The sequence below is a fragment of the Spinacia oleracea genome, chromosome 3 (assembly GCF_020520425.1).
Source record: "Spinacia oleracea cultivar Varoflay chromosome 3, BTI_SOV_V1, whole genome shotgun sequence".
NCBI classification, from domain to species: Eukaryota; Viridiplantae; Streptophyta; class Magnoliopsida; order Caryophyllales; family Amaranthaceae; genus Spinacia; species Spinacia oleracea.
The window spans coordinates 158,835,456-158,978,196 of record NC_079489.1 but is presented as its reverse complement, the minus strand read 5'-3'; the positions used below and the strand labels follow the sequence as shown (position 1 = coordinate 158,978,196).

The 142,741-nt window shown below is 36.9% G+C and overlaps 11 protein-coding genes, 1 long non-coding RNA gene and 1 other non-coding gene across 24 annotated transcripts; 5 read left to right on the top strand and 8 right to left on the bottom strand.

Moving 5' to 3' along the window:
- Nucleotides 1-772: 772 nt before the first annotated feature.
- LOC110797821 (ATP-dependent DNA helicase DDM1) lies at nt 773-9,160 on the top strand. Its single transcript, XM_022002940.2, has 16 exons — nt 773-928; nt 1,150-1,254; nt 1,982-2,245; nt 2,335-2,433; nt 2,902-3,248; nt 3,331-3,520; nt 3,638-3,813; nt 4,489-4,558; nt 4,679-4,868; nt 6,105-6,209; nt 6,292-6,386; nt 6,485-6,604; nt 6,762-6,881; nt 6,979-7,077; nt 7,167-7,268; nt 8,369-9,160. Exons 2-16 carry the CDS (start codon nt 1,183-1,185, stop codon nt 8,609-8,611), a joined length of 2,292 nt encoding a protein of 763 aa, XP_021858632.2. The 5' UTR covers nt 773-928; nt 1,150-1,182; the 3' UTR covers nt 8,612-9,160.
- Nucleotides 9,161-10,008: 848 nt separating this feature from the next.
- Nucleotides 10,009-12,374, bottom strand: LOC130470605 (tyrosine decarboxylase-like). Its single transcript, XM_056841091.1, has one exon. The coding sequence runs from the start codon at nt 11,837-11,839 to the stop codon at nt 10,289-10,291; it is 1,551 nt and encodes a 516-aa protein (XP_056697069.1). The 5' UTR covers nt 11,840-12,374; the 3' UTR covers nt 10,009-10,288.
- A 125-nt stretch (nt 12,375-12,499) lies between these two features.
- Nucleotides 12,500-16,349, top strand: LOC130470606 (ATP-dependent DNA helicase DDM1-like). 2 transcript variants are annotated; one of them, XM_056841093.1, is made up of 8 exons: nt 12,500-12,855; nt 13,294-13,398; nt 13,481-13,575; nt 13,674-13,793; nt 13,951-14,070; nt 14,168-14,266; nt 14,356-14,457; nt 15,558-16,349. In XM_056841093.1, exons 2-8 carry the CDS (start codon nt 13,335-13,337, stop codon nt 15,798-15,800), a joined length of 843 nt encoding a protein of 280 aa, XP_056697071.1. In that variant the 5' UTR covers nt 12,500-12,855; nt 13,294-13,334; the 3' UTR covers nt 15,801-16,349. The 2 variants fall into 2 exon arrangements, with proteins under 2 accessions (XP_056697071.1, XP_056697070.1); XM_056841092.1 differs by having other exon boundaries at nt 12,500-13,213.
- Nucleotides 16,350-17,197: 848 nt separating this feature from the next.
- LOC110797808 (tyrosine decarboxylase-like) lies at nt 17,198-19,421 on the bottom strand. The gene has a single exon (XM_022002929.2). It carries the CDS (start codon nt 19,027-19,029, stop codon nt 17,479-17,481), a length of 1,551 nt encoding a protein of 516 aa, XP_021858621.1. The 5' UTR covers nt 19,030-19,421; the 3' UTR covers nt 17,198-17,478.
- Nucleotides 19,422-19,601: 180 nt separating this feature from the next.
- LOC110780908 (ATP-dependent DNA helicase DDM1-like) lies at nt 19,602-27,411 on the top strand. 10 transcript variants are annotated; one of them, XM_056841103.1, is made up of 13 exons: nt 19,681-20,588; nt 20,671-20,765; nt 20,864-20,983; nt 21,141-21,260; nt 21,358-21,456; nt 21,546-21,647; nt 22,748-22,958; nt 23,986-24,377; nt 24,837-24,956; nt 26,151-26,223; nt 26,865-26,909; nt 27,004-27,071; nt 27,178-27,411. In XM_056841103.1, the coding sequence occupies exons 1-8, from the start codon at nt 20,525-20,527 to the stop codon at nt 23,994-23,996; spliced, it is 822 nt and encodes a 273-aa protein (XP_056697081.1). In that variant the 5' UTR covers nt 19,681-20,524; the 3' UTR covers nt 23,997-24,377; nt 24,837-24,956; nt 26,151-26,223; nt 26,865-26,909; nt 27,004-27,071; nt 27,178-27,411. The 10 variants fall into 10 exon arrangements, with proteins under 10 accessions (XP_056697074.1, XP_056697081.1, XP_056697080.1 ...); XM_056841102.1 differs by having other exon boundaries at nt 26,990-27,071; XM_056841099.1 differs by lacking the exon at nt 26,151-26,223.
- Nucleotides 27,412-39,146: 11,735 nt separating this feature from the next.
- Nucleotides 39,147-41,318, bottom strand: LOC110797809 (tyrosine decarboxylase-like). Its single transcript, XM_022002930.2, has one exon. The coding sequence runs from the start codon at nt 40,978-40,980 to the stop codon at nt 39,430-39,432; it is 1,551 nt and encodes a 516-aa protein (XP_021858622.1). The 5' UTR covers nt 40,981-41,318; the 3' UTR covers nt 39,147-39,429.
- A 5,473-nt stretch (nt 41,319-46,791) lies between these two features.
- Nucleotides 46,792-46,863, bottom strand: TRNAE-UUC (transfer RNA glutamic acid (anticodon UUC)). The gene has a single exon. It is a non-coding gene; the product is annotated as a tRNA-Glu (tRNA).
- Nucleotides 46,864-50,619: 3,756 nt separating this feature from the next.
- LOC110797800 (protein LIKE COV 3) lies at nt 50,620-55,738 on the bottom strand. Of its 2 annotated transcripts, none has more exons than XM_056839913.1 (6): nt 55,539-55,738; nt 54,706-54,758; nt 53,124-53,233; nt 52,131-52,298; nt 51,823-52,047; nt 50,620-51,139 (listed from the first exon to the last, which is right to left on the bottom strand). In XM_056839913.1, exons 1-6 carry the CDS (start codon nt 55,686-55,688, stop codon nt 51,090-51,092), a joined length of 756 nt encoding a protein of 251 aa, XP_056695891.1. In that variant the 5' UTR covers nt 55,689-55,738; the 3' UTR covers nt 50,620-51,089. The 2 variants fall into 2 exon arrangements, with proteins under 2 accessions (XP_056695891.1, XP_021858613.1); XM_022002921.2 differs by having other exon boundaries at nt 50,620-51,196; nt 55,539-55,737.
- Nucleotides 55,739-56,790: 1,052 nt separating this feature from the next.
- On the top strand, nt 56,791-65,362 carry LOC110797812 (uncharacterized). Its single transcript, XR_002535938.2, has 7 exons — nt 56,791-57,269; nt 57,495-57,561; nt 57,660-57,734; nt 58,739-58,976; nt 59,279-59,369; nt 59,458-59,586; nt 64,693-65,362. It is a non-coding gene; the product is annotated as an uncharacterized lncRNA (long non-coding RNA).
- Nucleotides 65,363-77,608: 12,246 nt separating this feature from the next.
- Nucleotides 77,609-84,638, top strand: LOC110797811 (cholesterol 22-monohydroxylase CYP90B51). The gene is made up of 8 exons (XM_022002931.2): nt 77,609-78,048; nt 78,453-78,777; nt 78,855-79,007; nt 79,116-79,373; nt 79,476-79,568; nt 79,857-79,935; nt 80,146-80,255; nt 83,749-84,638. Exons 1-8 carry the CDS (start codon nt 77,846-77,848, stop codon nt 84,028-84,030), a joined length of 1,503 nt encoding a protein of 500 aa, XP_021858623.1. The 5' UTR covers nt 77,609-77,845; the 3' UTR covers nt 84,031-84,638.
- Nucleotides 84,639-85,250: 612 nt separating this feature from the next.
- LOC110797813 (branched-chain amino acid aminotransferase 2, chloroplastic) lies at nt 85,251-116,876 on the bottom strand. Its single transcript, XM_022002932.2, has 10 exons — nt 116,606-116,876; nt 116,298-116,383; nt 104,012-104,186; nt 91,482-91,658; nt 91,243-91,374; nt 91,055-91,153; nt 89,577-89,693; nt 88,559-88,654; nt 87,807-87,919; nt 85,251-85,580 (listed from the first exon to the last, which is right to left on the bottom strand). Exons 1-10 carry the CDS (start codon nt 116,756-116,758, stop codon nt 85,463-85,465), a joined length of 1,266 nt encoding a protein of 421 aa, XP_021858624.1. The 5' UTR covers nt 116,759-116,876; the 3' UTR covers nt 85,251-85,462.
- Nucleotides 116,877-118,289: 1,413 nt separating this feature from the next.
- Nucleotides 118,290-125,853, bottom strand: LOC110797814 (protein CROWDED NUCLEI 4). Its single transcript, XM_022002933.2, has 9 exons — nt 125,442-125,853; nt 123,887-124,096; nt 123,549-123,802; nt 122,415-122,685; nt 122,248-122,331; nt 120,329-122,145; nt 119,910-120,183; nt 118,757-118,953; nt 118,290-118,641 (listed from the first exon to the last, which is right to left on the bottom strand). The coding sequence occupies exons 1-8, from the start codon at nt 125,670-125,672 to the stop codon at nt 118,831-118,833; spliced, it is 3,264 nt and encodes a 1,087-aa protein (XP_021858625.1). The 5' UTR covers nt 125,673-125,853; the 3' UTR covers nt 118,290-118,641; nt 118,757-118,830.
- Nucleotides 125,854-130,234: 4,381 nt separating this feature from the next.
- Nucleotides 130,235-137,436, bottom strand: LOC110797816 (uncharacterized). The gene is made up of 10 exons (XM_022002934.2): nt 136,913-137,436; nt 135,377-135,563; nt 135,123-135,256; nt 134,924-135,036; nt 134,377-134,500; nt 133,054-133,203; nt 132,459-132,614; nt 131,277-131,356; nt 131,136-131,185; nt 130,235-130,896 (listed from the first exon to the last, which is right to left on the bottom strand). The coding sequence occupies exons 1-10, from the start codon at nt 137,258-137,260 to the stop codon at nt 130,757-130,759; spliced, it is 1,482 nt and encodes a 493-aa protein (XP_021858626.1). The 5' UTR covers nt 137,261-137,436; the 3' UTR covers nt 130,235-130,756.
- Between the last annotated feature and the right edge of the window lie 5,305 nt (nt 137,437-142,741).

Here is a 142,741-nt window from a genome sequence, read left to right as displayed (position 1 = left end):
TTAACAAAGGTAGTAACTAAATTATGGGCAAAATAGTCTTTTATAATTTTATATTTTCAAACCTTGAACCAAAAAGTTGCCAAGTAAAGCTTTTCAAAAGTTGAGGTTTGAGATCAAAACTCCTTTCACTAAACACAATTTTAGAAGTTTTATCCAGTCGAATCTCTAAAAATAACCGAACCTTTAAATTTTAAAACAATTTTCGTAGAAAATGTTTAAAGATGTTAAAATTCCTAAAACACGTCCATTTTAAACATAATTATCAATCTATCGTCTACGTCAACCAGCAAATTTCAAAATTTGTTTTACATATTGGTAAGTACAAAAGTGACAATTCAATTGGCGGTTTATAAATTATGTGGTGGACATTATTCTGTTCACTTGCTATACACTATAAAAACCAAGGGAAACCACCAATTAAATTGACGGTTTGGTTAGAGACCACCAGTTCAATTGACTGTTCATTATTAAATTTGGATTTTTTATTTATTTTTCTAAGAAAATTAATGACGCAAACGAAAAATTGAGAATTATATTAAAAAAAGAAGTATTTTAGAATTTTGACATCTTTATTCATTTTTTATGGAAATTATTCGAATTTTCCCAAAAACTTCTTTCATCAAACAAGGACCAAGAATACCCCAAGAATATGTCTTCCTATGTTAAAAAGGCAAGGGCAAAAGTGTCAGACCAAAGTTGGATTTCCCGCCCAAGATGCATGGGCCAACTCATTAAATTATCAGACAAAACTGTATTTCCCTTAATTTTTAAATTATATTTTATTTTTTAAATTCTTTCTAACTACTCCGTACTGTCCCTCCACTTCCACACTTCACTCTTCACCATTTTTTCCTCTTCCAATTTGCCCTCTCCACATTCTCCCTTGCTTTGAGAAAAGCGGCAACCTTCCATTTTCTCTCCCCTCAAGGTTCTCTCAATTCTTCCATTTTGTCATTTTTCCTGAGAATTTTCTACTATAATTCTCGCATTTCGAAGTTTTCAAATGGTGTTTGAAATTGCTTAAACCCTATGTTTTTGTTTTTACTGGGTTTAGCAATTGTGTACAATTTTCGATATCTGTTCATATTTCGGTCTTATTGATGCTCACATTTATTTGAATTTTGAAAGTTTTTTTGGTTCAATTTGCAGGTTTTGGTTTCCGTGGAGATTAGGGTTTGACTAATGGCAGAGGAAAATGAGACGAAAGTTGTTGATCCGCCCATTGATTCGCCTACTTCTGTTCTCGAAGATGAGGTATACTTCTTCATTTTCTCTGTCTATTTTTTTTTCAAGTTTAAAATTGTTACTCCGATTTTTTTTGGACAAGGGATAGGTTAGTATTAGTGTGTTCTTTTCCTTTAGATTTACAATATGTTCATTTGATAATTGTTAATTTGTTTCGGCTTTCTGATTGTAATGCGGTGTTTTTGAAGTTGGATGTTTCTATTGTGAATGGTTTGTTTGTTGAAATAACTTATTGCAATTATCTGGGGTACTTGTTTAATAGTTTTGTTTCTAAGGTCTGTTTGGTTCAACTGAATTTGACTGAAATTCGCTTATCTGAACTTATTTGTGTGTTAAGTTGTTTGAACCTTCTTTTGCTGAACTTATCTGTACTTATTTTTGCTGGAGTAACTTAAAATAAGTTGAAACAAACAGACCCTAAGCTATTTCCTCCGTAATACTCCATATTTCTGTACTCAACTGTCGCATATTCGATGAAAATCGAGGTTTTCTTGTATACTGTTGAATTGCTTGTTCAATTGTCAATTAGACTTTATGTCGTTTTTTGTTCTCGACTGATAGAATGAAAACCTCTTTTACTTTTTGAGTTTTGTTTTTGAGCACTTGGTTGTAATCTTGTAGATGTGGGCTTTGGTAGCTAGTTACTAGATTTGAACATTTCCATTGCTTTTAGCCGTTTAGTTCTTTGATTATTAGTACCACAATTAACATAGTTTTGTACTTTGTGAACGTACAGGATATAGTGAAAGAAGAAGCTGAAGTCAATGATTTGCTCATTGAAGCGAAAAATGGAGATGCTATTCTTATATCGAAAGAAATGGCAGAGGAAGAAGAGAAGCTGCTTGAATTGAGAATGAAGGAAGAAATTGCTGAGCAGGAAAGATTGGCGGCTAATGCAGCCAATCTTAACGAGTCTCAGTTTTCCAAGTTAGATGAACTTTTAAACCAGACACAGCTCTACTCAGAGTTCTTGTTGGAAAAGATGGATGACATTACATTAGTATGTGCTTAGTTTTTTTTAATTGAACCTTATTTTTTCCGTATGTGAAAATATGCCGATTCTATGATGTATGTGCCTAACTACTGTAGGATCGAGTAGAGGAACAAGAAGACGAAGAAGAACCCAAACCCAACAAGGGGAAAAAGAGGGGACGAGGTGCAAAGAAGAAAGCTGCCCAATACAATGATGTGAGAACTTTACTTTTTTCTTGAATAGGAGCAACATTGTAGCATTTTCTGATAGTTCTACATTTTAATCTTACAAATTAGTAAAACATGGGAGTGTGATTCGTTTATTGAAAGATGATGCTTATTCGTTACTTCGATCGGATTCCTCTTATCTTTTTGGTAGCAAGATTTGAAGTCTTTTGTTTATAACAAATACAAGTACCAATGTTCTATATTACCTGCTGGGAGATGGTGAAATTCTTTTTTGCTATTAGGTACTTCTTTGTTATAACCTTCAAAGGTTTATTTTGACTTATTTACTTCATCTGCTACTTATTTGAATCCTTTGTCAGAGTATCGGGTGAATTTCAAGTGAGTATGATTTTATTTGGTGTAAACATATTTTTTGATACTGCTGGCTGCTCAGTTTAAGTTTCATATGTGATAATCTTGTATGTTTATGGTATAATTGCTCTGACATATTTGCAGAAGAAAGCAAAAAGAGCAGTTGCAGCAATGATTACGAGATCCAAAGAAGGTACAGTTGCTGAAGATTCCGATCTTACAGAGGAAGAGAGAGTTGCGAAAGAGCAGTCTCAGCTTGTACCCCTGTTGACTGGTGGGCAGCTAAAAAGTTACCAGATCAAAGGGGTTAAGTGGATGATATCTCTCTGGCAAAATGGTCTAAATGGAATCCTAGCTGATCAAATGGGGCTTGGTAAGACAATTCAAACCATTGGTTTTCTTGCTCATCTAAAAGGGGAAGGTTTGCATGGGCCTTATATGGTGATTGCTCCTCTCTCTACTCTGTCAAACTGGATGAATGAAATCAATAGGTAAGTAATGACTACTATTGTCATGTTAAGTTTCTTACTTAGTTTCTCAAACACAATGCCATTTTTCTTTTTCAAATTTCAGGTTTACACCATCAATGAAAGCTATAATATATCATGGTAATCCGAAAGAGAGGAATCAGATACGCCTGAAACATATGCCCAAAAGCATTGGTCCGAATTTCCCTATAGTTATTACTTCTTATGAGGTAGCTCTTAATGATGCCCGGAAACACTTGAAGAGTTACAAGTGGAAACATGTTATTGTTGACGAGGTAAAGTTTTAATGTACTGGTTATCTCATTGGTTGGTCCTTTTGCATTCTCTGTCCAGTAGACCAGTACCTTTTCTTTTTAGACGGCTTACTCCAATGGTGGTTGTATGCTCAATAGGGCCATCGACTGAAAAATTCAAACTGCAAATTGTTTAAAGAGTTGAAGCGTTTGCCTATTGAGAACAAGCTTCTATTGACTGGAACACCGTTGCAGAACAACTTGGCCGAGTTGTGGTCATTGTTGAATTTCATTTTGCCCGACATATTCTCATCTCACGAAGAATTTGAGTCATGGTTTGTACTTTCTTAACCCTTTGAGATTGTTACTTCAGTTGTTTACCAATAGTACAATATATTTTTGAAATGCTGCCAGCTCACAGTTAAAAAATTACAAGAAGTTTTTGATCATCAATGAGTCTACTTCCGTAATCTTTTCCTTTGATATCAGCTTCTTGTTTTACCTTAGTTTTATAAATAGTGATGGAAGTATTTGAACATAAGTTTTGAAGCTGACTCAAACTTTTTACTCACTCCTGAATGGCTGGGTGAATTCTATTCTCATGGCTATGATTACTAAGTTTAAAAGTTTTACATGTGACTATGGGAGTTTTGAATCATACTTTGTACCAAGTAATGGATTAAATGTCGATGCTTGGTTTACTACAGCGTACATCCTCGCTTCCTGAGTCCCTGAACGTCTAAATTTACAACTATGCTGTTCCAATATAATTTCTTTTATTTATTCAGTTATTTTGATATCCATCATAACTTCTGCAGGTAATAATACACCAACACCTTCTATTGTGATGGAAGTTCTTGTTGTGTAATTCACTTTTAGTAGTATATTTTGTATATTATGATATTGATTAAGATTTTGTGGAGGTTGAACAAAAGGAATAAATGAGATAATTCTTTGTGTTACATAAATGTTGTGCTTTTTTGTAATTATGGTGTGGGCGTTATTTGCAGGTTTGACCTGTCTGGGAAGCGTAGCAATGAAGTGGAGAAAGAGGAAGTAGAAGAGAAAAAGAGGGTTCAGGCATGCATTTTAGCAATGTTATTCCATTGTTGCAAATTATATTAGACTACTCCCTTTTGTGATCCTTACAAACAACAAAATTCTCTTTTGTGATATATTGAATGTGTATCTTGTAATTAGGTGGTGGCCAAGCTACATGCCATATTGCGTCCGTTTCTCCTTCGTAGAATGAAGGCTGATGTTGAACAATCACTCCCTGGCAAAAAGGAGATTATTTTATATGCCACCATGACAGAGCATCAGAAGAACTTTCAGGACCACCTAGTCAATCGAACTTTGGAAAATCATTTAGTGGAGAATGTAAGCTTAGGTAAGGAATTCGTTTTTATGCTGGTTCTTGTCCGCGCTAATTCGCAAACTTGCAGCTCCGCAGAAGTCTCTCTCTTCTTTTATAATTTATATCTTTCTCTATTTCTCTCTGTCCCTTAAAGATCTCCCCAATTCACATAAATGGATGTTCCTCTTAGATTGCCCCATACCTATTATAGTAACATTTTCCACTTGCCAATTCATGTGCCCCCCCCCCCCCCCCCCAACTCCTTTTCATCAAATCGAGGCAATTAGTAGGAAAAACTGAAAAGTAAGAAAAAGGCAAGGAATTCTTCTTCTCTCTCCCACTAAGCCTCTAAATAAAGTAGGAAAAAGACAAAGAATCTTCTCTCTCCAACCCATGTGTACCAACTGTACCCCAACGTTGTCTTCCCCTTCATAAAGTGAAAATTTTCTATGGGGAGATCTTCGAGGGACAAAGGGAGTATAAGTTATTCGTTCAACTCGATCATTTCTATGTTACCATTAATATATATGTAGATGTTGTTGATGTGTATTATGTGCTGTTTGCTTATCTCTGAATTTTGGCATACCAGTATAAAGCTTTGGTTGACAATTCAGATTATTGACACTGAGAATCAAACTTAGTGCTTTGAGTGTTACATCTTCTCTTTGGTAGTGTTTAATTACTTTCCATTGTTGTGAATGTACTAGCTTATCTAGGCACCAGGGAAAAGAAAGAGATGGTGTATAAGGTTGCATCTTGACTAATTATAAGATTATTAGCATAATTGATGGATTGGTGGCTGTTGGAAGTGGCCAGAACTGGGCATCAGAGGTAATGAAGTGTTATGGTAGGGAAGTCCATGGGCCGTAATTTCATAAATTAGCTGAAATGGAAGTATCAGTTATTCGTTACTGAATTAGTTTTCATCTAGGGATTCTGAAGGATTTAGTGTTTATGTGCGGTTCAGAAATTTTGAATCGAAATCATGCAATCACACCTCACAAGTTATCTGTAGCACCTAATTAGACCTGTATTCATAGATAATTGTTTATAATTTTGTTTCAGGCATTTATGCTTTGTATTTAAAGTTAGTTATTGTCTGATAAGTGATAACAAGGACAATGTCATGTTGCCCATTTCTGAATTTATGTAGGCTGTGCAATTTCACTGATGTAAGCCTCTATATGCTGTAAGTAACAATAAAGTGATGTAGATCACAGTGCTCTGCTCCCTATCCTCTTGTGCTGACTGATTATTTTAAAAGTGCAGGTGGTGTACCACGTGGTTTGAGAGGAAAGCTTAACAATCTAATGATTCAACTCCGGAAAAATTGCAATCATCCAGATCTCTTGGAATCTGCTTTTGATGGATCGTGTGAGTGCCTGAGATGGCCCAATCTGAAAATCTGCTCCTTAGTTTCTCTTCTTTTATGATTTTGGTTTTCTCCTTGTGGCAGACTTTTATCCTCCTGTAGAACAAATAGTTGGACAGTGTGGCAAATTCCAGTTGCTGGAGAGGTTGTTGACTAAACTCTTTGCGCGAAAACACAAGGCAAGTATTTGAAGTTAAATCTGTAAACTAGGCATACCTTAGTTAGTAACGCATGCTTTTGTCTTTAAGCTTTCTCTAATCCAGTTAATTTCTATCAGGTTCTGATATTCTCTCAGTGGACCAAAATTCTTGACATAATGGATTACTACTTCAGTGAGAAGGGACTTAAGGTTTGCAGAATTGATGGCAGTGTAAAACTTGAAGAAAGGAGGAGGCAGGTTGGTGCTTGTCAGCCTGCACTAAAATCTGTTAATCGTGTTTATGTCTTCATGTTATTTCCATGGCTTTGTGTTGTTTTCCAAAAGCTTCCCTCTAGTTCGGTTTTTTTGAAATTGTCTTTCCTATTGACATGGAGAACTTCTTATGCATTTACAGATCAATGAATTTAATGATGTAGATAGCGACTTTAGAATATTTCTTCTCAGTACGAGGGCTGGAGGTTTAGGCATAAACCTTACTGCTGCCGACACTTGTGTTCTTTATGACAGTGACTGGGTAATTTTTCTCTACTGTTCTATGATTTTGAGATTTTCCTTCTCACCATAATTCTATACTTATTCACGGGAATTGCAATTACTTGCCACTTTGCCAGAACCCTCAAATGGATCTCCAGGCAATGGATCGTTGCCACAGGATTGGTCAAACTAAGCCTGTTCATGTTTACAGGCTTGCCACTGCACAGTCTGTTGAGGTACTTTCCTGGTTATATTGGGTTTGTTCTTGTGATACAGACTTCTATGCCTTATGGTTTTCTTGAAGAACATTGGATTCTTTCCTCAGGGTCGTATGCTGAAAAGGGCTTTCAGTAAGCTGAGGCTTGAACATGTTGTCATTGGAAAGGGGCAGTTTAAGGCAGAGAGGACATTGAATAACATTATGGAGGTACTTTATTGTGATTTCTTATCTATGCCTTGCAGCCAGAAATTTTGATAAAATATGTAAAGAATTATTTGTTCTGTGTGGTAGAATGGAGAATAGTTTTTGCTATGTGTTTGTCATTTACAACACAGAATGATTAGGATTGTGAAATATGTTTCGTTTTACCTGTCAATGACGGGGAAATAATTCAAATCAAATGCTTTAACCCAAGCATGAAAATTAAAACCAGTTATAGAGTTTTGTATCATGTTCAACTGGAAAACTGTTTATTTGAATATCTCAAATTGTACCAATCTTCCTTCCTACCGAATAGACCTTAGCAACACAGCACATTTCCTTGCAGGTCTTGGCTCTTTAACTCTTCCGTGTGGATTCCACATTATGTCAAAGATATAAATTCAATATATCTACGAATACCTGTATTTTGGGGGGAAGGGGTTGGGTGTAGTTGTTTTGCTCCACTTGCTCTGTTCCAGTTTCATTTCTCATGACTGGTAAACAACATGTTGCCCTTTCTTGGTTATATTATTCGGCGAATTCTCTTAGGTATCTTTTGCGTTCGGCTTTGCCATTTCTCATAGGTCTCAGTTTCCTGATTTACAGTAACATAGCAAAGTGCCTTGCATTTTTGTACAACTATCATGTCTCTTTTTCACATATTCTCACAAGTCTGCTTGATACTGGCAACTATTTTGGTGTATAGACTATAGACCAATATCAAAACCCGTGTGTTCTACTTCCTCATTGGTTTATCATATTGTCAATAGCCTCATATCAACTATTTCTATTTCTTTATGTGTTTGATGTGTCGTCATTGGTTGCTGCATGTTCACTGGAGAAGTTACATTGGTTGTTGGCTTTTCATTGTGTATGAAATAACCTTTCATTATACTAACTAAATTGTGTATGAAACAGCTAGTAAAGCCAACTGCTAACTTTACCAAACACATTTCTATGAAGTCTACAAACAACTAACATAAAAAGCCAACCCAAACAACCAATCAAACAAGCCAAGTAAAAACACCTTTAATATCAAGGAAAACAAGTACATTGTTGATTGCTTGCTTTTACATTGATAAAAAAATGTTGATGTCCGTTTACAGGAGGAGGATCTGCTGGAACTTCTCCAAGAAGAAGAAGATGACGAAGATAAGATGGTGCAGACCGAAATCAGCGATGAAGACATGGAAAAGGTGCTTGATCGTACCGACTTGCTTGTTGCATCAGGCGCAGCTTATGAAGATGCGAAGAAGGCTGAGAAGTTTGTGCTTCCTCTTAAAGGGCCCGGATGGGAGGTGGTTATACCAACCGCAACAGGTGGTGTCTTATCCACTCTCAACAGCTAATTGCCTAATTCTACTCTTTACCAGTGAACATGGATGGCCACGTGTGAATTTTGGGTGGATTTTGTGTTTATGCACCGTGGGGAATAGACCTGTTCAACGGGCCAGGTTAGGGCCGGGTCAGAATTAAATGGGTCAGGCTGGGCCTAGCCTATGATTTTTGTGTTTATGCACACTGGGGAATATAGCTTTTGCTCCTTTCATTTTGTTTCATTGGCAGTTAAAAAAGAGTAGGAAAAGGAAAGGAAAGGAAAAGCCATTTAGAAAGGAAGCTGCTTTTGTAAATTTTGTTGTACTTCAGCTCACTCGGCTAGTTGGTTGTGTAGTTTTGGTGCTGTGTTCCAACTTTTGTTATCTACAAAGTATTAGATGAATGAATTGATAGTTTAAGGAGCAGTTGATCAGTAAAATGCAGGTGTATGAGAATGAAATGTAACGGTTAGGTTAGTTTACTGGTGGTTGAATTTTGTCATTTCAGATTTTCAGCCTCGAAATGAAGCTTGTCGAAAATTGAATAGCCAAATGAAATACAGCTGAAATGGTAAGTTAAAATTCACTAGCACTTCTATTAGAAGAGAGGCAATTCAGGGAGCGACACTTGTTAGCTCCATATCGATTTGCCTCTCTTTTACTATAGTACTACGTATATAGATAGATAGATGAGATTGAATATAGAAAAGAAGCTTGTTGGAAATGGAATAGGCAAATGAAATACAGCTGAAATGGTAAGTTAAAATTCACAAGCTTCTCAATGATAGTACAACTTTTATTACAAGAGAGGTAAATCAGAGAGCAACACTTGTTAGCTCCTTATCGATTTGCCTCTCTTTTACTATAGTACTACGTTATAGATAGATAGATGAGATTGTATATAAAATGGAAGCTAGTCGGAAATTGAATAGGCAAATGAAATGCAGTTGAAATGGTAAACTAAAATTCAATGGTTTCTGAACGATAGTTGGAACTTTTATGATAAGAGAAACAAATCAAAGAGCGATAGTTGTTAGCTCAGCATTGATTTGCCTCTCTTTTACTATACGTCTATACCCCTTGTTACCTTTGCACCCATTTGCCTCTCTTTTACTATAGTACTACGTACTTCCTCCGTTCCGCAAATGATGCATCATTTCTATTTTCACGTATCCCAACATGATTCTTTGATCCTTAATATCTCTAATTGCGTGTAAGTAAAATTATAAAAAATTGATATTTGAAATCCTCACATTGATACAAATTTAACAAGATCTCACTTGACTATGTTTGATTTTACATAATGTGAAAAAATAATTGCCAAAATTAGTTAATGAATAGTGTCCAAAAGAGAAACGATGCATATATTTCGGAACGGAGAAAATATATAAATAAATGAGATTGCATAAAATAATAAGATTGTCTTGTCATAAATAAATATAAATACATAATACATTTCATTATATTGTTTAGTGGAAGAAAAAAGAGCAAGAAAAAATTCAGTGTGAGAACGACCTGTATTATCTAGGTTTCAGGGTCTCGCTTTTTTTATAGTTACAGATAAGATAATTAAATTTACGTACAATAAAAAATAAAAAAAAAAAAAAAAGAAGAAGAAAAAAAAGAAGAAAAAAAAGAATTAATGGACTCATCATCGTTACCATTTACATCACCATGCATTGAAACATTCTTCTCAATTTACCCTTTACGTTAGCATGCGATCATAGATAATCGTGCTAAGAGAGCGGTTGCATGTTCTTGGACAACCTTCCATGCGTAAGTAACATGGTGGATTTCAGTAAGTGTAGCTCCAACCGCAAAACGGATCATGAATATACCATCAACAAGTGAGTGAGTCATGTAAATCTTCCCATCCGAGTTAACCGATTCAAGCAACTCGGTGTTAATCTCGTTTAACGTTTCCTCTTCTAGAAACTTTTGTCCAGAACATTCTAGAACAGCCGACCCCGAAAGTCGGAAACAAACGAGAGCGAAACTCCGAGGAACAACTATCTCAAATCTCGTATCTTTAACCACCATCTTCTCGAAGTAGATAGCCATGCCCACGTGGCTACGTAGGAAGTTACGAAGAAAGTCAACGCCGTAACTTCGAATAACCATCCACATTTTAAGTGACCTGAAACGACGACTTAGGGTCAACTGCCAGTCTTTATAGTCAACGACTTGGTTTGTGTCGGTTGCTTTGTTTTTCAGGTATTCCGGGTTAGTGGATAAACACCGAACAAGTGCATTCGGATCTTTCACAAAAAGGCAACAACAATCTAACGTTGTTAAGAACCATTTGTGTGCGTTAAAACTGAAGGAGTCAGCTTTTTCAACGCCGTCAATCATGTGACGGAGCTCCGGGCAGATACAACCGTTTCCGGCGTAAGCTGCGTCTACATGAACCCACATGTTGTACTCCTTTGCAACGTCGCAAAGCGGGCCCACCGCGTCTACCGCCGCAGTAGAGGTTGTCCCCACGGTGGCGACAAGGAAAAGAGGGATCAACCCGGCGTTGACGTCAGCTTCAATGGTGGCTCTTAGAGAATCTCCCCTTAATGAAAAAGCGTTAGCCTTTGTAGTTTTGATAGTACGGAAGTTTGCCGGCGAAATTCCGGCGATTTTAGCGGACTTGAAAAAAGAACAATGGGTTTGATCCGACCCGTACACGACAAGCTTGTTGATGTTATGTCTCCCAATTTTATCCAAAAGACCATCACGCGCCGCCGTTATGGTGGTTAAGATGGCTTCACAGGTGGTTCCCATCATAACACCGCCGCCTCCGCCGCTGAAGGTGAAGCTTTTAGGTAAACTTAGCATCTCAGCTAACCAATCCATGACAATACTTTCGAGCTCAGTTGAAGCAGGTGAAGAAATCCAGTTGAACCCCACAACGTTAAACCCAGAAGCTAGAGTTTCTCCAAGTAACCCAGCTGTACTCCCACTACTTGGGAAATAAGCAAAGTAATTCGGGCTTTGCCAATGGGTTAACCCGGGAACGATATCGGTTTGGATATCGGCAAGGATGGTTTCCATGGATACCGGGTCGTTTGGGGCGGATACGGGGAGCTTCTTGCGGAGATAACCCGCTTCGACTTGGCTTCGGACCGGGTATTTCTCAATGCTTTTGTAGTATTCAGCAAGGAAGTCGATAACCATGTATCCTTGTTTCCTGAACTCTTCTGGGTCTAATGGGTTGTTGTTCATGTTCATCATTGGGGTGCTGGATTCTAGGCTCTTGATGTCTAGGGAACCCATTTTTTTGCTTTTAAGTAATGAGAATTGGAAAATGGAATAAGGTATACTTAACTCCTGTTACAAAAAAACTGAGTAAAAGTTTTGTTGTCGTACAATAAATTTATTGGGTTTCAGTTTGTTTTCAAATTTTGGGAAATGGACTAAGAATTGGGTTTCAATTTGCTTTCAAATGAGGGTACAAGTGAAAAAGGAGGATGCTAGTACAAATCAATTTAGTTATGAAAGAGAAGTGGAAAATGGAGTAAGGTTTATGAAAAAAGAATGGAAAACGAAGGAAATGATTTGGTGATGAAGAAAAAGAAGAGAAGAAGAGGAATATATAAGTGGAGGGGATTGGTGAGTGATAGAAGATTGAATTCATACATTCATATATGGTGGATTAAGAGTAGACACGTTATAAATTTGATGAAAATGGAGTAATACAAAGTTGAAAGTAGGTGAGAATTTGGTCATGGAAGGAACTTTGATGGGGTTGGTGAAGTGCTTACCAAGAGTCAAAAGTGGGGGTTGGTTACTCTTAATCATCCCCCTCTTTCTCTTATCCGAGTTACCTTTTCTTATTCCTTTATCCCTTACCCATGTGTACCAACTGTACCCCAACGTTGTCTTCCCCTTCATAAAGTGAAAATTTTCTGTGGGGAGATCTTCGAGGGACGAAGGGAGTATAAGTTATTCGTTCAACTCGATCATTTCTATGATACCATTAATATATATGTAGATGTTGTTGATGTGTATTATGTGTTGTTTGCTTATCTCTGAATTTTGGCATACCAGTATAAAGCTTTGGTTGACAATTCAGATTATTGACACTGAGAATCAAACTTAGTGCTTTGAGTGTTACATCTTCTCTTTGGTAGTGTTTAATTACTCTCCATTGTTGTGAATGTACTAGCTTATCTAGGCACCAGGGAAAAGAAAGAGCTGGTGTATAAGGTTGCATCTTGACTAATTATAAGATTATTAGCATAATTGATGGATTGGTGGCTGTTGGAAGTGGCCAGAACTGGGCATCAGAGGTAATGAAGTGTTATGGTAGGGAAGTCCATGGGCCGTAATTTCATAAATTAGCTGAAATGGAAGTATCAGTTATTCGTTACTGAATTAGTTTTCATCTAGGGATTCTGAAGGATTTAGTGTTTATGTGCGGTTCAGAAATTTTGAATCGAAATCATGCAATCACACCTCACAAGTTATCTGTAGCACCTAATTAGACCTGTATTCATAGATAATTGTTTATAATTTTGTTTCAGGCATTTATGCTTTGTATTTAAAGTTAGTTATTGTCTGATAAGTGATAACAAGGACAATGTCATGTTGCCCATTTCTGAATTTATGTAGGCTGTGCAATTTCACTGATGTAAGCCTCTATATGCTGTAAGTAACAATAAAGTGATGTAGATCACAGTGCTCTGCTCCCTATCCTCTTGTGCTGACTGATTATTTTAAAAGTGCAGGTGGTGTACCACGTGGTTTGAGAGGAAAGCTTAACAATCTAATGATTCAACTCCGGAAAAATTGCAATCATCCAGATCTCTTGGAATCTGCTTTTGATGGATCGTGTGAGTGCCTGAGATGGCCCAATCTGAAAATCTGCTCCTTAGTTTCTCTTCTTTTATGATTTTGGTTTTCTCCTTGTGGCAGACTTTTATCCTCCTGTAGAACAAATAGTTGGACAGTGTGGCAAATTCCAGTTGCTGGAGAGGTTGTTGACTAAACTCTTTGCGCGAAAACACAAGGCAAGTATTTGAAGTTAAATCTGTAAACTAGGCATACCTTAGTGAGTAACGCATGCTTTTGTCTTTAAGCTTTCTCTAATCCAGTTAATTTCTATCAGGTTCTGATATTCTCTCAGTGGACCAAAATTCTTGACATAATGGATTACTACTTCAGTGAGAAGGGACTTAAGGTTTGCAGAATTGATGGCAGTGTAAAACTTGAAGAAAGGAGGAGGCAGGTTGGTGCTTGTCAGCCTGCACTAAAATCTGTTAATCGTGTTTATGTCTTCATGTTATTTCCATGGCTTTGTGTTGTTTTCCAAAAGCTTCCCTCTAGTTCGGTTTTTTTGAAATTGTCTTTCCTATTGACATGGAGAACTTCTTATGCATTTACAGATCAATGAATTTAATGATGTAGATAGCGACTTTAGAATATTTCTTCTCAGTACGAGGGCTGGAGGTTTAGGCATAAACCTTACTGCTGCCGACACTTGTGTTCTTTATGACAGTGACTGGGTAATTTTTCTCTACTGTTCTATGATTTTGAGATTTTCCTTCTCACCATAATTCTATACTTATTCACGGGAATTGCAATTACTTGCCACTTTGCCAGAACCCTCAAATGGATCTCCAGGCAATGGATCGTTGCCACAGGATTGGTCAAACTAAGCCTGTTCATGTTTACAGGCTTGCCACTGCACAGTCTGTTGAGGTACTTTCCTGGTTATATTGGGTTTGTTCTTGTGATACAGACTTCTATGCCTTATGGTTTTCTTGAAGAACATTGGATTCTTTCCTCAGGGTCGTATGCTGAAAAGGGCTTTTAGTAAGCTGAGGCTTGAACATGTTGTCATTGGCAAGGGGCAGTTTAAGGCAGAGAGGACATTGAATAACATTATGGAGGTACTTTAATGTGATTTCTTATCTATGCCTTGCAGCCAGAAATTTTGATAAAATATGTAAAGAATTATTTGTTCTGTGTGGTAGAATGGAGAATAGTTTTTGCTACGTGTTTGTCATTTTCAACACAGAATGATTAGGATTGTGAAATATGTTTCGTTTTACCTGTCAATGACGGGGAAATAATTCAAATCAAATGCTTTAACCCAAGCATGAAAATTAAAACCAGTTATAGAGTTTTGTATCATGTTCAACTGGAAAACTGTTTATTTGAATATCTCAAATTGTACCAATCTTCCTTCCTACCGAATAGACCTTAGCAACACAGCACATTTCCTTGCAGGTCTTGGCTCTTTAACTCTTCCGTGTGGATTCCACATTATGTCAAAGATATAAATTCAATATATCTACGAATACCTGTATTTTGGGGGGAAGGGGTTGGGTGTAGTTGTTTTGCTCCACTTGCTCTGTTCCAGTTTCATTTCTCATGACTGGTAAACAACATGTTGCCCTTTCTTGGTTATATTATTCGGCGAATTCTCTTAGGTATCTTTTGCGTTCGGCTTTGCCATTTCTCATAGGTCTCAGTTTCCTGATTTACAGTAACATAGCAAAGTGCCTTGCATTTTTGTACAACTATCATGTCTCTTTTTCACATATTCTCACAAGTCTGCTTGATACTGGCAACTATTTTGGTGTATAGACTATAGACCAATATCAAAACCCGTGTGTTCTACTTCCTCATTGGTTTATCATATTGTCAATAGCCTCATATCAACTATTTCTATTTCTTTATGTGTTTGATGTGTCGTCATTGGTTGCTGCATGTTCACTGGAGAAGTTACATTGGTTGTTGGCTTTTCATTGTGTATGAAATAACCTTTCATTATACTAACTAAATTGTGTATGAAACAGCTAGTAAAGCCAACTGCTAACTTTACCAAACACATTTCTATGAAGTCTACAAACAACTAACATAAAAAGCCAACCCAAACAACCAATCAAACAAGCCAAGTAAAAACACCTTTAATATCAAGGAAAACAAGTACATTGTTGATTGCTTGCTTTTACATTGATAAAAAAATGTTGATGTCCGTTTACAGGAGGAGGATCTGCTGGAACTTCTCCAAGAAGAAGAAGATGACGAAGATAAGATGGTGCAGACCGAAATCAGCGATGAAGACATGGAAAAGGTGCTTGATCGTACCGACTTGCTTGTTGCATCAGGCGCAGCTTATGAAGATGCGAAGAAGGCTGAGAAGTTTGTGCTTCCTCTTAAAGGGCCCGGATGGGAGGTGGTTATACCAACCGCAACAGGTGGTGTCTTATCCACTCTCAACAGCTAATTGCCTAATTCTACTCTTTACCAGTGAACATGGATGGCCACGTGTGAATTTTGGGTGGATTTTGTGTTTATGCACCGTGGGGAATAGACCTGTTCAACGGGCCAGGTTAGGGCCGGGTCAGAATTAAATGGGTCAGGCTGGGCCTAGCCTATGATTTTTGTGTTTATGCACACTGGGGAATATAGCTTTTGCTCCTTTCATTTTGTTTCATTGGCAGTTAAAAAAGAGTAGGAAAAGGAAAGGAAAGGAAAAGCCATTTAGAAAGGAAGCTGCTTTTGTAAATTTTGTTGTACTTCAGCTCACTCGGCTAGTTGGTTGTGTAGTTTTGGTGCTGTGTTCCAACTTTTGTTATCTACAAAGTATTAGATGAATGAATTGATAGTTTAAGGAGCAGTTGATCAGTAAAATGCAGGTGTATGAGAATGAAATGTAACGGTTAGGTTAGTTTACTGGTGGTTGAATTTTGTCATTTCAGATTTTCAGCCTCGAAATGAAGCTTGTCGAAAATTGAATAGCCAAATGAAATACAGCTGAAATGGTAAGTTAAAATTCACTAGCACTTCTATTAGAAGAGAGGCAATTCAGGGAGCGACACTTGTTAGCTCCATATCGATTTGCCTCTCTTTTACTATAGTACTACGTATATAGATAGATAGATGAGATTGAATATAGAAAAGAAGCTTGTTGGAAATGGAATAGGCAAATGAAATACAGCTGAAATGGTAAGTTAAAATTCACAAGCTTCTCAATGATAGTACAACTTTTATTACAAGAGAGGTAAATCAGAGAGCAACACTTGTTAGCTCCTTATCGATTTGCCTCTCTTTTACTATAGTACTACGTTATAGATAGATAGATGAGATTGTATATAAAATGGAAGCTAGTCGGAAATTGAATAGGCAAATGAAATGCAGTTGAAATGGTAAACTAAAATTCAATGGTTTCTGAACGATAGTTGGAACTTTTATGATAAGAGAAACAAATCAAAGAGCGATAGTTGTTAGCTCAGCATTGATTTGCCTCTCTTTTACTATACGTCTATACCCCTTGTTACCTTTGCACCCATTTGCCTCTCTTTTACTATAGTACTACGTACTTCCTCCGTTCCGCAAATGATGCATCATTTCTATTTTCACGTATCCCAACATGATTCTTTGATCCTTAATATCTCTAATTGCGTGTAAGTAAAATTATAAAAAATTGATATTTGAAATCCTCACATTGATACAAATTTAACAAGATCTCACTTGACTATGTTTGATTTTACATAATGTGAAAAAATAATTGCCAAAATTAGTTAATGAATAGTGTCCAAAAGAGAAACGATGCATATATTTCGGAACGGAGAAAATATATAAATAAATGAGATTGCATAAAATAATAAGATTGTCTTGTCATAAATAAATATAAATACATAATACATTTCATTATATTGTTTAGTGGAAGAAAAAAGAGCAAGAAAAAATTCAGTGTGAGAACGACCTGTATTATCTAGGTTTCAGGGTCTCGCTTTTTTTATAGTTACAGATAAGATAATTAAATTTACGTACAATAAAAAATAAAAAAAAAAAAAAAAGAAGAAGAAAAAAAAAGAAGAAAAAAAAGAATTAATGGACTCATCATCGTTACCATTTACATCACCATGCATTGAAACATTCTTCTCAATTTACCCTTTACGTTAGCATGCGATCATAGATAATCGTGCTAAGAGAGCGGTTGCATGTTCTTGGACAACCTTCCATGCGTAAGTAACATGGTGGATTTCAGTAAGTGTAGCTCCAACCGCAAAACGGATCATGAATATACCATCAACAAGTGAGTGAGTCATGTAAATCTTCCCATCCGAGTTAACCGATTCAAGCAACTCGGTGTTAATCTCGTTTAACGTTTCCTCTTCTAGAAACTTTTGTCCAGAACATTCTAGAACAGCCGACCCCGAAAGTCGGAAACAAACGAGAGCGAAACTCCGAGGAACAACTATCTCAAATCTCGTATCTTTAACCACCATCTTCTCGAAGTAGATAGCCATGCCCACGTGGCTACGTAGGAAGTTACGAAGAAAGTCAACGCCGTAACTTCGAATAACCATCCACATTTTAAGTGACCTGAAACGACGACTTAGGGTCAACTGCCAGTCTTTATAGTCAACGACTTGGTTTGTGTCGGTTGCTTTGTTTTTCAGGTATTCCGGGTTAGTGGATAAACACCGAACAAGTGCATTCGGATCTTTCACAAAAAGGCAACAACAATCTAACGTTGTTAAGAACCATTTGTGTGCGTTAAAACTGAAGGAGTCAGCTTTTTCAACGCCGTCAATCATGTGACGGAGCTCCGGGCAGATACAACCGTTTCCGGCGTAAGCTGCGTCTACATGAACCCACATGTTGTACTCCTTTGCAACGTCGCAAAGCGGGCCCACCGCGTCTACCGCCGCAGTAGAGGTTGTCCCCACGGTGGCGACAAGGAAAAGAGGGATCAACCCGGCGTTGACGTCAGCTTCAATGGTGGCTCTTAGAGAATCTCCCCTTAATGAAAAAGCGTTAGCCTTTGTAGTTTTGATAGTACGGAAGTTTGCCGGCGAAATTCCGGCGATTTTAGCGGACTTGAAAAAAGAACAATGGGTTTGATCCGACCCGTACACGACAAGCTTGTTGATGTTATGTCTCCCAATTTTATCCAAAAGACCATCACGCGCCGCCGTTATGGTGGTTAAGATGGCTTCACAGGTGGTTCCCATCATAACACCGCCGCCTCCGCCGCTGAAGGTGAAGCTTTTAGGTAAACTTAGCATCTCAGCTAACCAATCCATGACAATACTTTCGAGCTCAGTTGAAGCAGGTGAAGAAATCCAGTTGAACCCCACAACGTTAAACCCAGAAGCTAGAGTTTCTCCAAGTAACCCAGCTGTACTCCCACTACTTGGGAAATAAGCAAAGTAATTCGGGCTTTGCCAATGGGTTAACCCGGGAACGATATCGGTTTGGATATCGGCAAGGATGGTTTCCATGGATACCGGGTCGTTTGGGGCGGATACGGGGAGCTTCTTGCGGAGATAACCCGCTTCGACTTGGCTTCGGACCGGGTATTTCTCAATGCTTTTGTAGTATTCAGCAAGGAAGTCGATAACCATGTATCCTTGTTTCCTGAACTCTTCTGGGTCTAATGGGTTGTTGTTCATGTTCATCATTGGGGTGCTGGATTCTAGGCTCTTGATGTCTAGGGAACCCATTTTTTTGCTTTTAAGTAATGAGAATTGGAAAATGGAATAAGGTATACTTAACTCCTGTTACAAAAAAACTGAGTAAAAGTTTTGTTGTCGTACAATAAATTTATTGGGTTTCAGTTTGTTTTCAAATTTTGGGAAATGGACTAAGAATTGGGTTTCAATTTGCTTTCAAATGAGGGTACAAGTGAAAAAGGAGGATGCTAGTACAAATCAATTTAGTTATGAAAGAGAAGTGGAAAATGGAGTAAGGTTTATGAAAAAAGAATGGAAAACGAAGGAAATGATTTGGTGATGAAGAAAAAGAAGAGAAGAAGAGGAATATATAAGTGGAGGGGATTGGTGAGTGATAGAAGATTGAATTCATACATTCATATATGGTGGATTAAGAGTAGACACGTTATAAATTTGATGAAAATGGAGTAATACAAAGTTGAAAGTAGGTGAGAATTTGGTCATGGAAGGAACTTTGATGGGGTTGGTGAAGTGCTTACCAAGAGTCAAAAGTGGGGGTTGGTTACTCTTAATCATCCCCCTCTTTCTCTTATCCGAGTTACCTTTTCTTATTCCTTTATCCCTTACCCATGTGTACCAACTGTACCCCAACGTTGTCTTCCCCTTCATAAAGTGAAAATTTTCTGTGGGGAGATCTTCGAGGGACGAAGGGAGTATAAGTTATTCGTTCAACTCGATCATTTCTATGATACCATTAATATATATGTAGATGTTGTTGATGTGTATTATGTGTTGTTTGCTTATCTCTGAATTTTGGCATACCAGTATAAAGCTTTGGTTGACAATTCAGATTATTGACACTGAGAATCAAACTTAGTGCTTTGAGTGTTACATCTTCTCTTTGGTAGTGTTTAATTACTCTCCATTGTTGTGAATGTACTAGCTTATCTAGGCACCAGGGAAAAGAAAGAGCTGGTGTATAAGGTTGCATCTTGACTAATTATAAGATTATTAGCATAATTGATGGATTGGTGGCTGTTGGAAGTGGCCAGAACTGGGCATCAGAGGTAATGAAGTGTTATGGTAGGGAAGTCCATGGGCCGTAATTTCATAAATTAGCTGAAATGGAAGTATCAGTTATTCGTTACTGAATTAGTTTTCATCTAGGGATTCTGAAGGATTTAGTGTTTATGTGCGGTTCAGAAATTTTGAATCGAAATCATGCAATCACACCTCACAAGTTATCTGTAGCACCTAATTAGACCTGTATTCATAGATAATTGTTTATAATTTTGTTTCAGGCATTTATGCTTTGTATTTAAAGTTAGTTATTGTCTGATAAGTGATAACAAGGACAATGTCATGTTGCCCATTTCTGAATTTATGTAGGCTGTGCAATTTCACTGATGTAAGCCTCTATATGCTGTAAGTAACAATAAAGTGATGTAGATCACAGTGCTCTGCTCCCTATCCTCTTGTGCTGACTGATTATTTTAAAAGTGCAGGTGGTGTACCACGTGGTTTGAGAGGAAAGCTTAACAATCTAATGATTCAACTCCGGAAAAATTGCAATCATCCAGATCTCTTGGAATCTGCTTTTGATGGATCGTGTGAGTGCCTGAGATGGCCCAATCTGAAAATCTGCTCCTTAGTTTCTCTTCTTTTATGATTTTGGTTTTCTCCTTGTGGCAGACTTTTATCCTCCTGTAGAACAAATAGTTGGACAGTGTGGCAAATTCCAGTTGCTGGAGAGGTTGTTGACTAAACTCTTTGCGCGAAAACACAAGGCAAGTATTTGAAGTTAAATCTGTAAACTAGGCATACCTTAGTGAGTAACGCATGCTTTTGTCTTTAAGCTTTCTCTAATCCAGTTAATTTCTATCAGGTTCTGATATTCTCTCAGTGGACCAAAATTCTTGACATAATGGATTACTACTTCAGTGAGAAGGGACTTAAGGTTTGCAGAATTGATGGCAGTGTAAAACTTGAAGAAAGGAGGAGGCAGGTTGGTGCTTGTCAGCCTGCACTAAAATCTGTTAATCGTGTTTATGTCTTCATGTTATTTCCATGGCTTTGTGTTGTTTTCCAAAAGCTTCCCTCTAGTTCGGTTTTTTTGAAATTGTCTTTCCTATTGACATGGAGAACTTCTTATGCATTTACAGATCAATGAATTTAATGATGTAGATAGCGACTTTAGAATATTTCTTCTCAGTACGAGGGCTGGAGGTTTAGGCATAAACCTTACTGCTGCCGACACTTGTGTTCTTTATGACAGTGACTGGGTAATTTTTCTCTACTGTTCTATGATTTTGAGATTTTCCTTCTCACCATAATTCTATACTTATTCACGGGAATTGCAATTACTTGCCACTTTGCCAGAACCCTCAAATGGATCTCCAGGCAATGGATCGTTGCCACAGGATTGGTCAAACTAAGCCTGTTCATGTTTACAGGCTTGCCACTGCACAGTCTGTTGAGGTACTTTCCTGGTTATATTGGCTTTGTTCTTGTGATACAGACTTCTATGCCTTATGGTTTTCTTGAAGAACATTGGATTCTTTCCTCAGGGTCGTATGCTGAAAAGGGCTTTTAGTAAGCTGAGGCTTGAACATGTTGTCATTGGCAAGGGGCAGTTTAAGGCAGAGAGGACATTGAATAACATTATGGAGGTACTTTAATGTGATTTCTTATCTATGCCTTGCAGCCAGAAATTTTGATAAAATATGTAAAGAATTATTTGTTCTGTGTGGTAGAATGGAGAATAGTTTTTGCTACGTGTTTGTCATTTTCAACACAGAATGATTAGGATTGTGAAATATGTTTCGTTTTACCTGTCAATGACGGGGAAATAATTCAAATCAAATGCTTTAACCCAAGCATGAAAATTAAAACCAGTTATAGAGTTTTGTATCATGTTCAACTGGAAAACTGTTTATTTGAATATCTCAAATTGTACCAATCTTCCTTCCTACCGAATAGACCTTAGCAACACAGCACATTTCCTTGCAGGTCTTGGCTCTTTAACTCTTCCGTGTGGATTCCACATTATGTCAAAGATATAAATTCAATATATCTACGAATACCTGTATTTTGGGGGGAAGGGGTTGGGTGTAGTTGTTTTGCTCCACTTGCTCTGTTCCAGTTTCATTTCTCATGACTGGTAAACAACATGTTGCCCTTTCTTGGTTATATTATTCGGCGAATTCTCTTAGGTATCTTTTGCGTTCGGCTTTGCCATTTCTCATAGGTCTCAGTTTCCTGATTTACAGTAACATAGCAAAGTGCCTTGCATTTTTGTACAACTATCATGTCTCTTTTTCACATATTCTCACAAGTCTGCTTGATACTGGCAACTATTTTGGTGTATAGACTATAGACCAATATCAAAACCCGTGTGTTCTACTTCCTCATTGGTTTATCATATTGTCAATAGCCTCATATCAACTATTTCTATTTCTTTATGTGTTTGATGTGTCGTCATTGGTTGCTGCATGTTCACTGGAGAAGTTACATTGGTTGTTGGCTTTTCATTGTGTATGAAATAACCTTTCATTATACTAACTAAATTGTGTATGAAACAGCTAGTAAAGCCAACTGCTAACTTTACCAAACACATTTCTATGAAGTCTACAAACAACTAACATAAAAAGCCAACCCAAACAACCAATCAAACAAGCCAAGTAAAAACACCTTTAATATCAAGGAAAACAAGTACATTGTTAATTGCTTGCTTTTACATTGATAGAAAAATGTTGACGTCCGTTTACAGGAGGAGGATCTGCTGGAACTTCTCCAAGAGGAAGAAGATGACGAAGATAAGATGGTGCAGACAGAAATCAGCGATGAAGACATGGAGAAAGTGCTTGATCGCACCGACTTGCTTGTTGCATCAGGCGCAGATGATGAAGATGCCAAGGCTGAGAAGTTTGTGCTTCCTCTCAAAGGGCCCGGATGGGAGGTGGTTATCCCAACTGCAACAGGTGGTGTCTTATCCACTCTCAACAGCTAATTGCCTAATTCTACTCTTGACCAATGAACATGGGCACTCCTCGTACATTTTATTAGGAAATGGTCCCCATGTGTGAATTTTTTGGGTGGATTTTGTGTTTATGCAGTGGGGAATATACCTGTTCAATGGGCCGGGTTAGGGCCGGGCCTAGCCTATGATTTTTGTGTTATGCATACTGGGGAATATAGCTTCTGTTCCTTTCATTTTGTTTCATTGGCAGTAAAAGAGAGTGGGAAAAGGAAAGGAAAGGCCATTGAGAAAGGAAGCTGCTTTTGTAAATTTTGTTGTTCTTCATCTCACTCGGCTAGTTGGCTGTGTAGTTTTGGTGCTGTGTTCCAACTTTTATTATCTACAAGTATTAGATGAATGAATTGATAGTTTAAGGAGCAGTTTACACTGGGCCTAGTCTATTGTTTTTGTGTTTATGCAGTGGGGATTAGACCTGCTCAACGGGCCGGGCCGGGCCTATGATTTTTGTGTTTATGCGCTCTGGGCCGTGCCTATGATTTTGAGTTTATGCAGTGGGAATAGACCAGTTCTGCAGGCCGGGCCAGAATTAAATGGGATAGGCTGGCCCTAGCCTGTGACTTTGTGTTTATGCACAATGGAGGTAGACATGTTCAATGGGCCGGGTTAGGACTGGGCTATAGTTGAACGGGCTGGGCCGGCCTAGAATATGATTTTTGTGTTTATGCACACTGGGGAATATAGCTTCTGGTCCTTTCATTTTGTTTCATTGGCAGTTAAAAGGGAGTAGGAAAAAGGAAAGGAAAAGCCATTGAGAAAGGAAGCTGCTTTTGTAAATTTTGTCGTCAGCTCACACACTTGGCTAGTTAGTTGTGTAGTTTTGGTGCTGTGTTCCAACTTTTGTTATCTACAAGTATCTAGATGAATGAATTGATAGTTTTAAGGAGCAGTTGATCAGTAAAATGCAGGTATATGAGAATGAGATGTAACGGTTATGTTAGTTTATTGGTGGTTGAATTTTGTCATTTCAGCCTCGAAATGAAGCTTGTCAAAAATTGTAGCCAAATGAAGTACATCTGAAATGGCAAGTTAAAATTCACTAGCTTCTCAATACACTACAAGAATTATAAGCAAGGGGGGCGATTTTTCCTAAAAGAAGAAGGCGGCCAAAAATTTTCCCTAATAGAACCGATCAAACACATCAACAACAAATTGCCTTCCTTGGTATTGACAACAAGGGCGATATTATAAGGCGCCTTCTTTGATATTAACAAAGAGGGCGAAGTAATGAAGTCGCCTTCTTATTTGAAGTACGGGGTAACAACCTGGTCGATATTAGGGAGTGCCTTGTTTGAGAATAACAAAGAGGGCGACATTTTCCTCGTCGTATTTGTGGAGAAGAAAATAAGAAATAAATCGGCAGGTTATTCTCGAGCTTCTGATTTCCTCCTTATTCTTCTCCTGATTTTTATTCAAATTTATTTCAGTTCTCCAATTTTCTCCTAATTAACATCGATCTGATTCAATCGGTTTCGTTTTTTTCTGTAAATTTGTTGGAACCCTAGAAATCAACGTGTTCTAAATTCCTCTCTGATGATATGAATCTCTTTCTTTCTCCCTAAAATTAATTATGTTGAAAGCAAGTATTATCAATCGATTGTGTTTAGCGAATTTCTCGCTCAAATTTCATGAATTTTACTCCGGATTTTGATTTTGTCGTTGTTTTGTTGCTAAATATAGCCTTAATTTTGTATATTCAGAAATACGTACAAATTTATGAATCAATTTGTGGTATTAGGTTAATTATCTCGAAATTCGATTTAATTTGAATTGCTTGAATATTTGATCGAATTGCTTGAAGATTAGTTCGAATTTTTTGCAGATCATGCTTGACGATTAGATTAAAGTGGTCGGAGATTTGATCGAATTTTTCAAATTTCGGCAATAGGATTGAAGACTATTTGACGAGCTCTTCATCTTGGCCTGCAGTTTGTTAGAATCGGTATTTTTCCTTCTCTCTAATCCCAATTTTACAGTTGTGCTTCTGTTTGAATCAATTCGATAAAAGTTTTCTTTTGTCTGGAAATCATTTTTGAGTTTCATGTTTGAGTAGTTTTCTTGTAATTGGTTGCTTTTCTGTGAAATATAGCTAAGCCTCCATTAATTAAAGCTAGAAATGGTTCTGGTGCAAAACTTTTGAAGCTATAAATGGAAATGTATGATTAGGCGGTGATGATTGATCATGATTTAGAAGGATTTCCCGATGGTTGATCTGAACTAGGAAATTTTGTCGCGTATTAGAATAGCTGCATAGTCCCATTGTGGAGAAAAAATGTTATGTCCTTTGATTCTTACTTGTTTGTTAGTATGGTGCCTAAAAAGTTCATATTATGAGTTGTTTTTCTGATGGCATTAACTACTCATTTTAGTAAACAATTCTTTGACTTGAAATATCAAAGATTTCTTACTGATGTTTCATCCACCTGACGCAGCTAATCGATTATTTAGCTTATCTTGTGCTTGAGGTAAGCAAAACCATACATATATATCCTCTAAAGAAAAATAAAACCTCACTACAAAAACAGTCTATTCTGAATCCTAGTATATCCAAGTCTATTGTCTAGTAGTAAAAATTCAACCAGTTCTGATCATTTTGAATTAGGTCTAACCCATTCTGCTTATTAGGGTGATCTTCAGTTTTGGTTGAAAGGTCGAACCCATTCTGCTAGCTAACTGTTGTTTCTGCTAACTGCTAACTGCTAACTGCTAACTGCTAACTGCTGCTGCATTAACTTAATTGCCTGCTGGGAACAACCTCTTAAGTCTTAACACTAAGGGAAATAACATAGCAACATACAGAGTACATTTTTACCTAATACTGTCTAAAAAGCAAGAACAATTACCTCTCTGGCGAGAAAAATAGACACTAAGCTTGTAGTCTAACCAAAATAGTATTTCCTAACAACACTAGATTCTCAAAGTAAGATATCCATTGCATAATTGAGCATGAAATATATTGATGTTCCTGAAGGTTTAATTCTTGTATCTCATATGTTTGTTTATTGCTCTCTTAGTTCTTAACTTCTTACCATTCATAGAATTTCCAGCAAAGACTTCTGGTTTACCTCTATAGATTTGGGGATTAGCGCATACTGATCATTAGCTCCTAATAAGTTGACTGTTCATTGATGTGCAGTGGCCTTTTATATGATTATCTTTTGGGGTTTAAGAACTTTTCTCATCCCTGTCTTGCACATATCTGTCTAAGTGTAAGCTCTAAACTCTGCTTGACCTAAAACAAATTACTCCAAGAGTTCTTAGTTGTAATTGATTTTGTTTCCCCTTAAATTGTTGTTGCCTCGTGTCTAAATTGCTAACTGCTGCTACATTAACTGCCGGTGCTGCTAAGTGCTAACTGCTAACTTCTGTTGCTGCTAACTGCTACTGCATTAACTTGCTGCTAATAGGTCAGAAAATTCCTGGCGAAGAGCTGTTTATTTTATCTTTACCAGCTGTGAAGATTGAAGATTTCTTTCTACAGTCCTGATTTAGAAATAGAATCATTTGTTTTGGTTTCCAGTTATGATATTTGTTTATCACAGCTCATATTATTTTGCTGTTATTCATTCATGACCTAATAATGCTCTTGCTTATGACCATCTTATTTTTATACATGGTTTTTTTTGTTTTGGTATGAACTTATGATTATTATGACTTATAAGCAACATGGAAACATATCAACGTTTGCATCCTTTTACCTCTAAAAATAGTAAAGATTACTTGTTATTCATCTTCAAAATCTTCTCTTGAACTACTCTTGCCTTTGGTAGGGCGACTGTTATGATGAACTTTGTCTTTCAGCTCACTGTGCTAGTTTAACTATCTGATAGCTGACACAACTGTTATGTAGGCGGATCCTGCAAAGGCTTTAAATATCACATCGATACCTATATAGGTGCACTGCTTGTCACCATGCAATCTCTTTTTTCTCGTGCTCCATTTCTACGGTATTTGATCTGGATTTTTTTTTACAAGGATCATCATCACAGGAGCAATTTCCCTATTTTGGCCCTTGCTGGTAATCAAGACTTAATCTGTCCTCCTGAAGCTATATACGGTATAATATACAGTAGTTCTTACTCGTATCGCATATTTGAATCTCTCGTAGTATAATGCTATTATCCCTAAAACTTAATTCACGCTATTTCAATACGATGTAACAGAACAGTCAAGGTGATCCATGAGGATAAAATTACATTCAAAGTATTAGTTAACATTGCTTAAAGAAGGATCATCATCACAGTAGTTCTGTTGCTGCCAAGAAGGTGTATCCATGTATCATCCGTTTTATGTACTATAAACATTGCTTCAATGGGATGATTGTATTGATTAATAATTCCTACTCAATAGATAAGTAACACTAACCTATTAGCTCAAATGGGAGAGCATTGTGCAAATGCACAAGGATGTGGGTTCGAATTCCATATAGGTTAATTTATTTGATGTATTAGTTAACATTTAAAAAATATACATATAAATAAAAAAGAAAAATAGAACAAGGAGGGCGAAAAAAAAAGGGGGCCTTCCTTGATTCAATCAAAGAGAGCGCAGGAGAATCAAGAAGGGCGGAAAAAAGAAGCGTCTTCCTTAAAATAATCAAATAGGGCGGAAAAAAAAGTTGCCCTGTCTAATTTCAATCAAGCTTAGAGCCTAACAGGGCGGCGGGAGGGCGATTTATAAATCGCCCTGGTAGCCTAAAAGGGCGATATTCATATCAAAGAGGGCGAAAAATATCGCCCTCTTTGGTCTTATATGTTGTAGTGATAATAGTACAACTTCTATTAGAAGAGAGGCAATTCAGATAGCGATCTTGTTAGCTCCATATCGATTTGCCTCTCTTTTTACTATAGTACTACGTATATAGATGGATAGATAGATAGATGAGATTGTATATAGAAATGAAGCTTGTCGGAAATTGAATAAGCAAATGAAATACATCTGAATTCACTACCTTCTCAATGATAGTACAACTTCTATTAGAAGAGAGGCAATTCAGAGAGTGACACTTGTTAGCTCCATATCGATTTGCCTCTCTTTTACTATAGTACTACGTATATAGACAGGTAAATGAGATTGTATATAGAAAGGAAGCTTGTCGGAAATTGAATAGGCAAATGAAATACAGCTGAAATGGTAAGTTAAAATTCACTAGCTTCTCAATGATAGTACAACTTTTGTTACAAGAGAGGTAAATCAGAGAGCAACACTTGTTAGCTTCTTATCGATTTGCCTCTCTTTTACTATAGTACTACGTTATAGATAGATAGATGAGATTGAATATAAAATGGAAGCTAGTCGGAAATTGAATAGGCAAATGAAATGCAGTTGAAATGGTAAACTAAAATTCAATGGCTTCTCAACGATAGTTGGAACTTTTATGATAAGAGAAGCAAATCAAAGAGCGATAGTTGTTAGCTCAGCGTTGATTTGCCTCTCTTTTACTATACGTCTATACCCTTGTTACCTTTGCACCCATTTGCCTCTCTTTTACTATAGTACTACGTGAAGGAAATAATGCCCTTGGTCCAAGTATGCATTCTATGTTAAGTCTAATAAATGCGGTTCAGTATTAATTAACAAGTTAATAATTCAGTGAGATCAAGTGAGCTGAATGCCTAGCTAGAGGCCGCTTCAGTTCAAGTGGAATTAATGATATTAATCCACAGCTTACTCTTGACTGAACCCGTAGGGTCACACAAATAGTACGTAAACGGATCAAGTATTTAATGGCATTAAATACTCCATCTATGAATATTCGGAACCGACGGATCTTGGTTTCAGTGGGAGCTAAGATCGTCACAGGCAAGAAATGAATACTCCGGAAACGATGATATTGCCGGAAACGGAAATATGGATCGTATCGGAAATATGAATATTATCCAAGTCGTAGATGTTGCCGGAAACGGAAACATGGTACGTATCGGAAAATATTATTGGAAATGGAAATATTACCAGAATCGGAAATATTGCCGGAAACGGAAATATTGTCAGAATCGGAAATATTACCGGAATCGGAAAATAATTCCGGAAACGGAAATATTAAATATTGTTCGTATCGGAAATAGATTCCGGAAATGGAAATTTAAACGGAAGCGTATCGTACGAATTAGCATCGGACGAGGCTTGCCGGACGAAGGCCCAGCACGAAGCTGGGGCCATCGCCCAGCAAGCATGCGCGCCACAAGCCCAGCCAAGGCAGCGCCCAGGCCTACCGCAAGGCAGGCCCAGCGCGCGCCAAGGGCCACGGATGCGTGGGCCGTGCTGCGCGGGGCTGCTGCTCGCACGCGCATGGGCAGCCCTTGTGGCTGCCGTGTGTGTGTGAGTTTGTGCTCATGCGTGATTCCTGAATCTACAAGAGTCAGTGTATGATTAAATTTCTATTCCTAATTGGATAAATTAATTAAATAGAATTCATGTAGGATTCTAATTTCAATTAATTCGTATCCTACTAGGATTACGATTCCTTTTCCATAACTCTATAAATAAAGGCCTAGGGGTCATAATTTATACACAAGTTTCAAAGTATTCAAAAGTGAGTTTTTGAGAGAAAATTAAAACACACATCTTGCTCATAAAGTGCCGAAATTTTCTAGTACCTTAAGGGCGATTCTAGTTGGTCAATCTTAAGGCGGATCCGGACGTGCTGTGGACTATCTACGGAGGGACGACACTTGGAGTCCTAAAAGACTTGTTCTTGTTCGGTTCGGGCGCAGCTAGGGAGGGCACGCAACAAAGAGTATGCATCTAAATTATGCTATATGATTATGTGTAAATAATATGTTGTCCTGGGTTAATGGTTGTTTCCGCATGATCTATGTAATGTCATATGTATCATAACCTAACAGTGGTATCAGAGCCCCTTATTATTTTCATAATCTAAATTGCATGAACATGGTTAAATATTACAAATTTGCAAGAATTAAAAGGGGTGATTAATTTTCGTAATTGTTAATTAATTGCAAATTGCGTTTATTTAATTATACGTACGCAGTTTTTCGGCAGTTTCTTCATTACTCATCCGAATTGAGTGATTTTTGTGTCAATTCCGCATGTAAAAGGCATTCTAAAATTTTGACAAAAATAGTATTTTTCTGCTGAACCCAGAATTCTCAAATTCGAAGCCTAACTATGACTTTTCGAAGGTTTTAGTTTTTCGAATGCAAAATTTCGTAAATTTAAGATGTTAAATTAAATATTTGCGATTCTTGTTGATAAATCTTGAATTTTTGATTGACCTACTGCATATGTTTAACAAGTTTGAATGCCTAGTCTTGTTAATTATGCAATCTAATTTGTAATTATGATTAATTTGTTGAAAATTAGAATAATTTAGAATTAATTTGATTTTCATAATTAATTGTAATTTAATTAGAAACCTATGATTAAAAACCACCATAAAAATTGTAAATTTACGATAAATTTTAAATTTTTATGACCTAGACTTGAATCCATAACAATCGGAAATCAATTGGATAATAAATTTTCGATTTTTCGCCCTAAAATTATGAAATTAATAATATTTATTAATTTGTCATTAATTTTAAATATAAATTTTAAATTTTTATGCGATTCGTTCATATAACTTGCACGCACGAAGCAATGGACGCTTCGTGTTACCCTTAAGGGGTGTTGTATAATGCGGGCATGCGACGACGAGCAAGGGAGCTCGTCGCCCGTGCGGCACGAATGCAATGAGCAAGGGCGTAGTGCACGAGCACAAGGCAGCAGCCCTGCCTTGTGTCGTGTGCCACGAGCAATGAACAAATGGGCATGGGCGAGGGGCGAGCCAAGGCAGTCGCGTGTGGGCAGCAAGCGAGCTGCGCCACAACGCGCGCTGCCTCGCACAAGTGCGCGCAGCCTCGCGCGCAGCGAGCGCAAGCTCGCGTGCCACGAGTGCTGCGCCCAGCACTACTCGCGCGCACAGCGCGCGATGTCGCTCGCCCAGCGAGCGATGTCGCGCCCCAGCGAGCGATGGCTCGCGCGCACAGCGCGCGATGTCGCCCGCCCAGCGAGCGATGTCGCGCCCCAGCGAGCGATGGCTCGCGCGCACAGCGAGCGAGCCAGCGCGCCCAGCGAGCGATGTCGCGCGCCCAGCGAGCGATCTCGCGCGCGCGCACTGCGAGCGATAGCTCGCGTGCGATGGGGCGCTGTGCGGAGGCTTGCGATAGGACAGCAGCAGCTATGCGACGAGCGCATGGGGTGCGCGCACATGGCCAGCAATGGCTGTGTGCGTACGGCCCATGGGCGTGCAACGCGTAGGGTGTTTGCGTTACGATTAGATCGTTTTGAATGTTTAATTTGAAAATTTCAGTTCACGTAATTTTAATTAATTTTAAAATTAATAATTTGAATTAATTTCTTGGATTTTAATTTTGAATATTATAATTATAATAAATGGAATTTATTCTAATTATTTTACTAAAATTAAAATCATGAATTAATTTAAATGCGACTGAAATTAAATTAAATTTTTGGATTCAATTATAAATTTATATGAGCTTTAAATTTTAATTAAATTTGTATGTTTCCGGTTAGACTAGAAATACAATTTTATGTTTAAAATTAGTAAAGCATATGAATTTATTGGTTTAAGTGGGAGCGCTTTTTAGTCATAAACTCTTGATTAGGTCTACAAATCCTTAAGGTTAAAACAACTTGATTAGAATTAATAAGGACTGAATAATTGGTAGATTATTGGTGCCCTTGATTAATTGCTGCAAATGTTTACGTGATGCATAATGTGTTTTACTAACCAGCTATGTGGGCCATTCATGATAATGAATGGGTGAATGGTATATATTGTATATGTACTGTTTTGCAGGTTATGAAGTGACTAGTATGGCCCAAATAGATAGAAAATATGGTCTGCGTACCATTAATTTGAATGTAATTGGTCTAAAGCACCAAAGTTATTTTTCAATTCAAATATGGTCTGCGAACCATCAAATAGTTGTAATTAGTTATAGCTTATCCTATTTGAAGAAAATGGTGCCTCCCACGGAGATTTTCAAGACGGACTTTGAAGTCAAAGCTTCAAGATGAAGTCGGGCCATACTAGATCACAAATATCTTATGCATGTTTTAAGTTATTTATTGTTTTAAATATGTCTTAAAATGCATGAGATCAAAAGCTTGATTATGTTGCATGATTAAGGATTTTAGTTCACTTAAAATCTAACCAACATAGTAAGAGCCTTAAGTTCCAAACTTAAAAAAATTGAGTTATAAGGTGCCATGCCAAAATATACACTTGCTTGGATATCCTTTACATCAATCTAGTAATAGTTTTCGCTCAGCGAGGTGTTACTTATTGGTCCTAAAGGGGCAAGGTACACAAATAATTGTGAGTACATGTTAGTTTTGGTGAAACTCAACGATATAAGTAAGGAGTCCTTTTATGTCGTGGCAAAATCGATAGGTTTTCCTAATAAGTTCTTAGACGTACCTATCAACCAAGAGTAGTTTCTAGACTATTAGCAAAAGGCTTTTGCTTACCTAAAATGTTTTAGAATTGAGTCGACAAACTGTGCTTAATTCTTCAATGGTTTTAGGATCTTGGAATCATTTTATTCACACCTGCCGGAACAATAAAATCGAATAAAATGCTAATAACTTGTTTGAATTGCATGGTTGCTTTAATTTCAAGTTATTATTCATGATAAATGTTTAGACTTTGCATGCTTCAATGTATGTTTTAATTATTGTTTATAATTAAATATCTTGCACTGCAATAAATCCTTTTAGAAAGGTAACAGTAAATTTCCTCGATTGGTAGTGAATCCAAGAACGATTCACGGAAAAGAGAGAAAGTGAGCAATTTAAAATGTACGTTTCTTATATCGACTTTTATGGTTGTTTTCGAATATCAAAATCGAATGGCAAACCAATTGGTGCTTGTGAATTCAAAATACACTGTAGTTTTGAGATCATAAAGCATTGAGTCTAATACGCTCAGCTTTACCAATGGTTAACAACCTAATATCTTTGTCCATTTAATTCTCGAATGAGTCTAGTCCCTAGACATTCGAATAGATCGATACTTAGAGAACTTTAGAAGCTACTGGTAAGATCATCTAGTTGAAACTTAATATTCAACATAAATTAAATGTAAAGAACCTTGTTGGTGACATTGGACATGTCTAACAAAGTATAAAAGTCAACACTAAAGAATTCAATTCTTAAGACTATAAGAAAGGGTACAAGAAATAGGAAAACGAGGAACAAATGAAAGGAATTTACGATTCCGTTTCTACCTAAAAGTTAATGTTTAAAGAGAAGTGACCTAGCAATCAAACTTCCTTGGTATCATATACCGCTTGAGGTTCTTACTTCGGTAATAACTCAAACAATGGAAGCTAGGATACACTAATGACCTACAAGTGGGAAATGAAGCATGGCAATGCTACATTAGTTGTAGGGTCATCTAGTTTGTTTTAAGTCCTTTCAAAGGCTGGAACTTAATGGCTATTTTGTTCCATAATCAGCATACCTAAATTTCTGCTTCAAACACAGAAAGACTCACATTCAGAAGAACAAAAACAATGCTTGTTTGTTTGTTTATTTGAATGAAATGGTCAATTACTGGTTGAGTCAATATGCTTGATTAAAACAAACAACTCTTTAAAGAACTTTACTAGGTTCAAATCAAACCCTTGATTTGAGTTCCATTAAATCTTTGGCATTGTTGCTTAGACCATATCAACAAGTTAACATTCATAAGCTCTATTTTGATGGACTTTTGAAAGTTGGTTGATTTCTAGATCAACTTAAGACAAGCTAGTCTTACTTGTTGAAAGTAACAAAGAATATGAACTATTGTTAGAACGCCTAGACGATAGAGTTCAAAGCTAAAGAAAGGTTTTATGACTTTATTATTTCACATGGATTTGAGTGAATATAGGTTTATTTACTCAAATGTGATATAAGTTGAATCTGTTTGGCTAGTTCAAAGATTCAGAAGTATAAAATCCACTTGGCAAGAAATCATAAAGATCTAGGTTAGATCATGTTGATGATTACTTGAGACCAAATATGATCATCAATGATTGTGTGTTGTAATTTCACAATCTAGGTCCATAAGATATGGCATATCGTAGTTGGAATAATCGAAGTCAATTAGTACTTGATTCGATCAATGATGAATCATAAAGACTTTTCCTATAATTTCTAAAACAAAATGCTCAACTACCACCAAACTAAACCAAATTCGTCAAAGCTATTGAAAAGTAATTTCAGGATATCTTTTCAATTATATATATCTAAAGAGTTGCTAAACTCAGTGGGAGCTTAGTGTTTGTTATTCAACAAACTAAGGACCAAGTCTAGATATATGTTTCATTGTGATTTATTCAAATGAGACACAAGGGTATTGTTTCTACCACGAATTTTTGAGAACATAATGTTTGTTTGCTCGAAATAATGTCCTTTTGGAGATTCGTTTCCAAAATGACAAGTGGGAGAAAATAGACCTCGAAAGTCTTCGAGGCGAACAACAAACATAAACGAACATTCCGGAGGCTTTTCGAAGTGCTTCAGAAAAACCGAACTTATTCTTTAAGGACTTTAGAAGTGGCTTTAAAGAATAGACATCTCTTAGAAGACTTTACAAGTGCTTCAAGGAGAACAGAATATTCAAAGGACTTTCAAGTGGCTATTGATATTCTATTGTTTGATGTTCTATACCCAAGTAGGCATAGAATTCAAGTCACTGAAACTATGAGATTCTTCTATTAGATAGTGAAGAAACATAGAGATCAGGTCAATGAAACTATGAGATTCTTCTATTAAATAGTGAAGAAACCTACAACTTGCAGTCAAACTATTATCATATAGATTAATGAGTTTGTGACTTGTAAGAAAGCTATGACGAAATATAGATTCCCTAAAATGGTTAGAGGCCATATATAGACTATATGTTTAAATGGTTAGAGGCCATAAAACATACTCAATGTTTTGATGACAAAATTAAAATTTTGTTGATTTGCAAGAATAGTTTCACATCTATTGGTTGCAAGTTTGTTTTAAGGATAAAAACCATCAAACATGAATTGTGTTCACACACAAAGCTAGATTAGTTGCTAAAAGTTACAAGCAAATTCACGATGTGGATTGTGTTGAAACCTCATGCAAAATCGTAATGCTTCAAGTCTATAATTCAAGCAATGATTGCATATTGGTAAATATGGCAATTGGATGACAAAAGTATTCCTCAATCAAATGTTGGAATAAACTATGTACATGGCATGTCATAGGATTTGTGGATCCAAATAAATGCTTGAAAAGGAAAGCTAGCTTATAAAATCTAAGTACAGATTTAAGCAAGCAATTGGGAATTGGAACTGTATTTTAAGTGAAGCTAATAAGCATTTTAGTTTCATAAAATATACATGATTCTTATAGATGTATAAGAAGTTTAGTGGGAGTACATAAAAACTTATTTGGTCCTATGTGTATCACACACATATCTCTCTATTGTGAAATAACATTCAAATGCTAATGACTTAGATTTGAAATTATTCATCAATGATGGACCATGGCGAAACTTAGTACATATTGGGTATTAAGATCTATTTACAAAGATCTTATAATATTGTTTTAGATTAAGTAATGGCATTTACTAAATCAAACACGAAAGTCTCCATTGGAGATATTCGACCCATGTAAATAAATCTAAGTAAAGAATGTTTGAACTATGTATAAGCATTTACTAAGTTAAACATCAAAGAATCTAAATGAGATTCTTAACCTATATTATGTGTCAAAGAATTTAGCTGGATCCAGTATCTACTAAAATTGAATGAGCTAAAGTTACATGAATAGAATTCAATTGGGAATTATTCTGCAAAAGAATTTATCATGTATGATATAATATGAGGATCGCCAAAAACGTATCGTATGACTTTAGGCATGACGAACATATACCAATCTCTATTGATCTAAGTGAAGATCAACTAGATTGAGATCAAGAATACTTATGGTACTTGAAAAGGTACACAGGAATAGTTCTTGATTCAAGGAAATAAAGATACGCTAAATATTGATGCTACACGCATAAACACTGGCAAAGGATCAAGCAAGACCCTTTGGAGTTAACCATTGATAAGGACGAGCTATAGAGCATCGTGTTTTGAAATGGCAACATGGATTGGAGACCATGAGTTGTTGCGTGGGAAATTAAAATAATAATTTCTATGTTCTAAGATATAGTTGGAGAGTCTTCCACATATCTATGAACTGCTTGGATAGGTAAATCCAAACAAAGCATCACTAGCAACCTATACAGTTGAAGTAAAAGTAATTATTGCCTAAGAAGCAATAAAACAGGGTTGTTTAAAGTTCTTCACTGAACTTGGGTAGATCACCTATCTGCTGGCTTGATGGTTCTTCATTGAAAAATGCGTAGAACCACTCTTGAAGCAAGAAAAACGTCTGCTAACTTGATGGTTCTTCATTGCAAAGTGAGTAAAACCACCATCAAAGTAAGAAAGACTAGATCACATAATAAACAAACTCGAAAAGATCTTATCATCATATCTCGAAGAACATTCGATGAAAAGGATATTAAGATTGGCAAAGCATGATAACTAAACCTATGCAACAAGTGAGAAGCAACACTCACATTGTAGCACTGGAAATCAAGCATAGCTTTGAATTCCATGAATTGTTTTAGAAGATGGGTTTGAGGCCCATGGTTATAAAACATTGGGGTTGAACGTTTATCATATATGAAATGTATTTTCATATTCCATTTAATCTTGGTTTAGTATTAAATGATGAGTCCCTTCAAATTTGACGATATATTCAAGATAGACTGTCAGGACCAGTCCTGTGACTAAGAAATGTCTATCAAGTGAACTTGAATGTCAAAGGTTGAAAATGGTCCCTAATCGGAGTTTTCTATAAAATTGGACGCATAGAAAACGTTAGACGATTAGAATGCAAGATGACTAGTAGTTCTGTTTCTTGAACTATGTGAACATGGCAATGTCATAATCATTTGCATAGATACTTACTTTGGGAAGACTAGTATCGGACAAGACCTATGAAACTTTACTGTAAGAGATGAAAATCTGTCATGAGTAAATTTCATTAAATTATTAGACACTAAATCCTCAATACCTGAGTGATTTGAGATTACTTGTTTGAGAACTGGTTGCTTTGACGTTGACCAACCGTCGCACCGTAAAAGGAGGCTATAAAGGCAACGCTCAGGTAATCACCTATCAAACGAAGTCTAATCTCAAGATCGCAAGATTGGGATTGTCCTCCCATAAATCGGGATGAGATGCTTAAAAGTTGTACAAGGCCACTCGGAGAGCTAGAAACTGTGAAATGCATGGCCGTGCTCGGATGAATCATAGGCTATGATTATCTGTTTATTTGATCAGTTGAACTCTGAAACCGAGGAACACCTCTGGACATAATAAGGATGACAACTCTTACCTTATGTTCAAGAGCAAGCATCGAGCGACAAAGGAATTAGGAAATGCACACTTGTCCCTAAGGACAAGTGGGAGACTGAAGGAAATAATGCCCTTGGTCCAAGTATGCATTCTATGTTAAGTCTAATAAATGCGGTTCAGTATTAATTAACAAGTTAATAATTCAGTGAGATCAAGTGAGCTGAATGCCTAGCTAGAGGCCGCTTCAGTTCAAGTGGAATTAATGATATTAATCCACAGCTTACTCTTGACTGAACCCGTAGGGTCACACAAATAGTACGTAAACGGATCAAGTATTTAATGGCATTAAATACTCCATCTATGAATATTCGGAACCGACGGATCTTGGTTTCAGTGGGAGCTAAGATCGTCACAGGCAAGAAATGAATACTCCGGAAACGATGATATTGCCGGAAACGGAAATATGGATCGTATCGGAAATATGAATATTATCCAAGTCGTAGATGTTGCCGGAAACGGAAACATGGTACGTATCGGAAAATATTATTGGAAATGGAAATATTACCAGAATCGGAAATATTGCCGGAAACGGAAATATTGTCAGAATCGGAAATATTACCGGAATCGGAAAATAATTCCGGAAACGGAAATATTAAATATTGTTCGTATCGGAAATAGATTCCGGAAATGGAAATTTAAACGGAAGCGTATCGTACGAATTAGCATCGGACGAGGCTTGCCGGACGAAGGCCCAGCACGAAGCTGGGGCCATCGCCCAGCAAGCATGCGCGCCACAAGCCCAGCCAAGGCAGCGCCCAGGCCTACCGCAAGGCAGGCCCAGCGCGCGCCAAGGGCCACGGATGCGTGGGCCGTGCTGCGCGGGGCTGCTGCTCGCACGCGCATGGGCAGCCCTTGTGGCTGCCGTGTGTGTGTGAGTTTGTGCTCATGCGTGATTCCTGAATCTACAAGAGTCAGTGTATGATTAAATTTCTATTCCTAATTGGATAAATTAATTAAATAGAATTCATGTAGGATTCTAATTTCAATTAATTCGTATCCTACTAGGATTACGATTCCTTTTCCATAACTCTATAAATAAAGGCCTAGGGGTCATAATTTATACACAAGTTTCAAAGTATTCAAAAGTGAGTTTTTGAGAGAAAATTAAAACACACATCTTGCTCATAAAGTGCCGAAATTTTCTAGTACCTTAAGGGCGATTCTAGTTGGTCAATCTTAAGGCGGATCCGGACGTGCTGTGGACTATCTACGGAGGGACGACACTTGGAGTCCTAAAAGACTTGTTCTTGTTCGGTTCGGGCGCAGCTAGGGAGGGCACGCAACAAAGAGTATGCATCTAAATTATGCTATATGATTATGTGTAAATAATATGTTGTCCTGGGTTAATGGTTGTTTCCGCATGATCTATGTAATGTCATATGTATCATAACCTAACACTACGTACTTCCTCCGTTCCGCAAATGATGCATTTCACGTATCCCAACATGATTCTGTGATCCTTAATATCTCTAATTGCGTGTAAGTAAAAATTATAAAAAATTGATATTTGAAATCCTCACATTGATACAAATTTAACAAGATCTCACTTGACTATGTTTGTTTTTACATAATGTGAAAAAATAATTGCCAAAATTAGTTAATGAATAGTGTCCAAAAGAGAAACGGGATACATTTATTGCGGAACGGAGAAAATGTGTAAATAAATGAGATTGCGTAAAATAATAAGATTTTCTTGTCATAAATAAATATAAATACATAATACATTTCATTATATTGTTTAGTGGAAGAAAAAAGAGCAAGAAAAAAAATTCAGTGTGAGAACGACCTGTATCCTCTCCTCTAGGTTTCAGGGTCTCGCTTTTTTTATAGTTATAGATAAGATAATTAAATTTACGTGCAATAAAAAAAAGAAAAAAAAGAATTAATGGACTCATCATCGTTACCATTTACATCACCATGCATTGAAACATTCTTCTTAAATTACCCTTTACGTTAGCATGCGATCATAGATAATCGTGCTAAGAGAGCGGTTGCATGTTCTTGAACAACCTTCCATGCATAAGTAACATGGTGAATTTCAGTAAGTGTAGCTCCAACCGCAAAACGGATCATGAATATACCATCAACAAGTGAGTGAGTCATGTAAATCCTCCCATCCGAGTTAACCGATTCAAGCAACTCGGTATTAATCTCGTTTAACGTTTCCTCTTCTAGAAACTTCTGTCCAGAACATTCTAGAACAGCCGATGCCGAAAGTCGGAAACAAACGAGAGCGAAACTCCGAGGAACAACGATCTCAAACCTCGTATCTTTAACCACCATCTTCTCGAAGTAGATAGCCATGTCCACGTGGCTACGTAGGAAGTTACGAAGAAAGTCAACGCCGTAACTTCGAATAACCATCCACATTTTAAGTGACCGGAACCGACGACTTAGGGTCAACTGCCAGTCTTTGTAGTCAACGACTTGGTTTGTGTCGGTTGCTTTGTTTTTGAGGTATTCCGGGTTAGTGGATAAACACCGAACAAGTGCATTCGGATCCTTAACGAAAAGGCAGCAACAATCTAACGTTGTTAAGAACCATTTATGTGCGTTAAAGCTGAAAGAGTCAGCTTTTTCAACGCCGTCAATCATGTGACGGAGCTCCGGGCAAATACACCCGTTTCCGGCGTAAGCCGCATCTACATGGACCCACATATTGTACTCCTTCGCAACGTCGCAAAGCGGGCCCACGGCGTCTACCGCCGCAGTGGAGGTTGTCCCCACGGTGGCGACAACGAAAAGTGGGATTAACCCGGCGTTGACGTCAGCTTCAATGGTGGCTCTTAGAGAATATCCCCTTAATGAAAAAGCGTTAGCCTTTGTAGTTTTGATAGTACGAAAGTTTGCCGGCGAAATTCCGGCGATTTTAGCGGACTTGAAGAAGGAGCAATGAGTTTGGTCGGACCCGTATACGACAAGCTTGTTGATGTTATGACGACCAATCTTATCCAAAAGACTGTCACGCGCCGCCGTTATGGTGGTTAAAATAGCTTCACAGGTGGTCCCCATCATAACACCGCCACCGCCGCCGCTAAAGGTGAAGCTTTTTGGTAAACTTAGCATTTCAGCTAACCAATCCATGACAATACTTTCGAGCTCAGTTGAAGCAGGTGAAGATATCCAGTTGAACCCCACAACGTTAAACCCAGAAGCTAAAGTTTCTCCAAGTAACCCAGCTGTACTCCCACTACTCGGGAAATAAGCGAAATAATTCGGGCTTTGCCAATGGGTTAACCCGGGAACGATATCGGTTTGGATATCGGCAAGGATGGTTTCCATGGATACCGGGTCGTTTGGGGCGGATACGGGTAGCCTTTTGCGGAGATAACCCGCTTCGACTTGGCTTCGGACCGGGTATTTCTCGATGCTTTTGTAGTATTCAGCAAGGAAGTCGATAACCATGTATCCTTGTTTCCTGAACTCTTCTGGGTCTAATGGGTTGTTGTTCATGTTCATCATTGGGGTGGTGGATTCTAGGCTCTTGATGTCTAGGGAACCCATTTTTTTGCTTTTTAGTAATGAGAAGTGGAAAATGGAATAAGGTTTACGAAAAACTGAGTAAAAATTTTGCTGGTGTACAGTAAATTTATTGGTTTTCAAATTTTGGGAAATTGACTAAGAATTGGGTTTCAATTTGCTTTCAAATGAGGGTACAAATGAAAAAGAAGGATGCTAGTACAAATCAATTTAGTTATGAAAGAGAAGTGGAAAATGGAGCAAGGTTTATGAAAAAAGAATGGAAAACGAAGGAAATGATTTGGTGATGAAGAAAAAGAAGAGAAGAAGAGGAATATATAAGTGGAGGGGATTGGTGAGTGATAGAAGATTGAATTCATACATTCATATATGGTGGATTAAGAGTAGACACGTTATAAAGTTGATGAAAATGGAGTAATACAAAGTTGAAAGTAGGTGAGAATTTGGTCATGGAAGGAACTTTGATGGGGGTTGGTGAAGTGCTTACCAAGAGTCAAAAGTGGGGGTTGGCCGTTGGTGAAGTGCTTACCAAGAGTCAAAAGTTCTTTGTTACCTTGTTTTGTTACCTAATGGCTAGCTAATGCTACGTATAATATACCATATTATTTTGGGTGAATACAATATGCAATATTACAGTAAAATTAGGAGAAGAGAATGAAGGAAGTTAGTGACATGTGCAGGAGTATAGTGGCCTAGTGGGTATAAATAAACATGCAGATTAATACCAAATATCAATGAAATGATGTTGCTGATACAAATTTCGTTTAAAAAGCAGAATTTCAGCTACTGAAATGTAAACGTTAGTCTTGATAACGTTTAGAAATCAGTCCATCTATCTACCTTATATTTTATTTCAGGTATTTACCAAACACTTTTAATCATTTAAGATGACTTATAATATTAGCACCTATTGATTTAAGGTGACTGAAAGTGCTTCCCAAACAGAGCCTTCATTATCCCCCTCTTTCTCTTATCCGAGTTACCTTTTCTTTTTCCTTTGTCCCTTACCGGTTGTTGGACCGTACGTGGTCCCCTGTGATATCGGCTAAATGAAATTAGCAAATAAGTATAGCGATGAGGAAAACAAAATCGGTAAAAGGAACTTAGCAAGAAAATGTAACAATTAAACAAGTATTACATGATTCATCAATAACTACGTGAATATGTTAGGTTGAATGGAGTATATATGTATAAGAAAAAGAGAACGAAAAGCAAAATAAAGAAATAGCAAAACATGGAAGCAATGATGTTTGAACCATAGATGATTTGCATCACCAATATAGAGCTTCTAAAGGAAAGCATTGGAAAATTTCCAGTGAATATCATAGATTTCTCACCTATATCACTATTGATAAGTATAATACTACATCGTTCCAATTTTATTAGATATCTCCGCATAGACTGATTTAAACACATGTATTGTGTTTTTAATGTCAAAGTTTTGTGTTTTTTAAAAAAGTTTCTTACTTATTGGTAATACAACAATCGTAATGACCTCATTATGATTGCATCTTTTTAAATGTGTTTTCTTCACCTTAAAAGCGGGAGAAATTAATTCAGCGATGAAGATTTTTGCGGTGTCGCAGCAGATGTCCGTTCTACATCTACAATCAATTGAATATGATTTGATTCAATATCAAAATTACAACAGATTAAAAGACCCCCTCATTAAAGGTTGTATCAAACAACGATGTGTTAGAGGGTATACAAGATGTTCGATGCGCGATGATCGTAGTTTTGCAGAAAACGAATTTTATTTGATTCGATTTATTATGTATTTGATAGATTCATATTTCTTTTGTAGATGTCGTATGACTATTTATTAATGAATTAATTTTAATTTAAAAAAAAAAATCAATCATATCACTAACCTAGGTCCAAATGTCCAATAACTAGTTCGGTTTAGTAATTTAAGTAGTTTAACAAGCTACATTAACAGAAAATTTATTATTGTTTTGCTTCACTTGTTCTTGTTTCGGTTTCTATTTCATGACTGGTAAAGACCATGTTGCCCTTTCTTGGCTATATTATTAAGCTAATTCCCTTGGGTGTCTTTTTCGTTTTGCTTTGCCATTTCTCATAGGATCTTTTACCAAATTAGATAATTAGACAATTGTATTTACCAAAATAGCTATTTTTGAATTTTAATTCTCAAACTAGCCATAATTTTGACTTTTAATCAAAAATCAATGAACCGATTTTGGTTTGAGTTTGTTTTTTAAAATTGTGAACCGGTTTGGTTTAGGTTTTTTTTAATGATGAATTGGGTTGGGATTATTTTTGTTTTGGGTTTGCAGTTTTTATATTTTTTTTAGGGTCTTACGTACTGTCATTGCTACTACGGAGTCCTCCCAGTCGACCATCGGCATTCCTAAACCCTAATGTTATCACTGAAGATTCCGGCTAAGAGGAAAAAATGACATGTAATTTATTTATTTATTTTTATAGGACCCCATTTTAATTTCATGCACATCTGAGGCTCAATTTTATTCAAATGTACTCAATTTTCTCAATTTTGATTAATTACCGAGAATCTATTTCTGGCTACAAATTTTATAAAACATCTGGACATTTGCTAATCGTGTTTGGAGTCAGATTTTTTTTTTTTTTTAATATTGTTTCTCTTCTATTTCGGGCTGATTTAAATTCTGAAAATTGATTCACTTGCGTTTTTACTGCCATTACAAAAATCTCTGGACTTAACGCTTGTTCTTGCGAATTAACCTGCTATATGTTGGAAGAAAGCTATAACTCCCTTCGTTTGGTCTAATGCCACTGTCCAAGTTCATTCTTATGTTTGTAATGTATTTCTTTTTTAAGTATATTATACTCGCAAGTCCTTCTCTCTTTAAATTGTTCCATAGTTTGTGATTTACGTTGAGTATACTTTGCAGCTAGTATCAAAATATATGGTTCATCTAAAGAAAAAGAATTCAAAAATAAAAACCACTACTTGCTTGTCACTTATAGTGGGGGGGAAAAAATCAAACCAAACCGGTTCACTATAAATAAATAAAAAACCAAACCGGTTTAATGATTTGGTCATGGGAGGAACTTTGATGGGGTTGGTGAAGTGCTTACCAAGAGTCAAAAGTGGGGGTTGGTTACTCTTAATTATCCCCCTCTTTCTCTTATCCGAGTTACCTTTTCTTTTCCTTTATCCCTTATCGGTTGTTGGACCGTACGTGGTCTCCTGTAATGTCGGCTAAAAGAAATTAGCAAATAAGTATAGCGATGAGGAAAACAAAATCGGTAAAAGGAACTTAGCAAAAAAATGTAACAATTAAACAAGTATTACATGATTCATCAATAACTACGTGAATATATTAGGTTGAATGGTGTATAGCTTAGAAGTTAGCATGCTATAATATTCTATATATGTATAAGAAAAAGAGAACGAAAAGCAAAGTAAAGAAATAGCAAAACACGGAAGCAATGATGTTTGAACCATAGATGACTTGCAACACTAATATAGAGCTTCTTAAGGAAAGCATTGGAAAATTTCCAGTGAAATATCATAGATTTCTCACCTATATCGCTATTAATTAGTATAATACTGTATCTTTCCAATTTTATTAGACATCTCCGCAGAGACCGATAAATATAATACTTTAAAATTTAAACACATGTATTTTAAAAGTTTGGGATCCTTAAAGTTTTAATGTCAAAGTTTTGTGTTTTTTAAAAAAGTTTCTTACTTGTTGGTAATAAAACAATCGTAATGACCTCATTATGATTGCATCTTTTTAAAATGTGTTTTCTTTACCTTAAAAGCAGAAGTTTTACGTCAGATAATTTCAATCATATCACTAACCTACGTCCAAATGTCCAATAAGCTAGTTCGGTTTAGTAAGTTTAACAAGCTACAGTACATTAAAAGAAAATTTATTATTGTTTTGCTTCGCTTGTTCTTGTTTCGGATTCTTTTTCATGACTGGTAAAGACCATATTGCCCTTTCTTGGCTATATTATTCAGCTAATTCTCTTGGATTTCTTTTTCGTTTGGCCTTGCCATTTCTCATAGAGTCATAGGTCTTGTTCCGGTTGTGAACTTGGAACAGGAAAGAGTTGACTTGTCTCTGACACTTGATGCTGACTGTATCTTGCATAATGGAACTGTTAACTAGCCTCGGGGGTGATCCTAGAATTACCCCTCCGATGCTTAAGTCAGCTTATGCTGATAGCTCAGCTCTGTAATAAATGCTTATGAGAATGATTGGGTGAGATTGCGTACATTTGGCATTGGTGGGGGTCCATATTTATAGACGGGTCGCTTGTACGGAGGACCCGGGTTACTACCCTTCGGTCCCGGATCCTCCATTTAGGATCCGAGAGATAGGTGCTGACAGTGAAAGGCCGACTGCATGTAGTATACATCAGATACCGACTGCAGTCTTGGTCTTCCTTTGCCTATTTTGTATCCTTATTTCTGATATGGGATATCCTACCGGCATGCCGGTAAGGCTTCCCGTAAAACTAGCCCCCTCAGAGTGATTACAGTTGTTTTAGCGGTTGTAATTATATTGCTCTGACAAAAAGGATGCCCCATACAGGTCTAATTTTCTTAATTTATAGTGACATAACATGAACAACCCCTTGGACAAGTAGCTAGCATGTCCTTTTTCACATATTCTCACAAAATCAGTGATGAAGGCATGGACAAAGTGCTTAATATAATCACCCGATCAATTATACCAAGAATTTGATCAGTACGTAAAATGCATGAATACGAGAATGAAACGTAACGATTAATTTACTAGTCGTTGAATTGTTTCATTTCAGCCTCAAAGGAAGCCTGCCAAAAATTGAATAGCTAAATAAAAAATAGTTGAAATACAAGTTAAAATTCACCAGCTTTGCAATGCTACTTGTACTTCGAATCTTAAATGCAGTAGCGGATCCAGAAATTTGAGATAGTGGGGTCACTATTTAAAAATTGACGAAACTTTCACTAAAATTATTTATTTTTTTAAAAAAAATTGAAATTTTAACTATAAAAAAAAAAAAAAAAAAAAAAAAAAAAATCAAGTGGGGTCAAGGACCCCACTGAGGGCACCGTGGCTCCGCCACTGCTTAAATGCGCCTAATAAATACAGTTTTGACGGTTAAATACTTACAAATGTTTAGTACGGAGTATTTACTAATACTCCCTCCGTCCCTTAATACTCGCACCGGTTTGACCGGTGCGGAGTTTAAGACATTTGAATTGACTTATTAATTTAATTGGTGTTTGTTGATAGTGGGGTATTTTTTTAATATTGTTAGTGGGAAATGTGTAAGGGGTGGGGAGGGGTGAGTGAGGGGTGGGGAGGGGTGAGTGAGGGGTGATGATTTTTAAATGATATTTTTGTAGGGAATAGGGGTGTAGGTGGGGTAGTAGGTAAGTGTGAGAAATAATATATAATATTGATAAAGATTTCCATTTATAAAAGCGGTGCAAGTATTAAGGGACGACCCGAAAAGAAAAGCGGTGCAAGTATTAAGGGACGGAGGGAGTACGTATATCATATATGTATTCATGAAATATTCAATGAAGGTGAAATACTACTGGAAAACATAGTGTTACCTTTTAACACAAAGTCACAAAAACATAGTGTTTGCTCCTCCAAAAAAAAGAGAATTTAAATACCACGTACGTATTAAGGGACGGAGGGAGTACGTATATCATATATGTATTCATGAAATATTCAATGAAGGTGAAATACTACTGGAAAACATAGTGTTACCTTTTAACACAAAGTCACAAAAACATAGTGTTTGCTCCTCCAAAAAAAAGAGAATTTAAATACCACGTACGTACGTTATTTTAAGAAATTGGTGGGAAAACAAAAAAGATTCCGTTGCCGGGAATCGAACCCGGGTCTCCTGGGTGAAAGCCAGATATCCTAACCGCTGGACGACAACGGAAAGCTACTAACTTAAAATCAGGTTATAGTATTTGTGTGGTGTATACGGACTAGACCTGTCAAACTGGTCGGTTGGGTCGAGTTGTAAAAAAACGTTTTCGGGTTCGGGTTAAATCGGGTCGGTCACTTTCGGGTTTGGATTTACAAATGCTTGTTCAAGACCCAGAACTTTCGGGTTCGGGTCGACCCAACGGGTTGAGAAATTTTAAAACACGTATTATATTTTCATTAATTTAGGTAATTAATATACCAAATACGGGCACAAAATTACAAATTTTCCTACACGGGTTTATATTTAGTCAAATTCAACCATAAACTGACGTATAATTCAAACTAAAATCATATTACACCCAACAATAATAAAAACAACGTATTTACTGTGCTTAAAATTACTCATAATCTCATTTATTACTACAAATACAATGATTTTCAATCGGTCGGGTTTTGACCCATTACTTTTCGGATTGTTCGGGTTCGAATAAAATCGGATTATGGGTAAAAAAATCTTGTTCAAGACCCGATATTTTTGGATCGGGTTCGAATCGGTTTTCGGGTCACGTTGATTTTTATCAGGTCTATGTATACCTGTCTACTTGCCTAGTGATGTCTCTTACAATAATATATTGTACAAGGGAACATTGTTCCTTCCCTCAAAAAAAAAAGGGAACATTGTTCCATCATACTAACAGGATTGGAAGTACGTTGACCATCTTTGACGGAAAATTTTGTACAAGACAATCTCACAACAAGCCAACAATTTATGGTGAGTTCTTTTTAGAAAAAGAAAAACACACACACAGAGATTGAGGTTATTTTGAGGTAGTTTCTTACATTAACGACTTCTTAATTATTGTTAACAATCCCACCAAGACTAATAAATTTATACTACCTCGGTTTCACAATACATGCAGAATTTCTTTTTACACGTATTTCAATACATTTCTTGAGACATTAATATCTCTAAATACGTATAAATAAAAATTATATTAAAAAAATGATATTTTAAATCTTCGGATTGATATGAATTTAACAAGATATTAGTTGACTGTGTTTTTTCTTACATAATGGTAAAAGATAAACTGTTCAAATTGATTACTAAATATTGCCCAAATGAGAAATGATATATTTAAAACGGAGGTAGTATTAATTTGTGTGTGGCCAAGTTCAATAACAAGTAGATGGGCGGATTAGTGTTAACGTATAATTGAAATTAAGACTTGAACCCTACACCCATGTTCTTTTGGCAACTTGGCTTAGCACTAAAGCATATACGTGCAAAATGACTCCATTTATTGTTTTGGTTAAGTTCATTTTTATTGGGCTGAATTCGTAATGTTTTTAGGCCAGGTAATTTAAGGTTTTGTTTTCTTCATCTGGTCTGATTTGATCTGAATATTTTATGTGAATTCTTTTTGCCTTTTTGGTCTAATCTGATTTAGTCTAAGTTTTTCAAAAGTTAAAATAATCTTATTTTAACAAAAGTAAGTAATATCTCGTAAGTAATAAGAATGAAATGAATAGAGTATATACAACTAAGTCGATAACCAATTCACAAAATCACTTAACTTTTCATGTAGATGGTAGGGTTGTACTTAGGAGTAGTAGGAGATCAAGTGGGTGTAGAAACTTGTACAGTAAAATATGTGATATTTTTCTAACTTTTAATATCAATCACTTAATTCCTCAAGGTGATGCACTTGGTCTAATATATCCTTAATTTCCCTAGTAATTCCTCAAGTTGACCTTTCAATTAATTCACTCATTTCTGCCGGAGACATCCGGTATGGGGCTTTCGAGATAGGTGCAGTTCCGGGTATTAGGTCTACGGTAAAGTCGATTGGTCGATTGGGCGGCATCCCCGGGATCTCCTCCGGAAACACGTCTAAGAACTCATTTACCACAACAATGTCCTCTGGTTGCTCTTTCATCACATATTCTAAGTCTCTTACGTTGCATAAGAAAACAGGGTTCCCTTTATTTATCAACTTCACGAGCTCCATTGCCGTGATTATCCCTACACTTCTAGGTTTCCCAAAACAGTTGGAGCGCAAAATTAACACATTACGTAGATGGGCCAAGTTCAATAAAAAGTAGATGGGCCGATTAATGTTAACGTACAATTGAAATTAAGATTTGAAGGAACCCTACACCCATGTTCTTTTGGCGGCTTAGCGCTAAAGGCTAAACGTGCAAAATGACTCCATTTATTGTTTTGGTTAAGTTCATTTTTATTGGACATGATTCGTAATGTTTGTAAGCCAGGTAATAATTTTAGGTTTTGTTCTCTTCATCTGGTCTGATTTGATCAGAATATTTTATGTGAGTCTTTTATGCCTTTTTTGGTCTAATCCGAGTCTAAGTTTTTCAAAAGCTAAAATAATCTTATTTTAACAAAAATAGTAATATCTCGTAAGTAATAATAATGAGATGAAGAGAGTATATACAGCTAAGTCGATAACCAATTCACAAAGTCATTTAACTTTTCATGTAGATGGTAGGGTTGTACTTAGGGGTAGTAGGAGATCAAGTGGGTGTGGAAACGTGTACGGTTAAACGTGTGATATTTTTCTAACTTTTAATATCAATCACTTAACTTTATTGTACTATGCAATAATTAAACTTAGCATGCAGACGATAGTAAATTAGAGCGCAAAATTAACACATTACGTGGATGGGCCAAGTTCAATAAAAAGTAGATGGGCCGATTAATGTTAACGTACAATTGAAATTAAGATTTGAAGGAACCCTACACCCATGTTCTTTTGCAGCTTAGCACTAAAGGCTAAACGTGCAAAATGAGTCCATTTATTGTTTTGGTTAAGTTCATTTTTATTGGGCATGATTCGTAATGTTTGTAAGCCAGGTAATTTAAGGTTTTGTTCTCTTCATCTGGTTTGATTTGATTAGAATATTTTATGTGAGTCCTTTATGCCTTTCTTGGTCTAATATGAGTCTAAGTTTTTCAAAAGCTAAAATTATCTTATTTTAACAAAAATAAGTAATATCTCGTAAGTAATAAGAATGAGATGATACAGCTAAGTCGATAACCAATTCACAAAGTCACTTAACTTTTCATGTAGATGGTAGGGTGAGTAGGAGATCAAGTGGGTGTGGTCCGTGTGGAAACTTGTACAGTAAAACATGTGATATTTTACTAACTTTCAGTATCAATCACTTAATTTTATTGTACTATGTAAAAATTAAACGTAGCATGCGGACGATGGTAAGTTGAAGCGCAAAGTTAAGACATTACGTTAAATTTTCAAAGTCATTCAATGCTACTTTCTCTATCCTTTTTGTTTAGTTTTTTTTTTTCCTTCTCCAGATGTCCCTTTGAGATTGCACCATACCCTTAAATGGCAAGTTATCTCACTTGTACGTTCACTCACTCTCTATCCCACTTGTACGTCCCTTTGAGATTGCACCATACCCTTAAATGGCAAGTTATCCCACTTGTACATTCACTCTCTATCCCTCTCTCTCTTCATTGAACCACTTTGCTATCCTATGTGCATTATTTACACTCAATTCTTAATGAAGTGAACTTTCTTCCATTGAACAATAAAAAAGAGACAGAGATAATACATCATTTTCTCTCTAGAGCTGGAATATGCCAGGCCAGCACATGAGATGTTCAAGCCAGAGAGATACAATAATAACATATTTTCTGCATCAGATCCTGCTACATATGCGTAAAAGATTAGGGGTAATTGCGTTAAAAACAATCAAATTAGGGCAGGAAGTTTGTGTAGAAGTGTTAACACTCAATACTAGAAACTCTTCATCATAGTCTAAATGAACAGTAAAATTACAGATTTTACAGCAGATCAAAAGTTTCTAACACTTTCTATAACAACTAATTACAATTAACAAGTACCAATTAGGGGTGGTGTGAGTGGTTACGAGCCTCTTGCAGTTGCTCCTCAACCAAGGTCTCAGGTTTACCTTGGGTATGGAAAAAACTCCTCGTCTGGAAGGGATGCTTCTCATCGAGGTACCCATACAAGCTTCCGCGGGAAACTAGGGGAACTCCTCGTAATAGAACCAAAAAAAAGAAAAACAATTAACGAGTGAATCATGAGTCAAATCCTAGTTATTCATCAACACAATTTGAGGCTCCCAAATAAGTCTGTTTCTTGTGCTATACTTTAGCCTTAATTTCTGAGAATTCCCCATTGATTTTTCTGCTGCAACTCTGAAGCTTCATCCCTCTGCAATTTCTTAGAGTTAAACGGGTAATCCGGAAATATCTCCGCCTCTTACTGCACGCAGGACGCCTGCATCTACTGTAGTCAGTACTTGGGGTATTGACATGCCACCAGAGATGACAATTTCTGCCCCAAAGTTTATGAAACAAATTAGAACAATATGGTCTTATACTCTGATAACTCCAACTACATAATCTTGCATGAACATGAAACTAAGGAATTTTTTTTGTCATTTAACACCTTAAAAAAAACCCAGTTTTTGTAACTTAGCGCCTTACTTAATTTTTATTATATTTTTAAACACTTTAAAAAACAAAAAAAAATATAAATAGACACCACTTAACGATTTTTGTTAGAAAAAAAATGTTGGTTTTTAAGTCTATGCTATAGTTCCAAACAATAAGGAGTTGCCATCAAATCATGCTTGGGGAACAATATCATACACCTTAAAAAAAAAACTGTTTTTGTAATTTAGCACCACTTGACGATTTCCATTAGAGAAATCGTTGGTTTTTAAGTCTATGATATAGTTCCAAAACAATAAGGAGTTGTCTACCATCAAATCATGCCTTGGAAACAATAGCATAGTTAAAAAACAACGTTTTTCCTGACTAAAATCGTTAAGTACGTGGTGTTGATTCCTATTTTTTTTTTTTTTTTAAGGTATTTAAATATAATAAAAATTAAGTAAGATGTTAAGTTACAAAAATTGGTTTTTTCAAGGTGTTATAATTATGTTTCTTGGATCTTACCTATGCCCTCACGGACCGAGAGATTAGGCCTCAAAATATCTTTCGAGCTTACAAGAAACATGTCACCCAAGTACAAGTGATTTGTCGGTACATAAACACAGAAAAGTTCCTCTTCACCCGTGTGGCTATGGAGAGTGACAGTAGACGTGATAAATGCTAGTGCGTATTCTCCTACGCGAGGATGTTTTACCAGAGCCACTTCCTTAAAAGCTCGCGAGTTCTGATCTGAAAATGATGATGACCATTGTCAAAGATCAAGTCCATGTTCATGTGATTTTACTGTAAAATTACAGGAAAACTATATATACCTGGTGAAATTGCTGCACTAATTTGTTTGGAAGCAGAGTATATATAGCTAACAAGGGGCATTTTCTTGATAAACCACTCCCCCAATTGGAGAATAGAGGCTCCCAACCATGATGACATAATCACTCCCACCAAGAAGATGAATGTAATAGAGGTTACAAAGCCGAGACCTATAAAGTTTCGCAATAATAATCAATTAATTAATCATGTACTGTAATTCGTATTCCATATGAAGTTAACATCAGAAAAACACTAGTCTACGTATGTGAGCTCGAGCTATCATATTCTAGTTAACAAGCTTGAATTTCAATCATTCCAAACAAATCTTTGAGCCAACTTTGAAAATTTATTTGGCAGCTTAGGCTCCGTTTGGTTTGGTGTAAAACATTTTCATTGCAAAATGATTTTCCATGGAAAACATTTTCCAAGGGAAAACACAGTTCCAAACTAGTTTTCCTTTGTTTGGTTTTTTAAAAGAAAATGGGAAAAGATGGGGAAAATTGAGGGGAAAGAAGGGAGAGGGGGGTAAGGAGGAAAGGTGGAAAAGTGGTTTTCCTCCCTTTCAAATGGAAAAAGGTTTTTCCACGTTTGAGGGAGTTGTGGAAAATTGTTTTACATCTCTTGTCAAACCAAACAACGTAAAATGATTGGAAAGGGAAAAATCGTTTTCCATGAAAACGTTTTACACCCTACCAAATGGAGCTTTAAGGTATCTCTACTGTAAAGTACTCAGTTGATATTTATAGGATTTAATGAAATTCAATAACAAAGTGTTGCCAAATATCCTAGCTTAACAGATTATTAGCAACTAGCCTAAGGGTTTCGCTGCAAAGGGAATTAAAAGTGAACGGCTGAGAGTTTAAGCATAATAACAACAATCACCTCAATTTACATACGGAGCATGATACAAGATTAACAACAGTCAAGTAAGTGAAATGATCTCACATGGAAACATAAGTATAGTGCAGAAATGGAAATAGTATAGTGAAACTAACCAAATATGTTTATCCCAAGATGAGCATAAATCGGTGAGAAGAATCCATCAACGAAATGAATAAACCACCAAGTGAAGTAAAAAGTGATGGCTATAGGAAGCAGGATCACACTGAAAAAGGAACCATATACCAGAAAGAAAAATATATTAGGACCAAATTAATGCTGCCTTGATTCTGAAGTTTGCTCCGATATTGATTATCTGAAGCGTATAAAACGTTTGCGACAACAGTTGGCAATCTTGGCATAATTATCACACATAGAGAGGGTGGAAAATACTCCTTTTGGTAAACAGAATAGTGCTAAATTTACATATTGAGATTTCCCCCTCTTTTAACTTCATAAAAACTTGATCAAATTTGCATGAAAACCAAAACAAGAGCAAAAAAAAACAGATCACTCTGCAGCAATTAGCATTATGAAGAAACAAAATCATGTATTATAGTCTCCTTTAACATAGACTAGCATCAAACATAAGGACCATATACTATGTTATATACTGGTATTTATATTCATGTACATAGAAAATGTTCAAAGGAATTTCAAGAAAGTTATAACAGTTCATTAAATTACAATGAAGATCCTACCTAGTAGGGCGCTAGGGGACTATATATATAGAAGGAAAAAAAGGCTTATCGATTGATCTAATGTGATCATACATACTATAAATCAAGGATATGTTTGTTTTCCAAGATAATTTAGCATGCTTTAGAGACCTTTGGAAAGGAAAAAAAAGTTAAAGATCTTCTCGATTGAAAAGAACACTCCTACCTTTCCATTTCAAACTATACATTGAGGATTTGCACTTTGCAGCGTGGCATGGGGAATTAGAGTGAAATAGTGGAGGGAAAATCCGGAAAAGGAATAGGTATAATTTTCTTTCAAGATCTTCCTACTATGTTCCTTCGTGTAAGACTATTACACTTTGTTTGGATAACAGGGAATGGAGAGAAATAGAAGGAAGGAAAAGGGAGCGGAGGGATACAATCATACAAGTTCCCTTGTTTTGATAGAAGGTTGGGGAAAGTAAGTAAGGGAGAGGGAGGGATGTTCACTAACAATGTGTTAGCTACGTCCATAGGCATAGGAGAGGAAAGTTTATTGATCTTGAGGAGTACAGATTACAAAAATACAACAAAGTTATAACCTAGAAAGTTTATATAGTATTCTCTAGACAGATGCGGAAAAGCCCAAAAAATAGGTCCAAAACAGATAATCTTAGTGTAAAATAACAGATACCGTAAGGGGCTTGACCGATTCAAGACATATTCTAACACCTTTTTTCTTCCTATCCAAACACTGTTAAGAGTGAACAATTTATTGATCTTGAATGTCTAATGCATGCTATTAGTCAAGGTTAGAATGCCATATAAAGTTTCTCAATCTCCTACAAATTGGGTCTACTATGTATATCTAATTCTCCTGCATTACTAAGATTTGAAGAGTAACTCACCCAAGTAAGTGAAACAACTACTAGTATATGTTTAAAAGTTTAAAACACGCATTACTAAGAATTCAAGGCCGAAAACATATAAAAATGTACAAACATAGAAGGAACACTAAAGATGAAGCAAAGCAATTCACCTTCCAGACATAAACTTCTTTGAAGTCCAGCGCCGAATGACTTTGCAACATGCCTATACAATCAACATTGCCCGATATCAGATACTTCCTCCGCTCCATAATGATATTCCAATTTCATTGTTTCACGTTGCCAGTGCACATTTTATATTATATTTATTTCTAATTACACAATATAAAAAATGATAAAAGTTTTATATTCTTAAAGACAATCAAACAAGACCCTACATGAATATGTTTTTTATCGTATATTAGTAAAATTTAGAGGATTGGTGTCAAATATCTAAACTGGACCATCATTATGGAACAAATGGAGTATATCACTTCCTCTGTTCTTTTTTATATATGACATAATTATTTAAGCAAGTTTGCCCATGCACGATTTCAAACATTAACATCTTCAGTTATGGATAAAAAATATAAAAAGTTGATATTTAAAAAATATTTATTGACACGAATCTAATAAGACACCACACAACTACGTAAATAACAAAATGAAATCAAAGGAGCATGTGAATAGTGTAAAAAACTCAATTGTGTCACGTAAATAAGAAATGAGTAAGTATTAATCATGCATATGATAACTTCACACCAATTTCCAAAAATGATGAACACAATGAACATGAACAATAGGAAATAAACGAAAACCTAAGCATGCAAAATCGAGTGGCAAACACATAATTCAAACAATTCGATCACAAAATTATCTATTAAATCAAGAAATTTATCAATTCTATATGTAAAGAGAAACAATGGGTATCAATAATTGCGCAAATATGAACGAAAAAAGGCCGAAAAATAAAAATAAAATAAAGAGTTAGAAAAAGGGAGAGGACCTCTTTGGGTGGGGCAGTGTGATGATAAGAAACAGGGGATGAAGAAGGAGAAGGGGTTGAAGGTTTAGAGATTTCAATGGCGGACACCAATGGCGGAATACTGACAGGGATGAGTAGCTCTAGATCTCTGTCTCTTTCTCTTGTTCCCATTTTTTTTGTTTTTTTCAGAGGAGTTCGTTATGTGAGCTCACAATGGAAGGTATATGGCGCGTGTAATAATGGATTGATGGCGGGTAGGTATTATTTCGCGGGTTTTTCATAGGGCTTTGGTGGGTATTGGGTGGGTATTGTCACGTCGGTGTCAAATTGGGTCATCGGTTGATTACGAGTTTGAGATAATCGAATAATGTAGTTATACGGGACCATTATGCTTATCAGCTTATGCGGATTTGATGTATGGGTTTTTCTGGTCACTTCGATTTTTGTCAAAAATCAGTTGGATCGGGTCAGTTTTTAACAGCCATTCTAATAAAAAAAAAAACCATACTCGTTATGGCCCATGGGTAATGAGCAAGAGTACGTTCTTTTCATTGCATAAACTTATTTGAACTTAACTTATTGGAACTGGTAAGAACTTATTGATCTTATTAGACTTGATTGGACCTGGTTGGATTATGATGATGATAATAATAATAATAATAATAACAATGAAAAATATTAGATGTGATTGAAACTTATTGAACTTTTAGGCCTTGTTGAACTTATTAGACCTTATTAACCCGATAAAACCTGATTGAACTTACATAAACTTATTGGACTCGAGTTTAAAAAAAATGGAATAGGAGATTGAAGGCAAACATCCCATGATCCAATCAACAAACATCAGATAAAACCCTAAATATGTACAATAACATAGATTTAAGAAAATACCGTTCAATTAAGTCATAAGCCATTCTCAATTCTACGTTCATCTTACACCAAGGAGAAATGTTTTTTCTAATATACCACCCGATCAACTTAGTTTCCACAATAATATTGTCCATAATTCTTCCGAGAATAAATCACATTGAAACTTACCGACAAGTTAGCTTCTTCAATTAATATTTAGAGTCTAGCAAAATAACTTTAGAAATTATTTTACTCTACATATAATAAGGTACAATAAAACTATAGGCCTAAAATCCTTAACATGTGATCACTAGTACTTCCCTTTATATGTGTTCATTTAGTAAATTGGTAACATTTGATATAGCGTGCACACAAAAGAAATTCAGAAGTGCGGACTCATTTTATAAAATTGACCCAAATGAGCCGAACAAAAGATTTCCCAAAAATATTTATATTTCCCGCTTCTCCTCCTTCCTATTCTCTGGTTCTCTGTTTTTCCCGCTTCTCCTCCTTCCCCTCCCTGGTTCTCTGCTCCTTCTCCTTCTCCTTCTATACTTTCGCGAAATTCAACAGTCCCTTCATCTTCTCTACTTTCGCGAAATTCAACACTCACAGCAGACACCGCACGACTAGCGCCGCCGCCGCTGCTGTTCCCCCAACCGCCAAACGCTTCATCTTCCCGCCACGTCGCCGCTGCTGTTCCCCCACCGCCGAATTCTTCCTCTTCTCGTCGCCGCCGCAGCACACACGCGTCGCTCTTCCTTATCGCTAAACAAAACCCTAAAAAATCACCAAACCCTAGATATTTTTGCAATTGCTTCAATTAAGAATGCCTAATTTGTCAAGGCTTTTCGATTGCGTGCTCGTTTTGCTTCTACCTTCTTCCAGATCGAACTAATCCAGGTTTGTTCTTCGATTTTTTTATTTTCGTTTTTTTTTTGCGATTCGTGTTTCTGATCTGATGCTTTGCATTGAAAAAGTTCGATTCTAGTGCTTTGTTGTGTAATTATTGTTGATTTCTCTTAGCTTTTGATTTTTTTTATTGTTCGAATTGCGTTGTGTTCACTGGTGATGTATGCCGGGTTCTGATGGTTTGATTTTGGAATTTGTTGATGATTTTGGAAACAGATACCTCAGTGACAATCACATTGGGGGTACCAGTCTTGCCAATTTATCTTCCCATTGTGAGGACCTTGTATGTGTTATTTTTGTTGTTGTTGCTATTCTTAGTAAAATATTACGAGCAATTTTACTGTTTGCTAAACCTATGGCATCATTTATCTACTATCTCAGGTTCTTTTCTGATAATCAGTTCACTGGAGCCTGGAGGCACTTATGACTTGTCTGTATTAAGTCAATTGATAGACTGTAAGCCTTACTTGATTTTTTTTTTCCTTTCACTGTAGTTAGTTGTGTTAGGCAGTTTTAGTTGTGACATTTCTTCTAAATCATTGTTTGCTACCTTATTCAGGTCGTTAAACAAGAATAACCTGAGTGAATCAGTTAGCTGAATACTTGTTTATTTAGGGGAATTATTTTGCGCAATTGGGTGTTAGGTTATAGAATTAAATGAAATTAATTGCTTCTAAATTGGGTTTTAAATTTCTTTGTTTTTTGATTGAGGTTTTCTGGCTTGTTTTATCTTCAATGTAATTAAATTCGAACTTATTGTAAGGCGTACGATGGTGATTGTGGCAATTTTCAGTATTCATCTTTGGGTTGTAGAGTTGTAAGTATGTCAACTGTTGGAAATGTATGCGTTTATATTATTGATTAGGGCATGAGTCATCATCTGCTACTTTGGTCTTAAGTTCTGACTTATTATTATTTTGTAAATTCTAGGTTTTGCTAGCAGTTGTCTATGTGTTCTTCTTCTAGAATGCTGAGAGTTGTGTTCATCTTATTACTGATTCTCAGTCTTTGTAATTTTTTATGTGAGGCTCCTTATTGTTGATGGTAGGTGTTCTTCTGTTTTGGTCTTTATATACGTTCATTCCCAGAACTTGTTCAGCTTATTCTGGTTTCTGATACGAGTAAAGTAGACGCATGTGCTGTTTCCTACTTAGTAGTGTGACTGTGAGTATTCTGAAGGAGTGGACAGTAATCTCAAAAGTCATCCAACATTTCACCAGTTTATATTTCCTGTAAACTTGCACAAACATTTAACCAAAAGTGAAATACTCCCGTCCATCACTTGTAAAAGTATACATCTACAATATTTCTCGCATTGAACTTACATTTTAGTCAGTATTCCTCTCTATTTTTTCTCTAGCTTGTCCCCTTTTACCCTAATTATTGTTTAAGCTCGCTCTGCTTCATTTTCTTGTTGATGATTTGTTTGTGTCTCTGAACTCTTCTCTGAAATAACGCAGAAATTTTCTGATCTGTTATTGTGTCGCGGAAGTGTCAAGGAATTTTTTTTGAGCCATGGAGGAAGTTATTGAAAAACAAGGGGTGTGAATTTCGTAGAGGCAGAGGAGTTACAGATTTCTTCTTCAGTGAAGAAACAGGTTGTGTTTCAGAAGTACTGGGTGGGAATGACAGAATAAAAGCTGATGCAGTGATCTTGGCTGTGGGTATCTCCAGCCTTCAGGAAATCATACAAAGAAGGTCTGTTATTTATTTCCATCGTTCGTGCTCAGATTTATGTGCTGAATATTTTTAGTAGGATTTCTATGCACTTAAATTATCATTCCAGATATATCTGGGTGATATTCTATTTGAAGGGAGTACATATCCCGTTTATGGTTTAACTGCGAATCACAAGTTTTTGTTCTTCAAATTGTCTAACATATGCTTAATCCTTTTGCAAGTTGACTGTCATATCATTCTCTTCAGTTACTGCCTTTTTTTTGTCAAGTTTTGCAGTGCTATTTGTTTAACTGGATCCTTCTTTTGTTTAATTTTCTCAGCTCAGCATTATGTACTAGGGAGGAGTTTCAGAAAGTTTTGAACTTGGCCTGCATTTATACGCTTTCTGTTAAGCTTCATCTTTATCGAAAGGTGCAAGCAACAATAATTCTACTGTGTTTGAGGAGCCTACAATATAAACTTAATTCACAGAGACTGATCTTTTCTGAAATTCTATCAGATTAACATCCTGAACGCATGCAACGCTTGCTCGGGATTTGATGCATTAAGTGGGTGGACTTTCTACAACTTGAATGCTATCTACCAGGAACATGAAAATGATGAAACAACAATCTTACGGGCTGACTTTGTAAGTATACAACGTAGATTACTTACCCACATTTTTAGCAGATAAATCTTCAAAATACTAGTGTTAAAAGGAGCATTTTAACTCAGTAACTAGTGTTTTGTATTATAATTCTTTCATGATTGAAGGAATTCTGAAAAATAGGAACTTGTTGTTAGATAGTACTTTCTTACATATTGTTTCCCAAAGTCAACTTGGTAATGCACAAGTAACAAGTTTGCCAAAGTGACCAAAAAAAGGAAGAAAATGTGTTACAACAACTCAAATAGACAACAACCAAATGTGCATAACTAGACCAAACTAGGTGAGATTGAGTCTTAAAATCATAAGACTAAGAATATTAAACATGAATAGGTTCATTATTTGAAAGTTAGGAGCGAAATAAGCCATTTTAGTCAAAATATGAACTATAATGAACAAATTAGCCTTAAATGTTCATAACTTGATCAAAGTAGGTGAAAATGAGTCATAAAAACATTAAAATATGTCTAATAAACATGTAAAGGGTTTAAAATACTTATCTAAGTTCATTAGTTGAAAGATGGGACAAAAACAAGCCATTTTAGTCAAAATGTGACCTATAATGATCAAACAAGCCTTAAATGTGCGTAACTCGACCAAAGTAGGTGAGAATGAGTCTTTGAAACATAAAATTAAGTTTATTAAACATGTAAAGGGTATAAAATACTTATTTAAGTTCATTAGTTGAAAGTTAGGAGCGAAATAAGCCATTTTAGTCAAAATCTGAACTATAATCAAAACATACTACTCAACAAACAATGATATGAAGATGGAGAAACTGATTTTGTACGGCAAACCAATCAAATAGGCGGATTTTAACTTTTAAGTAACATAAATCTCATTATGTTCTGGTTGTGTGTTAGGTTCCATTGCATGGTTGTTGTTGATAATAGACAAAGGTATATGCCTTTGCCGGAAGATAGGATGCCCGGAGACCTTATTTCTCCGGCAAACTACACATATTCACACATACTTTGCCAAATCCCTTCTCATACTCGTAGATAGGTCTTTACCTCTCCCGAATGCCCCCCAATAGGAGATTCATGTAACTCGTACAACAAGGATGGAATAACAGACACGTTTCTGGGAATTACTATTTGATTCTTGTAGGCAGACGCTCCCCTTTCAATTCGAACTCCTCCTTAGTCTCTCCTAGTGCCAGTTCTTCTTTTATGCTCTTGATCAATGAGTCATCGACAATCTCAATCTCCTTCTCGAGAGCATCCCATACAACCCCTCTAGAGGACTACAAGGATCCCAACTCCACTTCCCCTTGCTGTTTTGTGCAAAAGAGCATCTGCAACCTTGTTTGACGATCCGAGCTAATATTGCACTTTAAAATCGAACTCCATTAATTTGCTCACCCACTTTTGATAATCGTTCCCTATTTCTCATTGTTGCGTGATGAACCTCAAACTTTGTTGATTAGTACGGACCAAAAAATGTCTACCTAGAAGGTTATGCTTCATCTCAGAATAGCCAAATACACAACCATAAGTTCCTTCTCATACATAGATATTGGGCTGCATTGGCACTGCTCCAATCCCAAACTTGAGGCGTCAATCTCTACCGCGAACTGTTTCTGGAAATTAGGCATCGCCAGTATAGGCACCGAGCACATTGCTGCTTTAGCTTCTCAAAAGCCTCAATGCTTTCTCTGACCAACCAAATGCATCCTTTTTGAGTTGTTCCATGAAAGGATGGACTATTTGAGCGTACTTGGTTATAAAGTTTCGATAATAGCTTGTAAGCCCTAAGAATCCGTGTAAGTCTTTAAGATTCCTTGGAATTACCCATTCAAGCATTGCCTGAATCCCACCCCTTCCCTCGAAACTACATGACCCAAATAAGCAACCTTCTTTCTCCCAAACTCACACTTCTTCAAATTGGCGTATTTATGCTCCTTCAACATTCTTAAAACCACACCCAGATGCTCATATGCTCTTTTTCGTACTATATACAAGAATGTCATCAAAAAATACAAGCACGAATGTTCGAAGGAAGGGTTTGAATACCTCATGCATCAGTGACTGGAAAGTTGTTAGGGGCATTCGTCAAACCAAACAGCATGACCAGAAACTTGTAGTGTCCCTCGTGAGTGCGTAAAGCAATCTTGTGAGTATCCTCTGCCTTCCCGTATTCGGTGATACCCTACCTTCAAGTCAAGTTTGGAAAAAATACAGTAGCTCCGGGCAATTCATCCGACAACTTATCAATAAAAGGGATTGGATATTTATTAGGTACTATGTCTTGGTTTAAGACTTGTTAATCCACACAAAACACCATGCACCGTCTTTTTTTTATGAGTAATACGGGGTTTGAAAACGGACTGGTAGACGGTCGTATGAACCCTGCTGCTAGCATCTCTTTGATTAATTGCTTTATCTCATCTTTTTGATATTGTGGGTAACGGTAAGGTCGGGTACCTATCGGGTTGCTGCCGCCTTGAGCACGATAGACGGATAGAGTGCTCATGACTCCTCATTGACCACCGGGGGTCATCTCGATACCTTCTGAAATTCTTCAAGCAGTCCCTTAACAAATACCGGGCTTCCTTCTGCTTCCCCTGCCTTCTCTGTTTACGTCTGGTTCAGCTTTAACCACAAGCCCCCTTTTTCCTTCCAAAGAGTTCGCATCATTGCTTTTAATCTATGAAGCGCGGGTACGACTCTTTCATGAGGTATCTGTACCGGGTACCTCTCGGGTACGGGTACCTCATGGATACGTACCGGATACTAGGGGTGGCAATCAGGTCGGGTTGGGTCGGGTTCGTGTTCGGGTTAGTATTAAACGGGTCAGAAACCTTCAACCCGAACCTGATCTGTTTAAGTAAACAGGTTGAGAATCTAAACCCTAACCTCATCTGTTTCTAATCGGGTCAACCCGAATTGATCTGTTCAACCTGATTTTTTTTAACCTTGAATTTTTACAAATATATTAACCCATTTAAAATTGGCGATTTCGGGTTAACCCGAACCCATTTAACATATTGTTCCATATCTGGAGTAGCATGGCATCAAAGAATTTGATAAGGAAAAAATTGAGAAAATAATGCTAATCCTAATTAAGAATGCAAATGATAGATATTAAAGTTATATATTACAACTAACTGAACCCAAAATATAATTTAATCTACACAAATTACAGCAAATAAGATATGTAATGTAAAATATCACTCAAATTCTACTGTTGATGGTACTTGTGAGTTGTGATGAGCACATGCAATTTTCCTCCAACTAATTAATCATCTTTGCTGCAAAACACGAACAACAACAAACAGTTAGATTTTGATAGTTTTGGAAAGTAAAACAAAAATATAAGAAAATAATTAATTGTAACCATCAAAATCTACAAAATAATTCAATCAAGATCAACACAAAAATAAACGAAATTACTGTAAAATCAAGATCTACAAAATAATTCTCATACAAAGAGATAAATCAACAAAATTACAATAAAAGAAACATATATACAAGAATTTCTCTAAAATCCACATGTAAACCATGAATTTACTCTAAATCAACATAGAGCTCCCTTTAATCTTCATTTAGATTTTATTAAGTGTAGGCTTATAGGTATATAAACTAATTTGTCTATTTTCTGTAAGGCCCAATTTTTCGTTCCCAACCCAGGAAAGGTATATGTCTTTTTCTTTGTTTTAAATTTTGATGTCAAAGTGGTATCCTGCCAGATTTTGGGCACTATTGATTTATTTAGGCTGGAGTGCTGGACTCACCATATTGTATTTATTTTTCTTTATCCCCCCCCCCCCCCCCCCCCCCCCCGCGTCTCATTTTGGATTAAGGTGAATTTTGCCCTTTCATTTATCATTGTTTATCACTTAATCCTTAACCCACAGCTTCATAGTGGAAGTTATGGTCCCAGGGAGCTACAATTATTTTCTTTAAGGATAGTGGTTAATAATTGTTTTACTTCTGTGTTGCGGAGCTGTCATACATTATCATATGCAATGAGTCAGACAGGTTTTCACAAATGTGCCACTTCATGAAGTGGCTTAAGGTTGTCTTTGTTCTAAGTCAGATCAGATTTCTCATTCAACAACTATTCTTAAGATGAAAGGAATGTTATTGGGCTTGAGGTTGAATCAATGAAATCTATAGAAGTATGTAGTTTTAGGCTTTTAGCACTACAACGATCACCCAGGATCCAGCTGTTGGTCTGTTTCTAGAGTTTGTGATACCCTTCGGATTTGATGGCACTAGCTTTTAACATCAGATGCAGATATTAAAACTTGATTTGCATGAGAATGTTGAAAATTTAACATGCCTTTATGAGTCAGATCATATGATGTATGATATTAATATCAGTACTACTTTTAACCAAATTTAGCTGTTTTTTTTGTTAGTATAGATTGCGCAAAGATAGTACCAGTTTTTCAGATGGAGGGAGCATAATAGAACCAATGATTAAGTTGTCACAGTTGTTTGTGGACTTATTTGAAGGACCCTTAATTAAATACATATTCTAGAATTTTGTTTTTCCACGTCAATTACATGTTGGATATTCTTCACACATGTGTATGGAGTCTATGGACACTTAACACTTCATTCTAAATCAATAGCAAGCAATTTTTTTTATACCCTTATCTGACTGTAATATCCAGTTCCATGGAACCTAGAAATGAGTTGTGCTTCCACTGAATTCGACTGCGTAGGTATTTCATCATATTTGGTTGTTGTAGTAAGAACTTTACCCACCTCTTATTTTTGGGTTTGACGTTGGCATTTACAAGATGATGGTGTCAACCTAACAGAAAGGAATATTTCACCGTACTTTAAAAATTCTTCTTGCTTATAGTGAAATAGTTTACGAAATGTTTTTATTGAGAGTCTACGGAATACACTCTTTCTATCTTTGTGAATGTGGAGTCAAGACTCTACGTATGTTCGAAGGCCTTGCATCATTGTATGATTGCAGTTCCTTACTCCAGATTCTTGTTGCTGATTCCTGTTCTAGTCTAGCAACTCGAGTCTTGTGTGGTTGACTGGTTGTTGGATTGGAAATAAAGTAGGAACTTACTAGCATAGCTCTTTTTAGGTAAATATTGATCTTCCATCTCCCCTGTAGGTACCCATATCAACAATGGAGGTCACTGGCTCAAGAATTGGAACTGGATGCCGCCTATTGACAAAGGTACATTGGCCATAAAGGAGGTGAAAAGAATAAATACATTTGGAGGCTTTTCAAAGACATCCTCAATTTTCTATTATCCTACCCAGTGTATAAAAAGGCGTGAAAAAGACGCGCCTAGGCTCTAAGGCGCAAGGGGTTTGGAGCCATCGCCTTTTATTGTCTGGGCGAGGCGATTTTGATGAGGCGCACCTTGAGGCGCAAAAAGGCGCACCTCCTGAGGCACACACCATTTTTTCACACTTTTTTTAACTTTTTATCAGGGCGCCTCACTTCAATGAGGCACGCCTAAGGCGCTGAGAACTCCAAATCGCCTTGGTACGCCTTGAGCCTTTTTATACATTGATCCTACCAAAAGTGAAAGTCATTTTAGGCCTGAGTTTCTTGCCATCTGTCTGTTGCTTTTTACAAGCTTTTTAACTGTAAAAATTACTTTTGGGAAGCTTATCTATCGTAAAACTTTCAGAAGCTTGTTCTCTAAGTTTCATCGTGTTAGATCAATTGTTTGCCCTTTGCATGTACAGATGATTGAAATTTGAATATGTGTGTCGGTTACGGAGGAAACATGTCTTACTTTTATTGTGTTAAGCTATCTACTATACTGTAATGTCTATAATGCTTCTCATTTGTAGATAATGATGCAATAGTTATCAATACTGGCTAGAACACTTTCCATTTTTGTTTATGCTTTTTATTTACGGTTTTAGGGCTACTTGTCATAGGACATACCAACATTTGGGTTACTCTGCAGCTCAAAAGTGCCGAAATTTCTTGTCAATTTAATACTCAGCCACTAACTCTTGATTGATTTACAATAACTTACTTGCTAATATTAATATACAGTGGTTTAAGAAATTCTTTGTTAGAGATACTAGGATTGTTTTATCAGGCATATAAATTGTTACTGATGCTGCATTTGTGCCTGCAATAAATATAGATCTGCTTCTGTAAATCGCGACCGCCTAGCATTTCGTGGGGACCTGTAGATTGAGAGATGCAGCCGAAAGCAAAAGCTATTGAGCTACAATCCCGGTTTGTTGTCCCAGCAGATTGAAAAAAGGTTCGCCTTTCTACCCTACCGTTTTTGTATTTTCAAATGACCCGGCCCAAAATTTGGCTGGTTTGGGCAGATTTTTTAGGCCTGATTTTCGGGCCCGGCCCGAAAATTTAAAAATTTTGACGGGGTTTTGGGAACGTAAAAACTACATTTTTAATTATATATTTGGCCTGGCCTGAAATGGCCCAAAAGCCCAATGTTTGAGGCCCGAATTAGCGGGTTTGGGCATGAAAAAACTGGCCCAAATTTTGGCATGGCCCGACATATGGCTGATTTTAAGATTCGGCCCAGCCCGGCCCGCCTTTTGATCAGGTCTACTACGAAGTTTTCAAATATGATGTGAAAGAAACAGCATGAAACGCATGCAATACTGGTTGAGAAATTTGGATTAAATTGAATAGGATCTTTGGGCTTCCAAAAGGTCAAAGTTACCCTCTCCTTTTTTGACTCATTGTCAACCTTTGTAGGCCTTTGTTGGGTTGATGATAGACCAGTATGGTGTATCTCAATCATGGTTCTTCCCATGGTCCCTTGAGTGCTTCCCTTGATAAGGACTCCTTGCCACTTATTTTGTAAAATGTGTGCATGCTTTGCTTGATTTTGCAACCTTGTTGATTCCTTGTTTGGTACTATAGATTCAATTTAGACTCGTGGCTTTGGCACTATGTAGATTTGAGTACATTCTAAACACTTTAGCGGGATAACTGCTCAAAAGCCAGGACAAGATGTCTATGATTGCTAAGGAAAGTGATAATTAACAAGGTTTCATGCGTACTACTCCCCCGTCCCAAAATTATTGTCTTGTTTTACTAAAAACACGGATTTTAAGAAAAGTGGAATATAGTTGTATGTGAAAGTAGGAAAGTAGAACATACTGTATGAGAAAGTGGGAAAAGTAATGTCTAAATAAGGAAACAAGATTATAAAATTGGGACGCTCGAAGTAGAAAATAAAACTATAATTTTGGGACGGGGGGAGTATTATACATGGAATAGTTAAAATTTTGGATAATAGGGAACTTGAGATTATTACCCTGATTCCTGTACCAGAATTTTGTCTTATCTGTTTTTGCAATGCTATAAGCCATAGGCACTAGCTATGCTTTGCGGGGTAGAGGGGTTGGTGTGTTGGGAGTTTGGCATGTTTTCATCCCATCTAGTAGTGATAAGTTAATTGCATCTGGATTAAGATACTTTGAAAGTTGTTCATCATGTTTTATCATCCACTGTTTCTCACCATAGAGAAAATAAAGTAATAAACCGATTACACGTCGGTGTGAAATAAAGTAATAAACCGATTACACGTCGGTGTGAAAAGGAGAGAGAGTTGAAGAGAGGATATATAAATCCTCTTCAATAATCTTGCTCTAACATGAGGCAAAATGTCCTTAATACCTCAACGGGGTGAAATGTTGTTAAATTCGGGTTAAAGGCAGTATTGACAATTGACACCCTAGTTGGGAAATTAGTTGGGTCTCTCTAGGGTGGAGAAATGTTGTTAAATTCGGGTTAAAGGCAGTATTGTCAATTGACACCCTAGTTGGGAAATTAGTCGGGTCTCTCTAGGGCGGATCTTAGTTAGCTTTGGGGTGGGCCCCGGCCCTCTGGCTGAAATTTTTTGTGGTGTATTTTAGTTATGCCCCCTAAAATTTGTGTATAATTGTATAATTACCATAGTATATTGCTTAATTTTTTTCTACCGACCCCCTTCGTAAAACTGTTCATGATCCGCCACTATCTCTTAAATAGGAGTATCACTTTTTATGTTACAAAGAAAATGCAGTTAATGTTTGGCATGCTTGTAGGACTTGCGAGCACTTCTACCATGTATTAAGCCTGCATTCTCAGGATATATGTTCATCTATTAACAAAAACCAACCCTGTGCAAGAACCTTTAGTTTTTAGCCATTCTCCCTTTTGTGTGCTGCTCTGACAATTTTGTCCTGTCTGTTGGAGTAAGGATTCAAATGCTTGAAATATTTTTCAGTGTGAATTTGAATTTATGAAAAAGGTTCACAATATGTGGATTGGTTTGTGGTTCTCAATATTCATCCATTACTATCTCTAGAAGTGCAAGACTACTCGAGTGATAAGAAATGCCCAATGTCACAAAGAAACGTGTTTTTTGTGGAATATTTTGCCATCTTGTTTTTCTCCCGAGGAGGGTTTCAATTCCTAGGGCCAAGGCTAAAGATGGTTGTGGGCCGGCCGGCCCCAGGCCTGAAGCGACACAAGAAAAGCACGGCAGACACGAGCACGAAGCTGTGTGCCGGGCCTGAGCCTAATTTTTTTGGAAAAAGCACGAGAAGACACGACACGTCTGGACATAGCACATAGCACAGTTGATTTAGTAAAATTTGGCTTAGGCACAACGGCTCGTTAGCCTGGGCCGGGCCTGTGCCCTGTTTTGAAATTTACAGTTCGACCCGGCGCAGAGTAGGCCTGACAGCCCATGTCCCGTAGGCCCGACCAACAACCATCTTTAGCCAAGGCATGTGAATAGAATGAATGACCCATTTTGTTACACTCGTGCTTGCTCACAGTAATTGGTCTCATCTGAAACAAAGAACTATATGCATAAATTACATCCCCTTTATCTTTTGCGTTCTAGCTGGGCGAAAATCCTCGGTTTCCATTCACCACAACCAATCACCCGAACTTGAAAAAGAGGTTCGCGACCTAAGCCAAGAACTACGACCGGTAACCTAAGTGGGTGCAAGAAGGTTGTGGAACAAAGCTAACTAGGTGGGTCTTAAGTTAGGCTTGTTGTTGGTTCGCCCTATCTTAATTAGTTGGGAGCTAACCTTCAGTGGTTAGGAAGTGGCCTAAGTTTCATGGGTTCTGGAGTTTAGGGTAGTGCATAAGGCTAATTCCATAAGAGTTGACCTTTGAAATGTTTATTTATTGAAGTCTCATGATAGTGTTCTTTGCACCTAGAAGTGTAACTTACAATCTTTCACAATACTTTGAAAGTAATTTATATTATTAGGTGGTTTAGATACATGGTATTTTGATAGTTGCTATCAATATCAAATTATAGGATGAGACAACAAATTAGATAGTATATTAGTACGTCTTAATGAAAGGTTTGATCCTAAAAATGTGTTAGTTCTTTTACAGCAGCACTTGACACTAGTTATAATTAATTTTGTCACACTAAATAATTGATATTGGCATACCATAAAATTATTGCCCAGTTCATACAGAAGTAAAGATGGTTGTGGGCTGGGCTGACCCTACTCCTGAGTCCCTGACCCGACGTGAGTGTGGAGTTGTAGGCCGTGGGTTGGGTTTGGGCCACATTTGTTTGGAAAAAGGAAAATTAGGCACGATACAACCCGACACAATAAAAAACGCTAAATGTAGTAAAATTATGCTTAGGCACGTGGGCCCTGTTTTGCAACTTTCGGCCCGATTTGTCACAATACAGAGTGGGCTTGGCATGGGCCCGACTTGACCTGTCATGAGCGCGGAGTCGTAGGCCGGGCCTGAGCCACATTTGTTTGGAAAAAGCACGACTCAACCCCACACGACAAAACACGCTAAATTAAGTAAAATTAGACTTGGACACGACGGCCCGTGGACCTTGTTTTGCAACTTTCGGCCCTGCCTGCCACAATATAGAATGGACTGGACTCGTTCTTGCACGGCTTGTGGGCTCGTCCCAAAGCCCGACCTGACCCGATTTACAACCATATTTATACACAAGTGTGCCAAAATCAAATTATGGGTTTGGACCAAGAGCAAGTTGATGAATGGGGAAGGGTGGGGTGCGGGTCAAGCGAGTTATGAATGAGTTGGGTTAGCATTGGGGAAAGTGCATTGGAAAAAATTGTGCGGCTTCAGATCAGCGCGTGCGCAATGATTGAAGTGACAGGAACTTTTGTTTTTGGGTTTTTGCGATGTTATCATGAGGAATCATGAGCTCTCTCTCGAGTGTTGACTATGGGGCCGGGCCGGGCCTGGCCTCTTTCCTCGAGAGCGTGTGCGTGGTCCTACTTTTCCATACTAATCTCTCTCACCACTTCTCTATTCTTTCTGGCTTTTCTCTCTTATATAATCCTTCATAATCTCTCCAACTCAAATATTTTTCGTGTCAAGTGGGATAGATTTTAGTACAGTGGGATAGATTTTAGTAGAGTGGGATAGGTTTTTCGTAGACAATGAAAAAGTGAGATAAATAAATTTTTCGTAAATTTAAATATATATAAAAACTAACAAAATTGATTGAAGGGAATTAGTGGGTGGACAGAGCAAAAAAGAGAATTAGTGAATATTTAAATCTCTATTATTTCATATGTGTTTTTTTAAAATGGTTGTAAATGACTTTAGAATTTAAAACATGGTGCATGCTTTTAGATCTAGTTATTGGATGGCAGTGCAAAAAAACCAATCTTATATGGACTGGACTTATCTGGACATATTGAGCCTGTTCAGAAGAGTGTACACTTGTACGATTTGATTAAAGTTGATTGAGTGATTGCAACTCAGCTGAACTTATTAGACATGAAGCTTATTATCTTAAGATGAAGAGAATACACCTTTTATTTGGTCTACTTACAAGTTCAATGGAAGTTCTAGACTAAAGCAGATTGACAATAATGGGAGAAATTCTTCTATTCTATGTTATAATGGGTATTTTTTTCTCCTCTTTTAGACAACTTGCATTTAGGTACAAGTGAATTTCAAAACGGTGTAACTAGAACCGAGGGCCTAAACATTATTTAAGGACATCTTTAAACAGTTATGGCTTCGTTCTTGGCTCATTAACCAAGGAGCCTTGTAGTACTTTGACCACCTTTTATGTATGTTCTGAGTATGTGTAGAAGTAGCAGAAAACTGTATTTGTTTTTAGTGATATTTATCCTCCCAAAAGAAGAGAAAGAACAGGGTCGATATATCGTCATAACATACGTGTCCTTCCCTTCCAACGTTGGAATTTGGTATATAATGGAGTGGGCACGTATGGCTTCATGTGTGCCTCTCTTAATAACGAGTTGAAATCTGGTTAACTGATTCCCTAGTATGAAATTGGGCTCGGGTCCGTAATTTACTCCATAATTTGTTAAATTAAACTAAAAAGTACCATTTTATGTTATAATTCATTTATTAGGTTCATGGTTCGTGAGGTGATTAAGTAATTAGGTAACACTGAGCTGAAATAATTACCTTGTTTGACACGAGTTTTTTTTTGTTTTCGCTGGTTTTTGTTGTTGATTTTTGTGTTCATTATTGTTACAGTTTGTTTGGTACAGTAGATAGAGAAAATGAGGGTGGTGAGAGAAATTATAATCACATTTTGATAGGATAAGTTCTTAGGAATAAAGGACAGTTGAGGATGGTAATTTTCGCCAGAATTTTTTATTTTGTTTATTTACTTAATGAGAAATGTTTCACTTGTAAAAAAACAAGTGTATCATATGCAGTCACCTAGTTATATAATGCAGAATACGTAGGAGACTCATATTAACCTATTAACAATTCAGTGCACCTATTATCAGAAACCCACCCTCCTCGGGGCCGAATTAGGGGTTGGTTGGCGAGCCATAACCTCCCCATGATATGGTTTAAAACTAAATATGCACATAATTGCACATGTTTAAAATAGTTTATGCCGAAATTTTGCCTAGAATTTTTTTAAAACATGTTTGGAGATATGGGGTTTGAATCCTGTTAAATATGTTTTTTTTAAAAATCTTATTTTTGTTTTACGTTCTTATAAAAATGTATGCTAAGTTTTTGCCACTCCAATAATATAAATTTTGATTTCGTCCGTGCACATTCCATATCCGGAAGATGATTTATTAAATGTCTTTTCAAGAAGATGCATAAGAAGATATCTAAAAACAATTGAGTTTAGGATTATATGTACTTGGAGTTTATAAACTAGACATGTTGAGTCTAAGCTATGACTATATGTATTACTTTCTCTGTTATAACTCCATTAAAAAACTTCTCACCCAAATTTTGCTGTTATAATATTTCTAATTTAAAACTCTTTCTCGAAGCAAGTTAGAAGGTTTAATCAAATCGGGTTGTAAAGGAACGGATCTAAAAGACCCATGCATTAAAGTGGGTAGTTGGGTAATAAATATTCCCTATTTTTTAATCCAATTTCCTTCTTAAATTTACTCTAGCTTAAAAGATTAAAGACCCATGCCGTCATGCATTGCGGTCAACACACGTGGACATGATAATGCTTCCCATGCAATGAAAAAAATAAATTATTTTACTATTTGCAATCATTGGTCTGCCACTGTCTTTGGGCAACCCGCACGAGTGGCTAGGCAATTATCAATTCATTTCTTCCTTTTTTCTTTTTCTTTCCTCAAGTTGTAACACTTCAAGTGGTTGCCCCTTCCATACAGCCCCGGCCCAAATAAAACGGGGCCCTGTGCTAATATAAAAATATTGGCCCCTTAAAAAAAATGAAGTCACGAATGTTTTTATAATCTCCAAATAAAAGTTAAAAAACGCACAATAAACTGGATTATCAAAGTAATGATGAAAAATTTGTTGTAAAAAAATGGACAAAGAAAGAGCTATGTGCTTATTCCTGTGGCCTACTCCGTATTTGACAGAGCTACTCAGTATATAATTGGAGTAAAAACTAAACAGTAACTAAATAGTAACTGTGACTTTCTGAAAATTCTCTTAGATGCATGGAGATTTCTCTATACTTTTGTCAATTGTCATTGTTACTTTTTACTAGCCTATTTGACAGCTTTGTCTTTTGTGTATTTGGTTAGGTTTTTTTAAAAATTTCCCAGTAAAACCCAATTGCATATTGGGGGCCCTTTTTTACCCGAGACCCTGTTCCGTGTCCCACTTTGGACTGGTTCAGGGCCGGGCCTGCTTCCATAGTTCCATGTCTTGAAATCGGACTAAAATGGAGTTTTAAATTAAGAATTTAATTTGATTAAAATCACTATTTATTTTGATGTACTAAACAATTGATTCAAACAAAGTGAAGTTTCGTTTATTAATTTTAGAATTACAGTATAGAGTTTAAAACTTTAGTATAGAATTAAAGCTTAGTTATTCCTTTTATTTTTCGACTTGTTCACTTGCATCAACAAGAAATGAAGTGTTAAAATTGTTGATTACCCTTGTAGTTTTGGAGTATTCTGTAAATGGTAGGTTTTGTAAGTGGGGTTCGGTAAAAGGTTTTTCTAACAAAATAGGAACAAAGTAAATTGTTACCAGCATAAACAAACAAATGAAAACGACTAAGTATAACCAACATTTAAGAATTGAGGTAGTATTTGTCTAGAGTTCCCTTATTTTGAGGATGTGGTTTAATTTGATGATGAAATATATGGGTTTGTTTTATAATTAATGGGAAGAGGATATATATGATGAGCATATTAATATGTCCTAATAGGGAGCCCCTCTCTTATAATGTTGAAGCATGTGATTTGGTGGAGTGAGAAAAATGCGAAGAATTAGACGGCCAATTAGAGTGTTAGTCCACGTGAAGACCAAAAACGTAGGGATCTTAGTTGGCCATCCGCCTTTATTTTGCTTCTGTGGCAAAGCTAGTGATTATGATTATTTGTGGAAATTCTCTTATGTGCTCTTTGCTTTAATTAGTTTTGGGACAATTATTGCTTCATAATTCACCCCCACCCCTAGCTGTAAAGGATTATCAACAAAATTATACAACCTAAGTTTTTGGCAAAGTTAACAAGCCTATAACATATAATAATTAACAAAACTACTACAATCAAAGGAGAAAATGTGTTTCCTCCTTAGGTAACTTCAGTTCTGAGTTGTTGATTTTTTTGGTACTACCTCCGTTTCATAAACTGTTTGCACAAATATTAAGACAAAGTAGTAAAGCTGGTTGAATCTAATAAATATGGATAAAGTAAGATAAATGTGTAAAAATATGGGTGAGTGTAAGAAAAAAATGAATAAAGTGAGACAGTGTTAGTGGAAAATTGTAAATATTGTGGGGTAAGAAAAGTGTAAGTAACATTGTGAAACAAACTAAAACTCAAAGTAAAGATCTAAGCAAAGGGAGTTCATGGCAAATTATGGTGTACTTGTAGGATTGTAATACCTTTTTGCCCCTTATAGGAGAGGTTAGTTCCTTCAAAACCTAAAAAGGAGAATGTGAAAATACTTTCTAGGGTATTAAGGAAGCATCACTTCAGAGTCTAAAAATCAAGGTTTATAGTTAGTGGGATGGCTTTCTGGTTTCAAAGTTCATCCTACAATTATTACTCATCTTTAGAAGACATTGTTTGGCAATCCTCCTAAAGGAGAGTTTTTCTTTTCAGACATTGGCTAAATGAACAACATAAACTAGAAATTACATTTTTGGTACAAAGAATTTAAAACATGGGTTACAAACTAAGGCTCTGTAATAGAAATTTATTACTTATTCTATATATAATCAGATTAGATTAGGTAAGAAAAAATAAGTTCATATCGAATTACCTGATAAGAAAAATTAAGTTTTGTTCAGATCTAGATTTATCTATATCTTATTTTGTGAAATATTGTTTTCCTTTGAAATAATACTAATTCGTATTTATTGTTGTGAAACGATTTTTTCCTTACATAAATGGAACTTTTTTCCTCCAATACATACCAAATTATTTGGGGGAGTAACTATGACTTCCGTAACCTTTGTCGTTTCTCAGTTGTCATCAATGAGCTTCCTTTCCAACTTCTCATGACAGAAAACTGGAAATTATCCCCTTTTTTTTTTTTAAAGTAAGAGATTGCATGTTTAATTACAATACTGTATTAGTTAGAGGGTAAAGTTACAATGTCAAATGATACAGTAATAGAGAATAAAGGTACTTGTAGTGGATTACTATTTCTTTAAGATCTACAGATTTCTGCTTAAAATATTAATAAATCCTTCACCAACTGTCACAAACTTAGTGGCCACTAATTGTGAAGTCATTTGCGAAGTACATTATCTTAGTCGAGGGAGTAATGCGAATTTGTGAGTCCTTTCCCTGGAGACTCGTTTAAGATTGTTGAAAAGGACTGTACCTGATCATATATGGCCCGGCCTACTGGCCCGAACCAGTTCGAAAAAGTACGGTTTTGGGCAACGCCAAATATGCTTTTTTAGATCAAAGCCCGAACCCGGCCTAGAAAAACCCATTCCGGCCCGAAAAACCTACACCAAATTTATGGGTTTGCACATGAATTTTTATATTAAACTAGTTGTTGGACCGTGCGCTAGTGCGCACGATCCCCCAAGGTATACAAATTTAGTTTATATAAATGTTACGTAAAAGACTAACATTTACAAATTTACGTTAAATGCTATAAAAACAATGCTAAAGTTCAATTTGCATGTGATTAATAATATAAAATCATACATACGGTTACAATATTTGTGTCATTGACGATGTAGCATTCCACAAGCAACATTGATAGGAAAGACGAGAATAGGGTGGAAGGAAGCTAGGTTAGAAAGAGTGATGCGAGAAATTCGGTGGAATGAGTTATCGGGTTCCCAAGAAAAGGAAGAAAGAAAAGGAAAAATAGAAAAAAAAAGAAAAAAAGAGACACATGGTAGATTGGTAGCTATATGACCAAGGGTATAATTGTCCTCATACTATTGATAAGAATAAGACAAAAACAAAATTAAGGCACAAAATGGGGGTATAATGGTAAGTGTACTATTGGGTGAATAGTAATAGAAGTTCAAGGCTTTATAAGTGTTAGGATTTCATCCCGGCACATTCTTAAGTAAGAAAAGAACCATTAGTTGGTCGATGGTCTTATGGTAATGGTGACTATCTGCTTCGTTTCCAATGCGTAGTAGTTCTCAAGTGTAGGAGGTGCTTTTAGCTTTGGAAAGAGTACGCGTGCCCGTATAGGTGGCGTGTCAGTATAGTTGTCTTTCTGGTAATAGTTTTAGTTGCAGTTATGCTCCGTGGTAGCCTGAATTTTGATCACCTCAACTATTGTGAGTTTGGAGCACGGTAAATGAATTTCAAAGATATTAAATCAGTCTCGCTACCTCTTTAGTTGCCGCCCCCTACTTGCTCATGTCGGTATGGGGTACGTTCAGTTCGCCGGGAGGATCGCCCTCCCAAATCCCAATTCGAAGTTTTTTCCTGGGGTTATCATGTATAACTAACTACCTAACGATCTGATCCGTCCCTATAAAATGGAAATTATTCATAAGACATAAGATAGTTGCGCTTAATAGTTGTTTTCTCTTCCATATTTATGATCGTCGGATTTTATACGTATTTAAGGGATGATAAACTCATTACAGGAAGTTAGATTAAATTATGTACTCTATTAAACTAAATAAAAATAAATTAAACAACATTTATCTTTAAAATGTATGAATCTAACCGTGTCTATCTTGGAACATGGGTTTATAGCGAATTAAACTACCTACTTACCTAGTAACTACTATGCGAGTCTTGACTGGCTACTTTGAGAGGCACAGCATTTAGTGTTGGGAAGTTTTGCGTCCATTTTTTTCCTGATCAAATTTATTGTGTTTTCTTTCTGTTAACTTAATATATCAAACCAAACAAGATGTCAAGAACCATTAACTTTTATGGCTGCCTAAAGTCTTTTTCCTGTGAAAAATAAAAGGAAAATGTGGGGGAAAAACTAAATTAAAAAGTAGAGAAATTCAATCAAACTTTTTCAAGAAGTGTGCGTTCTCTTCGAAGGAGATATGAACTTATTGAAACTGATTGACAAATTAAAAATTATTGATCTTATTGTAACTTATTGGACTTCAATCTTTATTTTTTTAATGTGGAAAGAACACACCCTAAAAGGGTGAGATTTTTTTACATAGTAGATTATCCATAAAAGACATACTCTATAGTACATATTATTGGAATTGAATAATTGATGCATCTTTTTCCAAAAACTAAAATAAAAACATGCACAGAATGAGATTTTTGGAAAATAAAAGAAATCATTAAATAGAAATAATTGAAAATACAACCCTTAGTGAAAATCTAAATTGTATGAATCATTGCTCTCTTGATTGCACTTGAATGATCAGATCAGATACAGAGAGGAAACTGGCCCTCTGCTAGCTAAGCTAAAGATGATCCAACATACTAACTTATAAAATAAGGTCTGGCCGTCTGGGTCTCTGAAAGCCTCAAATAATAATTAACCCTTCCTTATCATTAATTTGGCCGTCACCCGTGCAAAGGTACATCCACCTGTCAATTTAGCAATCCCTCTTATGACTAAATGCTTCATAGCAATTGGCTCTGAGGCTAGTAGTATCTTAATTAATTATAGTGTTAAAAGTTGATAGTAGTAAAGTAGATCAGAGGAGATGTTTTATGGTTCTTCTTTTGTCACTTTTTTTATTTTATTTAAAATAAATCAGTAAATTCTCATTTCTATGTTTTAGACCTGATCAAAATGTGGGCCAAGTTCGGGCTGTGCCGAAGCATAAAAACAGCCTGTATGTCGGGTTGGGCCAAGATTTGGGTCGGGTTTTTTTGCCCATATCCTCTGTTTCGGGCCTAAAATATCGAGCTTTTCGGTCGGACCAAATTTATAATTAAAAATGTAGTTTTTACGTTGGCCAAAACTGTATAAAATTTTAGATTTTTGGGCCGGGCCGGGTTGGGCAGAGCCCCGGACTAAAAAATCTGTCCAAGCTCGCTAAACTTAGGGTCGGGCCGGGGCTCATGTTGATCAGGTCTACTATATTTACTTCAAATTTTCTCCTGTTTGGGTTAAGTTAGCTGATTTAAAAATAAAATAAAATAAAATAAAAGGACAAAAAAGCAGGCTATAAAAACCCCCTTATTGGCTCCAAAGTTGTTCATTAAAAATTTGCTCTTCCTTTGTCTTGTTATTGTTTTTGCTTCCCTTGATAGTTGTTAAAACTTCAAACCCCCCCACCTTCTTTCCTTTCTCCCTTGTCAGTCCCTGCAGGTTGACTCAATCTTCAAACTCAACTTTGGGTAAGGGAGAGACAAGAAGAGCAAAAGCCATAAAGACAAATATACCCTCCCTCCAAATTTGATTGAAAGTTTTGAATCCCCAACTCCATAATCCCTAAATGTCTGACTTAGAATTCTTCTTGTACCTTCTCCCATTTGTTTTGGCTTTATCTTGGACCCTCAACTTTCTTAAGCGAAAGAAACCCCAACCAAATCTTCCTCCTGGTAACTCTGGTTTACCCTTTATTGGTGAAACTTTTGGCTACTTAAAGCCTCATCCTGCTACCACCATTGGAAAGTTCATGGAGCAGCACATAGAAAGGTAACATGCACTGCAATAGTTTTCTTAGGCTATGTTACTCAGATTCGGGTACTAGTGTTGGACACGGATACGTGTCCAAGTGTCCGACACGGCTAAATTGTGAAAAAATATTCATGGTTTTAGACCAAAATGAAGTGTCGGAGTGTCCATACCCATGTCCAAGTGTCGAGCATCCGACACTGGTACTTGAGGTAAAACAAAGAGTCCGAGTAACATAGTTCTTAGGTAAGTCACCCAGAATCCAGAACCTACCAGACTATGACTAATAGTTTTGAATACACTCTGTAAAAGAAAAAAGAAGTTTGCATACATAAAGACTACTTAATAACTTGTAAGATACAAAAAATATGAACTGTAAGTATTTTTCTTAAGCCAAATTGTGTAAAGTTGAATTGGTTCTGCAGGTTTGGGAAAATATACAGGGCAAATTTGTTTGGGGAACCGACAATTGTATCAGCAGATGCAGGGCTGAATAGATTCATCTTTCAGAATGAAGGGAGACTGTTTGAAAGTAGCTACCCAAGTAGCATTGGTGGAATACTTGGAAAGTGGTCTATGTTGGTTTTGAATGGAGATATACACAGAGATATGAGAAACATTTCTCTCAATTTCTTGAGCCAGAGTAGGCTTAAAGCTCATCTTATGAAAGAGGTTGAGAGGCAAGCTGTTTTTGTTCTTAATACTTGGCAAGAAGATTGCTCTTTTTCTGCTCAAGATGAAGCTAAGAAGGTTTGAATTATTTTTATTTTTTTAAAACTTTATTTCCCTTATTATATTCAAATTTATAATTTTCTTGGGTTGTGCAGTTTACTTTCAATGTAATGGCAAAACAAATACTGAGTTTGGATCATGGGGAAGCTGAAACAGAGCATCTAAAGAAGGAATATATTAATTTTATGAAAGGAGTAGTATCAGCTCCTATCAATTTACCAGGAACTCCTTATAGAAGGGCATTAAAGGTAAATAATCCAGAAAAAAATATCAAAAGTTTATTACAGTGATATGCAAACTTGAATTTACTGAAAATAAATGATTTATAACTATTATTTATTAATTTATATTGACAGTCAAGAACAGCCATACTGGATTTTATTGAGATGAAAATGGAGGAAAAGTTAAAGAAGAAGAAAATGAATGATGGGAGTGAGAATATAGATGAAGATGATCTACTTGGGTGGGTGTTGAAGCATTCAACTCTATCAAAAGAACAAATTCTTGACTTAATTTTGAGTTTGTTGTTTGCTGGACATGAGACTTCCTCTGTTTCCATTGCATTAGCCATCTTTTTCTTGGAGGGCTCCCCTTCTGCTGTTGAGCAATTAAGGGTATGCAGTATACTCTGTTTTCTAACTGTTATTTTCCATGGATTAATTAATAAATGCTGCCTCTAAATTTGTTTTTGATTTTTTTTTTAATGTAATGGTCAGGAAGAACACCTTTTGATTGCCAGAGCCAAGCAACAGTCAGCAGAGAAAGAATTGAATTGGGAGGATTACAAGAAAATGGAATTTACTCAATGTGTAAGCCTTCTTAGGAATGTGTTGCTATTTTTTTCTAATTAAAATAACATTTAGAACTCTTAGGCTTGGTTTTTTGGACTGAATTTCAGTTCAGTTTAGTTCAGGTCCATTCAATTCAGTTCGAACTATGTTTTCTCATTAATATAACATTTAGATCTCTTAGGCTCTTTTCTTTTAAACTTAATTTCAGTTCAGTTCAGTTCAGGTCTATTCAATTCAGTTCGAGTAATAGTTTGAGTACTTTTAATACCGTAAAATTAACAATATTAAATTAATGTACTTGTGAAGGTGATTAGCGAAACAATGAGGCTGGGAAATGTAGTAAGGTTCTTGCATAGGAAGGCTCTTAAAGATGTTCGGTATAAAGGTAAGTGTCATGATCAGTTTTTGCTAATGAATGAATTGAATATCTGAAGTTTCTTTATTAACTTTTGTCAACTTTTCGGTTGGTTCACGGGAAGTTTGCCGGCCGGAAAGTTGATAGTATTTAATTTAATTTAATTTAATTTAATTTAATTTAATTTAATTTAATTTAATTTAATTTAATTTAGTTTAATGTAATGTTGTTGTTGTAAAGGTTATGACATTCCATGTGGATGGAAAGTGCTGCCGGTTTTAGCAGCCATTCATTTGGATCCTGCCTTTTATGACCAACCTCATGTCTTCAACCCTTGGAGATGGCAGCAGGTCAGTCACTCATCCCTCTCTTTAGTAATCCACCCTACTATAACTCTCAGTCCAAAATATAAGTTTTTATTTTTTATTTTTTATAATGTCAATGCGTAAACGTTTCATTAAATTTTATTACGGAGTATTAGGTATTTGTATTACAATGTAAAGCATGTAGCTAGTGTTATATTGTTCCACACTAGTTTTTTGTTGGGAGTTGGGTCCTATCTCGTCTTGGGGCATACTAATCCAACGGGCTAGGCACCGTTATCCCTAAAACCTATGTTACTTGGACTCGGGTACTATGATGTCGGGCACGGGTATGGGTACGTGTCTAAGTGTCTGACTCGGCTAAATTGTGAAAGTTCCAGGAGTTAAGTCGAAAATGAAGTGTCTGTGTGTCCGCACTCAAGTCGGACTGTCGAGGATCCGACACGGGTACTTGAGATAAAATGAAGAGTAGGAGTAACATAGCCTAAAACCCTACGGGTATCTAATGCTTTTCGAAAGATGATGAATTGCCAACTGTGTTTCCTTCCAATTCTTGTTGTCTTTCCTATAAGAAGCGGAATGCTATTTAACTGATTAGTATACAAGTTAGATAAACAAGTTTTCAATCCATACTCTGTAATTGACTAACGATCTTTAAAAGTACTCCGTATATGTTTATGTTATGAAACCTTATTATATAAAGACAGAGTATAAGTTAAAATCTAAAGTGACTGTCAATGTTCTTATAAATCAGAGGGAGTACTGAATTTGTCTTCATTTAGGGACGATAAGAGCAGTTTTAGGATTAGAAACAAAATGAGGGGACCACAAATAAGAGCATTGCTTATAAACTTAATTGTGTGTTAAGGACAATCGAAGGATCATTAATTAAGGACGGTCCCTACTTTCTGTCCTCACCTTATTAGCGGATATGAATGAGTCTTAAAACCAAACATCCTTTCCGAACATGGTAAGTGGACGTGGAAGTGAATTGACTTCCAAATGGAAACAAAATATAAGAGCAAAATGCAAGGATATTTGTGGCAATCTAAACAAATTTATATTTGGGAACTTATGCTTACTTGGGGATTTTCACAAACAATTTATTTATAATAGTACGGGTATACCAATTGTCGGTTGATTAAGTGATGCTTGGGATGAACTTGGTAGGAAGGACCGTGTGTTCGATCCCCCACAACAACAATTGGGAGGGGACTGAAACCTATCCATCCAGAACTCGCCCCAAATCCGGATTAGCCATTATGGTGAATTGTGTGGTAACGCCAAAAGAAATAATAGTACTGATTTAAATTTGAAATGCAACCCGTTTCTTACTACGTATTAGATTGATTGTCATTTAGAGCGCATTCTATTTACCTGATTTTCACTCATCTTATTAGAACTATCAAAACTTATTTTAGTTGTAACACATAGATGACCCTTATTTTTCATGAACTGAACTTAGTGTACTTATCTTAGTAAACTTATTTAATCTTATTTAAACTTAATTTTCATGAAATAAGTGAAAATAAGTCCAACGTAACAACGTTTTATTTAATTGTTTGATTATACTTACGACTGCTAAAAGTGCATGATATAACATATGGTCTAATATTACTTCTATAATAAACTTTAGTAAATAAATTTTTAATATAATAAGTTTTACAAAAATTATACGAAGTTTTTTTTTTTCTGTAAACCGGTTCACCCCTGGTTACAGCGTTTTGGTTACAGCGTTTTTGTTTTGCTGCATGCTCTTATTTAAGAGTGGAAAAAGGGGACTGAGTGGTGGGTGGTCCAAAAGTGGTAGTTGCGACGTGGGACAGTAGGTTGCACGTGCAACATGTCTTTATATTTTCAACGGGTCCGAAAAACAATGATGTCGGTCCCCAGAAATTTTCTTCCCGGCCTGCAAAAAATGGCAATATCCCTCATTTTCTTTTTTATTATTTTTTTCCTTTTTAAAAAAAATAAAGTTCTTTTTCTTTTCGCTGCTCAAGGAAAGAAAAAGGAGCAGAAAGTTTTCTGATAAAAACTTTTTTGGTTAAATATGTTGTAAAATTTGTAATGCAACAAAAGTTGACAACTTTTGCTTATTATTCTTTGATATCTTCCTCTTGGATCTCATGAATTGTAGTACCATGTCCAATTATTAGGTTTTTTTTTGACATAGGACCCAATTATTAGTTATATGGAAAAAAAAAACAAAAGGAAAAACTCCCAATGCATTTTACAGTTAATGTTCACAGTTGATCATAATTTGTTGGGAAATTGAACGTACCTTTTTCTAAAGATGGCACTGGCTGAGCTGTACCGGGCGGTATGGCCTATTAGGAAAAAAAACACTGTCTTATACGGGTACGTATTCATAGGCTAGGCTTTATGGACCGTATGTATTTGGAAAAAAAACATAACAATTCACGTTAAATTGAGTATTGTTAAGCTTAGCCACAAAGGCCTTTCACGTGGACTTGGTCGTGCGTGCCTGGGCTGCCCTTTTAAAAATTTCAGTACGACACAAAACAGGTGGGTGTGGCATGGGTCGAGTCTGACAACATCTTTACCTTTTCCTAGTTTTTGAAGAGGTATTACATATGTACAAGAATTACAAAAGTAGGAAGGTTTAAAGAATGTTAACTTGTTATTAATCACCATCTGAGAGAAGTTAGCAAGGTTTCCTAATCTATTATTTTGACTAGGGAGTTACTGAAGTGTTTGTTTCTTTTGATTCAAACAATGAGTTAGGTTATTGTTTATCTGTTTCTTTGTTATATTTAAGGTGGGAACAATTAGATTTGCACCTCTGAAATGATATCTCCCAAATACTCTCATGTAAGAATTTGCATTTGATGAAGAAGTACGAATAAGATCAGGTACAAAGAAATCAGTCAGCAAAATATTAAGTGTCGTGAGTATATATGAAAAAGAAAGAGTAGTAAACTAAAGAAAACTAGTCCAGGTGCAGTAATTGGGATAGAAGAAGTAAATGAAGGCCAATTACTTCTCTCAAATTGTACTTACACTTTGTTAGATAGACTTTACTGCCATTCAATACCTAACCTTACAAGTTACAATCATTCAACCTATGAAACTCAACTCACATTTCTTCCTTAGAAGAGACAACGACGTACAGGTGTACGTACTTATATGTGCAATTTCTTAGTAACTTCATACTCCCTCTGTCCCATTTAGATTGCCCCATTAGCCAAAACGAGGGATGGACGTAGTGCTAATCTTCTATCATTAACATGCATAATCTTCATTAAGTATATAGCAACCATTATCATTCATGCATAATCTTCATTAAGCATATAGCAACCATTATCATTAACATGCATAATCTTCATTAAGTATATAGCAACCATATATTATGATAATATGATTCATGCATAATCTTCATTAAGTATATAGCAACCATATATTATTATGATTCATGCATAATCTTCATTAAGTATATAGCAACCATATATTATTATGATTCATGCATAATCTTGATGAACTTTTTTGTTCTCTATATCAGAATGGTATAAATCGGGGAGGCGTATCACCTTCAGCAACAGCCAGTAACTCGAACTCAAATTCAAGTCCAACTAGCGGAAACAACTTTATGCCATTTGGGGGAGGACAAAGACTATGTCCAGGATCTGAACTGGCTAGGTTAGAGATGGCAATTTTCATCCACCATCTGATACTCAATTTCCAGTGGAAATTAGCAGATAAAGATGAAGCTTTTGTTTACCCATTCGTCGAGTTCCCCAAAGGATTACCTATTCAAGTTCAACGCTTAAGCTTTGGACTCTGATCGAGATCTTCGTTAAAACCCCGAAATTCATCCAATCTTGCACAGAAAGAATAATAAAAATATCTATACATACATATATTATATATATTGGAGAAAATGAAGTCCTCAATTCCCCAGGTTAGTAGTATTCTTGGGTTCTTCTTTTCCACCTTTGTTTTTCTTTTCTTTTTTTGGGAGGTAGGGGTTGTTTAGGCTTGCTGGTTTAAAGCCAAGCTTCATGTTTTATGGGTGAAGCACAGAAAGACGAAGCAATGAAAATTATTAGGTGCACCGTATACAATATACCCAAGGGTATTTTTATGCCATTTTGTGGTCGTTATCACATTCTCCTCACATGTAAGGAGAAAATGCGACAGAGTGCACGGTGCATCCGGATGCATATAATATGTTCTAGACGAGCAAGGCCAAATAGTTTCATTCCCTTATGATTTTGTAAATGCTTCTTCAGTTTATTACTGTATCATTAAAGCCGTCCACATTGGAGCTTGACGGTTATTTTTATTTTATTTTGTACAATTTTCTATTGTAATTTAGTGAGTAATATCTGTTTATGTAATAAGTATTCTTCCAATATCATCTTATACCATGATTCAAGCTCTTGCCATGTAGAGGGCACCCTTCAAAATTTGCAAAGAAATCAAATTAAACTTATCACCCTATACTCCTATAGTACTATGTGGGAGAAAATGGTAGAGGACACTAGAGAAATCAAATTAAACTTATCCCCCTTCTAAGTTTAATTTGATTTCTTAACATAGCATTATAATTTAATCATCATAACAGACTTTTTACGAAGTTTTTTGCAATAAGTTATTATAGTGGAAGAATTTTTTTTAATAGGTGGGTCTATGCTATATGAAGAAAATCTTATTGTCCTCCTAAATGACATTTTAGCTAACTGTTTTAAAAACGCGTGTTATCGAATAAATATCATTTCGGGTCATAAAGGGACCAATAAGTTCGTCATATGACCATATTAAACATTCTTCAAAACTTGAAGGGATTCGGAGACCTGATTCTGGAAGGTCCAAACTCGGTCAAAAAGCGTGGATAATAGTCTTAAATGCCATTTTAGCCGATTTTCTTAAAAACACACATAGAATTAAGTCCATTATGTAGCTTTAAGTGACCAGTTTAGAACCATAAATTCCACTAGTTGGGAACTTAAAGGCCCAAAATGACCTTTCTTGAGTATAAAGTACAGAACTACAGATCATCTATGAATCTAAACCAACTTTAAACCATATATTGGGACAAGTAATATAGAATATCATACCTTCTTCCTGAACTTTATGAGACATGGAATACTTTAGGTTATCCTAAAAGGAGGTAGATAGGTCATTTTGCATTGGAGTAACAACATAAAAAACCAACATATGTAATAAGGCCATCATTTTCAAAATGCTAAAGAACAAAAAAAAGTCAAAAATCTTCACTTAAGTTTGACAAGCCAATCCATTTTATCTTCTGCAATACCCATTTGTAGTCTAGTAAGCTCGGTGTATAGCTGTTGTGCCACACGCCCAACCTTGCCATCTCCAAAAGAGGTCCTGCAGAATTAAATCATTAAAATTTAGTGCAACTATCCCAGACATGATACGGTGCTACTAGTTCAATAATATCACAATTCAATCAATCAATAGTTCAATACAAGAACCTGATTTGCAGCTTATTTTAATATTGAGTTGTACATTAACATTTCAGTTTATAGCAAGAAAATGGGGGTCAAGCTTTTTTACAGGTTTATACATATCTGTCAAAAGGTAGTCCCGATTGAAAGCTATACCGTTGATAATTCGACAGTCATTTTGATTCACAACTCAATTCCTTATTACCAATGTTGTTTGGAATCTTAAATTGTGCATTTGATCAAGTTCCATGTCAGATACTTATAAACACTCCAAAAGAAAATGGACACTACATTTTTGGCCAAGAAAGGGAAGCTAACTTTGTCCATTTCCGATGGAGCCAAAGATTCATTTATTTTTTTGGCTGTGGGATGTAATGGACTAAATCAAAATGGCTCTTAAAACCATTTCGCTTCCTTTCCATGAAGTAGAAGATGGTCGTCTCGTTGTCGTCCCGCTATCGCTTTTGGGTCAATTGGAAACAACCTCTCTGCAATTGCAGGGGTAAGGTTGCGTACGTCCGACCCCCCCTTACCTCGCTTCTTGCGGGAGCCTCTTTGAGGCAATGGGGTAATGATAATGATAATGATAATGATAATGAAAGGGAAGCTAACTGTGATTTATTTGATGTTTGATGATGATTTACTTCTATTCTTTGGAGGAGATGCCATAAATGTACGCTTGTACTTGGTAAATACTTTGGGTGAGTCTGATGATATGAAGCATGAAACATTAGGTTGTTTGCATTTACAGAAAAGAAAGTTAACTTTTCAATAATTTCGATGACACTGTCATCCATAAATCTCTCATATAAAAATGTGGGCCTCCTATTGAAGAGCTAAGGTTATCATATCCTGGAAAACTTAATCGGTGAATCTATTTTGTGTAGCCTTCACAATTACAAGTCTGAACAGTTCTTGCCAAAAAGGCCTTTAAGGATTAGTCCTACAAGTAATGATTGTGGATTTTAAATTGTGCAAAATCGGTATATTGCACCTGAATGGCATGGACAGCGTGTCATTGCCACCAAAACATAAGAGTACAGAGTTGGTTCTAGAAATATTTTATCAAGTATTGATTATGTCGATTCGTGTTAGCCGACCCCAAATCATTTTGGGACTAAGGCTTTGTTGTTGTGTTGTTGTTGGGGCATTTGGTTCGAATGGGGTAAAGGGAATGAAAACAAGGGAATGAAAGGGAAAAGAAAGCAAATGTCTTTGATATAATATGTTGTTTGGGTAACATTTAGTTTTTCACTTCTCATCTTTCTCCCACCTTTGCACCACCATACACTAATACACTCCCTCTTATATGGTTTCATAGCCTCCTATCAACTTGGGCTGCCGTTGCCTCCACTTCGGCTGCCGTCTCTTCTTCCCCACTTCGGTTGCCACCCTCCTTCCACTTTCTGGCGCTGCCGTGCTCTTTCTCTCTCTTCCTTCTCCATATCTCAGATCCACCATAAGGTCAAGTTAGAGGTTTTAGCGGTCAAATTCGACCATGGAAACTCTAGATCTAGAGTTTACATGGCCGAATTTGACCATCTAAAACCATAGTTATAAGAGGTTCTGGTCGGCGGTGGTAGGGTGGGTGGGTGGCGATTTTGACTGGAGTTTCTAGTCGGCGGTGGTATGTGTAGGGGGCTGCTAGTTGGACATTGTGGGTGGATGTGGTAGTGTGGTGATGGCTGAGGAAAGGGAATGCAAATACCATGGGCGTTGTGAGGATCAAAGTAGAGGTAAAGGGAACGATTAAAATGTCATAACAAACAACAACAAAGGGTATAAGCCATGTTCATTATCTTTCCCATTCCTGAATACCCCATACCAAACTCCCCCTGAAAGTACAAAGACTATTGTTGAAGCATGGGTACCTAGCACGATATATTTTTGTTACTCCTGCCAAACTCTTTCTAGAACATAGGGAGTGGAAAACTGATGCAACGACAGCAGTGTGTTGTGAAAAAAGATATTTTGAGTTTTGTTATAGACACTCTGCACTGGTATGCCTGGTATATATTTTCTTATTGGTAAGGAATAGAAATTGAATATAAAAAAAGCGAGGGGAAGGTCATATTTCTATTGTTTGCAGCTTATTGTTGCATTGGAAACAAACTTCTATAATTTAAACACGTGGTGTGAGTGATACCTTTTATCCATATGCGTAATGCTGCCAACAGGTGATACCACCACTGCGGTGCCTGTACAAAATACTTCATCAGCACTGAGAAGTTCATCCACTGACACAAGCTGCTCCACAACCTGCATAAACCCACCATGATTTAGCCAGAAAGGTAAAGAAATGGTTTGACTACCAAAGGATGGTAACAGATCTACTGCACTGCTTTCTGATACCTTGATAAACATCCTAAAAATAAAAATCATACGATTCAACATATGCATTCACCGTCAGTCATTTACCCAATAAAACAAAGAGAAAAAGGATATGACAACTATTTTCATGTTCTACATTCCAAAATAATTATGCCATTGGGAAATATGCCACTTTGGCTAGCAAACTTGATTAGCTAAACACTTGATCAAGCAAATCATATATTCATCAACTTCAATGCTTCTATTCCACCATGATGAAATCAGCAACCATCACCAAGTGATACTACGTTCTATCAAAAGAAACTTACAACAGTACATATGGAAACCCATAAAAAATTGGATATCAAGAAATCAAATTTGACATGAATTCAAACGTCCAGCAAGGAGATGTTATTCTTCAACCTAGACAATGACTATTTGTATGAAAATACTCAATCCAAACACAATTTACTCCCGTAAGACCGCAGACTGCTTAACTGAAGCCATTACATTCCATCACCCCAGTCATCACTGAGTCACAAACAAAAAAAACACTCCAGGATAATTATAACCAAACTGGATAAGTACCTCAAAACCTAGGCTACGAGCAATGTCAATTATACTCTTTCTCGTAATGCCAGGCAGAATTGTTCCCTTTATTGCAGGAGTGGTTATCACATTATCCTGCGAAAGAAAATAAAAAAGGGAATTTCAACAGCTGCTACACAAATATACAAGCACCTCGGAGTAAAGACAAGTCAATCACGGAGTCAAAACGCCGTTTAAATTAGTACACAGCATAAAAATGCCACTAACTGATACATTGTTGGATTTATAGTTGAACCAAGCACACTCCATCGAGATTTGAGATGGGTCATTTATGACATTCTCAAGTCAGATGGTTGAAGGGTTCAAATCTGTGTCGACAATAAATGTGTTTGGATGAATTGTATGAATCTATTCACCATTTTTATTATTCTTAAGTTATTTGAATGAAACAAAAAAGTAAGACAAACACAAAAGCCATATTTGCACAGGGTGTCCTAAATGGTCAATATGTAGGCATTGTTTACAATTTTTTGATACAACATATTATAACATGAGCCCTCGGCGCCTATATTTGATTAAATGGGTTATAACATGTAATCTTCTGGTACGTAACTAGATCCCTATCACAACACATTTGATCAAAAAGTTCATGTCAAACCAATTTGAGTAAACGAGTTGGAAATCTCATCCTCGACCCCAACATACACTTTAACATCAGTTTGAGCTGTCATCCAGCATGAACTTTTGCCCACTCTAGATGGATAGGTAGACAAAACATTCTTTAGTCATGTTACAGCGCATATTATATGATATGTAAGTTGGAAAGGCTTGACAGATTATCCGGGGAGTGCCAGAACATCTGATGACTTCTAAGTTGGAAGATTAAACCTTCCTTGGCCATGTTATTCCCTCCAAATGTTTTGTTATACTTTTCTAACACGGCAAGAAAGAAGATTAAATGGTGGGGCCATAGGGGTCAAATGGGTAGCTTTTGTGAGGCAAAAAAATGAATAGAAGGTAGAACAAAAAGATAAAATACATGTTCCAGACAGCATACCTTAACAACAAAAACATTGCAAGACGACACCTCCTCCAGGTATTTCTTGTGTACACAATCCAGGTATAGTACATCAGAATAACCTTTGGCTTTAGCAGCTGTATGAGCCTTCAGAACCTATCAATACAGTTGCAAAGCACAGGAACAGTCAGTGACTGAAAAATAATACATAGTATAATCTATATCACAGCATCAGCACATATGAATGAAATTGCAATACAAAGAACCTTAGCAATCAGCATACCTAAGCTACATTCAGATTACTTAATTTAATAAATAATGCTTTCTATCGACAGATAGGCATTAGCAATTGTTTAAGTTTCCTAGTCTTCTCACTCTTCCGTAAAATAGAGAAAAGGAAAGGTAGTTTGAAATACAGAATTACAGATAGTGCAAAGCACATCGAACACTCTACTACACTACAAAATATTAAATGCTACTCCCTCTGTCCCTATTTGTTTGGCCCATATTTTATTTTAGTCCGTCCCTTAAAGATTGCTCCATTTCCTTATATAGTAATAAGTCCCCACCACTTACCCCACTCGCATACACTCATAAAAGTTAAAAGAGAATTTTACCCCCATTTCCTTGCAAAATTTTGGACCAACCCTTAATAAAGCACATTTTGCCTATGCGGAAAACAAATAGGGATGAAGGGAGTATCTCAGTGGAAAGAAGTTGTAGTTAAATAATCTGACAAAAGTGATACTACTACTTTCTTCCCTTGTTGCCGAAACTTATATTAGACTATTAATATCCAAAATAAATACAGGCATGAACAACCCCAACTCTTATGTTCATATCGACAGAAAACTAGTAAAAAGGATTTGTTGAATCAGAAGAAAAGAATGAGAAGGCCAAGGAAAGAGAGAGCCAAGGTTACAAAAGCAACTATTTTATGCAATCGTCTGGATAAAAAGTATCTGAACACAAGCAAGAAAATGCAATGGCACCGCACAACAGTTACTCCCTTACTCTTCTTAACACAAGAGGCCAGACAATAACGTCGTCGTGAAACAAAATTATATCTCCATTTCATTTTGATACGGTTAGATCGGCTACAGCAAAGAAAATTCCACAAGACCCAAATAAATAAATAAAAGGAAGCACTCGTCATATTATTGTCGTACAAAAAGAAGGAACTGATGACGAATATGGAAGCCAACCAGAACCAGAATCTTCAAGCCACTTTTTCACACAAGTGGATGCAGTTGACAAGCATTTTAGTAAAGCAAATAACAGAGAGAAATATTTATAAGTGACGCATCAGTGAAAGACTATAAAGTCTATAATGCTGCTGAAGGCCGTCAATCAATCACTTTTAGAAAGTTGAATAGGATTTATTAGATCTTGTTAATTATTCAGAAATCCAACGTGAAATGTCATTATCCAAAAGAGGCCATATTAAGGCAACACATTATGAAGGTTGTGTATTAGGGAGGGAAAGGCAGAAAACCAAAAAGAGAGAGCAGTATTACCGCTGCATAATTCCCAATAGTTTTGACTCCACCAGTTCCACCAGGACTAGCCCGATGAAAATCAGTCTCAATCACCAAATTTATGGGTGCAAGGCCCTCCTGTTATATGAGGCCAATGTGTGAGGAGAGGATTAATGTAAGCACTACAAGTAAAACAGATAATAGAGAAGGGGGAATCATAAACTAACCTTGAAGTAGTTACCAACCGGTGATGCATAAATAAGAAAGGTATATTCAGGAGCTGGTGCAATACCTAGAACCGAACCACTACCCATGAGCAACGGCCTGACGTACAAAGAACCTTTACCAGTAGGGGGAATCTGAAATGAGACATACCAGAATTTTGCTAAATACGCTGAAAAAATAGATCGAACACTAGAACCCTAAAATTACATGTTTCGTAACGTAAAGAAAAATTGCACAGTACCCAACGTTCATTTGCTAAAACTGTTTCTTTTACAGCTTCCAGAAATTGTTCCACCGTTGGAGCAGCCATGCACATCCTCTCTGCGCCAGTTCTCATCCGCAACGCATTCTCGTTTGGACGAAAAAGCACAATATTCCCATCTTGTGTTCTGTAAGCTTTTAATCCTTCAAATAGTCCCTGAAGACATGTAGTACTTAGAAGGAGAATACAAAGTACCAAAAAGTTCTGTCATAAATACCGTAATAGCTAGTCACACTACTCTTTCCTTTAATTAAGAGTAACCGATAAACCAGGCAAGGTATACACTAAAAGAGAAACACCACCTCCACATTGACCTTATGGAATATGATAGCAGAAAAAGTTTCACTTTTTAGAGTCAGAAAAGAGAAACTGATAGAGAGAATTGTATCAAGGTTCAATACAATCTCTCCCGAAATATAAGCAAAGAATAAAAGGTTGAAGTTAAGTCTTACGAAAAGAGGCTTGAGAACATCAAGTTTCACTTAATATCAAAATATATGCCGCAAGCTGTATCGCAAGTATGGAAAGTTTATATTCTCAGGCCAGCAAAAGCACAAATACACATCAAAGCCATATAAATATCTTCATTTCCATGTGAAGTCCCAGAGTGTAAAATAAAACCTAATGCACCATTTCAAAGTTCAATGAGTCAAATCAGATTGATGATGTATATTGATTAATAATGATTGTATATATTCTATATAGAGAGGCATTGCCCATTTGCCCGGCACAAACACATAGTTACTCACTATTAAGTGAAGCTAAATATGGAGGTCCAAATAGACTATGTCTTAGTAGCCATAGAAAATCAAAACAAAAAAGGTTTATTTAGGTACATTGACGAAGAATGTGTGAGTATCTAATAGTACTGCATGAACCCACCCGCTATCCGTACTTATGTGAGGAGAAGGCAGAAGCAGCTACATGACAATGGTGGGACAGCAACCTAAGTACAAAGGGGACCACAAAGTAAGCAAGCAACGACTAGTACTCCTGGGAGCTCATTAAACAGGATTTATTTGCCTGCAAGTACTTGTTGTCTCTGTTACTTTTTATAAATGGTTTTTGTCTTATTTCATGGTTTGTAATTAGAAGGGAGAGGACAGGAGAACAGAAGGTATCTTGGGATTTATTGGGTAGTAAAGGGAGAGTGGAGAACCTCGAATGTTCTCACTTTTGTAGTCACAAGCTTTAAGCTTTATCAATCAAACAAACAATCTCCCCTACTTTGTGGTGTTGGCTTGCTGTGAGTGTTGTTTGCAACTCTCCCTTTACTACCCAATAAATCCCAAGATACCTTCTGGAAATTCAGAAACTGGAACAAACACTCAAGACATCGCTGGAGAAACAAGGTATCAAAATTGCTGAGATAAAAACGCCAGATCTATTTCTGAAATGAATGAACTTATTATGGGATTAGCTGTGCAAGTCACTAAACTGGTTTCTCAGGAGAAAGAAAACTTCCATTCTGAATCGGGATCCCCTAACAGGAACCACCACAACTCCTATTCAGCTAGGTTAACTAAAATAGAGTTCCCTAGATTTGATGGAACAGACCTGAAGTCTTGGTTGTATAGATGCACTCAGTTTTTTAAGCTTGATGAGGTCTCTGATTTGCAAAGAGTAAGGCTAGCTGCTTTACACTTAGAAGGTAAGGCCTTACTATGGCACCAAAGTTACATAAAGGGTAAACCTTTACCTACCTGGGCATATGTGAAAGATATTACAGAGAGATTTGGAGAGCTATATGATGATCCTATGGCTGACCTCAAGGCATTGAAGCAGTTGGCATCTTTACTAGACTACTAGAGTATCATAATTCCTTTGATGCTCTAGCTAGCAGGCTAGATCTAGCTAAAGAATCTTGTGAGTTGTTATGTAGGTGGATTGGAGGAAGAGATCCAAATGAATGTAAGGATGTTCACACCCAAACCCGTACACGAGGTTTTGCACTTCGCCAAATTACAAGAAGCCTCTCAGAAAGCCAGAAAACACAGAACGCTTGTGAAATCACCCTTATAACCCACACCCACAAAAAAATACACACCAAACAACTTCAAAACTCCCCCCACCAACAAATCTTTCAACAACCCTAACAGAAGAACCCTGACCTCAGCAGAACTCCATAAAGTAAGAGCCAAAAACAGAGGGGAAAGAAGAAGAAGATGTGGACAAACAACGCACTCAAATTTCACTACAAGCCACAGATGGGATGGTTGCTTATCAGACCATGAGGGTCATAGGCCATCATGGAAAGAGATCCCTGCAGTTGTTGCTTGATAGTGGCAGCACACATAACTTCCTTGATGCTTCTAAAGCTATGAAGTTGGGTTGTAAAATAGAGGAGATTTCCCCTATGTGGGTCAAGGTAGCTGATGAGGGTCAGTTGCAATGCAAGGGCGTCATTAAAGACTTTACTTGGAGAATGCAAGGGGTAGAATTTACAGCAGATGTGATGCTACTTCCTCTCAGTGGGAGTGACATGGTGTTGGGCATTCACAGGTTCTCTCAACTAGGACCTGTGTTATGGGACATCTTGAATCTCAGAATGCAGTTTACTTATCAAGGAAACAAGGTTAAGCTCAGGGGAATCACTAGTAAGAAGCTTAGAAGTTTTCCATCTCAAAAGCTAGACAAGCTTATCAGTGCTCAGCTCATCCCCTCGTCTGTTGGTTGTGGTCCTCAAATTTCTTCCATGGAAGGTGGTAAGCACCTGACTAACCCTAACTTGATATCATTGCTTAATGAATACGCAAGGCTTGCCCCCTACGAAGGTAAGATTCCATTGAAGTTAGGCACTGATGCCATCAATGTAAGGCTCTATAGATACCCTTCTTTGCAAAAGAATGTGATTGAAGAGATGGTGCAAGAGTTGTTGGATCAAGGGGTGATTAAGCCAAGCAATAGTCCCTTTGCTACCCCAATTGTCCTGGTGAAAAAGAAAGATGAAGGGTGGAGGATTAGATTATAGAAACCTTAACAAATCCACTATCAAGGACAATTTTCCCATACCAGTCATTGAAGAACTCTTAGATGAACTCCAAGGCACACAATAACAAATCCACTTGGTTTACAGTGCTTGTGAAGCTAATCATGTTGAGCATATGAGGTGATAATGGCAACATTGCAAAAGCAACATTTGTTTGCCAAATCAAAAAAATGTGAGTTTGGGAAAACAGAAGTTGCATACTTGGGTCATATAATCTCACAGGAAGGGGTGGTTGTCGATCAAGAGAAGGTAAAGGCGATAAGAGAGTGGAGAATACCACAGAATTTGCGTGAGTTGCGGGGGTTTTTGGGGCTAACTGGATATTATCGCAAGTTCATATCCAATGATGAACAAATAGCTCAACCGCTAACTAATCAATTGCGTAAGGATAACTTTGGGGTGAAGCCACTGCTGCATTTGAGAGATTGAAGGAGACCATGATACAGGCGCCCGTATTGGCAATGACGGATTTCAGTAGGCCATTTATACTTGAAACAGATGCTTCGGGTTTTGGCCTAGGGGTTGTCATGATGCAGGACAGCATGCACATCGCATTCTATAGTCGAGTTTTGGGCCTAGAGCTCGTGATAAGTCCATATACGAGAAGGAACTCATGGCAATTTGTTTGACCGTGCAAAAGTGGAAGCATTATGCACTTGGTAGGCATTTTGTGATACGAACCGATCAACAAAGCTTACGATATCTTACTCAACAGCGCGAGACTGGTGCAGATTGTCAAAACTCAAAAGTGGTCCGGAAATTGATCGGGTTTAATTTTGAGATACACTACAAACCCGGGACCGCCAACCGGGTGGCTGACGCCTTATCTAGAAAAGGGGAAGGAGAGTGGGAATGGGGAGCACTGGAAGTAGGGGCATTGATTACCTCACAGGGGATTGAGTGGAAAGAATTGGATGATGAAGCAAAGAAAGACCCACTGCTACAGAAATTAAGGAGTTTAGAGGAAGGGCAAACTGTAGCAGGGTTTCTTGTTGGCAGGAGAACGTCTCCTTCATAAGGGACGCATGGTATTATCCAAGACATCCTCTTCTATTTCTCTTTTGCTTTGGGAATACCATGACTCACCGGTGGACACTCGGGTGAAGTAAAGACTTACCTAAAATAGCGGAAGAATGGTTCCAGCATGGGATGCGAAAGGACATCTCTACTTAGCTGTATGGTGTGCCAAAGAAATAAGCACTCTCAACAAGCGTCAGCAGGTCTCCTACGGATTCCTACCACAGTCTGGGAAGACATAACCATGGACTTTGTTGAGGGGCTACCCCATCTTAAGGAGTTGACACCATATTAGTGGTGGTGGACAGATTCTCTAAATTTGCGAACTTTATCGGATTGAAGCATCCATTTGCGGCAGTTTCAGTTGCAAACACTGAGAAGTAGTGAGGTTGCACGGGTTTCCCTCTTCAATTGTGTCGGATAGAGATAGTGTCTTCTTGAGCATATTTTGGAGAGAATTATTTAAGCTACAAGGCACAGAATTAAAAAGGAGCACATCATACCACCCACAAACAGATGGGCAATCAGAAATTGTCAACAAAGAGCTCGAAACGTACTTAAGGTGTTTTACGGGAGAAAAACCCAAGGAGTGGGCAAAATGGTTAGCCTGGCTAGTATTCATACAATACATCTCCGCACTTGTCTACTAGTATGACAGCTTTCAAGGTCCTTTATGGGCGTGATCCCCCAAGGCTTCTACGAATTGGGACTGGGCAGACTCATGCAATACATCTCCGCACTAGTCTACTGGTATGACACCTTTCAAGGTCCTTTATGAGCGTGATACCCCAAGGCTTCTACGAATTGGGACAGGGCAGACTCCAGTTGACAGCTTAGAGAAAATTCTGCAAGAAAGGGATGGTCTCTCTCTCATTTCTTTCAGTATTATTGGTTTTCTGGGATTAATCAGCTAAGTCTCCATCTCATTATTGAGATCAGACTCAGTGGCATACAATCTGAATATTCAGTTTGTATCATTGTATCAGTATGCCAGCTGCATAAACATGTATCCCAAATGTCCAAAATCAAATCATGGATGCATGAAACAAAGCTCTTTTTATTTTTTTATTCTAGTTATCGTATTTATCCTAAAAACAGTCAGACCATCAAAATATCCAACAACAATCCAAATGTGGTGAACACAAAACCCACTCACATATCCCAACCTCAAACACTAATATTGAGGGGCAAAGAAGGCCAACAAGTAATGGAACCCACCAATCGCAATACCTCAATACAATTAAACGGAGGAACATGGAACAATAACCAGTGAGCTTTAACCTAGATAGCAAGCTTCATATCCCACTATACAACAATCTTCCTAGAAGCTCCACAGTAATGAAGACAGAATAAATCCTCAAAGCTCGTGCCCAATGGGAGATGCTACAACCCAAACCAACTAGGCTCCAAAATCAAATGAAACACTAGCCTTCACTTGCGGCAAGTTAGTTGCCACTAAGCAAAACCCCAAAACACTAGTTAGTGCCACTAAGCCAAACCCCAAAACGCCAATTGGGATGGCTAATTGAAAAAATTAAGGTTTCATAAATAGGAGTACATGACACATATCGAGTATAACACCCTTAGTAAGCAATCGACTCCATGATCAATATATGGATCAGGTACTCAATAAAAATAGATATTCTGAAACTATTAATTAAGCTTATCTCTATTCTATAAGGAAACTTCTGAGGTCATTAAGGTAAATGACATTTTTGTGTCCCCTTATGAATAGTCTATAATGCTCTTATTATTGTAAAATACAATGAGTGTTTACTTAGAAAACTCACCAAAAGGAAATTACTCAAAGAAGGTGAAAAGCGGCAAAACAAGGAACTACAAGCAAGGAAGGTGCACTTATACAAAGACAACTTCAAATCATATGAAAGGAAAATACCTTAAATCAAGGGATATATAATTATGCAAAATCAATCAAAAGGTCACTACTAAGTTCCAAAGAAAATTATGTACTTCGTATAAATTTGTGAAGTTCTTATAAAGTTTATTATCATAAAATTTATTGGAACCTTATAATTCTCTTTTTGAACCATCTAAGGTTCCACAGTTTCATCACTCATCACCACAAGTGGAAAGTTCCCTATAATCCATAATAAAAATAAAAAGAACCAAAGTATATCTTATATTTTATTCAATAATTTATGGTTAAAAAAAAAGGCAAAAAATAGGGAGCATCAACAAATTTTCTATTTTTGTGAGGTTGCATTTTCAACCATTAGTATTACATATTTATTCTTTTACAGTTTAACTTAGTGTTACTTAATTCCCCTACACCCTGCAAATCGGAAAAGACATTATATTATGAAAGTGTTACAACTTTGTTTAGTTTAACAAATTAAGTAGAGAATTACAAACCATCCCCAATCTCATAATAGTACTATGGTCCCTTTGGCAAGTTGGCATACAGGCTAGAAGAAATCCTAAAGATTACATAAAGTTCTTATATTCTATAACTGACTTTTTTGTGTATGTTGATGAGTAGTAAATATTAATAGCCATCAGTGAAAAACATATGATAATCTTGATTTGGTGTAACTGTTTCGTAACTTGCTCATAAGAGGTTACTAATAAGGTTGATAATATTTTCTTTTGATTTATGGTGTTTGCCCTTCAATCTTGGCTAGATTTAATTACAGAATAGGCAACCAAATTGTTTACGTTTATGAGCGATCTCAGGTCTTGGGAAAAAGTATGTGTGGTGTTACCTACTTACCTCCACCGATTGGAGAGTTTAATCCAAAACATTATTTACAATGTTGGTTATGTGCAGTAAAGCGATTGGGCAGATGAGTGTGTATGGTTAGACAAGGACATTGTGAGCAAAATAAACAAATGAAACACACAATTCAGTGTGTTAATTTTTATTTACTTTGGTACTCCGCCTGTGAGTGTCGCGTATGAGGCATTCACTGCCGGTCCCAAGCCCGGATAAAGGAGGAGGGTGTGGTAGGCCGGTGGCGGCCAGCAGTAAAACTAAGCCACATATCATGACATGAATCGACAATGGAATATCGTGGGGGCGTCCCCTTCTCAGCGACGCGCTACACCTCTTAAGTCCGGGTGTTAGAATCCAACCTTCTTTTACTTGTATTTCTCCTTTCTATTGCTTTCTAGGATCTTTCTAATAGTTTTCTAGGCTTTAGGGAGAATTATCATGTTACTGTAATACCAGTGTTCACTGGCAAGTTTTAGCTAATTCAAAATAAATCTCTATGAGGGGGAACCAATACCTCTCATCAGAAGTTGTCTTTCCTTAATTCATGTGTTGTTGCTAGCCTTTATAGAATTGTGTTGTCGCATGCTTTAAGCTTTCTAAGACCCAACAAAGTCTCCCTCAAAACGGATACACTCTCGTCTACGGTCCCGCTTGTGCCTGCTGTGCGCACACAAGCGCCCCGTTCGACCCTCGCTCTTGTCGCCAATAGGCAAGAGTGCCCATTCAAAATCAGATGTTTACTCGTGCCCCTACGAGCCACAAGACACTCATTCCGCACAAGGCTTGCCTCCTTGCCGCCAATAGGCAAGAGGGCGCCGCACGGATCCGGTGTCAAAACATTCGGACCGTGACACCGGGTGTAGTGAAAAATATGTGAGGGTTGCTAGGTCGTCGCCCAGAAGCGGCGCACCACCCCTACACCTGGGCGTGGTGTCAAATATGCATGGGTGCCCTACACTTCCTAGGCCCGGGTGTAGTGGAAAATATGCAAGGGTTGCAAGGCCGTCAACGAAACGTCGCGCCACCCGAGGGTGGTGTTAACTATCCAAGGTTTCATGGTAAGGGCAGGGGTAAGGGTAAGGGTAGTAGGATGCGTTTTGGGATTAACATATTATGTTTGCAGAAGACTAAGTGGGTTGGAAACAAGGCAAGAGAAATAGCTCCATGGGGTTATAAGCTTTGGTATTCGGGAAAAACTAGGGGTATTGACCGAGAATATATTGATGATGTAGTGGACGTGTCCCGAAAGAGTGATCGCATTATGAGTATTAAGCTTGTGATAGGGGATGAAGTGTAACTATTGTGAGTGCCTATGCACCACAAGCAGGACTAGATGCTTCAACTAGACAATAATTTTGGGAGGATTTATAAGAAGTGGTGCAACGTGTCCTTAGAAGTGAAAAACTGATAATTGGTGGGGATCTCAATGGACATGTAGGCTCGAGTCGCGATGGATTTGAAAGCATTCATGGTGGTTTTGGGTATGGGGAGCGCAATGAAGCGGGAAATGCTATTTTGGATTTTGCATTGGCATATGACTTGGGTATAATGAACACTTGGTTTGAGAAAAGAGACTTTCACCGAGTAACTTATAGGAGTGGAGATAATACGAATCAGATTGACTTCTTTTTAGTAAGGAATGCTTTGAGACAGTGCTACACCAATTGTAAGGTGATTCCGGCTATGTTACTCCGACACTTCGTCGGACGGTGGGTGTCAAGGTCGACACGACCCGACCCGCGACACGACGCTCGACACGTGTCCGGGAAGGTGTCGACACCGGTGTCGGAAAAGGGTCGGAAAAGAAGTGTCGAAATCGGGATTTCAAAACCCTAACTCTAACAATTGAAGGCCGAGGAAGGAGAGAGTGGAATGGACTATTATTAGGGCTTTTATTGTAGAAGAAAAAACGAGTGGAATGGACTATTCAATTTTGATTTTCGTTGAAATTTACTCCGAATCAGCCATAGCCATGGCTTCCGGCGTTCCTTCTTCCTTCTCCCGTCATTTATGGAACTTACACCTTTTACTTTACTTTTTTTTTTTACCTTTTTTTTATTATTAAATTAGGGGGTGGAAAGTGGGACAAACCCACGTGCTTTTCGGTTTCTAGGAACTTTACACTTTTTTATTTATTGTTTTAACTTTTTATTATTAAATTAGTGGTGGGAGGTGGGACAAATCCACCTGCCTTTTTCTAGGATTCTAGGAAATTTACTGTTTGCACCTTTTCTTTTCTTTTTTACGTTTTTAATAAATGCCTGATACATTTCCCTCTAAACTCCAAAAGTCATTTAATTTTCTTTTCTGTTTTTTTATTTGTTACCTTTTCCAATACTGGATTCTTTGTATTTTTTTCTGTTTTTAATTTATTAGCTTACTTTTATTAATATTTTAATCTTTATTTTTTTTATTTACTAAATATGAAAAAAAAATTATTTTATAAAAAGTGTCTTTTTTTTTCCGACACTTTATTTTGGAGCCGTGTCTAAAAAATAAGTCAAGACACTCCTTTGACCGTGTCGGAGTGTCTGTAAATATTTGGATCGAAGTGTCGGACACTCCGACACCGTGTCAGACACGACACTGACACTCGTGTCTGAGTAACATAGGATTCCGGTGATTTCGGGTGAGAGTACAGCAACCCAACATAGACTTGTGGTTCTTGATTTTCGAGGTAGAAGTTATATAAGGATGAGAAGGCCACTAGTAGAGCCTAGGATCAAGTGGTGGAAACTTCAAGGGGAGCAACAACTAAAATTCGTGGAAAAGGTGACAAGTGAAGGTATTTGGGTCGGGGAATATGGATTTGGATATAGACTCATTATGGACAAGAAAGGAGCACACCATAAAGGGAGTGGCGAAAGAGATCCTAGGGGAATCTAAAGGAATCATGCCACCAAGGACACATCTTGGTGGAACGAAGTTGTGCAACAAGCTATAAAGAGCAAACGAGAATGCTATAAGGAGTTGGGAAAATGTAGAAATGATGAGAACTACGAGAAGTACAAGGAAGCTAAAAGGGAAGCAAAGAAGGTCGTAAGAGAGGCTAGAGCAAAGGTGAATCAGGATCTTTACGCAAGATAGGATACAAAAGAAGGGGAAACAGACATCTATAGTCTTGCTCGAATGAGAGATAGAAAAACGCGAGACATCGGGAGGATTAAATGTGTGAAAGATGTTGATCAAAAAGTTTTGGTGGGAGATAAGGAACTCAAGGATAGATGGAGGTTCTACTTTGATAACTTGTTCAACGGGGATCAAGAGCGCGATATTGGGGATACAAATATCCCTAAGGATATGGTTAACCTAGACTTTATGCGAAGAATTCAAAAGAGAGAAGTCGAAATGGCACTGAAGAAAGATGGGACGCAAGAGGGCAGTGGGGCCGGATGGTATACCTATCCAAGTCGGAAGATGTTTGGGAGAGAGAGGGGTTGTATGGTTAACAACTCTTTCCAACAAGATTTGGGGAAGTAATGGGATGTCAGTAGAGTGGAGGAAAAGTACTATCATCCCCTTGTACAAGAATAAGGGTGATGTCCAGGATTGTGCCAACTATCGAGGAATCAAACTAATGAGTCTACTATGAAACTTTGGGAGCGGATTATTGAGCAAAGATTGAGGAGAACTGTGAAAATTTCGGAGAATCGGTTTGGATTTATGCCTGGGAGATCGACTATGGAGGCCATTCATCTTATAAGGCAACTAATTGAGAATTATCGGGATAAGAAGAAGGATTTACATATAGTTTATTGATTTGGAGAAGGCGTATGATAAGGTACCAAGGGAAATTCTTTGGTGGGCATTAAGTAGGAAAGGAATTCCGAGTAAGTATATTGATATCATCAAGGACATGTATGAGGGAGTTAGCACGAGTGTGAGAACTAGTGTTGGTAAGACCGAAGAATGCCCCATTACGATTGGAGTGCATCAAGGTTCCATACTTAGCCCGTTTCTTTTTTCTATAGTCATGGACGAATTGACGAGGTCAATCCAAGATGGTATACCCTGGCGCATGATGTTTGCAGATGATATTGTGTTGATTGATGAAACAAAAGGAGTGGAAAGTAAGTTGGATTTATGGAAACAAACTTTGGAATCTCGGGGTTTTAGGCTGAGTAGAAACAAGACGGAATATATGGAGTGTAAGTTTAGTGGAGTTCAAGATAAAGAGACAAGGGGGATTACCTTAGATGGGAAAATTGTCCAAGCCTCTGAAACGTTCCGTTATTTAGGATCTATTATTCAAAAGGATGGAGAATTGGATGGCGATGTGGCCCATAGAATCAAAGCAGGTTGGTTGAAGTGGAAAGGTGCCACAGGGTTCCTATGTGATTCAGGCATGCCCCAAAGATTGAAGGGAAAATTTTACCGCACGGCAATTCGACCGGATTTGTTATACGTACGGAATGCTGGGCAGTGAAACATTGTCACGTGCACAAGATTAATGTGGCGGAGATGCGCATGTTACGTTGGATGTGTGGGCATACAAGAAATGTTTGAGGAATGAGATTATTAGGAAGAAAGTAGGGGTTGCACCGATTGAGTTTAAGATGATGGAAAATCGTTTAGGATGGTTTGGACATGTAAGAAAAAGATCAAGTGATGCCCCGGTTAGGAGGATAAAAGGGTGGCAAAGTGATAGAATTGCAAGGGGTAAGGGAAGACCTAAGAAAACTTGGAGGAAGGTGATTGAGCACGATATCATAGGACAGAGTGGAGGGAGAGAATATACATTGATGACTTCATTTGACTTATACAGCTTTCATGTTTCTGTTTCTTTCTATTTTTATTTTATTTTTTATTCTTATTTTTATTTTTTATTTTTTATTTTTTTTTAAAAATTCTTAAAAAAATTTAATTTTACATGCTATTTTGAAATGTACCTATTTTACTTTTTCATTTATTTTAAACTTTACTTTTTTTATTATCTCTTACCATATTTCTTCTATAATATATATACATTTTTTTCTTATCTTACTTTCATTAATTCCATTTTCTCTTCCTTGCTTTTTTCTTTTTACTTCCTGCTCCTTTCTGGTTTGATTGGTGACAATAACGATCTCCTACGACGATTCATGTAAGCCGACCCCAAATCATTTTGGGACTAAGGCTTTGTTGTAATTGTTGTTGTTGTTGTTGTTGTTTGTACGTATTATATTACTATTGCACTATTTAGATGTTCGTTAAATAGACATGATGTCATATTTTTCAGGGGAAATTTGTGAAATCTTTTTTCTTACCTATTTATTGAGTTTATTAGATATAATAACGTAATCTTGCCTTTTATTTACTTTTGCATGCATCGTGAGCACAAAAGACTAGTACCAATGGAATCTACTATGCACAAGAGAGCAGAAGACACCAAACTCCATGTTATTTCCTTACATATAATTTCACAAATTACTAACAAGTTCCTTTGCTGATCCCTCAAGTTAATCACAGACAAAGTTTACTTGTTTCTCCCTTGCAAATTGCATCTGCAGCCCTGAACATATGATAATCTCATAGCAAAATTACCACCATCATAGGAAGAAGAATCCCTATATCACTAAAAAAATCACAACATTGAAAATGGCTCGAGTCGATAAGAATCTATCATCAAATGTTTGGGACAAGAATTGGAGACAGAACTACAAAATTCTTGGTGTAACATGGAAGGAAAGAAGGAAGATCTAAAAATGAAATAACAGTATAATACACACAACCTTACTCTTGTAAAGACAGGTAACATTGTTTGAGATGGTGTAAGATTAAGTGACCAACCTGACCATAATTTAAGATCCCAGCAGCAGGGCTCATTTCAATGTTTCCATATCGCCTTAATTCACCTCCGGAGAAGCTTTCACCTCGAGCACATTTCATAACATACATGTAATCAGTAGGCAAAAATCCAAATCCAAGGTTGTCCCAATCTATGTCGGCCAATGTGGAGGTTTCACTGCAATGGTGCTGAAATTTAGTATAAAGAAACTAAGGTGGCAATCATCATCAAAGTTAACATAAAATTTATGAATTTATTGAGTAGATGTAACTTGTAAGAGAAGAAAGAAAAGCAGCAAATAGAAGTTCTAGCTTTAACTTTAACTGTAACTAAATATTGTCAGCATAACCTCCATTTTTGGCAAATAAAAAAAGAAAAAGAAACAAGCAAAAATAGATAAATTCTCATGTGAATCATATCCCACCCTCTCAGAAAAGAAATTGTCGATACAAATAGCATACCGTCCTGTTGAAGAATGAAGCCCATCAATAGCAGATCTTTTGTTTCTTTACGTTTTCGTACTTTGTCTGTTTCCTAATTTATAGCTGTCAATCTAGCTGTTTTTATGTGTAACAAATAAGCTGTAGTATGGTGACATCATAGCATGTGATGTCACCCATCATTGCCTCTCGGTATTGTGTGATGGTGAGTGCACAAGGCTGCACTATATAAGCAATTAAGGCAATGTAATGAAGAAATGATTCTAATAAACAGAACATTTTAGACGTCAAATCTTATTGTTGCATTGCATTCATTTTACTCTTCATGGTACCAGAGTCAGTGTTAAACAAAGGTCACGGGTTCAAATCTCATCCACCCCTCGTTTCAAAGTGGAATATTTAGTGTTGGGTATGAGGAGGCCTATGCTGCATCAACACTTCAAAACCCAAAAGGCTTTCATGTGAGGGGGAGTGATAGAGTACAAAACTAATTTTGGGGCTTCAACCATCGCCTTAAACTTTTGGTTGAGTTGGCCCTCTAATATGGAATCAGAGCTCCAGACTAAACACACTGACATTGATTTCACTAGCTGAAATCATCAAGATTCAATCTTGTGATTAACTGATTGTAAAAGATTCATCCTTTCTCTTGGAGTTTTTAGAGTGGAGGCGTTCCATGGAGATCATACTCTCCTCAAAGAGAAAGCAAGGGTTTGTGAATGGCACCCTTGAAAAAGATACAACTGATGTAACCAAACCTGCTGCAACAGTGTGGTGCAATCTTGGATAATGGCTAGCATTAAAAGTCAATCTTGTTCATAACAAATTCAGCTGAGATTTGGAAACAACTTATGACTAGATTTTCTCAGTCTAGTGGCTCAAGGAAATACAAATTGAATAGAGAAGTTTATGGTCTCAAGCAGAAAGCGAAGTATGTAAGTGATTACTACACTGAAATGCAAGTCTTATGGCAAGAAATAGATGCACTCAGTGTATTACCAACAATCACCCAGTCTTCACCTGAAATCACTGCATTCTTGAAGGCGTTGAACAAGTTGAGAGAAGCACAACACCTATTTCAACTCTTGAATGGATTGGATGAGGAATTTAGCTCCATCAAAAGCCTAATATTGATGAGGACTACACTACCTAGTGTAGAGACAGTGTGCGGAATTCTTCAGCAAGAAGAAGCTCAAAGGAAAATTCTAAAACCTCACAAAGAAGAAGCTAAAGTATCAGCAATGTACAGCAAAGAGGGAAATGCGGGAGCTTTGTGCACGGCTTGTGGATCAAGGGGTCACCCTGCAGAAAAGTGTTGGAGGGTGATTGGGTACCCAAAATGGCATCCCCAACACAAAAACAGATGCAAAAAGGTGAGAGCAAATGGCGTAAAGCCAAACCAGGAACAACTCAGAGCAGAAAGTTTGTCGCTACTGCTCAGAATGAGGAAGTAGCACCTCTCACCACCAGTCAAGTGCAAGCACTGCTGAAATTGCTTCCCCCTAACTCAAAATCCACTGGATATGATACAGAAGAACTGGATCCCACTTTTGCAGGTATGATCTAATATTGCAACGTTGTTTCAAAAAATGATGCTTGGATCATAGGCTCTGGGCATCCGCTAATATGATAGCATGTTTTGAGCACCTAATGAACCCTATTGTTGCATATAACCAACCTAGCATAAACCTACCTAATTGGAAAACAGCTGCAGAGTCCCATATAGATTGTGTTAGGGTAAACAACACCTAGGAATTACAACTTGTCTTGTATGTACTTGAGTTTAAACACAAGTTGATGTCTGTTAGTAAACTCAGTCAAAATGAAAATTGTGATGTGGTATTTCAGCCTAATTCATGTACAATCCGTGATAGATACAAAAAGAAAGTTAGGGGGCGTTTGGTTCGCATAGGGTAAACGGAATGGAATCAAGAAAGGGAAAGAAGGGGAAAGGAATGAAAAAGACCCAAATTTCACATGTTTGTTTACCCATTATTGGGCAGAAAGGGAAACAAAGAAAAAATACTGACTCATCTTCCTTCATACAACAACCAGAACCACCGTATTCCATCCTCACCTCACACTTCCTCCACCTACAATTATTCCCGCCTCCTTCCGCCTCCTTCGCTCCTCCCTCGACCTCCAATTCCTCTCGCCCTTCCGCCTCAACAGCTCCTCCCTCGACCTCAGGCTCAACAACGCCTAAAGGCTACATCCTCGTGTTGGTAGTTTTTCGTGTTTGTGGGTGGGTTTTGTGGCGTTGGATAATTTTTTGGGTGGTGTGTTGGTTTTCCCGGTGATTGAGGTGGTGGATTCTGGCAATATGGTGATCTTGGTAGGTGGAATGGTAGAGTCGGGTGGTGCTATGGTGTAATAAGTTGGTCAAAGGGTTGGTCAAGGAAGATGAGTGTAGAGGAGTTTAGGGGTAAGCTTGATTCCCTGAGGGTATAGGGAATCATGGTAGAGGAAATTGGGGGAATAAGAGGGGTAAAGGGAATGATTGAAATGGACAAACAAACAACAACAAAGAGAATGAGGGGTATTGATTCTCTTTCCCTTTCCTAATGACCCCCAACCAAACGTCCCCTTAACGGTGTAGGCAAGACAGGTAAAGGCTTGCATTACCAAACCAAAGAAGAATGTGTACAGGAAAAAATGAGTTGCAATGCAGTGAGCATCAATGAGGATGTTTTTTGGCATAAAACAGGTAAGGGCATGCACCACTAACCAAAATCAGACTTGCTGGGTATATATCCAGCAAGGGTAGTGGGAAAGATGAGGTTGTATGCTTAACTTGCCCTATGGCGAAGTTTACAAAGTTACCTTACACTCAAAGCAAGTCTTGTGTAGAGAAGAGATTTGATATGTTCCATATTTCCAAGGGAGATTATAAATACTTCCTCACAATTGTCGATGACTACTTTAGGTCAACTTGGGTAAATCTTTTGAGATTGAAATCTGACGCCTACTTAGCCATCAGGAATACTCTTTGCAAAAAATACAGTACCATGCAAGTGTAAAAACTATAAGGTCGGAAAATGTCTTAGAGTTTCAAGATGATATATGCAGAGAAGATACTTTGGGGAATTAGGTATTGTACACCAAACCTCTTGTGTGGACAAGCCTCAACAAAATGGCAGAGTTGAGAGGTAACATAGAAATGTGCTCGAAATGGCTAGAGCATTGAGATTTCAAGCTAGATTGACCTTGAAATATTGGGGTGATAGCGTGCTCACTGCAACACACATCATCAACAGATTACCTAGCCCGGTGATAGGAAATATATCACCTTATGAGAAGCTACACGAGAAGAAACCTAACTACAGTCACATGAGAACTTTTGGATGCTTGGCAATTGCATACAATCCTGCAACTCAAAGGGATAAATTCTCAGCAAGAGGTGTTCCAGTGTATTCATGGGCTATCCCTTAGCACAGAAAAGGTACAAGCTACTCAACCTAGTCACTAAGCAGTAAGCAGAGTTTTGTGTCAAGCGATGTCAAATTTCATGAGCATGTGTTCCCTTTCAACAACCCTGATACAAGCATAACTTATCGGTCACCTTTGCCTATAAGTATGACAACTCAAGTGTCAGAAACCGATGATTTCTACAAGACACAGACTCGAAAGAGGAAAATGAAACCAACTCTAAGGTAAACACTCAACCTAGGGTGCAAACACCACCTGCAACCTCATCTCTATTATACCTGAACAACGCCACCAACTAACTGGATGGTTAAGTGGATGTCAGCATAATGCGGATGCTATACACAACGCAAATCCAACACCGGATGAAAATCAGGTGTACACAGAATTGCAAAAAGAGTTTGTTGCGTTCCTGAGTTTAGTCAGCCCTATTCAAGACCCGTCAACTTCAGGAAAGTAGTCAAACATGGGTGAAGAGTTAAGGGCCTTGGAAAGCAACAACATGAGCTGCCATGGCAAGAAGGCAATAGGGTGCAAATGGCTCTACAAAACCAAGTATCGTCGAGGTTGAACTATTGAGAGACACAAAGCTAGACTGGTGGTGTTGGGATACAGACAGAAATTTGGCATAGATTATGAAGATTGCACCTAGACCTGGTTATCGGGCGGGGCGGGTCAGGGTCGGTGCGGGTCAAAATAGGGTCGGGTATTGAAAGGGTCATTTTTAGCGGGTCGATAATGAACGGGTCAAAAGCAGGTCGCGGGTCATTAGTAGGCTGGTCAATAAACGAGCAATGAAAAATGAAAAATAAAAGAGTCATGTGCAAGTACAAGTAAATACGAAGCTATACACGTAATTTTTTGTATCATTACTATTTTAATTTTCAAAATAATTGTAGTTTAAGTTTGACCCTATAATGACCCTGTCCAATAAAGGCCCTGTCTAATAAGAGCCCTGCCCAATAAAAGCCCTATTAACTTGACCCTAACCCTATATCTATTGGACTACCCTGTCCAATAACCAGGTCTGATTGCACCTGTTGCAAAAATGACAACTGTGAGGTCTTTGTTGGCCATAGCAGCAACGGAAGACTGGTTTGTGAGTCAAATGGAAGTAAAAAAATGTGTTTTTCCATGGAGACTCAATTGGAGATGTCTATATGACACTTCCTACTAGTTATGCAATTTAGAAGGTGGAGCATGGTGCACATAGAGCATGGTGCACCTTAAGAACACTAGTATATAATTGAAAGAACATCTAGTTACGAGAAAAGAACATGATTATTTTTTTACATTTAGGTTTTTAATAAATAGTAAACTAATATATTATTTTTATAACAAAAAAGTGAAAAATTATATCGCATGTTCTTTTGCCGTAGTGTCATGTGCACCACGGTCCATAGTCCACAGATTGTACTAGTTATCAAGGCTATGGGCAGAAGAAAGTGGAAGCATCTCTAGAAAAGTATGCAAGCTCAATGGTTTGCAAAACTGTCAAGTGCTTTGAAGCAATTTGAATTCAATCAGTCAAAAACAGATTACTCAGTTTTTACTTTAGTAAGGGGGAAGAGATTCATTGCAATACTAGTCTATGTTGATGACTTAATGGTGGCAAGAAAATGATGAGACAATGATAAGAGAAGTAAAAGAGTTCCTCTCTTCCAACTTCCATATGAAAGACCTAGGCGAAATCAGAAACTTCCTAGGCATTGAAATTGATTGAAATGCTCAACGTTTCTTCTTGTCATGGAAGAAATATGCACTAAGACTTGATCAAAAAATATGGAATGCAGAACTCAAGGCCCCTGAAACTCCCAATTGACCCCATGGTGAAGCTCACTCATGATTTAGGTGAAAATCTGCAGAATGTCACAGTTTACCAAAGGCTGACTGGTAAACTGATATACCTAACCATAACCAGTGTATAAAAAGGAGCGCTTAGGCGATAAGGCTCAAGGCACAGAGCAGATTCGCCTAGGTTATAATAGGCGAGGCGATTTGAATAAGGCGAGCAAAAGGCGTAGAAGGCTCTAAGGCGACGCCTTTGTGCGCTTGAATCAAATTTGTTTTAAAATGTATTTTCTGCTTTTTTCTGTTTTTGATGGACTTTTGATAGTCCTTATCATGCACTGGACCACACAATACACTTCCCTTAACAACAGATGGTGGGCCAAGAGTCCAAAAAGAAAAGAAAAAAAGAAGAAGAACCGTCCCTAGTAGCATCATCATCATCAACTCTCCTTGAAGAAACGTTGTTGCCCAGGTACACTCTCTTTCTCTCTCATCAGATCTTATAATTATCTTCTACCTCTTTTCTCTATCATCAAATCTTATCTCTACCTCTCTTTCTCTCTCATTAGATTTATCTTTTTGATTCTTAAAGATCTTTTTTTATGGAAAAAATAAACTGGTTATTTTTACCTTTCACTTGTCACGTTCTACCAAAAAAGAAGGATGTATTGATTATTTTATATTTCAATAATATCATTAAATAATCTTCCAATCAACAGTTAATAATCAATCTTTCAACTGTATCATTTCATAATCTCAGCATTTTTAACACATCTACTAACACAGTAACACATTTGTGAAAACATTTATCTACATTTATTATTCTTTTTGTAACTACACTTGTTATGCAACAGGTAAAACAAAACATGGCCGATAAATTAATGCCTACTAATCTTTATTTTCTAGCATGGAAAGTGATGCCAATGTTAGAAGAAAGACTGATTTGGGTTGGAAGCATGGGTATTTAGCTGATCCAAAAAACAAAAATGATGTGACATGCAAATATTGTGGGAAAGTAGCCAAAGGTGGGATTAGCAGGCTCAAACTACATCTAGCCGGTGGATATCATAACATAACAGAGTGTAGAAAGTGTCTTGAGCATGTGAGAGACGAGATCACTGAGTTCATGGCCCAAAAGAAGAATGCTCGAGAGACAATAGATATGACACATGAGCATGATATGACTGATTATGATGATGAAGATAAGATGCTATAGGGAACTGACCCAACAGGGAACAGAAAACAGAATTCTTCCCCAACAAGCAGTATTAAAATAGCTAAACAAGTTGGACCAATGGATGCTTTCGTAAAGTACCCCACACACAAACAACGGGCAAGCAAAAAAATTTAATGAATCCTACAAGAAAGAACAAAGGAAGAAGGCATGTGTTGAATTTAGTAAATGGATGCATGATGCAGCAATACCCTTCAATGCTCTCGGTTATCCAAGCTTTGAAGTTGCAATTGATTGCATAACTAGAGCTGGAATTGGAATGAAGCCACCAAGTGCATATGAAGAAAGAGTTCCATTCTTGAAACAAGTTGATAGCACTAATGAGAAAATGAGAAGTCACAGACAAGAATGGTTCAAAACAGGTTTTTCAGTGAAGTCTGATGGTTGGACAGATAGGTGTGGAAGGACGGTCATTAATTTCCTTGTTAATTGTTCAAAAGGAAGCATGTTCCTAGAGTCTATTGATGCATCAAGCTATTCAAAGATAGGAGATAAGCTATTTATGCTGCTAAGCAAAGTTGTGGAGCAAGTCGGAGAAAGTAATGTTGTGCAAGTTATATTTGACAATGAGAGCAATTTTTTTGACAATGGGAGCAATTTTGGCTGCCGGTGCACTATTGATGGCAAAGTATAAGCATTTATTGGACTCCATGTGCTGCTCACTGCATTGATCTTATACTTGATGATATTGGACGCATTCTGATATGCATGTTTTATATAGTATTCTACCCCCGTCCCTTAGTACTTTTTATGTGTTAAATGAGCTCTTAGGAGCCATTTTTAGTACTAATCTGTGTATTTGAGTGTGCCTTGGGTTTCAGGACTACTAAGTGAGAAATTGGTCTTTTTAGACCCGTTTCAAGATGATTTAGGCCACTACTCGATCCCGAGGGGATTCGGAACGATTACTGTCGACTTACGGGAGCCTGAGATGTTCATGATTGAGCCCCAGAAGTTAGACTCGGTGTTGCGAACACATTTAGCCTTCCGCCCGGATGATCTCCCATCGCCCACCGGGCGAGCAAGCCAAAGGAACGAGCAGTCGCCCGGCGCCCGACGGGCGGACTTCTACCCGGTGCCCACCGGGCGCCCAGCAGAGCAGCAGCAGCGAGCAATCTCCAACCGCCGGACGGGCGAGTGGCGCCCGACCGGGCGCGTGACGATGTTTTCCAAAGTTTCTCCCTCCGCTCGTCGGGCAGACCTGCGCCCGTCGGGCGGATTTTGAGCTTCCCGCCCGTCGGGCGGAAGGCCGCCCGACCGGGCGACGACAACCCTGGGGCTTTTTTGCGCGCGGTTTACTTTAGTATTTCCGAGTTTTGTTGGGTTTTTTGGGCAGAACTATAAATATAGCCCTTAGTTAATTTAGTTGGACATCTTATTATCTCACATTCTAGTATTAAACACTTAGTTTTATTTCCCTAACCTTAGTTTTTTCTCTCTAATTTGTTCCAAACACTTAGTTTATTTTCAATCCAAAATTCAAGCTTTCCTTTGCCATTGTTCTTCAATTAGGTATTGTTCTTTATTTCAATCCTTTGTTTTGCTTTAATTATGTTTTCAATCATGCTAATTGCTTTGTTTATTGTTAATATGCTTGAGTAGTCTAATTTCTAGGGTTTGGGGATCCATGATTAATATGAAGGGATATTGAATAATTGTGATTGTTGGCATTGTAATTAATTACTATTGATTGGTTTATTTCACTATACAATTAGATTTGCGCAGGTTTAATTGTGGTAGTTATGCAATATCAAATTAAGATTCGAGAGATGCAACTTGATGTTTAGGCTTGTGTCAATAGGTGGAATTAGGATTAATACGTAGCGAGAGCCCGTTAATTCTAAGTCTATGATTAGTATCGATTCGAGAGAGCATGCTAGTCTAATTAATTACTTTGTTGATTATCGTGATTGTTCGTTGTCCTGGGTTGTTATTTGTTGGTGAACTTATGCCCTAGATTCCTTAATATATTGATTCATATTCGTTTAATTATCGTTCGTAGCCTTAGTATACAAATCACCAACCAACTCTTGTTCCCAATAGTCTAGTTTAATTAATTGATAGTAGAAAGAACGCCTGTTTCCCTGTGGATTGGATCCTGACTTCCCTTGCTACCTAGCTAGTGGACTTAGGTTATTTTTTATTAGGTGATACGACTTTAGCCTGTCACATTCCCATCATTGATGAAGTCTTGAAGAGAGCAGTTCAAGTTAACAGCTTCATTTATCAATGCCCGGGCTTGTTGAATATGATGAGGGAATTTACTAAGTAAAGAAATCTGTTAAGGCCTCCACTGCTTCTATCACACTTTCATCCATTCACAAACAGCAAGATAACCTAAGAAAGATGTTTACCTCTCAAGAATGGAGAACTAGTAAATGGGCTAAGGAACCTGGAGGGAAAAAGAGTTGTTGATATTATGTTGATGGCTTCCTTTTGGAATGGAACTGTGTATGCATTAAAATTAAGTGGTCCTCTAGTTCGTGCACTAAGTTGGTTGATGGAGAGAGAAAACCTGCCATGGGATATATATATGAGGCTATGGACCGTGCTAAAAAAGCTATTTCCACATCATTCAATGGTAATGAGTCCAAGTACTCTCAAGTATTTGAGATCATCGATAAGAGATGGGAGTGTCAACTACATCGCCCTTTACATGCTGCTGGACACTTCTTGAACCCTGAGTTTTTTATGACAATCCTCAAATTGAAGAATGTGAAGAATTAGTAAGTGGATTGTATGAATGTGTTCTAAGGTTGGTCCCGATCCTTGAAAAGCAAGATAAAATTATGCAAGAGCTTACATCTTACAAGGAAGCACATGGTTTGTTTGGTAATCCAATGGCTATTAGATACGGGAAAAGCAAGGCCGGGTAATTGACATTTTCCTCTATTGAAATCTGCTAATCTCTAATAATTTATTCATTAACTACAAATACTACAACCTAATTTATTTATTTGCAGCTGAATGGTGGGCGTATTATGGTACTTTAACACCTACTTTACAACAGTTTGCCATAAAGATTTTAAGCCTTACATGTAGCGCGTCAGGACGTGAGAGAAACTAGAGTACATTTGAGCATGTAAGTAGTGTTGTAGCTAGTTAAGTGCTTTATAATTATATTAATTCTTACTTATATACTGAATTTGTTTTATCATTCTCATAGATTCACACCAAGAAGAGGAATAGGCTCATACTAAACTCCTTGGTGTTTGTCAAATATAACCGGGCATTGCTTGAACGATACAAGTTGCGTGATAAAATTGACCCAATAGCTTTGAAAGATAATGACTCTAGTGAATGGTTGACTGGGAGGACAGCAGAAGATGTTGAAGATGATTTGGTATTTGAGGAGGACGAGGGTCTTACATGAGGACAAGTTGCTAGAGCTTCTGGAGTACATGAAGAAAGATTTAAGTTTAGATCAAGAGAAAATAGGCTTGGAGGAGGTGATGGCAATACAAGTGAGGTTACTATACAAAGGCAGGCCATAAGACAAGAAGAGGAAGAATACGACGACGAAGGCTATCAGTCACTTGACGGAGATGATTTGGAGGGTGATGTTTTTATAGCCGAAGATGATGATATAATATAATCAAATCAAGCCATAAACTTTTGATATGATCAATGAAGCTAGCTTTGTTTATTTTGTAGCATCTTTTTTTCCTAATGCATGATAAAAGACGATGTTTTATGTTGTTTATAGTAAAATGAATGAAATGCAGATCTTCTGTTGAACAATTATGTGTTTTTATAGTCTATTTTAGTGAGATGTGTATGCATATGAGTCAAGAAATGTTTATTTCATAAAAAATGTGCCTGACGTCGATGAGGCGAGCGCCTAGGTACCAGGACCCCTATCGCCTTATTGCGCATTTTTATACACTAACCATAACTAGGCTAGATATTAACTTCGGTATGCATACCCTAAGTCAATTTATGCACAACCCAACTACATCTCATATGCAACCTGCCAAAAGAGTCTTGAGGTACCTATTAGGAAGTGTTGGGCAAGTTATCCTACTGGCATCCAACTCTATTGCCGTCCTAGCAGCATTCTGTGACAGTGATTGGCTGGGTGTCACATGTTAAGTATCCTCTTGGGTTCATCACCTATATCATGGAAATCCAAGAAACACTGCAGAGGGAGAACATAGAACAATGGCTCTAACAATTTGTGAAGTAACTTGGTTACATCACCTGCTCAAAGACCTAAACTTGAAAAAACTGCAACCAGCAGTCCTTAAATGCGACAACAAAGTCAATCCAGTACACCATGAGAGAACTAAACACATGGAAATTGATTGCCATTTCATCGGGGATAAGGTCACCGATGGGACTGTCAAACCTCAGTACATTCCTAGCCATGATCTAGCTAAACATACTCAACTGATGTCCAGGCTATCAGTTCCTGCAAGCACAACTACTAGCTTGAGGGGGAGTGTTGAAGAATGAAGCCCACAATCACAACAACCCCATCAGTAGCCGATCTTCTGTTTCTTTACGTTTTCTTACTTCGTCTGTTTCCTAATTTCCTAATTTCTAGCTGTCAATCTAACTGTTTTTATATGTAACAAACAAGCTGTAGTATGGTGACATTATAGCATGTGATGTCACCCATCATTGGCAATCAGTATTGTGTGGTGGTGAGTGCACAAGGCTGCACTATATAAGCAATTAGGGCAATGTAATGAGGCTATGATTCTAATACACAAAACCTTTTAGCTGTCAAATCTTATTGTTGCATTGCTTTCATTTTACTCTTCACGTCCATACAAAGAAACACACTTACACAGTAGAACAATAGAACTAGAACGAGTCCAAGATACAATATAACCTTCGCCACTCCAAACAGGCAAAAACAATCACCTTTTTACTTGTACTGTATAGAGGAATCCCATGTCCAAGCGATCATGCTCTAAACCCATTGGATTGTTTAAAAAGGCTCGAGCACACTAAGGATATCATTTGAAAACTACGGATATAGGCCACCTTCAATGATCTCGAACTTCCAAATGAGATTTGACAAGTTTTGACATCTTTCACCGAATACAAAGAGACAAACAATCAATCACTACAAGTCTACAAGTCTACAATGCTTCATGGAGTCATGGAACACGTGTAAAACAATAGTTTGGGACCAGAAAAGCAACTGTCTCACTCAAAATCTCTCTAAGTAACCTAATTTTCTAGTAACCTAACTCACATATCAAATATACGTATATGAAGCAAAAGTATACCTGAAAGTATCAGACAATGTAGCACTGCGGACCAGAAAAGCAACTGTCTCACTCAAAATTCTCAATCTCTCTAAATAAGTAACCTAATTTTCCAGTACCAATTATCTATTTTCTCATATCAAATATACGTTAATACTCATATGAAGCAAGAGTATACCTGGAAGTATCGGACAATGTAGCACTGCATTTCGCCCAATTAGTAGCTCGGACATTGTTATCGCCGATTCGTAATTGCTTCTGAAGCTGTAATCATGCACACAACCATTTAACACTAACTATTGATCAACAATAACATTAATAACAGCAAATTTACAAAAATTACTCAAAAATATCCGACAAATTGCAATTAAGGCGTCTTGAAAATCAAAGCATAATAATACTATTGCATCACATTAACAAGAAAAACTTTCCGGAAATTCATGAAAACGAATCAATCGAAAGAGTCTAGAGAGAGAAAGAGGAAACCTTGAGAGATAAAGCAGCGGAGTGTTTCCTACTGGAGAAGAGAAACGGGGAGAAATGAGAGAGACTGGAAACGTCGTTAGAAGGCAGCGGCGGCGACGGGAGAGGAGAGAGAAAGGTAGTTTGCCTTAGGGCGGTGGCGCCGATGCTCTCCATTTTCTCTCTCTTAACACTGACTTTTTAGGGTGGCTCTCCGACTCCGGTGCGGCGTCCCTTTTTTGACCTTATAAAGTGGCGTAACTACCTTTGGCCTAAACTGAAGCTAAACCCCTTGTTCTTGCTTACCTATGTTCGACTTTTGTGGTCAAACCACATCAACTTTGAGTTAATTTTAAAATGATAATCTTATTATTGATTTATTTTGATTCTACAAGGAATAGTTTTCAACGTCTTCGATATTTGTGTAGGTACCAGAGTAAGAGGACCTCTCACGACAATCTCGATTGGTATCCGAGACTTATTATATGATCTTTAGTCTTATCATTAGGTCAACACATTATGCAACAACCTAATTGGTACTCCGAAATAATCTAATACGAGTAATAAAATGATGAAGTGTATGGTATTAGTGCATATCTCATAATTTCCTCTTAATAGCAACGCTTGTCAACTCATAATTAGTCTACTTTCGTTCAAAATTTGTATTGAATAATGTAATATAGCCTATTTTTCAATGGGTGGCATTTTTTTATGGAGTTTCTAAGGTGAAGTATGTTCATTCCTTGTGCTTGAGATAAATTTATCTTGTATGTTTGAGATATTATTCAAAATAAACTTTTTTCAGCAACACCTTATCCTAAAGTTGGTAAATGACACACAATTAACCAATATTAACCGGCGGAATCTCAATGTTCGTTTAACACTTTCATCTCTTATAGTCTATCAAAATTTACACTCATCCCGACCATCTCTACTTTTCTCGTGGTCATGGTCTCGAACCGCATAGTTTTTAACCACTGCAGAGGAACTTTCCTCCTTTTACCGCCTTACCTTTTCTTTTTCATCTACATCGCCGTTGATATGTCTAATTCATCACTATGTTCTCATATCATCACTCAACCACTCACTTCTTCACGAGGGATGGGATCTGAACTTGCGTACTATCGTTGATATGTTCAATTCATCACTATGTTCTCATATCATCTCACAACCACTCACTTCTTCATGAGGATAGGATCTGAACTTGTGACTTCATACACAAACCTTCAGTTTTAACCACTAAATCACGACCTCATTGACACTATTTGATGAACAATTATCTCCGTGTCATGCCTTTTGATTCTGCGTTTTGCTAGTTAGAAGTCGCGTTTTACACAGGGTGCACAGTGCTCATTGTACACCCGGGTGTATAAACCGAGTATTTTAGGTATAGAACTATAGCAGATTTCATGAATGTTGAAACAAATGTGCAATCAAAACCAACCAAACCGAAGCTCATGACAATCATAAACTCATGTAACTTCCAAATAGCTAGATAGTACACTCCGTACTGTTCTGAAGCTTATAAATAGCTGTGTAATTCCTACAACTGGTACACCTAATTCGATTTTGGCAAACCGTCTATTTATCTCTACTACATCAGTTACATCAAAATTCAGTAGGACTAAAAAATTTAGAAAATAGAAGACCAACGGAAAGCTGATAAAGTGCAAGAACATGAATCGGGTGAAATAAGAGAAAATAAAGATGGCATAAAAATTCATGATATAGATTACCTCTCAGTAAAAATCCAAGATGTTCCGTTAATCAGGAACCTAACTGAACCAATAACATTCTCATAAGCTAACATAGCCGTTGGTCGACAATAAAAGAGCCGACCACAACACACCACTAAACCAGCACAAGCGCTGCCAATCATAACATATGGTGACACATACCAACACAATACACGAAACACCATATAAAGATCTACTAAATACACCCTGAATCACACTTATCTAAGTCATTTACATGCATATGTCCACAAGAGAGATTATTGGAGACCTAGGTCAAAAGAACTCACTCAACCCCCTTAGATTGAGCACGCTCAAAATTAAAACCTGCAAAAGGAAATAACAAATCAATAGATGATTAGACCAGAGTGAATTCTTGCCTTTGTATACACAGCTTTTTGAAGCACGAAAAAAAAAAAAAAAAAAAAACAAGGACACATACTGTGCATGTATTGCCAAAATCCAGAACACGGAAAACATGGCATAATCGCTGGAGCAGTTGATATAACCAACTGTTTATGATTTCATCTGGGAGTTTGACCGAGTTCTTCTCCCCTGGACAATTTCTGGGATCTCTACTTTGGCGCTTGAAGGATTCTCATTCTCTAGCTCTATTTTCTCAGTAGTAGCATCTTCCTCCTGAGAACAACACAGGGAACCAAATACATCAGAATATTAGTAACTCTCTTTTTTCACTATTCTATTTTCGTAGCCCGTAAAGAAAAATAGCAATAAGCAAGGTGAAATTTCCACAAACACTTGAAGAATTACACCTAAATGCAGAATAAAGAAGACTAACATCAAGGGGAGAGTGCCATCACTGATCATCAACACTGTTTCCTCAATATAGCAATGCATGCTATTTTTATACAAGTACATGTCTCTAACCTCCTTATTATCTTTGAATTCAAAAACTCTAGAATCATGAAATCTCGGTAAACTATAGTGAATACTACGTATATAAGTTCAGAGAGAGTACAAGAAACAAATAAGTGAAGAAAGACGTGAAACAAAACAAGCACAAAGCAAAAAGCATCAAGTATCTTTAAAAAGTCTCGACTAGTACAAAAGTGCAGATGAAGTTTGCACGTCATAGCAATTCAAAAGACATCAACAAGTATTTTACCTTATTACTAAACAAGATGCATGCACATTGCACATTCCATTCACACCTTATCATTCATACTTGCCAATTTGCTATCCTATTTATTACAGCATCTTGAAAAAGCCTATATGATCAATGGTGTGCATGCTATTACCTTTTGCCATACATGGAATATCAACTTATATAGAGCAAATTTTAAGATCATTTATCTCATTTTCAACAACAAACAAACACATAAAAATGTAATAGAATAACATATTTCTCTCTACTAGATCAAGTTGGAAAAGAATATTTATCCCATTTTAAATTCAGATTGGAAATTCCAGCCCTCTGCTCTTACTCAGCTTTCTTAATAGACATTCTCTACTATGAGGAGGACTTCACCAAAGACTCTGAAAACAAAATGGATCACGACTGATGACAGATTAAAGACAAAATGCACTTGTCTGCTCAAGTGATGAATGATAATCACAGATCAAATATAAACTACCTCATTATCCTTCTTTGTCTCTCCAACATCCTCCACTATCAGAACTTCCTGTATCACAGTCCTCTCCCGAATGACACACCTCAATGCTTCATTTTCTACCAATGCAGATTTGTCAAAGTCAATTTGCTTGCTCTGATGATGAGATTTGTAAGTTATTTTCTGAGAGACTTCAGACTCTCTTTCGGTTTCATCAACTTCATTCTCTTTACTTATACTTTGGGTTGATGAACTGACGACACATTGATCATCAACACTAGGCTGTTTGAATTCCACACTGTACATAGGAGGGAAAATTATCAAAATTAAGCAAGAGTTAACAGTTATTGAATAGAAACAAAATGAATAATATCAAATAGCCTTTACAAGAAAATACTATTCCCATGAGCAGGAAAGTAAATAATGTGCCAAAGAGCATTTACCAATGGGGAGTGACAACATGAGACCCATCAGGAGCATCAACAAGATGCTGCCGCCTCTTCTTGTTGATTTTCTCGTCATTCAGAACCGCAGCATCAGTTCCAGGATTAGAGTCATCGACTCTTCTTTTTCGCCCAGCACTTACTGCAGAAGGGGCAGAGCTTTCATGCACATGTTTAGTTGCTTCGAGATCTGTTATACCTTCATCCACAGAAGGAACCTCGTGAATCACTTTTGGTTCTTCTGAAGCAGATCCAGCAGGCTGGTCTGCACTTCCCACAGATTTTACAAACTCGACTTCTCCCGGTCGTGATTTGTCGTCTATGCTGACAATATTTTTCCCAAAAAGCCCTGAGTTTCCTTCTTCACACTCCGAGTTCAATTGTTCAATGTGCATCAATGGAACTTTGTCAGGTGAAGGTTTAAATATCAATGTAGCACATTTTTTTAACCAGGAAACTTTAGAGCTAGGTGGTGAATCACTCCCTGTATCTTGTCCATCTTCTGCAGCTGTGACTTTCTGAGTTGGCTCCAAAGAAGGGAAACGTAAAAGTACTTCAGGGGTTGACTCTGCAAAGGTTTGCTTTGCAGGAGAAACTACAATTCTGTCAGAATCGACTTTCAAATCCTCTAATTTCTTAAGTTGTTCAATCTTTGAATGTATCTCTTCTCTATCTGCATGCAACAGTTCCCTCTGCTTCTTTAGTTTAATTCTTTGCACCTGAAGCTCTTCAATAAGACTCTGTAGCTCTGCCCATGCCTTGTCTCTCTGCTCTCGGTCCAGCTTGATTTCCAACTTCTCATTCTCGAGCTTCTTCAATGCCGAAGCAACATGTTCTTGTTCCTTCATCAGATCTTCCTTCAGAGACCTAATATACATAAGTTCACTCTTTTTCTCTTCTTCAGATGCTTTCTCCTTCTCTTGTAAGTAGCTTTCGATATCTTCACGCCTTTTATTGATACAATCCTCCAACTCTCTCTTTCGACATTCAATCTCTAGCAAGAAGTCTGCACGTTCTTGCTGAAATTTGGTGAACCACTCAGAACGCTCCCGTTGACTCTCACTACGGAATGATTCCCGATCAAGAGAAAGTGATTCTAGATCCTGTTTGTATTGCTCGCGAAGAGCCTCTTTCTCCAAATTTAAACTATCACGTTCATCTTTGAGAAACTTGGAAATCACCAGTCTCTCCCCAGCTATGCGTTCTTCTTCCCTCCGCAGTTCCTCCCTTTTTTCATCAATTACCTCCCACTCTGTCTCAAACTTTGCCTTCTCGACCTTCAATTTCTCAGCTTCAGCATCAAGTTGCAGACTCTGAGCTCTGATTGCATATATTTCCTCTTCCAATTTTGTTTCTAAAATGAGAAGCTCACTTGATTCACTTTTCATGATATCCAACCTTTTTCCTGCCTCAGCTATTTGTTTCTTCTTCTCTTCCAAAGCAAGCATAGACTTCTCTAGGTCAATCTTTTCCTTATCAATCTCTTCCCTCTCTTTTTCCAAAGTGTTTTTCATGAGCTCAACCTCATTCTCAGATTTGTGCAGACGATTCTCCTTCCCTTCCAGAACTCTCATCTTTTCAGCTAAATCTTTGCCCTTATCTGCTATCACCCTAGCTTGCACCTCCAGATCTTGCTCCTTCTCTAAAATAACATCCTCCCGCTGCTTAAGATCCAAGTCCCTCAACTCCCAGGCTCTTCTTTTTGTCTCAATATCTTCTTCCGACAGTTTCTGTTTCGCCATGAGCTCTGCTTCTAACTCATCCTTTCTTCGTCTCATGGCATTCTCCTGTTCGGCTATGAGTTTTTGGACTTCAATCTGCATCACAAATACCATTCTCTATCAGAAAAATGCATCTCGTTGTTGATTGATACACACATATCCCAACTGCAGCATATAAATAGAAGGACAGCGAATTACATGTTCTTTGTTTGCAAGTTTTTCTTGTGAAATAAGCAAATTTTGCTCACTCCTGTTCAAAAACACCTCCTTTTCAATGACAGCCTGCGGGAACAAAAAAATATGAATAAAACAGCATTCTATTAGTGTAATTATAATTAAAGGTATAATACAAGAGATGCAATGACCTTCTCTCGTTCAGATAGGGAAATCTCATTTAGCTCCAAGTTAGACCTCTGCATCATTAAGTTCTTCCTTTCAGCAGCAATGTTCTCTTTCTGATCCTCCAACTCTTTCTCAATCCTTCTCAGTGCTTGAGATTTACTAAGAATATCAGCTTCCCTCTGATTTAACAAAGTTTGACCATCAAGCAACTTATTCTGTGATTCAGTCAAAACTTTCTGTCTCTCCACCAATGATTGCCTTTCAAGTATAATTTCTTTCTCCTTGGCATCACAACTAACATAGAAGATGAAACAAATGTCAGTGGTTTCTCACAAGAGATGGTTCATAAGATGAGAAACGTCCTATAAAGAAGGTATAACTCTATAAGAGCTAGCTCTTCCATATTTGGCAAGAAAACTAAAACATAATACACTTCTTTATTGCGCACTTTGAAGCCGAGAGTTGAACTTCAAACTTGCCAGGGCAAAGTATGGAAAAAAGATCATCCCAAACTTAAACCAGCCTATAAACCAGCAAAACATATCACCAAAGGATCTAAAATCTATTTAAGAAAAGGTTTGATGCTCAAAGACCACTGAACATAATACAAGAATCAATAACACCCCCCCCCCCCCCCTCCATCTTGAATAAGGAACTCTATATATTAAGTTATTAACATCTGTTACTGGGAGCAACAGACAATTGTTGTATTGTGCAGTAATATATAGAACGTATTGTGCAGGAATATACGAATTATAAGTGTAGTCAATTTGATTTCATGCTAAAATAGAAACCAGGGAAATTAAGACAAATTAAGAAAGTAGTCAATTCATTGGATTTTCTAAAGGTGATTGAGTGATTAACAAATAATTTGGAAAGCAGAACTTATATAACGGATATTTCGATGAACACATGAATTGAATGTTGTAAGAGATATGACAATGTGACAAGCCGACAAATCTTTCATACAGAAAAACCACATTCTTGGGACAAATCTTCACATACACAACCAGTCATATTCCCAAATAATACTTCAAGAACAATGACATTCATTTTCCAGTTTCTAGCTAAAGAAATTCAAATTGAAGAACAGAAATAATTTTAGATGGTGCAGTAGAAGAATACTGCTCTGACTGATGAAAAAAGGAAACACTCACTCAGATTTAAAAGATGCCATTCTACGGCGAAGATCATCTTCACGGGATTCAACCTCCTGAAGCTTTCTTCCAGCTGCTCGTTCAGATCGCCTTGCTTCATCTCGCAAAGATTCAGCAGAGTGCAGCTTTGTCTCGGCCTCAACGTACTTTCTCTGAGCATCTTCAAACATATTGCGTGCTTCAAGAGTTTTACTCTCTGCTGCAACCTTCACTTCAGCACACTCTGTACGCATTTCATGCAACGCTTTTTCAATCTGCATGAAAGATCAAAAAACTTTTAAGCAGATGCGACATACATAAATTTATTTATTTTAAAAGCATATATATGACGGACTTACATTTGCCACACATTCCTTTTCGACTCCTAAGGCCTTCTTCAGGTTATCTTCTCGCTTCCTTGCTTCAACTAAAGCTGATGATAATGCAGCTTGATTGCGCATGTGTTTTACTTCAGCAGAATCAGCAGAAAATCTAACTTCTTCGTGCTTTGAAGCATGATCCTTCCGTTCCAAAATAAGAAGGCCCATGTTGTGTTGAAGCTCATAAACCTATACGAAATAGCTCATATCAGGCCTTCTTAACAAACAACATAAAATTTTTGTTTCCTCAAATAGCAAGTATCATCCTCCCATTTCCTATTTTCTTCTAATCAGCTTCACCATTTCTTCAATCCTTCAAAATTAATTTCGGAGCTCCAGTAAAATTGATTTCTCTCTCAATCCCTTATTGCAGAAATTGCCCATGTGTTAAAGAACAAGATGCCTTTCTTCAGGTATCTCTTTTACTTCTATATTGCTATTAAGTCTTTAACTCGGAATCACAAAATATAAACTATGATTCTCCTCATGTGGTACAATGTGTATAGTGCTTGCAGTTAGATTTGGGAGTCACGAAGCCAAACTCATAACACTAGAAATTAGAGAAACAGCCCATTTTTTATTTGGTGTTAGCACCCGGTTCACCCTTAGGGCTAATCCGGATTCGGGGCGAGTTCTGGGTGGGTAAACAACCCATTGTGTTACCTACACTTCATTATATGCCTTCATGTAACTATTCCCTCACTTCCTTCTTCCTATCTCACCAAAAAGTCCCCTCTAAATATCCCAAGTGTAATGCATCCCAGTTCTCAAGGAAAATCATCATTTGACATCCTAAAAAAAAAATATTATCTCCTACACATATTCTCCATATAATTTCTTTATGCTAAAACTATATGATAATAAAAAATAAAAAAAATGGTCAAACCTCTTAATAAACCTTTAATGTCAATCTTTTTCATTATTTTTCTAAAATACTACTCCCTCCATCCCTAGCTAATAGGCCAGCATTTCTGTTTAGCATCGTCCCAAAATAACCCTTTCTAATTTTTTTATTTTGTCAAACTTAATTTTTCCATATAACCCTTAATAATATGAAATAAAGACCAACTTGTGGCATGGTTAAGATATAAAAATCGACCATAAAAAGGAAAAGTTACAGTATTTCGAAATAATTCCTCAAAAGCAATTTATAATCAAATGTGGCCTATTATTTACAAGCATACTCTGTAGCAAATTAAAAGAACGGCCATGGTTCCTGACCTCCGGGAGGACATTGAAGCTCTAAGAAATACGGAGTATAAAACTTGAAATATCCAATTTAATTAATTTAATATGCAGACACAAATACCCTATTTTTAGCATCCAATTGCAACCAAAAAAAATCTTTAAAAAATTAAAAAAATTAAAAAACAATTTCCTGCCAAACAAACGATAACATTACGCATTACCCAGATCCAACAATTCCAAAAAATACAAAAAGGTAAACTACATTCAAACACTATCACTACTACTTAGCACAAAAAAGTTAAAAGTTAAAAAATTAAAAATTAAAAATTAAAAAAAATTGACGAACCTCAGCTTCAAGTTTAGCAATATAAGCGATAAGAGCAGCTTTATCTCTGCGTCGAATAGAATCCTCATCAAACCCAGCTTCACGAAGACGCTTCCAGATCCCGTCATCGGGAAAAGAAGACCGGCCGTTAGTCGACGGAGTAGAAACGTCTAGAATCCTCGATCCCGGCGTAATAGTAATCGGTCGCAAATTTACCGGCGAAGGAGTCGCCGGAATCCGGGGACTCGCCATTTCAAAGTTCGAAACCCTAAAAGATTCCTTCTAGAATACTCTCTTTTTTTGTGTCCGTTTCTTTACTCGAAGACGATGATGATGATTTCAAACAGAGAGGAGAGAGAAAATGAAGAAATGGTTTTGCTTTTTCTTGGGTTAGTTTTTAGCTTAGGTTAAAGTGAGTAAAGTAAAGACTGAAGAGGTGGAAAACGGCGTCGTATGGGTGAGGGTTTTTGATTTTTTTACCCCGCCTTGAACATGATTTTTGAATTTTGAACTTTTTTAAAGTTGGTAATTAAATTAAATTAATTGTTGACTTTAATTAAGCTCAGTATAGAAACTTTCTTAACATTTATGGAAGGTGATCTGGACATTAACTTTTATTTATTGTTTTTATGTTGCAAATTGAATTTTTTTTGTGGCCTAATTATTAACGGGTGTTTGTTTGGATGAACTGATAAATGAATTGTTTTAATATACCGGAGTCTTGAGTTTGAGTCTGAGAACGCAAGTACGCAACAACATTTGTTAGTTTCAAGGCATTCCCCGCAATTGGAGTATGGATTGATACAACTCTAAAATAGTCGAAGCTAATTGAACTAATTTTTTGGTGTGCTTACATAAAAAAAACGTAAAGCAAAATTTATTGAGTTTTGTTTTGTCAGAATAAATATTTGTTGAACGTAAAGCAATAAAATTACATTAATTGTAATTTGTAACTAGGTCTAAAGTTAATTTCAGAGTGATCTATGAAAACCAAAATCGAAGAGGGTAAATAATAATCCTTAAATGTTTTACATTAAAGTAGATTAATTTATTAGTAAACTGTCATAGAACAGGTATATTAGAAATCAAAACTAGCAAACACGTCACAATTTAATATTGATGAATACTCGCTTTCACATCTCAGTTTAATAGTACAACATTCCGTGAGAGACCTTTAGATCTGTTATAGTTTAAAATTGAATTAAATTTGGCTCGATTAATTGTAGACAAAGAAAGCACCGACATATGCCACGACATCATACAAATTTTCATGAACAAAATAATGTTTTGCAACATTAAAACAACGGTTTTTTCATGAAATGCCCCTGAGGTTTGCAATAATGCACCAAATACCCCTGCGCGTTTCAAAATTCATAGAATACCCCTATTTAAACTTAAAGTGCACCAAATGCCCTTGGATTTAACGGCCGTTAGTACTCCGTTAACGTTAATTTACGTTTATGCCCTTATTCACCCAATATTCTACATTTTAACTTAAAATTAAAAAAAAAAAAATCTTATTTCTTCTCTCTCCTCTGATCTCCTCTGTTGTTTCTGGCCCTTCTTAAATACTCGCCCCTCTTCTTCTTCTTCATCGTTTCTCTTCTCCCCTCACCCTCCTCTCTCCTCTCAATCTCACATCTCTTTTTCCTGGGTATCAAAATGGTGAACCCAACCACAATTTTTCCTTCTTCAAACCATCTTCATCAAACATCAATTGCTAACTCAAATCCCCAAATAATCGAACCCAAATTTTCTAGTGAATTGAAATCGTGAATTGAAGTTTGATGAAGAAGGGGAGGTTTAAGCCGATGACGAAGGACGGAGAACAAAAATAGATAGAGTAGAGAACATAGAGGGTAGCGCAACAATTAAGAGAGAATACATAACTAAATCGAGGGAGCATATGAAATTAGAGGAGATTTTGGAGCAACGTTTGTTTTTCAGATTTTGATTTTCGTTGCTTTTCCTATTTTAGATTTTGGAGCTGAGTTCTTCGTGAGCATAGAATAGCAGCGGCAGCAGCAAGGGGCGAAAAATAGCAGAATTTCGGTAGATTAGAGAGAGATTGTAGACACTGGAATTCGAATTTGTAGTTTAGATTTTTCGATTTTAGGAATTAAACTCTCAAAATTTAATGTTCTCTTCTTCAATATTATGGGTTTTTGTGTTTGAAGGCTGTGTATGTTTCATGGTTGCTCCTGCTGTGTATGTGGTGAAGGATGTGTATGTGTTGTAGTCATTCTGCAGGTTCTGGTTTCTGCAGGTTCTCTGCAAGCTCTCCCTTTCTGCTTGATGCTGCTGTGCAATACTATGGTCTTTGTATCAGGTGTTTGACCTGATTTTGGTTGTGCTGCTGCTGTGAAGTTCTTGTGTGCAGGGTGTCCAGTTAAGGCTGGTTTTGAACACCTGGTTTTGGTTTTGCTGCTGCTGTGCAGTCCTTGTGTGCAGGATGTCCAGTTAAGGCTGTGGTTTGCTTGCTTACTGGTTTGCTTCCCAGCTGCTGATGTTGTGTTTATGCTTGTTTGTTCTTTGCTGCCCTGGTTCTGCTGGTTGTTTTGCAGTCCGAGTGGCTTGTAATTAATGTTTTTTTGTGTTTTAGTTAGGGATGCGGTTGTGCTCCCCTTGCTGTTTGTTTCCTTGTTATTTGGGTTTGTTCTTAACTGGTTTCTACCATTTTGGTAATAAAATTTGCCTTATTTACCAAAAAAAAAATTATGGGTTTTGTTCTTCAATTTTCAGATGTATTGATCTTCAATTTTGGGCTTCAAATTCATATATTAATGGTATAAGCTGTTTGGGTATTTGGTGCAAAAAACTTTATAAATAGATGTGTATTATGCAAAAAGTTTATAAATAGGTGTATTTGGTGAATTATAAACATGACTTAACGGAGGACTAACGGAAAGTCATAATAGGGGTATTTGATGAACAGTTCAGAAAAAATAGGGGTATTCTATGAATTTTGAAACGCGCAGGGGTATTTGGTGCATTATTGCAAACCTCAGGGGCATTTCATGAAAAAACCGTTAAAACAATAGCCCAAAAGACAAAACACGATAAATGGGTAATAATTAGATAAACGGTTTTTTCATGAAATGCCCCTGAGGTTTCACGAAATTCACCAAATACCCCTGCGTGTTTCAAAATACATAATATACCCCTATTTAAACTTAAAGTGCACCAAATACCCTTGAATTTAACGGCCGTTAGTGATCAGTTAGTATTAATTTACGTTTATACCCTTATTACCAATATTCGACATTTTAACTTAAAAAAAAAATATCTTTCCTTCTCTCTCCTCTCATCTCCTCTGTTGTTTCTTACCCATCTTCAATCTCACCCCCAATTAATCAATAACCATTGATTCACCTCAAATTACCCAGAAATACAAGCCTCTTCTTCCGGTGATTGGGTAGTGCAGGTGGTAGGAAGTCCGGAGAATCCACTATTGCCGCCGACGAAGGTTGAAGGCTGGCGGCGAGAGGAGATCGAGGAAGGAAGGAGAAGACGGCGCGGCGGCATCGAAGGAAGGAGAAGACGGCGCGGCGGCAACGAAGGAAGGAGAAGACGGCACGGCGGCAACGAAGGAAGGAGAAGACGGCGCGACGGCAACGAAGGAAGGAGAAGACGGCAGTGCCTGCTCAATTCTCTCTCCTCGAACCAACTCCTTCTCCCTACCAAACTCCAAACAGCTAAAACTTCTTCAATTATTCACCCTAGCAACAACAATTCGACTCCATCATCGACTCAATTATCGCCGCCGACGTTTACAATATTTTCAATCTGGGTTTTGCGCGCTTCTGAATTTTAAGGATTCCTTTCTGGGTTTTGTTCTTCTGTTAAATTCCAAATCTGGGTTTATCTTAATTTATGTAAATAATTTTTATTTCACTTGAATCAATACAAGCAAAAAAGTGCAAAAAATGGGAGATGACTATATGAATTTTGTGCCACCACCAGCAATGAATGAAGTGACTCCGGTGATGTCGAGGTTGAGATCATTAAGGAGATTGTTGAGTATGGGCACGGAGGGTGGCACCTGCTCAACAAGTCTACTGCTTCTGTTTGTTTTAGAATCCTAATTATCTCAGTAATGCCCAGCACGTAGAACATTGCCATTGTAATAAAACTACTAACACAACCCTGAAGCAAAATACTGGGTTAAATTATTGCTCTGGTGTTAATCCTTATCAAATTATTGCTCTGAATTCACAATCTAGTTCCCTCGCTTAGTTATTTCTGTATTTCTAAGGTAGCTAGAGCAAGGATTACCACAGGTCATAACCTTGCAACTGCTGCAAGGAAGTACGAGTTGGGGCTTCTCTTTGTCTTTATACTTGTTTAACAACTGCCAATATATACTTCAAATATATATATATAAAGCTACTCTACAAATTAATCAGTTTTTTATGGAATATAATCCCTGTTTATTGCTGGAAATTTGTTATTAATTGCTCTACTTCATATTGCTAGGAAAAAGTAGAAATGCAAACTAGCCGTTAGAATCAAATTTTGCAGTTTAAAAGCAGTTTGGGTATTTGGTGCAAACAAGTTTATAAATAGGTGTATATTGTGCAAAAAGTTTATAAATAGGTGCATTTGTTGAATTATAAACAGGACTTAACGGAGGACTAACGGAAAGTCAAAATAGGGGTATTTGGTGAACAGTACGAAAAAAATAGGGGTATATTATGTATTTTGAAACACGCAGGGGTATTTGGTGAATTTCGTGAAACCTCAGGGGCATTTCATGAAAAAGCCGTTAGATAAATGACTCTTCAATAGAGAGAATATAGTTTTCATTGCGAATCTGAAGCCAAAATCTCGTAAAAACGAGAGAACAATTATTTTTCACTCTCGATCGGTCTAGCTTTCAAGAACATTATTAAGAACAATTGTTTTCGGAAAGCATCAGGAACAATTCTTGATTAGAGCTAATCCGAAACATTCACCACTATGTTTACTGTTACATCAAGTAGCAACTCCATAGATTTTTTTTTACAAGTGTGGTTATTAAAACTATCATCCGATTCAAGTTTCGATCGAGTAGAAAGAAGACTCGCTACTCAATTCGAAGGCAAAACCCCTTGCTGCCTTTACATTTTCTTTCCCTTTTTTTGAAGTGTGTTAGAAGCCCAAAAAAAGGAACTAATACATTTTTTTTTTTTACAGGTAAGAAGAAATCGAAATCCTCCCTCGCACAAGCCCCCACCAAGAGGCCCTTTACAAGCCTTATACCCCCAACCCCCCCTCCCCAATTTAAATCCCAAACAAATGATTGGGGTAGGAACTAATACATGTAAACCGCGTAAGGTGTATAAAACCTACAATATTTACATAACGAAAGCAGAGCTCGTCTCTTGGTTGTAGTCATCAATCCAACCTTTAATCAATCGAATCTCAGACGTCCTCTGTTGGACCAGCCAATCGGGATCGTTGGGAGTTGAAGCTCGCAAATCTAGGTGATGGGCTCCTGATATGCATTTGCAATATAAGAAACAACTCTTAAAATATATACCGAGACCAATCTAACAAGATCTTACATGTAACGTTTTGATGTACATAATAGTGAGAATTAACGGGTTAAAGTTTTCATACTTTGGAAAGAACTTTCAGAAACGGAGGTAGTATGAAATAACAGTAAGCAACAGGCTTAGCATGAGATTTGAAGAAGTGAAAAGAATCAATTACACGACAAAAGAAAGATTGTACCTTCCTCTGTAACAAGGGCAACTAGTGATTCTGAGACATTTTGCAGGACACTGTAGGAGAGTTGAGAGAATAAAGACCATCAGATCGAGTGAAAGATATTGCAAAAGTTATGTTTACGTGACTGCTAAGTAACGGTTTTACCTGCCACCACTCCACGGATCCAATAACCCATTTGCAAATATTATGTTACTCCCACTGTTTTTCCAGGTAGTCTTAAAATCCTTCAAAATGCAAATATGAGGCATCTGTTAATCACTCAAGAGTTTAAGACTAAGTACAACCACATGAAAGCTAATCATTCCATTCTACTCATACTGCACCAGTTTCTAGAGCAGTTTCTAGAGCAGTAAGCACTCCGTTGTACTTGCAGCAAAACTTGAAAGTTAGGTGACAATTGACAAACATATAATAGCACCATTTAGGCTCCGTTTGGTTTGGTGTAAAACGTTTTCAGTGCAAAATGATTTTCCATGGAAAACATTTTTCAAGGGAAAACACAATTCCAAATTAGTTTTCCTTTGTTTGGTTCCTTAAAAGAAAATGAGAGAAAATTGAGGGGAAGAAGGGAGAGGGAGGTAGAGAGGAAAGGATGAAATGTGGAAAAGTGGTTTCACTCCCTTTTAAATGTTTCTACCTTTTAAGGAGTTATGGAAAATTGTTTTTCATCCCCTTGCCAAACCAAACAACGTAAAATGATTGGAAATGGGAAAATCGTTTTCCATGAAAACGTTTTACACCCTACCAAACGGAGCCTTAAGGAAAACCACATCAAACCATGGCATTATGGTAGCTACGTTACATGCACAAACTAATCACAACAAAGACATGATATGGTAGCGGTGGCTAGCACCTAGCAGCTTATGTAACCTCTAGCAAAGTAGCAATATCACAGAAAAATCATGTATTCCTTTCTTGATAAGAAGGACCATAAGTTAAACAACTTGCTGATAGAGCTGAGTAGGATTTTTCTGTTGAGTGCTTAGCCTGTCAAAGAGCCATGCCAAATTGTGTAAAACAAGCTTAAAAAAGATATTCCATAATTTTAGCTTATTGTCAGAAAGATTGACTGAAATACATCCAGAATCTAGTCAAACTTCTGGATCAAATACCGAGGTACGTCAAGAAATGAGTTTGGAAATGAGTTTTGATATGGCAGTTGAAAACGCATATAGCATCGCCTAAAAAGAAGTGGAATATTAACATTTCCTTTATAAGGATGTAAGGAATTATGACAAAGTACACATGACATAAGAATACAACATCCACATAAAGAGAACTACTATCTGTTTTGTAATAAAAAAAAGAGATAAAAAAGATTCTTACATGTCCACCAAATTCAGTAGTTATCCAGCTCCCTCGTGGCTTTACTCCATACAAACTCATACAGCGGTCTTGCTCGTAAGTGTGATTGAAGTTAAATGTTGGAAACATGCTTTGGTCAGGATCACTCGACATTGGCATTACCATCTCTGTACACGCCTAAATAACAGGAATTACATTGATTATATTTATGTATACTGATAGCACATTATGTCAGAGTATCTGACTTGAATAAGTTAAACTATGAATCTAATAATTGACTGCTCTTTTTCCCCCTCTTTTTCCAAGTTATTTTTGGCTCGAAAATAGCGGGTTTTGGGCAGAATTTTTAGGCCCGAATTTTTAATTTTATCAGTGGGTTTTGGACAGCTCAAAATTGTATTTTAGTTATAAATTTTAAATTTTGACCCGGCCCGAAAATGGCCCCAAAAGCCCACAATTTTGGCCCGAAATAGCGGGTTTTTGTGCAGGAATTTTCCGTCCGAAGTTTGGCCTGGCCAACAAAGTGGGCAGAATTTTTAAGTCATGGCCCGGCCGAACCAACCCCGGCCCGGCCCGCAATTTGATCAGGTCTATAATGTATAAGAGGACACAGCACCTGCCATTGCCAACCACTCATTCCATGAGGATCATCATCCAGTTCGAAGCAGTCGACCCCCCCACTGTAGTTATAATAAACACTCACTCCATTAAATATACGATCAAGAACACTGGTACCATCAGCAGCGCTGTCCATCCTTCTGCATACCTATAAGATGCAAAAATTTACTATTTGATTATTGCAGCAACTAGTACATGTTGAAAATTATAATAGAGATGAGAGAGGGGAAATAATGTATCAAAATGATACTTCTATTTCATTCAATTCAATCAATTAGGTTACATCAAAAGACCTTTTATAGGCTCATAAAACATACTACAGAGTACATTGCTAGAATGGGGAATAACCCACTAACCCATTCATGCCCACTAATAATATTCATGTTCCTAAAATTAAGGACCACTAACACGCTAATTTGAAGCACTAAATCCAACAGTACAACCATGAGAGGAATGACCGGAAGGGGATAATTTTTATGATCAAAAGAAACAAAGCCAAACTAAATTTAACGTCAAATCTTCGTTTAGTTTGAAAGAATGAGTGGGTGTACACTTAGACTGCAAATCAGTGAACAACTGCACTGCTCATTTTGCAAAAACTCCCTCAGAAATAGATGTATGAATATCTTGACTACTTAATTAATGATGAGGCTTTACATTTGGACCTCTTTGAACATGACAACAGCAGAACACATACTAGGTGGTGGTTTCTACTTTGTTCTTAGTTACCAAGTACTATTACTTTTGTAAATAAAGGATTTATTTCAGGATTTAGTTAATAAGCACCAAACAGAAGGAAAATAGCTGGGCATATCTTCACGAAAAGGTGACAAGTCCAACATAAGTACTGCAGATAAATAGCAGTAGCCACTGATCAGCTAGTTTAACTTCAGAGACTTAATACCCCGAAAGGGCCAGAACCACATTAGTTACCTTATTTCCACTTATTTCAGGAAAGATAAGTTTAGATAAGACAAGTTCGGAAAAAATAAGGGTTGACCAAGTATAATTTATAACTAAAATAAGTTTTGATAAGTTCACATAAGCTCACATAAGATAAGTTCATGAAAAAAAGTTGAAAACAAGTGAATAAACGCATCCTTAGTGTCACATGGGGTAGGTAAAATCTTAGAGGTCCACAAAAGAGGATCTGTTTAAATTAAAAATTCACAAAAATGTTAAAGTGATCTTGAACATGACGGACAGGTTCCTACATCAATAGGCAGTTTAGAACATCTCAAGGTACAAGGAACATCCGAGTTCTAATTTCATAACTTGAAATAAAACGGGTAACAGAATGGAGAATATGCAACAGGCTAACCTCTCTGATAGGATGTCCAGGCAATGACATCAAGAAGTCTGAAGGATACGGGTAATTTACCATAGCTAAATAACTATAAGCTGATGATAACCAGTCAGAAAGATCCTGAGCGGTCTTCAACTCCCTATATCAGATTTTGAAAAGCTGAATACTGATAAGCAAAGAACTAAAGGCTCCGTTTGGTAGGATGTAAAACGTTTTCATGGAAAACGATTTTCTCCTTTTTCAATCATTTTACGTTGTTTGGTTTGACAAGGGATGGAAACAATTTTTCATAACTCCCACAAACGTGGAAAAACCTTTTTCCATTTGAAAGGTAGGGAAACCACTTTTCCACCTTTTCTCCTTACCTCCCTTCTTCCCCTCAATCTTCACCATCTTCTACCATTTTCTTTTAAGTAACCACACAAAGGAAAAACTAGCTTGAAATTGTGTTTTCCCTTTCCATGGAAAATCATTTTGCACTGGAAACGTTTTATACCAAACCAAACGGAGCCTAAAATTACTCTATAAAAGAAGAAAAAGACAACCATAAAACTTGTATTACCCACAGAGATGGAATGTTTTTGCAAGCTGTTTCAGGCCATCTGCATTCTCACCCATAGATTGCAGCATATCCAATGACTCCTTTATTGTATTGAAACAGCTGGTACTTTCACGCTGTAGAAAGGGTACATTGCATCAAACACCAGCTCCATATATGCGTATTCTTAACTAAAAATTTGAGAAGGGAAACAGCAACATACTCTAAAATTGTTGGAGACAATGTTATAAAATGTCTCGGGTGGGACAATATCTTCAAATTGAAGTATTGGTGCTGAAGAAGCAAGTGCACCAACTGTAAGATGGGGATACTTGAGTCTCATCCATGCAGCTAACACTGTTTCATTCAGTTGTATACAAAAATGTAAATATTATGAAGAGTAAATTGTTGAAATTTTAACCAAAAACATGGAAAAACTTATGCAAATTAGTCCAGTAAAAGGGATCAGCATCATACTTCCACCATAAGATCCCCCGAATAATACAACAGGACAACCTTCAGCAGAAAAATTTCGCTTTAACTCCCTGAGCAACACAGAATAATCAGCAATTGCTTGTTCTGCCGTGAGATATGATAAGGTATTTTTATCTTTATATGCTTCCTCTTTGCTTCCATAAGGCATTGATTCTCCGTAATAACGATGCTGTCATAAACAAATTTTGAAGCAATGATTAAGCATTCATCACAGGTTTCACAATAATCTTCAAAATTGAACATATGTACACGTTCTTATGCTAATCTTCAAGGCCTTCAACCAACGAAGTATCACACATAGCCACATAGGACTCTTAAGTAGGCAAGTACAATTAGCCTCTGATCAAATCCTTCCTTTCTCTGAACTTTTAACATGATAAAATGACAATAATAGTTGATCTTTATGCTTCATCCATTTTAAGTTACAAACTTACAATTAAGAATTAACTGCCATAAAACACAATATGAAACAAGAAGGTCGATGTGCTTCTCAAAATTAACCTCACTCTAACCCCTTGTTTGTACAATCTCACAAGTCAAAATAAAATCAAGGATATGGTAACGGGTGTTGGTACAATTCTACACAATCCTCCGTAAATCCCGTAACTCGTATCTATCACAATATCACAATGCATCTCCTATACCAACTACTTCCTTTCCATTGGATTTCTCAATATAGTACTCTTTTTTAAGAAAAAAGATATGATACACATGGATTAAGAAGTTGTCAATGATTACATTGTTATCCAAAATCAATAAAATTTCCTAATTTGCATAGGCAACTAGGCATTATAACTTGATCATCTATGGTTTAACTTGCAATCAATTCGAGTCCCAATTGCCAATCAATTTTTCAAATTTTATTTTCTTTAATCTTTCGTGTTTTACCAACTTTTTGTCAAGCAAATTAACTCGGCAAGCTAATTTACCATTTCAACTCCTAACAGTCAAGCTAGTAACTTGAGATTTCAAAAAATGTAAACAAGTCTCTAGCTACCACCATGGGATATGCAAATAATACTCCAATGGCATTTTAAGGGTTTCGACAAATAATATGAACCATTAGTCCACTAAAGGCTAGTTTGGTCGACATTCTAATGTATGGGAGGTCTTATTTCCTAGGAAGTGAAGAGCAAAGTAGTTGTTTGGTTGACATGAGCCGTTCTACTTTCCCCGAAATGGGGAAGTTGCTTAACTAAACTTCCTTGGGTAAGTAAAACTTCTCATGGAAATTCTAACTTCCTATGCTCAACCAAACAAGAACACTAAAACACTAAATTCCTAGGAAGTTAGAACATAAGGGAATAGCAAATACGGAGTACAAGGGGAATATAACTTCCCAAGTGCAACCAAACATCACCTAAGAGTATGCATTCTCATTACCAATAATGGTTTTCAATGTATTGAGATAAAATCAAAATTCCAAAACCCAGATATGAAAACAGCAAAATCATCAAAACTAGCCAACAAAAGGAGGTCAAAATCATCAAAAGAAGGTCAAAGGAGAGAGAAAATTACTTCAGGGAAGAGAAGCATGGCACCAAAGCGAGGCGCAATATCCCAAAGAAACCCAGAATTAGAAGCAAACCACTCAATATCACCCTCGTTCCCGCAATACATGAAGATGGGTCCCTTTCGCTTTGCTCCAACCCAGTTATTGGTATTAATAAGAAACCTCTGAGAAAAACTCCCAGAATCATGGAAACTAAAGTGATCAAGTCGTTGAGTAAAGTGTTTAGTTTCATATTTGTATGATAATTTGTTGGGTTTTTTAGCATATTTTCCCAAGAACATGGGAGCTGATTGAGTGAAGGTGATGATACAGAGGATGAGAATAAGGGTGAGAGGAAGTGTGAAAATTTCCATACTTTTAGGGTCGGAGTGAGGGTAGAGTGGTGGCTGACGGTGTTTTTAACGGCGGCGTTTGGTTGGTAAAAAAAAAAAAAAGTGGGGGTGAAGTCAATTTCCAAGTGGAAATAGAAGCGTTAAGCAACTTCTTAAATTCTTGGTGAATTTTTTTTTTTTTTTTGATTCATTTGGATTGTGTTTCTATGAATTTAGAAGGTTGGTAAGTTGGTTAGATTATTAACCGTATGTATATGCAGTCTTTACGCATACAAATAAACGTTCAATATATTTTTAATAAGTGGAATTAATTTAGGAATGCACGACAAAACCATGAATTGATAGGTAAAATTAATGTTTATTTAAGTTAATGTCTCCGCATTCCTCTTCTTATATGTAGTTGTTATGGTTATTCTCCAAAAAAAAGATACGAATATGTAGCACTTAAGGCTTATCATTTTCCTTATCCGTAATCCTAGTTTTTTTTTCTCTTCAAATATGTAGCTCCAACAGTCAAGCTAGTAGCTTAAGATTTCGAAAAAATGCAAACAAGTCCCTAGCTACAACTAACCGTTGGATGTGCAAATAATACGCCAATGACATTTTAAGGGTGTCGACAAATGATGTAGTTGTTATGGTTATTATCAACAAAAAAAACATACGAATATATAGCTCTTAAGGCTGCATATATCATTTTACTTAGGAAAAATTGACATTAATAATCCCAACTTTCACACATCTTCTAAAAATAATCCCAACTTTGGATTATTTTAGAATAATCCAAACTTTAGGGGTTACCTTCTCAAAATAATCCGAATTCTTGATAGTTTGGATTATTTTGAGAAGGTAATCCCTAAAGTTTGGATTATTCTAAAATAATCCAAAGTTGGGATTATGTTGAGAAGATGGGTGAAAGGTGGGATTATTTATGTCAATTTTTCCTTTTACTTATTTGTGATCCTAATTTTCTTTTCCTCTTCAAATAATTAAATTGGCATATTTATTTTCCTTTCAAGTAAAATTGAAGCTTTTTTGATAAAAATAAAATTCTTATTTTTGGAGTTAACAATTTGGCTCCGACCCTGAAAGATCCAGTAGTCTGATACTCTGATGGACTCTCAAAGGCCCAACAGTCATGGGCCTAATAGCCAGTAGAGTTAAGAAGACTCGTTATTGGAGTAATTACATGCCCAATACGAACAGTTGTAGACTAACAGAGGAATATACTTCATGCTTTTATGAAATCTTTACCTTTATACTCAATTGAAAAGGGAAAAAAAATTGTCATTTGATCAATTTATAGAATAAAATACATAAGATTTCGCAAATAAAAACAAATATTAGTTCTCAAACGAAAAATACATGACGAGTAGGGATGGTAAGTGGGTATAACTTTGCGGATTTCACACCATATGCGCCTCAGTTGGTGTAGGTATGGAGATAACTTCGGCGGGTAGTGGGCGGGTAATGATATTAAAAGTCAGCTGCCATGGATATAAACTCATACCCGTCCCATATATGCCTGGCTCAGTTCATATCTACCCGTAAGTTCGATCCTTATTTTTGTTTTTGTTTGTTGATTAAATACGTAGAATCGTTCCTACGGGATACGGAATATGGAGTATATGGCCATGTATTTTGGATGTCCGGTAAACAAATTGTCATTTTTATTTTTTACCGAACGTAGCAATAATGCCGATGGTACATTACATAAGTGTCCTACATATATCTAGTGATCTGCCATCAGCATGGGTGGTTCACTGGTTCTGAGCATGTGCAAGTGCAAGGTGGGAGGACCGTACAAGGCCACCGAATAAAGAGGGACCTAAATTTGGTACTCCCTCTGTATTTATTTAAGGGATACACTTGCCTTTTTCGGCCGTATTTATTTAAGAGATACACTTGCCATTTTTAGTAACTTATCAACCCCACCATCTAATTAAATAATATATATACACCCCACCTCCACCCTCCCACTCCCTAAAATGACATGGTCCCCACTTGTTTTTCTTATTAAAATATCTACTAAACCCCACTTGTTTTATTACTTTATTTCATTCAATTCTTTTTCTTAATACCCGTGCCCGGTCAAGTGTATCTCTTAAATAAATACGGAGGGAGTATTTGATATACGAAGTACTATTTTAAATATATTAGTGTTTTTGCACGAGCAACTTTTCTTAAAGTAATTGGATTTTTCAATAATCAATATAATGTTGGTGTCAATTGATCATACATCATTAACTTTATTGCAAGATAAAAGCAGGGCACCACGGAGGAGTGCGGGCGGTGGCGCCGCCTCGATCTGGTGTGTATAGTAAAAGGGTCATAACACCGTAATAGTAAGGAATTAAAGGACTCTCATTATCTGTTGAGGATAACATAATTTTCCTATAGGATAAAATCTCAATATTATCCCTTGTATGACCTCTCCAGTTACTTCATACGATCTCACACACATGCAGAAAAGGATTGGATAAAACAAAATTTTATCACATATTTACAATTACTAGTCGGATTAGACAATTAATTTGTTCTAATTAGAGCAAATAAACAAAAAAGCGGATAGAGAATTGACAAAAAAACAGAAAAATTTGACGAAAAAATTTTGCACCGAGAAATGACCTTGCACGTGTCACTATAGTTTTATGTTTTACTATAATGTAATAGATGTCAATGTATATTCGATCTTTTTATTCTAATGCCACGTAATCAATCCTAGATTGAAAATATCAAATCTATACTTCTGTCATAACAATTTGGGATAATATCGATTAAGGATGCATTCTACAACACTTGTTTTTTTAAAAAATTAAAAAAAAAGAGTTAATTTGCTCAAAGGTTATTTCAATTTAATAATTGAGTGCAACCTAATAATTACAACGCGTTTCAAACCAATCCATTCCCCATAAAAAACAATATTAATATGAAAAGAACGTCCCATAGTTATACTAATAGAAAATAGGTTATTAGCTAGCCACGTACCCTAATGGAAGAAAGGTGTGATCATGACACAAAATCAGAATGCATATGATATGAAGTAAGCTTATAAAACAAACACAAATAATTAAATAAATTAAATATGTACATTAAAAAATAGGGTATGCCATGATTTTAAGAGCCCCGCCTTCCTCCTTCCACAAGTAGCACAAATTCTTATTTACAATGAGTGTAAAATAAATATTGTACATCGAAGTAAAAGTTAACTCAAAATGCTTAAAAGTTAAGCTTTTATATGTAAAAGTTATCTATTTTTAAGTGATAAATTTTTTCATTTTAGTAAAACTTATTTTTTCAAAATCACTAATAATGTATAAAATTAATCATTTAATCATTTCTATCAACTTTTTTTTTTACTAATATAAAAGTTAATCAAAACTAGGTTAAAGTTACGAAAAAAGGGGTAAAAGTTATCTTGGTATACAATAAATTTATTGTACACCTTGTGCGCGCAAGACCTTTTGCACAAGTAGAGCATGCGAATATTGGTGTGATCCAACTAATTTAACCAACCATATAATTGCCATAACAATATGCCACCCATGGGAGGGGCCAATATAATTAGAGCCCCCCATATTGGAACCATGCATGTATTGATCATATGGATTATTAAAAAAAAAATCGATATCTAAAAATATACATTAAAATGAATTTATTTGGAGTTTAATTGAAGTAATCAAACTCCTTATGATTTGCTCTAAAAAAAAGTAATGCGAACAATTTTTATAAGGCGGAGGAATAATTAATTAATTTAATTTACAGTGTTGATCAATCAGGTTTAATAAAATCATAACCCGTTTGTTTGTACGTACAATCGTATGACGTCTGATTCTTTCCTAAGTCTTGATTGTCAAATCGTTGTTTTTTCCATTTTCATGTGGGTGGTCTGCCTCATGGTGGCGGACTCTCTTAATTATTAATGGTGGCCTATTGTTGTTGACGTTGCGTTCTGATTTATATGGACCTAATATAGAGTTGTTTATAAGAAAGTAATTTTTGTTCTCTTCACTTGATCTGGTATAAGTTTTCTAGTTTCTAATCTAGTCTAAATGTTTTTCCGTGGTTGTTTTTTGTTTTTTCTGGTCTGGTCTGTTCTAATAAACAATAAGAATAAGGTAAGGAGAAAAAAGCCTTACCTGACGAGCTAAGCTCTGCTCTTAGTCGATCCTATCTCAGTATTGCGGTGAGATCCATAGTGAGGTAAATAAGGCTTGATCCCTGCAACCACAAGGAGTCCTGTGTAGGGAACACGCGCGCAAGATAACTTAAGCTTTACCCCATACCTCGTATTATGGGAAAAACTTGGTGGAATAAAGTGATCGAGTATATACCCTAGACATACAGTCATACGACGTTCATTCACACGCGTCAACCTAAACATCAATTGTAAAAAGAGTAATTAACGCGACTTTTTGGTTATTGTTTTGTGATTAAACAAATTCCAACCTAAATCATCCTTTCGAATAATAAAGTATTGACTAATACGCGGACACGCCACTAACTATCCAATCTAAAATTCTAAATCCCACCAATCTAGCATTTACACAAGTCCATTTATTATTGAAAGTTACACCAAATGATGAGCTTAATCTAGTCAAACTAAAAATCATTATCTGCTTGAAATTGAATTATTCGTAGGTAATGAAGATTGCATTCACACACTATAGTTTTAATTAACTAAATTAAATTCAACCCAAATAATTATTTAATGTTAAAGCACTCCACTTAAATACTGTACATGCAGTTCATATTAACTGCTAATATTATGTTGATGATGATGTTTATTTTATCTAATATATATAATAAAATAATTCATGTATGTACAAAATTAGCCAATGGAGTATTATTGTCGGCTGGCCGTAAAGAGAGGGGGTGGGGTAAAGCCATTAAGGGGACAAAATCAATCTAGTTATCTGAAATTCTTACTATTTCCACCGTTTTTTTCGCCATAAAGATTAAGAAAAACAACTTGCCAAAAAAAAAAATTAAGAAAAACAAGTATTAAAACTATCTAATAAATAAAATCAACTAAAGATATATTTCTTCAAAACTATTATGGTAGAATAGATTTTGCACTATGAGATACTTCCTCCGTCTTTTAATACTCGCAACGTTTGTTAGTTTTACGCATGTTGATGCACAACTTTGATCATTTATATCTTAAATTCTCTTTATGCAAAAATTATAAAAAGTTGATATTTTGAAAATACACATTGAGACGAATCTAACAAGATCCACATGACTAAGTTTTATCTTATATAAAAAATACTACGAATAGTCAAAGTAGATTATATGAATAGTGGCAAAAGTTCAAACGTTGCGATTATTAAAAGACGGAGGAAGTATTTCTTATACGTATTTCAAATATAGACAGTCTAATAATTTGTTATAGCTGCATGTGATGATGGTATACATCTGATTATGTTCAAAAAAAGAATGACTCATGTGATCTCGTGACTTGGTTATTTGATGGGGAAGATCATGGTCCGTGCAGGTTTAAAG

Coding starts and splice junctions, on each gene's coding strand:
- LOC130470605 (XM_056841091.1), bottom strand. CDS start 11,839: ATGGGTTCCCTAGACATCAAGAGCCTAGAATCCAGCACCCCAATGATG.
- LOC110797808 (XM_022002929.2), bottom strand. CDS start 19,029: ATGGGTTCCCTAGACATCAAGAGCCTAGAATCCAGCACCCCAATGATG.
- LOC110797800 (XM_022002921.2), bottom strand. CDS start 55,688: ATGGGAACAAGAGAAAGAGACAGAGATCTAGAGCTACTCATCCCTGTC. Junction 52,048..52,130: donor TAGTGCAGCAATTTCACCAG/GTATATATAGTT, acceptor CATCATTTTCAG/ATCAGAACTCGCGAGCTTTT. Junction 51,197..51,822: donor CTCGGTCCGTGAGGGCATAG/GTAAGATCCAAG, acceptor ACTTTGGGGCAG/AAATTGTCATCTCTGGTGGC.
- LOC110797816 (XM_022002934.2), bottom strand. CDS start 137,260: ATGGAAATTTTCACACTTCCTCTCACCCTTATTCTCATCCTCTGTATC. Junction 133,204..134,376: donor CTGGACATCCTATCAGAGAG/GTTAGCCTGTTG, acceptor TGCATCTTATAG/GTATGCAGAAGGATGGACAG. Junction 130,897..131,135: donor TGCCCTTGTTACAGAGGAAG/GTACAATCTTTC, acceptor AATGCATATCAG/GAGCCCATCACCTAGATTTG.
- LOC110797821 (XM_022002940.2), top strand. CDS start 1,183: ATGGCAGAGGAAAATGAGACGAAAGTTGTTGATCCGCCCATTGATTCG. Junction 4,559..4,678: donor AAGAGAAAAAGAGGGTTCAG/GCATGCATTTTA, acceptor TCTTGTAATTAG/GTGGTGGCCAAGCTACATGC. Junction 6,387..6,484: donor TCTTTGCGCGAAAACACAAG/GCAAGTATTTGA, acceptor AATTTCTATCAG/GTTCTGATATTCTCTCAGTG.
- LOC110797814 (XM_022002933.2), bottom strand. CDS start 125,672: ATGGCGAGTCCCCGGATTCCGGCGACTCCTTCGCCGGTAAATTTGCGA. Junction 122,686..123,548: donor ATGGCATCTTTTAAATCTGA/GTGAGTGTTTCC, acceptor CTTCTATGTTAG/TTGTGATGCCAAGGAGAAAG. Junction 118,954..119,909: donor AGACAAAGAAGGATAATGAG/GTAGTTTATATT, acceptor TGTTGTTCTCAG/GAGGAAGATGCTACTACTGA.
- LOC110797813 (XM_022002932.2), bottom strand. CDS start 116,758: ATGGAGAGCATCGGCGCCACCGCCCTAAGGCAAACTACCTTTCTCTCT. Junction 104,187..116,297: donor ACATTGTCCGATACTTCCAG/GTATACTCTTGC, acceptor GCACCATTGCAG/TGAAACCTCCACATTGGCCG. Junction 85,581..87,806: donor ATTACGCATATGGATAAAAG/GTATCACTCACA, acceptor TTAATTCTGCAG/GACCTCTTTTGGAGATGGCA.
- LOC110780908 (XM_056841095.1), top strand. CDS start 20,525: ATGATTCAACTCCGGAAAAATTGCAATCATCCAGATCTCTTGGAATCT. Junction 20,589..20,670: donor ATCTGCTTTTGATGGATCGT/GTGAGTGCCTGA, acceptor TCCTTGTGGCAG/ACTTTTATCCTCCTGTAGAA. Junction 21,457..21,545: donor CCACTGCACAGTCTGTTGAG/GTACTTTCCTGG, acceptor TTCTTTCCTCAG/GGTCGTATGCTGAAAAGGGC.
- LOC110797811 (XM_022002931.2), top strand. CDS start 77,846: ATGTCTGACTTAGAATTCTTCTTGTACCTTCTCCCATTTGTTTTGGCT. Junction 79,374..79,475: donor CTGCTGTTGAGCAATTAAGG/GTATGCAGTATA, acceptor TGTAATGGTCAG/GAAGAACACCTTTTGATTGC. Junction 79,936..80,145: donor TAAAGATGTTCGGTATAAAG/GTAAGTGTCATG, acceptor GTTGTTGTAAAG/GTTATGACATTCCATGTGGA.
- LOC110797809 (XM_022002930.2), bottom strand. CDS start 40,980: ATGGGTTCCCTAGACATCAAGAGCCTAGAATCCACCACCCCAATGATG.
- LOC130470606 (XM_056841093.1), top strand. CDS start 13,335: ATGATTCAACTCCGGAAAAATTGCAATCATCCAGATCTCTTGGAATCT. Junction 13,576..13,673: donor TCTTTGCGCGAAAACACAAG/GCAAGTATTTGA, acceptor AATTTCTATCAG/GTTCTGATATTCTCTCAGTG. Junction 14,267..14,355: donor CCACTGCACAGTCTGTTGAG/GTACTTTCCTGG, acceptor TTCTTTCCTCAG/GGTCGTATGCTGAAAAGGGC.